Here is a 144,179-nt window from a genome sequence, read left to right as displayed (position 1 = left end):
GTGCATTCAAGCTCCCTAAAGCCAATTGGAAAGCTGGGCTGAGTACTACCCATTTTGCAATTAGGAATCACTGCTTGGTTCTCGAGCATGCTATTAATGAACAAACCGTTGCTTTGATCACGTTTTAACATTTATAGGTTCGCAAACACTAACAATATTTTAAAAAGCACTGTTCCAGCCTCAGAAACACCGAGAAGGGTTGAGATCTGTTTCATGTCACCATACGCAGGCACTCTAGCATGTAGCAGGCTTTTCCAAATTTTTCGTAACATGTCCCTCCCCCTTTCTGCTGAGAGGCTCCCTCTAGGCGTATTTTGATACATTTATAGTTTTGTTTGTGACTTCTGGATGTCTGGTAGTCCTGGCTCAGGTCAAAAGCTTTATATCTGGGGTTGCCAGCCATAGGACAGCTCAGTCCTGTCTCCTCTGAGGTGCCCTGTCCGGCCACCCACTTCCACCCAGCAGCTCCAGGGAGCAGCCGCAGCCAGGCAGCCCGAGCACTGCCCCTTGTGCCGCACGTGCAGCCCGTCCAGCGTGTGCTGCGTTTGGCTTGGGTTTATTCCACATCTGCCAGACAGCTCTTATGCACGTAACTGATTTGGAAAAGCTCTAGGTATGACTGAGCTTTATTCAAACCTGCCACTGGCTTTAGAGGAGAGAGAGATAAAGCTAGGTTTCACTGTTTTGTATCAGCCTTTCTTTAGGTCGTTTGATACTGGGCGGTGCTTGTTCTTACTGGAGCCCCAGTATTCTGATGGATTAAACTCTGCCACCTCTATTTCCCCTTTGAAGGAATGTGACAAGGCAGCCTCAGACTGTGCAGTTTTCCCATACTGCTTGTAGATCCTAAATATGGATCAGCCTCCACTGTGCCTGGCCCTGTTTGGATTTGTATGAAAGAATATTTGCTCATCCTGAAAAAGCCTTGCCAATTAACACTGCATTGTTTCAGTTTGTTTTTTCCATTTGCTTACAATGACTCGTAAGTCCCAAAAGATACAAATTTATGATAGCAGGATAATTCTGTCGCTGTTTTTTATGAGCACATTTTGTATTAATGGGTTTCAGTCCTACTAAGTTCCTGCCCAGCACCACATACAAACAATACCACATTAAGAATGCCCTCATAATTAGATTCATTAAAGGACTACAGTGCTCAAACCGCACCTACAGTTAAATCCAGACACTCTGTTAAGCTTAACCTAGTTAGTCGCTGCAGGACAGGTGTCTCAGGAGGACTCCAGCATAGCCAACACATTACTCATACAGGGAAATTATTTAGGAAATAATAGTTACTCTTACACTGCCAGATATCTTGGCACCCCCCATACACTCCCAATTTTATAATAATGTCCCTAAGCTAATTCATAAGCACCAATTAGCTCTCCAGCTTTCTTTTGAAATCAAGCAACTGGTTCCCTGTGGCACCAGACCTGAGAGCCACCCCAGGGAGATACAACTTGGAGATCACTCCCACCAGCCCACACGGCTGCCCACGGCTGCTGCCCTGGTGCCACTGCCACCATCAGCCCCAGCTACAGCAACATGGCTACTTTGCATCAGCTGGAACAAATGCATTTTGTTGCATAGATACAGCCACTGAGGACAAGGGTGTCCCTGAAATGTTTCCTCTCTTTGTTCTTCATCTGATCCCTGCTACTTGGAGGGAGAGAAAGCCATAATTATTTCCAGGTTTTTCTTGCCAAGTTGATGGTGATGGCAACGATAGCATCACTTTTATATAACAGCCTACATCCAGGTCTAGGGTGGCTAACTTAAGTACGTAGCTCTACGGCATATGTGCCTAGACCTGATGTGTATCACTGTAATTGAGCAATACAGTCCTGACAAATGACGCAATATGCTTCCCTCTACTCCCAGTGAAGAGGTGTATGTGCCTATGAAGAGCTCCAGAAGACAGACCAAGCACCCTAAGCATACATTTCTCTATACAGAGTGAACAAAGAGTCAATGTAGATGCTGTGTGACTCCATCACAGCTGAAACCCAGGTCACCTCCCCTTCTTCTGAGAAGAGGACCCACATTCAAAAAGGTGGGTATTTTTGCACAGCAGTGTAATTGTTAGAACATGTGCAACATCAAGACTTATGATATTTGTGAAACCATCACCTATTTCATCATAATAACCTGCCTACAAAGAGCAGGTTTAAATGGCACAGATTAAAGTGTTAGATGTCTTTTTTAGCTTGCCTACACTAGCAATCACACCATTATAATTTCTGTAGGGGGTAAAACAGCATTATCATTGGAAAGGAAATGTAAAATTACTTCAGAAGCTGTGATTTTAATTTCAGTCAGTGGAACAAGGAAGAGGACGGAATAGGAAATATAAATACAAAGGGAGTATAAATAGCTTTCCCTCTTAGGACAGTACTATTTATCTTACTTACCCTGGCTATAAAGTTGTTTTATTTTCTTAACTTCCTGCTTTGGAAAGCAGCCACTAAATTAGAAGAAAATGTGGTTTTGTAATGTAAGGATGATTTTTTTTATCATTTCTAAAACTGGAGAATCCAAAGCAATGATTAATTCAAAAAGCAGGTTGGAGAAAGATTTACCTAATTCCAAATTCTTTTTTTTTTTTTTTTTTAAATTCCTGTCCAAATAAAAAGAGTTAAAATTAATGGTGAATATTAGGAATAGTTCTCCTTTCTCATACATTCATATTTAGCCTGGTTTTGCCATTCTCACATACATCAGCAATCGGCAGAGTTGTCACTGAGGTAAATAATACTGAAATTAATGTCTACTCATAATTTAAAGTGCTACTCATTTTCAGTAAGGATATCATAATTCCCTATATAACTATATAGAAAAAGAAGAAAAGAAAAACCAGATTTTGAAATCAATTCCTTAAGGAAAATGTGTAAACCTGCGATTAATGAGTAAGTGTATGATACAGTTGCCTAAACATACATCCCTGTTGTGACCATAGGCACCGCAGGATAGCCCAGTGGTGCCTGGCTTCCATGCCAGAAGCAAATCCTCTATAGGCTCTGTGCTGTGTTTCCCAGCACTGACTGGATGTGTTTGGTACCTCAGGGCATCTCAAATGGCTACAAATGCTTTTGTCTGAGAAAATGGACCTCTCCCATAGAGTCATCATACCACATCCTTATTTTTAAAAATACTTCCTAACTTCTTCCTTGAAACCCAGTACTTTATTTGTACCTTGGGCCCATTCAGCACACAGTAATCTAATGTTGCTCTAGCACAGGCAATAGTTGTGTCTCTGTTGCCAAATTAAAAGTTATTTGGCACCAAATGGCCTGAGCCCTCCTGAGATTTGTCGTGGAGAGAGCTAGTCGGAGCAATCCGAAATAGAGCCAAAGAGCTATTCTTTGACCAGAGTGGGTGATCGCAGGTCTCACACTCAAACCTCTTCCCTTTCGCCGCATATGCACAATACACACAAACACACAGACATGCAGCCCGGTGTACGTATTCATACACACGCATGCATGCACATACCCAAGATCCAGTGATTCAAAAACTTGCATGAAACTTCATGAAGTCCTGCTGTGGTACTGAGCTGTGATATCTCCATAACAAGATGCTGGACTGCTATGATAGTGAAATTCTAGAAGCTGTTTGATTCATGGAGCACTAAAATCAGATTGTCATCTAGGAAAGGCAGAGAAACTTGTTATTTTAGAGTAGACACCCAACAGCCTCCAGGAAAGAGAAAGGAGGAAACAATATCTTGTCTCATTTACCTCCATAGCCTGTGGAGAGGCACAAGCCTGCTGAATGGATGTCTAACCCATCCATCCATCCATCCATCCGTCCATTCATCCATCCATCCATCCATCCATCCATCCATCCATCCATCCATCCATCCATCCATCTATCCATCCATAGTTTAGGACATAATGAATCTGCATCTGAATATGCCTGCCCCTCTCCACCAACCACAGGGGGACCTTGACTGGTAAGTGTAGACTGGAGACCTGACTTTTGTATGAACAAAATAGGCAAGAGAGTTCCCACACATGACTAAATTTGTATATTGATAAAAATGACTGCAATGTTTAGATCAGATGAGACAGAAAAGAACAAATCTTCCTATGGATCTGGGCCTTTGTGGAGCTGCACCGAGTGCAGGTGCCCGGGCGCAGCAGTGGGGGCTGTAGGGTCTCTGTGGAGGGGACCCAGGGCTGCCCCAGGCCAGGTGCAGCTGGTGCTGGGGTACCAGCTGGCTCTGATGGACCCACTGCAGAGCACAGCTGAGCCCAGCAGCCACCATGGTGGGTGCTGCAGGCACTGGAGGGGGTTCCCCTGCAGCCAGCCCCTGGAGGAGACCACAGTGGAGCTGGTATTTCCCTGCACCACACGAAAGCAGGCTCCTGAAAGGAACTACAGCCCATGGGAAGGACCCATGCTGGAGGAAGGGAAAAGTGCGAGTGGAAGGAGTGGCAGAGAGGAGCTGTTATGGCCTGACCCAACCTCTGTTCCACATCCCCCAGTACCACTCCTGGGAGAGGAGGCAGAGGAGCTGGGACTGAAGGAGTGAAGCTGAGCCTGGGAAGAAGGGGACGAGGAGGAAGGTGTATTAGTTTTAGTCTTTGTTTCTCACTATACTCTATTTTAATTAATTAATTTTATTTTCTCTGTGTAGAGTCTGTTTTGCCCGTAACAGGAGCTGGTGAGTGATCTCCCTGTCCTTATCTCAGCCCATGAGCTTTTCCATCCTATTTTCTCCCCCCTGTTCTGTTGAGGAGCGGGGAGTGAGAGAGCGGCTGGGTGGGTGTCTGGCAGCCAGCCAAGGTCAGCCCACTGCAGGAGCTTAAGGTGTTCATACCTGTCATAAAACATAATTAATTCGGAGTCCTTCAAATTTCCACTGATCTAGCAGCAGAAAACAAATGTAAAAGCCATTGCAAGAATATAAATGGAATCAACATGCACTGTGCTGGTTACAAAGTGATGGGATACAGTGCCAGGGGGTGGAGCAATCAAGAGTTGCACCAGTCTGGGCCAAAACACTCACCCAAACCATTAAGTACTTCTTGTTTAACACTGAAAATTTTCTGTAGTTTTAGGAAGAGAACATCATAACCTACTTTCCTCAATATGCTGGAGCTCATCCTCATTTTCATTAGGCCCATTCACGAGTGCAAGATAAATAGAAGCACTATAAATAGAACTGTATTGGCATAAACATAATTTCTGTACTTGGCACTTTAACTTGGGTAAACAACCACACGCACTTCCAGCAAGCCTTAAGGTTGGAGCCTCATCATTTCACACTGTCAATGCAGTCTTCTGCAGTTAGGCGATTTACATCTGAGGCAGGCTGAACTGACATTTGGGGTTCTCTGCTTTCCTCCATGACAGAGATTACAGAAGAGCTTCGTGCAGTCACACTTGTGCATCCCTGGCACTCAGGGTGGGGAGGCAGGTCAGGATTTTGGCTGCAGCGTGCCTTTGGGGATGTGCAGGCCTGGGACCTCACAGGCCAGGCAGGTCCTCAGTGCACCAGCACCCTGCACTGCAGCAGGGCAGGCTAGCTCTCAGGCTGTGGACATGGGCAGTGGTGACCCACAGCACACCAGCTGACAGCAGGATGTCATCTCTGGGAGAGGCAGATGCCCCTGCATGCTTTTTTTTTGGCTCCTGCTGAACTCCCAGAGCAGCAGGAGCCAAGACTTGTACCTTGCACAGAAGTGAAAGAGTAGTTGCAAGGCCACAATTCCCTGCTGCCAGGAATGGAGGGAGACAGATGTCATCTTCACAGCCTGTCAGTAGCCATGGCATTGGGTTTGCCAGGATTTCCAGTCAGTTCCTTCAGTGAAGCTGGTTTGAAGCTGTGGATGTTAACATAGAAGTCATGTACAAGGCAGGGTCTCTAAAGCTTTCAAATGCTATGGGTTGCTAAAATTACAGAATGCACAAAGATTAACGAGTGTAATCCCATACAACTTTCACCTAGAAAAAGAAAAAACACAAGAAGTCTTTAAAGAACAATGAAGATGCAATACAGCGTCTAAGAGTTTGGTTGTTTGTTGTAACTGGAACTCCTATGCCTTAGCTGAATCCATGTGGACATGCCTGGGACTGCTCATTGAATTTAATGCTGGGGGAGTCTTTTGAAGGTACAGGGGTGTCCTTTCTGTATAGAATCAGCTGCAGGACTGGAGACAGGAGCAAGACCTGATACCTATTTGCAAAGGAACTTTCCTGCACTGAAACACACCCAAAATCTAAGCAGTGGCTTTGTGATTTTTACCTTGTTGTGATAACTCTAGCTCATGAGTTAATTTCTTCTGCAGAGTTTGCAGACTCCTTCAATGGCAGTGCTGTTCCCAGTGAAGCATGCAGCAAGCAGTTAATCATTAATTCTCATGGTTCATACTTGCTGTCTGCTTTACTGCATATAGTTTGATATAGTTCCTTCCAATAGACTTAATGCTGTCATTAGGAGTCACATGCTGGATCTTTATCTGAACTATTATCACAGTCCAGACATAGCATTACAACCTCCCTTTGTAAGGCAAACTTAGGGAGTTCAGAAAGGCTTAAAACTTAATAAGTACTATGGGGTTTATGGTAATGGAACAGCTGCAGTGGCAGACTGACACACACCCACACCCTGACTAAGCCTGACTAGTTGCTGTAAACAGGTGCACCTAGAGGCTAAAGCTCTTAATTTTTTTTATCCATGACACTAATTTCATTGTCAAAGTCTAGCTTGACAATTGTGTGTGTGTTAGGATAATGTAAAGGAATCCAGACACATGTGGTGAACGAAATTCCTGGCTCTTGCAAAGGGGGTGAATTTTTAAATTGAAATTGCAGTTATCATTGTACAGATAAAACAGCTGGCCTCTTGCAAAAAATATATCCTTTTTTTATCATAAGTGTATGACATGGGGAGACTGCCCTCAGAATAATAAAAATCACCACTAAATGGTGTGAATTATAGCACATAGTATTCATTCTAAGTACATTCTAGGAAGGTTTAGGCCTTTATTTTAAAATCTCAGACAGAGTCTGGGATCAGATTCATACATGCTTTGGAAGAACTGGTTTCTTTACTGTGTTAAAGTGCACAAGTGGGAAGGCAGAGGCATTTGAAAACTTCAGCTCAAGTGCCTCAGATCAGATCACTAGGCGTGTGGCTAACCTATCCAACCACACGAGAAACACCTTCCTCCTCCTCACTGTACATTAGTCTGTTTATTTCTTGGAAGATAATCTCAAAGATTAGGATCAACAGTAGATAATTGCATTCGGCCTACCCATTTGTTGACACCTTCCATAGGGGATGCAGTGAATTTAACTTACATTGGATGAGTCATATCTCATGCAAATGTTTTCTTCCTTCCAGCCACTTTTGGAGAGTCTGCCTAACAGGGTGTTATGCCCCAAAAAGGCCAAGTGAAATCTAAATAGGTTACTGTGGAACCACCAAAAAAATCTTTGCATCAGTACAACACCTTCTATAGGTTAATAAACTCAGCTGAGAAGCAAATGGTAAGAGCCTGGGTTGAGTCCTGTGTTAATACAGCTATAATGCTTCCCATAACCTAGCAAGATTATCCAGGGTGGCTTCCAGTATCTCTGCATGGCACTGAACTGTGCCACACACACATACACACACCCCACGGCCTTTAAATGGACAGGTTTCCTTTCTTTCAGGTAATAAAGGACTTTTCCAACTCCATGTAGAAAATCCCATAGAATATAAGAGATTAAGCCAGTAACAATGTAGAGAAAAGTTTGATAGAAATTAATTTAGAATTAGATCCTTTCTGAAAGTCTACAGGCTATTCAATAAAATTCGACACAGGATTACATCTGCATTTTAGAAATTGATGATTGAAAGGTGAATGTTCTCTTTAAATTACATAAGCTTTTCATCTGGTGACTGGAAATTGTGTAGAAATAGAGTAATGTCTTTTTAGGATTCATATTCTCCCAGCCAAACACTGAATCCAGAGTTTCCAAAGACAGTTTTTGTCACCCCCCTTTTATAGAGTATCTCTTGGCTTTAAAATCAGCAGCTGTGACCTGAGCACTTATGGAGATGCCACAACTGGGCTTCCTCTGCTTGATATCTGGAAAAGTCATCTCTACTTGCCTTCAAGAAATCAAACTTTCCAGACAATTTCCCTATAGTGAGACAAGCTGTGGACTTCTAATGTCTCAAAATTGATTTAGAGATATTTCTAAGAGAATGCTCTTAATAATCTTCAACCAGAGTAGTTTTGCATAAAGCCCACTGGATGGTGGCCAACTGGGTTTGAACTTCCTTGTGTTTAAGTCCAAAAAGTTCCACATATTTTTCAAAAAGTAGTCTATCAAACAGTGGCCTGCTGTCAGATTTGATAAAAGTTAGTTACCACATGTGCTCAGTATATGATCCAAAACAGGAAGCACAGCATCCGATGAAGTAGATGACAAAATGCCAGCAGCGGATATCTGGAATACACATTCCTCAAAAAGAAAAGATATTTTGCTATTGGGCAAAAGTTCACAGAAATCAGCTGTGATTGTCTCCTTTCACTTGGTGCTCTGCAATTCAGATATTTGAATTGTTCTGAAAGCCTTCTCCACACCCCTTGAAATTACTGAAGAAAATGATAGTGATTAATATCTTCTTCTGCCAGTTTGCCAATGAATGAAGAACATAATTTCCCTTTAACACGCCTTCAGTGTGCACTGCAGTTTACAAATTCAGTATAGGCTGTAATTTGGGTTTATTTCAGACAAATTTTTAAAATATATATGCTTATTTATCAGTCTTTAAATGTTTTAGCCTTCTCCGTAACCCCTATCTCACAAGCCAAGATTACAATTTTTGTGGTGTCTTCTGAGATTGGCAAGGCTCAGTGATTTTTGATGTTTCTCCCATATTTAAATGTCTTAAGCTCAGTCCCTTGCGCTCTCCCTTTTAGGGTCTAACATTTTGATTAACATCACACAGACATGCTCTGGAAACCGTTGGCCCTCCTGTGACTTTCTTTCATCAATGTTGTAAAATACTCATCTAGTTCTATTTCTGGTCCTGACAAAATAATCTACATTAATACATTAATGTAATTACTACCTAGATAAAACAGGAACAAAAGTCCCAGACGTTCAAGTGACAAGGAAAACAAGGGGCCCAATTGTGGGTTTTATATGTGACAAGAGCCAGCTTTAGCTGCCTGCTGAAGGCAGGGTCCACTCTACACCTGAAGTGTCCAGAAAGCATCTATTTATAGTGCTTACCATTCTCTGCTTGTTTGTTGGATTTATTTTTTTTTTAATGTAGAGGGCCTGAATTTGACCACATTCAATTCCTTCTTTTACGCTACCGATGTTTTTCTCTTTGGTATTTTCTTGTCTCAATTTTGCATTTAGCTTTCTCTGTTATTTCCAGTACTTCATTTATTTTATTCCACTCTTCCCTGCTTCTTTTACAATTCTTGTCCAGCCCTTTTGTGTCAAAGCCTGTTAAACATACAGACAGCTATGACAATACAGCACTAAAAGAATATAACATGTAAATAAGTCTGTTTCCCAGAAATAACTGTATTTCTTTTGGCTGTTCTGTGCCATGGCAAATCTAGCTCTACTGGTGCCACCTAAAGTGAAGGGTTACTGTATTTGCTTTCACTGAAGCCAATATAAACGAGAAGTAATTTAAAACTGTTAGCCACGCTGATGAAGTTGCCAACACTTGCTGACAGTAGCAATGGGAAAGGCAAGTCCAATATATGATGATGCACATGCCCCAGCTCCTTCACAGATCAAGATGTGACTCACAAATTCTGGAGTCACCAAAATAGCAGCAATATACCCTGGTCAAGGGAAAAAACAAACTCCTCACCCAAGGAGAGATTACATTGCACATTAAGATTTAGTTTTGAGGCTGGTTTTTACAAATTGCATTCTTATTTTTCCTCAGTTCCTGAGGGAGGACTGTCTGGCTGCAAGATGAAGAAAAGAATAACAAGAAAATTTTAATTAATTAACCAGAACTACCAGAAAATTTCCTATCAATCTCCAGACTCTAAGTCTTCATCTTTATTTAAGAAGTCAAGCAGACTCTGCTCAGAGGTTCAGCTACCAGCTCTAAATGATTACCCCAGAAACAGGGAGCATTTGAAACAAATAGAACAGCTGTCTATATCGCCTCAGCTATAAAAGAGACTGTATTTCAATAAAGAAACACAAATAATGAAGTACTTTCTCGGGCTATGGTAGGAGGCAATTGGGAGCCTTCCCCTTTCAGCCTGCTGGTTCCCCCTAGAGCTTAGAGACCACCTGTTCCAAGGAGCTTGTGGGGCTGAATGGCTGGAAGGTGGATTTCCTTCTGAAACAAAACAAAAAGGCATGAAGGATGCCAGAGCTCCAGAGTAAGGGAAGGCTAGCTATTGTTGTTGTTTCAATTGTTTGGCATTTTTTTGCTTCAAATAGAAGGGTAATTTCAGCCAGATATTATATGTGCTTGCTTAGGGCTTGTGATTTTTTTGGTGATTTGTCCTCGTACTTGCATTTTTTAAATCTATTTTTAAAAAGTTCAGTGGAATAGTTTTTCTTATAACAGGCAAGGATTAAGCAACAAACCTGAGAAAGGGTTTCCTGGGGCACAAAATATTACCATGTAACAGTTAGTTTTGCAGCCTGGCACAGATACACATTTTGTCATTACTTTAAAATAAATTAAACCTTCATGTTTATAAGAAGAAATGTTTGGGTTATTTCTGGGCTGAGAGGAAGGATTGGGGAAGAAACATTTCTGTCACCTTTCTTCACTTCCAGCTTTCTGTTGACTGCTGAAACAGCATAGCCTCTGCTATAAATATAACAAGTGACAAACCATGACCCCCCTCTGCTCCCATGCTCACAGATTAAGGTGCAGCCTAGGGTACAATTGACATCCAGAGATGCACCTCTGGGAGACAGGGTGACTCCAAGGATGCTCATGGCTATGTACTTTATGCAGTTCATTATGAAATTTTTAAGGGAGAAATTCACATTCTGGATGAGGAAGAAGAGACGGCTATATTGTTTTAACAAAAATAAATTTTGGGTTTTCATTTAAAAAAAAAAATCTCTTTCAGAACATGCAAGACTGTTTCATTAAAAAATAAAACTCATTTTCAAAGCATATTAAAAGCGTTAACACAGTGCCTGCTGCCAGAAGAGCCCCACTGCAGCGCTGTTGAAGGAAGGAGGACAGCATCATTATTTATGAGCGTCTGCACTCTCTCAGCCTTTCATGAAACCCTAATTTTATCTGGCAGCTCTTAAGAATCTCTGAGAAACTGGGTCCTTTGTTACCACTGCATCCATCTAACTTCTGGACCTGAAAAGACATGGACACTTTTTCATAAATAAAGAAGTCCAAACTTCCTGACATTAATGTCACACTACCGTTTTAGACCCCAAACCTTCAAGCTCTTCTCTCTGAGAAAACACCAAGCAGCGTCCCCTTTTCCTCAACTTCCAGCTCTAGATTTTACAATAACGTTGCTGAGAACAGGATCAGTCCTCAGTCATCTGTTTTCATTGGGGGAAAAACAAGACAAACCAAAACAAACAAACCCCCTTTATTACTCTTTGACAGGAATAGAATTAAGCCCAAGGGGGTTATTTTTCTCCATTAACTTTTTCTAACCTCATCCCTCCCTCACTTTCTTTCTCAGATTTACTCCCAAACAGTTCGCGCATACATGTGCATGTGCCTGTGCATCTGTGTGTGTATGTGTGGGTACGTGCACATTTATGCCTGTAATGAAAAGGAATCTATTTGTTCAGATAATTTGCTGTTGTTTGCAACGTGATACAGCTAGTCCTTTTGACTTCAGTGTGAATAAACAGTCTGATCCTGTAAAATAGGCCTTTTCTCTCCAGAGAGCTTGTTCCAAGATTGCAGAACCCAGGCTAGCAAAGAACATCTGCAACAGTTAGTGGAAACCCTAAGAATTCTTGTGAATAAATAGATTGGAAACTAAGTTGGAAATTTCTCAGTGAGATATAAATTTTAAAAAATGAAATCCAGTTGAAGTACCCAGTTTCCCTGGGAGAATACAAGTCTAGCCAACCCCAGTCTAAATACATGTGGTAGTGATCACTGTATGCTGTTTCCAGTTTATCATCAAAAACAATCATAGCAAAATTATTGTCATTCAAATTTAGCTTGTAATAAAGAAATGTTACATTTTTATCATAAGTTTGATTGCAAACCTCCTTTATAAAGAAGATGTTAGAAAAAGATAGAACACTGCATTTTTAAAAACTTCCACTGTATTTTTTTCCCTTTTGCCAGATATAACCAGAATCCTAAATGAACATTGAATATATCAATGAAAGCTACCAATGACAAGCAGTACAGATCAAGTAGATTTAAGGGCTGTAATTCAAGTTTTACATCAGTCTGCTTTTCAAAATATTCATGGTGGCAACTTTGCACATCAGACTCAGTGAAAAACCTCTTTTCAAAGGCTGAGATCTCTTAACTGTTTAGACTTTCCCTTTTATACTCTTTCTTTTCTTAGACGTGCCTTCTTCATTTCAGTTGCATGCTCGCTCTCCCAGTTATTAAGTTAACACAGACCCCTAGAGACTGTCTTCAATTTTTTTCATGCTTACCACTGGCAGAGAGTTATAAAGCAAAGCATATGGGTTATATAGATTATAAGCTAATAGATAGAAGTTACCAGCTTCGTGGGAAATACTTCACTCTTATAAAAAAAAGGCAATATTGTTTGGCTTGATTTAGTATAGCTTTGGTACGTAGAATAAATCATTTGCAGCTGGCTTACCCATGCATATGTGCTGGGGGTGAGGAACACATGCATGTTATCAATTCATTATTTGTGCTGCAGTTTGTTACCACTTACGTGCTGGACAGCGACATCACTGTCTACCCTGTATCTGAGGGTATAACATTAATGGCGATAGATATCAAGCTGTTGGGAAGAAAGCAAAAGCTAGGCTGTGGTCGGATCTACATTTGATTGCCTAAACAGTACAGCTTTGAAAGCATGGGAAAATTTGCCTCGTGAGCAAGCTGGATTTTTTTAAAAAGCATAAAGCCTGCCAAGCTCCCAAACCTAAGGGGAAAAAAAAAGCTTGTGGAGAACTTTAATTAAAGTAAATGGAGAAATCTCCCTTCCTTCTTCTGACAAGAACGTAAATATGCTATTTTAGCTCTATGCTCATATTGGCTCTTTTTCTCTACTCAAAAAAAAAGGTTAAGCAAGAAACTTTCACAAATGTTTTCTAGTCTGCCAGTCCCTATTTCCCCTTTTTTGCCTATTATGGTGAAAAGGAGAAAGCCTGTTCAAGCGAATACTGGCCCAAGTTGTTCCACAGGACCTAGTGTTTCTCATAAATATGCACATGCACCAAGTGTTTACTCAGGTTAGTCTACTTTGGAGGCAATATGAAGTTTGCTCCCTCTTTGCGGTATGGATACGGACTACTGAAGTGACTGTACTAAGGATGCCCTCTACTGAGAAAAAAAGGATAGAAGTCTAAATATGAGAGCTACAGAGAATCTCCACTAGCTAGTACATGTAATAAAAGACTGATTGTTTTCAGAAGTAGAGAACATTGAGCTTTATTTCATTTTTCAATTTGAGAACAGTTCTGATGAGCGTGTGGACAGACTGGGCCACATAATTATCAGTTATAACTATACTAGTAAATTAAACTGGGACAAGGAATGTTCCCAAACAATTTCTCTTGATCATCTGCACTGTTCAAATGCTAGAGGAGTTCCACACAACTTTGGATGACATCAATTAGCAGCTTCCCAAGCAATTCATGGGCCTACTGTGGCAGCTGACCCAGGCCGGCGTCCATTTCAAGTAAGGTGGAGTTGGCCACCTTGTTCCGGGTGGCCAAGGCGGTTTAGTACTATAGATATGCATTGAGCTATACTAGTTGGAATCAAGTCAGAAAACGATCCTAGGCAGATTTAACTTATCAGCATAGACGTAGCCTCAGAAAACAGGGCTATGGGGAGCCTGATAAGATCATCTGCTTCTTGCAGTGGGGTAAATCATGCATGATAAATGCTTACTGTTCCTGAGAGATGTTTGTCCACCCAGTTCTCAAAAAAAGCCAGGGACAGAGACCCCAAAATCGCCATTGGATGCTCATTTAATTGATAACCATACTTGTTTTTTCTTCACATCTAACCTAAATATACCCTACAGCAACATTAGGCAGCTACTATTTTCCTAACCCAGTGAACTAATGAAAGAATATGTTTCATTCCTCTTTGCAACTACCATTCCATTATTCAGGGTGACAATATATGGTTTCAGTGTTTTCTTCTTAAGATTAAAAATACTCAATTATTTGAAAGTTTCTTGTGGGTCATGGTTTGCAGATCTGTAATATCACATACATATATGAGACATTTAAGTCAACATATTGACAAGTAATAGAGTATAAGAAAATACAGTCAGTAAACTGACTCTCCCTCTGTTGTCAATGTAAAGACATACACAGGTCCCAAGGTTAGTCATCTCATCCAAAACCAACTAACAGAGGTATGAAGAGTATGTTTTGAAGATACCTGTTTCTTTCCACTGACAACAGAATTAGTCCAGGTTTACTAATTCCTACTGACATGTTTTACAGAGAAATGCTAAAACAAGAGCTGGAGAAGGAACAGTGATCTATTAAGATGTGATCAACTGCTAAAAAGTCGATCAGCAAATCCTGAATGCCTGAAAACCACAACACCTGTGACATATGCCTGTAATAGCTACCACAGGCCCAAACAGAGCCAGATAGCTTCCTGACAATATGAATAATTTTGTTCTTGCTCATACATACAGTGTCATGATCAATAGTTCTAGTGCAGTCAACTAGCACATAGGCTGCAGACATTTATGGGAAATCAGTAAATGCTCTGCATGCTGGGCAAGTGGATCTGATGACCACACTATTTGTGTTCAGTGGAGTCTCCTGAGGAAAAAACAAACATACTGTCTGAACATGGCCTACCTGGTCTTCTTACTGTTCACAGGGTGACATCCATAGTGCAAGACATTACCAACAATTTCTGAATGTACCTTCAAAAGTGACAGGCTTCATTGAGCCCATTCTTAGGGCAGTATCCAAAATACATTCTGTGATGCTTGATCATCCTCTTAGCTATGAATAAAAGACCAATATAACTAGTGTTGGCCATTGTAAGAGCTCTTTTCCTGGAGCATGAGTATCTTCTACAGCAATAAGGAAAACATTTGTAATGGAAAGCAAAACATTTGGGTTTTTGCCAGAAGGAAAGCAATACTGGGAAAATTATTTTTCAAATTATGTTACCCACAGACATTATTTACCAAGTTTTTTCCACCCTATCAAATGGAAGGCCTGTTTTATTCCCTTTTTTTTTTTTTTTTTTTTTTTTTTTGTCAAAAGATGTGCCCTGCTCCCTCCTTTAATGTGGGATGAGGGACCCCACCGGCATTTTTTTCACTGGCACAGTCTGGGCACTTTCCTGAGTACCCTCCCTTTTCAACGGTCTTTGAGGTTTTCCATGTCTTTTGATCCCAGAGAAGATTGAGCCAGACAGACAAATGCTCCCCATCACTTGATGCCCTAGCCTAGCCATTGTTATCTGAACTCCTTTGAAGCTGGAACCTGAAACTCTTATCTATGCCATTGTCTCACCTTTCCCTGTTAAGTTCTGCAGCCTTTCCTTTTACAGTTTCCTTTGACTTTGCTGAGTATTCAAGGCACTAGTAGGAAAGAAAGCAGAATACACAGAGCCCCTGAAAGATTACACAGTTTTCCAGCATTACCACAGAAGCTATTTCAGGGCACGGAGGAGCAGTGGGTTTTTTATATGCTTCAAGAGAGTCTGCCCAGAATATCACAAGAAAGTGATTTCTTGTTGACTATGACAAATCACACAGGGTGCATGTTGGATGTCATTCCCTGATTTCACCCTCTTTTGAATGGAATGTGTGTATGGAAGCTGCAACACAATGGTATGAGACTGAAGGTCCCCAGAGGCTGAGGCATCTTCCGCTAGGGTCTCTGCTGGCAAGGAGCCCTTAGATAAAGTTCAGGTGTTTGGAATTCTTTCTGTGGAAGAAAATTCTGCAATCTAAAAGCTGTATGTCTAAAAACTGAAATTAAATCAGTGCTGTGTTCTGATTTAGATGCTGTGGATTTATCTGTTTTGACATTCTGAACACGTGACATAGAAATCTTTAGAGTTGCTTGAATAGTTGGTTACCTGGTAAGGCAGCAAGGATCAAGACTTAAGTAGATATCTTGCACAGACCAGTCTCAAATTACTTAATGAAGTGCCTGAATTAGGAGACTAGTGTCCCTTACATTCCCCTATAGTCAATAGAGAAAGACAGAAAGAGGGTCTCCAAAATGCTGTCTAGAAAACATCTCTCTTTAAAGTAGTATTTTGCTGTAATCATAATAATAATAAACAGTACAAGTAGGACAATATTTGCAGGCAGAGGTAATAGCTGTTATTTGATCAGCTGATGTAGGTGGAAGAATTAGACAAGTCTTTAGATATAGAAATCTTTCTTCAGGATGAAAAGGAGTAACAAACTTTAACACCTGGAATTAAGACTGAATAGTATATCCTTTGTTTACAATGTTTGCAAAGGAGGGAGTTATCAATCTGAATTTTACTGCAAGGAAGGCATCCTTAACAAAAACTAGTATCAAGTAAAAAAGGGAGTGGTTGTAATTGCTGCATTATTTTTTTTCTTATTTTGTCGCAATAGCTTCCAATTTTGTCTCAATGGCCTCAAATAATAGTTTTTTAAAAGAGGTTTCTTGCTGCTTTTTAGTAGTACTAATATTTTCCTAGTGAAAGCTGCAATCTCAGCTTTTCCTGGTTAGTATTGGAACATTTGCAGAAAAGTAACAGTCATCTCAGAAAAAAACTGTATGAATATTCATATTTTTGTTAAGTAGAGTAACAAAAAACAAGAGACAGTGGGAAAGTGAGAATAGTTTCAAAAGAACCATATAAATAAAGACATTTTTGCAAAATAACTAACCAAGCTTTTGAAAGAAGATTCTTGGATCAATATAAAATACTTCAATTTCCAATGAAAGATAATATTTAATTTGTAGTTTAGATAAATTCCCATCCACTTTTAAACTTTTTTTTTATCTTTCTCTTGGTGTTTGTTTAATTCAGGTCACTACTTTAAATGAAAATATCAACTCAAAATTAAAAAGTTTAATTCCAAATATGTCAAAAAATCCTTAGGCAGTCTGCTGGTAGGCTGATACACCCATACCACAATTTAACACGGTAACTAATACTGTGTGATTGTTTATCTTCTTTTTGGTTTGTCTGTTTAGATCTCTCATGTCAACAGTCTTTTGCCATCTCTGTGAGATAGAAATGGACTTTTACTCTATGTTTCTAGAAAACCTTGCCTTTAAAAATATCCTATTGAATGTGTAGGCCTCTTTGAAATTATAGCCATGTATACAACTTGTTAGAAGTCTTTCAGTGGAACCTTTTCGGATGGAGACAGGTGATTAATCAAAAATGAAATATTTCTCAGAAATTATGAGACCAACAAAGTTGTGAAGAAGCACATGTGGGTTTCAGAATCTGCTGATTTGGAAAGTTTCCATACAAAAGCTGTTTGTTCCTGTCTTTTAGCTTGTCTTGCTGTTAGACTACCAAGCGGATTGCTGGGGAACTGAGCCTGAAGGCTGCCAGCCCTTCATCAGCTCATATGGTAGATAAATAAACAACATTGTTAAACATGTTATTCCCAGAGAGTGATGCCTATGCCTAGTGCCACATGGTAAAAATGCTGCAAGTAGCCTATATCCATGCTGTTCAGCTTCAGCCTTTCTGGAGAAGACTATGTCCACTTGTCATATGTCACTAAGTTACTTCTGAACAGCAGAACATAAGTAGATCATGAAAGCAAGTGGAATATCATTAATTTTAAGTTGGACAGATGCACAGGCAAGTACAAAGTCAAGAGACAACACCACTGACACTAAGAAAATTCCAAGCTGAAGAAATAAAACCAATAATACTCGGGCAACTTTCAAAGCTGAATTTATACACATATAGAGGAAATTATACAGTGGATGTGAATAATACATTCGGAAAGCAACATCATTCATTATGCTATGAAAGGAAGTTCCCCCTTGTTTGGTGTTAAAGTAAAATCCCAACAGCAAGTGATCAAACCTGAGTTTCTAGACTAGCCATTGCAAAGTTCCCTTTGAGCAAAATCAGTGGAAGATTAAATTCTGTGCAAATCAGAAAGTAAGTAAAGGAGACAAAAAACCCCTGCTGTAGAGAGAAATTATAGACATATACACTTGTATAAACACAGAATTATCAATAAATGTAGAAAAAGATAATACGTTCTCTGCAAAGTAAATTTTTTGAGGGGTATCATTGACATCAAATAATTTTCTACCCTTGGAGACATAACAGCATGTTTGTCTATATTAAATGTTATCTTTTGGGAAAATAACCCACCATCTGGCTTGTATTTGGTAACAGGTTTTTTTCAATGAAAACAAAGTTAACATTTGGATGGTAAGGACACTACTAAGATCTTTGTAAATAGCATTTTTTTCCTTGAGGAAAGATAACTGAGGACCATAACCAGTGAATATGACCAGTTTTGGAGGAGACAGAGATATACTGTTAAAAAAAATAATCATTGTGTAATAAACAAAAGAGAAAGTCCATCAAACAACTTTGGGGAAAGAAAATGGACTACAGTAAGATCAGGACCATCATGGCCTGCCTGACTGAACAGAGGAGGAACAGATACAAGAGTGTGGCTGTTACAATGTGAAGTTGGGAATGAGATACAACAAAAAAATTGTTGAAAAAGAACAAAATTAGTGCAGAAGCCTCAAACCTTACTTGTCCACAGGTGCCTCCACAGGGTGTGATTAGTATAGTTCTCAGGCAGCAGGACAAGCAAAAATGCAAATCAGTGGTTTGTGCGTGTCTTACCAAAAACTAAGCACTCAAAAAGACAAATAATTTTGTTTATGGTCTTATGTTATAAAAAAGTACATGACTTTACCTGATAAGGCCACAGGCAGCTGAAACCGCCATGGAAGTTAAAAGGGACCCACAAAAAATCCCCAAGAATACAGACAGGATTTTTTTTTTTTTTCAGTTATGCATGTATGATTTGGAAATAGAGTACCTTAAAACTGTTAATGGCACAATGTAGGTTACTGAACAAAACTGCCCTAGACTGGATTTTGCAGTCAGAGCATGCACCTATCAATCAGATAATGAGAAAAACAGAAGAAAAAAAATCTTTTCCTAACCTCCAATAAAAACACTTAGAGGCAGCCCTGCTGAAAGTAACTGGCTATGCCTCTATTGCTAGACGAAAAAAGACCAGGAACTGATCCCTGGTTTTTAAGCCCCATGGCAAGGACTTGCTTGCATATACAGTGCTCACCATGTGTCCCGTTAAACAGCGTGGCCACCACGTAGCTGCTGACCTTGATCATCTTCTCTGCCCACTGCAGTATTCCTTCAGCCCTGAGTCACGATGACTATTTTGAGTGCTGCTTCTAGGTTGAAGTTTCTGAAGACTGAGGACATTCTCACCATCACCAAACTGGGATTTTTACAGAATGAAATCAAGGGGATGTAGTGCATGCCCTGGGATGTGGTAAAGGACACATGGGTGTTTCTTTGTGTATAAAACCAGGTGGGATAATATGAGATGTCTGTGGAGAGCAGAAGGTGCCGGACATTGTACAGCCTTACCTGTAACACCTTTCAGAAACAAGCTTTGGAGTGAACTATCACCCAGACCACAGAGGAAGACTGACTTTGGTAGAACTAGCAATGGATGTTGTTTACCTGTCCCTCTGCAGCCCATGGAGGTTAGCAGTGGAGCAGATACAAACGTGCAGCCCACAGTGGACACCACCCCAGAGCAGGTGGATGCCTGAAGGAGGCTGTGATTTATGGGAAGCCCGTGCTGGAGCAGGGTCCTGGCAGACCTATGACCACAGAGAGAGAGGACCACAGACTGGAGCAGGTTTGCTGGCAGGGCTTGTGATGCTGTGAGGGACCCACACTGGAACAGTTTGCTTCTGAAGAACTGCACCTCATGGAATGAACCCAGCTGGAGCAGTTCATGAAGAACTATAGCGCATGGGAAGGACTTACTTGGGGGAAGTTCATGGAGAACTGTCTCTCATAAGAGGGACCCCACACTGAAGCAAGTGAAAAGTGTGAGGAGCCCTCCTCATGAGGAGGAAGGAGCAGCAGAGGCAGCGTGTGATGGACTGACCGTAACCTCCATTCCCCATAGCCCTGTACTGCTGGACATAGAGAGGAGGTAGAGAATTCAGGACTAAAGTTAAGTCTGGGAAGAAGGGGGGGGGGAAGGTGTTTTAAGATTTATTTTTTATTTTCTTATTATCATACTCTGATTTGATTGGTAATAAATTAAATTAATTTTCCCCAAGTTGAGTCTGGTTTTGCCCACGATGATAACTGGTGAGTGATCTCTCCCCATCCTTATCTGGACTCACGACTGTTTTGTTACGTTTTCTCTCCCCTGTCCAGCCGAGGAGGGGAGTTATAAAGCAGCTTTGGTGGGCACCTGGCGTCCAGCCAGGGTCAAACCACCACATTACCTCAACATCAGTTAAGGCACTTTACTGTCTCCCACAACATTCTCATGCTCGACCATTTGTCAATACTGGGGCCAATACTGTTCAATCTCTTCATTAATGAGCCAATACTGGGACAGAGTGCACCCTCAAAGAGTTCACAGATTAAAAAAAAAATAAATGGGGTGAGTGACTGACACACCAGATGGGTATGCTGCCATTTAAAGGGATCCTGACAGCCTGAAGCACTGCTCAGAAAAGAATCTCATGAAGTTCAGCAAAGGGAAATGCAAAGTCCTACATCTGGAGAGGAGTAACCCCAGGAATAATGCCCAGTGGACACACTGAAGACCAACTGTCTGGAAAGCAGATTTACTGACAACCTCAGGGTCCCTATGGACACCAAATTGACCATAAACCAGCAATGTGTTCTTGCAGCAAAGAGGCAGACCTTTTCGTTAGATGCTGCATTACAAAAAGCATTGCCAGCAGGTCAAGGGAAGTGATCCTTACTTCCTACTTGGCACTAGGAAGGTTGCATCTGAAGCACTGTGTTCAGTTCTGGGCTCCCCAGTACAAGAAAGATATGGACAGGCTTGAGCTACTCAAGCAAAGGGCCATGAAGATGATTAAGGGGTAGAAGCATCTTTCATAGAAATACTGTCTGAAAGAGATGGGACTGTTCAGCCTGGAGAAGAGAAAGCTCAGGGTGCGGGGGTGTGGTGGATCTTATAAATGTGATACAAATATACATTGATATATTGATGATGAAAAGGAAGCCAAACTCTTTTTCAGTAGTGCCCAGTAGTAGATCAAGTGGCAATGGGCACAGGCTAAAAACCTTGAAAATCCATCTGAAAGCAAGAGAAACCTGTTTTACTGTGAAGATGATCAAACACTGGAACAGATGGTCTAGAGAGGGTGCAGAATTTCCTTGAAGGTATTCAAAACCTGACTGGACATTGTCCTGGACAACCTGCTGCAGGTGACCCTACTTGAGTACTAAATCATTACTAAATGATTTCAAGAGTTCCCTTCCAAACTACACCACTCTGTGATTCTGTGACACTTTGAAATGACCCAAAACCAGACAGGGAGTGAGCAAGCACTTGAGCTCTGTGGGCAATCAGGGTTTCAATAACAGCTTCAGTGCCTGAGCTAGCCTTTTTCTTAGCAATATAGGTGAACGCATTATACAAATAGTTTTCCTTCATATTCCAGAAAGAAGGGACATGAATATCAGTGAGCTAATTGCCCAGCAAGGTACCTAAAGGCAGCATCTCCAATTTCAGACATCTGTGCCCTCAGACATGACATGACTTGAACTAATCCAGTTATAACTGCCTAGAAAAGACTAGGACTGATGGGGAAACCATGCTACGGTACACAGCACATCATGCCACGTCTAAATGGCAGACGGCTGTTTGCCATAATGTTTTCTGGTCATGCCATGGAACCTGCTGGAGCTCACAGTAGCTTCATTACTGCTTGGGTAGGTTTCCCTTGCAGAATCTGGCTGTGGAGAGGTAACCTTCTTTGTGATTGTGGCTGCTACTTTTCTTTCTGCCATGGGGGTGATATAACGGAGGATAAAGCCATGCTAGACAATGAGATGTGTGCTGCAGAAATGTTCGCTGACCCTTCCACATTAAGAAATCAAGAGTCCATGAACTACTCAGTGTGTAAGTCCTCCCTTTTACTCTATTTATCCACTCATTTTCCATCTAGATTTCCCAGTAAAGGATGATGGAGATCCTGGCTATTTGGTTTGTGCGTCCTATCCAGCCACCAAATGCATGCACCATCCAAAATCAGACATGCCACAGGCTGCCTCTTGTTCCAGAGGGGATGTGGAAAGGGAGCCCAGGTCATTTATAAGTCTGATGAACTCTTAGTGGTAATTGCTAGTTACTGTTATTTTTGTGTTTCACTAGGTAGAACAACTGCGAGGGAGCAGGGATGTAAGGAAAACATTTATAACACAGTAGTTTCATCATTTTCACTGCTGGTGGAACAGCTTGCTAACCATTTTCACTCAGGAGGAACCAATTCAGTTTGAAAGAGCTTAAATTGTCCATTATTCTCCAGCTAGTGACTCTGAATTTTATTGGTATGGCTGTACACTGTACCATTAAAACATGGGCTATCCTTCAACTAAAAAAAAATTATAAAAAAATCAGTTAAAGCCTTCATACTCAATGATTTTTTTAAATGAGAGCTGAATTGGAAGTTCTCAGGCTACTTTCTGTGACCAATGATCCACAAGCGCTTCTAGTTTTCCTTTTTTTCTTTTCTAGATCACAAAGTTTTCAGTGTTCTTAGAATAAAACTAGAAATATCTTAAGGAAAATGCTGGGTAATAGCTGTTATTTTGCCAATCAAGGACTCACACTGTGAAACTATTACAATGAGCAAGTTGAAAACACTTTGAAGAGAGGTAGGCTCTAATTGTGCTCATCCACGCTGGTTGCAAGCAGAAGGTGATTTGATATGTCAAAGAAGCTGGGGAAAAAAGTAAAAATAAACTTTCAAACCTATTTTTGGCTTGTTTCTCTTTTCAAAAATGGAATAATAGAAATTACATCTTTTATAATTCAGAAGGACATTTTCTGGAAATAAATATGCAATTAGTTTGGATGAAAAAGTCCTTAGTAGCAAAGAAGAAAATTGATTTAAGCCTCCAAAATGTAGAGAAGCATACTCATGAAGAATTCACTGAATTGTACAGTCTAACCCGTCACCATCAGAGTTAATCAATGTTACTGCTGTTTATTTTTTCAGTTATCATAGCACAGGACAGCAAATGCTCTATGTATTTCAGAAAGCAAGCACAACTAGGCAGTTATTAACCAGTGTTATTGTGTCTAAATCTAAGCTGAAGATAAACAAATGTGTTAGAAAATTCCATGTTGGAGCTGCTAGTGTGCAGACTTCAGTATCAAGTGTAATAACAAATCCGTAACAGGAGAAACCATGAGTATGTATATTTTTAGAGCTATAGGAATGTTTTGAATTCAGTCTGACTGGACTATATCAAAAATACTCTCAGAAAGGATGTTATTCAAGTTATTTATGAACTCATGGTGTTAATGATTTATTTTTGTCAAAGCAGGTGAGATGCTATATTTCAGGGCATAACAAATTAAATACTTGGTTTATGGAACTTTATGTTCTCTTTCCAGCAAAGTTGTCTGACTGTAAGAAATAATCTCTGGTATTGAGAGTTACATTTGTGAGGCTAATTTTGTGGTGGGGAAAGGAAGAAAATGAAAGAAAATGAAAAAGGAAAGTTGAGTAAAAAAACCTGTGAGCATCTGTAATATATTTTTAATGTAAAAATCTTATTTCTCAAACCTCTAATCAAGAAACTGTGTTTTTCACCTACAAATCAAAGTTAAAAAAAGGCAAAGGGAACAGTCAGAGATTTCACTGCTTGGTATGAATAATAAAATCAGAATACAGCCTTATGTAAAACCAAATTTTATGCAAGAAATGTTACTGACACTGGACAATAAAGAAGCTTGCAAAAACATTAATGTGAAGTAATGCCAAAACTTACGTACATAAGACAAACTATTCTTAGTACAGCTTCAGAAACCACCTTCAGCAACAGCTCAGTTTCTTATACAATAGGAATATGAGGGAAGCAGCCAATTTGTACTTGGGGTGTAGCTGCAAATGCAGCAGGTCAAACAAAACATAAAACCTATTTACAGAAACTTATGAAACTTGACCAAGAACCTTATAATTTAGTTCTGTTTGTTTTAGAAGAGAAAGTGCATTTCCTGACTCAAGAAAGATGGAAGTTGAAGAGAACAATATCCAATTTTCTTCCCAATATGTGGTCATCCAACTTTATCTGAGAAGTCTCTGTCAAGAAAATCTTGAGAACTCTCCAAGAAACTAATTTACTGCACATTTAATTTCTGAACAAGATGATGGGTTGATGGGAACTGGACAAGTGCACAGACCACCATCTCTGTCAAGTGACAGGGGCACAGCCACCCTCACTGTATCAGATGACAGGATTTCCCCCAGAGTTGTGTCTGGAGATGTGGTGGGAAAATCAGTGGCAGGTAGCTGATGGACGTCACAGTATTTCTTGGGAAGACAGAAGCTGTAGGGTGGCACAGTCCCCAAGGACTGGGCGACAAGTGGTAGGGGGTGGCAGAGGAGTTAATGGAGTCCTGAAGGTCCTTAGCCTTCCTCTGCCTCACCTCAGATACAACAGCAACAGAAATAGTGGTTCCTAATATATGAGAGAGAGGCCAATGTAGCGAGTGTATTTATACATTCACAGGAGAGAGAAAACTGGAACAAAAAGACTTTTGGTACTATCCAGTACAGATATTTTTTTGACTTCTGCTCTTTGCCATTATTTTTTCTTTGATGTGATTGATATATGTCCAAAGTGTGCAGTGTATGCACTGTTTCCTTAACACATAAAGCCATTGCCAAGCAATGTTACGACTGTAATTGTCGATTTGATTGGGCAAACCTGAATCCTGCATTCATCTGTGACTATTTTCCTTTTGATCTGCTACAGAATTAGTGGTATGAGTCAGTTCTGAAGGTGTTGTTTATCATTTTGAGTATCTTTGCATGACCCAGCCCTGCATGCACAGTCTATTGCTTAGTTTGCCTTATGTGTTCATTCACCAAGGTCACAGAAGCTCCAGTCATATTCACATCCCAATGTTGATGCAATGTTCAAATATTTGGAATTAGGCCTCAAGGCTGCAATGCGATGGACACCTGGTGTTTGATAGAGTTCCACTGTTTATCCCAGGAAATAAAAAATGAAATGCACAATTTTATGAATAAGCTGCTTCCCCCACCACCAAGGAGCTGAAATGGGTTAATCCACCTGCTGTTGTTTGGTGTGAATGGAAAGATCAGTTCCTGCCATTTCTTTGTCATTATTGCAGTTTTGTGAATGTGTTGTCATGTAAGGTGCTTATTTTAATCTACAGAAAAATACATCACATTCTTATTTGTGAATGATTTCTTTGGTTTAGGATAAGAACACAGGCAAAATGCTTCTTTTAAGGACAGTACTGGCCACAGTAAATTCTGTGGAAATGTGTTGCAGTTTAGGATTATTTAAATCTTGAATGATATCCATCTCTTTTTAAAAAATCTATTTATTCACCTTTCTTGTGAATGAATCCTAGAATAGTTTTTCTATCAAAATTTATATTCGGTTAATATTTTTCATATCTTGCAGATAAAGGCAAACATTCCTATTCCCTCAGGTAAGTCCTAGACAGTAGGAAATCATGTCAGTGTTCTGTCTGTGATGTTTTGTCTATTCAAACACCTACTGCTATAAAATTTTATGAAGACAGCAATTTTCTGTAAGAATTCAACTTAAATTCAAAATTGTGGAACAAGGCCATTCTAGATCATACTGAAGGTGCTTGAATCCTAGCCTTCTCTGTCATATAAAAATAGGAATAAAGGACAACATTTCCATTAATTTTTTAAAAGGCAAGTATTTTTATCAGCTATCTATTGCCTTATTGCCCACCAGTTTAGCTATCGTTGATACTCTGCTGTGGCCTGATTTGCTCTGTCATGCTCTATTTGTAGTCAGCTGCAGCTATAAAAAGCTGATGAACACTGCTAGCAAGTCAGCACAAAAGGTCTTTGCACACATTTTATCCCATTGTTTTAAAGAGCTTTCCCATTAAGAATACACTTTAGGACAGATTTTTACCATGTATAATTTAATAGTAGTTAGAAATTCATTGCTCCACAGAAGTATTTCTGTCAGTTGTGAAATTAATCACCAATAACCTTCCATATTGTTCTGCCACATTTCAGTAACTGAGCAGTTTTGAGCCAGAAATTTATTCCAAAATAAATATTTTTTTTATTTTTGTTTGTGTTCAAGGAACTGAATCAGGAATAGATTTCCACAGTCAGACCAGATGCACTGCTAAGCTGATCTCCTTCCTTCTGGGCTGATCCTTGCAAAGCTGCGTTGTGTATACCCAGGCATGGAGCGTAAGAGGGGAGCAGACTGACACCCTCTTTTTCCTTCCTCCAAATAACATGCCACACTATTTATATGTGTACCAGAACGCAGCCAGACAGGGGAGTCTGGCATGCATAGGCTAAGGCTTCTGCAGATCAGCGTAGTAGTTATTTAAACTCAGTCTTTTGTAAAGAAAAGAGTGATGTTCTCCATCCTACACCTAGTACAGACCTGATATGATAGACCAATGATGAAAATGGCGAAGAGAGAAATAGGAGGGGGGGTGGCGGGGGTGTTGCTGCAGTTCCTGCCATCTGGTGACACCTCGTTGAAGGCACGAGATAAGAAACAAGAGAGATCATTGTGAACTTTCTTTATCACATAGAGCTGGGAGGATGTTTGCTACCACTTACCTGGTGGCTACATATCAGATATTTCTCAATGTCTGTCTTGAAGCAAACACACCTTTTTATGATGTCTTTGTCACCTTACTTTGGATTTATATGCGGTCTCCATGGAGCCTGAGAAGCAAACGAATGTGAACAGTCTTGACCAACAGGTGAGCTAAACAAAGATGATGCCAAAGCAGGAGGACAGCATTGCTCCCTGTACAAATATGCACACACAGAGCAGTAGAGAAGAAAATAGGAGCCATGACATTTGTAATGGAGAGTAGCAACCAGTTAAAGTTTAAACAGATTAAACAAAGGGAATGAACAGGACTGAGAAGCAGAAGAGGGAAGGGAAGGGAAGGGAAGGGAAGGGAAGGGAAGGGAAGGGAAGGGAAGGGAAGGGAAGGGAAGGGAAGGGAAGGGAAGGGAAGGGAAGGGAAGGGAAGGGGAAAAGGGGAATATTTTTATTTTAGGAGCTTTCTTCAATACAGTTTCTGTGTAGCTTGGTAAAAAAAATGAGAAACTGAAAGGGAAAGGATAGACACCTACTATTCTGATCCCTGCTCCCAAGGAAGTTTTCTTTTTTATCCACTGATAATCTAATATAAAGTGGGTGCACACTGCTGTTAGCTGTGTCCAGCTAGGCTCTGCTAAGAGCTTTAAGGGCTCCACACGTTCTTTGGATGAAAGAAAGGTGCTAAATAGCATTTCTGTTCTGTTGTCAGTTTTCTGTCAGTGTGCTAACCACCCAGCATCTCCCTTCTTCTGTCAGCGTGCTAGACACTCAGCTAATCAGCAACACATGGGCAGTGTCATTATGTCAAATGAAAGTAATCATTGGTTCGATGAAATCTCATTTTTCATTTTCTTTTCCAAGGGGCTTGGGCAGTATTTGAGTGTCTGTCCTCCTCAGCTTGAATCCCAAACTGCTTTAGATGACAGACATCGATTTCCTAGCAACAGCAATCCAAGCATTTGCAGGTGAATAAAACCAGGAACCAACCGCAGAACCTTTCAACTAGGTAGTGGGGCTTAGTGGCTTAGTGAATTTAGATGCCTACAGGAGTAAGCAAGACTGGGAATTGAGTGGCTTTTAGGAACCTAAGTCCCAGCATAAGCAGGAGTTTGTAGACCAGTTCCCACTCAGTACCTTTATCATCTGATAACCTAAATGAAGAAATCCAACTACCTACAGCAGCAGACTGATTTCATTATTCTGTCACCTTCTGTACCTCCCTAACAGACAGTATTCACCAGCTTTTGAGCTTAGAAGTACCTAAATATATTTTCTGCAGCTGCATTTAAAGACCAAAGTTTGACAGTGTGGGACTGAGAATGCAGCTGGTATAACTGTATTTCTTTTCTCATAATTGTGAATCAGGGATTATTCCAAAGTCACATTTTCAATAGAGTATTGAAGCATTACTGCAGAACTAGACAACAGCATTCACCTTATTTGACACATTTCAGTGCTGTCACAATAGATGTTAAGACACAAGAGAGAGAGGGGAAGAAAGACATGCCAAGGAATGAGCAGCAAGTGCTTGCACAAACCTTTCTTTCAGTTCAAGTATTTAAAGTGAGATAAATGGTCAAACTGCAGATGTACTGTACACAGCAGGAGCCAAAAGCTGCTCCCCGGATTGGCAGCTCCAGTAGCCATCAGGACCAGATCCCCTCAGCAATTACCAGCTCGGAAATGTCCTTCCATTGATTGTGATGGACGTAAACCAGCTGCGACGCAATAGCGAGAGAACAGAAGGAGGAATAGCCAGACAGCAGGACACAAACAGCACCAAACACTGGGACCAGCTGCAGCCTGCAGGTCACACTTCCATGTCAACAAAAAAATGTTATTTAATATTTGCCAAACGCTGAAGTAATTCATCACAAGGTATAAGTGGATCTATAATGTCTGAGATTGCCCATTGAAGATTAACTGGACATACCGCATTTCCAGCGCAGCGACTTAAATGGGAAACAAAATAGCCTGAACTTCATAGGCAAGGCACTTATTCATTCTCTGCAGTAGCAGGGTTCCCATGCTGGTCAGCCTCAGCCATGTAGTTTAGGAAACGCTCATGCCAAAATATTTGTATGCATGAAGGACAGTGCTAAAACAGGACAGTGCCAACCTGTCAGAATTCAGCTGATGTGAAAGTCTGATCAAATGCACACAGCTGCCTTCGTCTAATCTAGAGCCTGTATAGGACAAAATTACTGTGAATCACCAACTGAGAGTGAAAGAGCTTGATTATTTTTTAAACTTAGAGATAAACTGGCAACGGACGGTTCGCTGCTGGAGGGTGCCTCTAAAAATATCTGCTTTCCCCTGCAGATGTTCTTCAAATGGACACCGGGCTTCTTGCCTGCAAGAGGTGGCACTTCCAGAGAGGTAGAATCACAGCAAGCTGCCTATACTCGTGGGCTGAACTTGCTGCGCACCACTTCAAGTTTTTAAACAAAACAAAGAAAAAGTTTTAAAATACACAGTACGGAGGGAAGTCCCCCAAGAACTTTATAGAGAGAAGAAATTATGCCACATATCCCAAAGTGGAGATGAAAACAAAAAAAGCTGGAAATGGCTTGCAAGTTTTGGTTTATCACTTTTTAGCACAACTAACTCAATCTATAGCTGTTTCAATTGTGTCTAAAAAGCTAATAAATATTAATTCAACACAAAGTGTCATCCAGCAGTTGTAACAACTGGTATTTCTGTTCCCTAACCTCTGATTGTCTGCATCCCAGTTGGACTCCAGTACTGCCAGACATTGCTTCAGGTCCAGAGCAACACTCAGGTAGTAACTGTGGAGCAAGAGAGTTCTGACAGGGACTGCAATACTGCCCCTTGTATTGTACATCACAGTACCAGTTCTTCTGTCAGACTGCAGGGGTGAGGTTCATGTGCCCTACTGCAGGTGTCTAAATCTTGGATAGACAAGTCTGAGTACAGTAGACAGGAAGAGGCAAAACAAAACTCAACATTTAAGCAAAACCTCTCACCTGACCCCAAAACATGTTTTGGTTTGGTTGGGGTTCTTTCCCCCACAATGTTCCTTCAATTAATTTTAAAATGATCTATTTCTACTGAGCCTAAAGTTCAGTGCTGACATCTGGGAAGTCTGGTACAGCTTTTTCTTCTGTACAGATCCAGTCAGCATTCCTGGAGAAGTGTTACCAGAACCATTTGCTTAGAAGAGGGAGAAGGACATGCCTGTTCTGGTTTTCTTTTTAATTTTTTTAATTATTTTTAAGAGTTGTCTCATTTTTCCAAGAGCAGTACCATGGCTTGTCAATCTGAAACTGAAACCCCAACAAGCAAGAATTCAGGGATACCTAGCCAGCAACATTTCAAGTTCCCTTCTGATAAAATTCCATCTTTCAACACCTTTTTTAAGAGTTAGTTGTGCAGTGAAGTAAGAGAGAGGTGGCAAGGAACATTTCCTGCTGTATTGTCAAGGAAAAAAACTTAGCTAGCAATATGGCAAATTTTAAATCAATTTGATGTAAAATTGAAAGAAGCGTACCTTTTTTCTTTCACGGAAGCAATCAGTGATGTCCTGCATGTCTATATGACCCATTATACTTAGCAACACCCTTTCCGGGTAACGTATCTGCCTAGCTGTATTTAACAGAAACCGGTTTAGCCACAGCACAAACATATTCTGCCCTGGAAGTCAGATACATTAGTTAATAAGCAAACGGATGAAGGAAGAAGCCTGACAAGAAACTTACAAGTGATGTCAGGACAAGGACTTGTCTCAGCATGATTCCAGCAAGAGAAACCACCAGGGAGAGAGAAAACTCCCTGTGTAACATGCAGGGGTTTGCTACAGCCAAAGCTTTCATCATGACAGAGCAGAGCAGAGCAGGACTTTGCCCTGCCTGGGGGAGATGTGAACTTCTGATCATTAATAAAAGAAGGATAACTGACAACTGATGAAATCAATTTCCTTTATCACAGCTGGTGGTCTCACAATTAGCAAAGCTTAGGGTGATTATAGGACTTAAAACTCTTCCCTTCTAGGTTTTGTGGGTTTGTTTAGGTATTACTTTACATTACTGTATTACCCCAGCACTTTTCAGGGTGAAATGACTTTTCAGGCTGTGTACTGAGGTCTCTGTCTTGCAAGATGATCTGTGTAGTCAAAACAGAGAAGTTTGCGCACAGGCGAGGGGCTGCACTGGGGATGGGGCTCCCCAGGATTGAGGGTGTTTGGGCTGCCATGGCCACAGGGGACAGCGGAGGAAGCCAGCCGTTACCCAGAAAAGCAAGCTCCAGCTGAAAGAAGGGATTGACCTCTGAATTCACAAAGGTGAGAAGAGATTTTTAATTGACAAACAGAATGAAGAAGGGATTGGTTTTAAACCCCCTGGCTTCTGAGAGTGCAGCCCAACACCACACAAAATCAGTGGCAGCTCAGAAAGAGGTAAGAAAGTCTGTCCTGGGGAACCCTGTCACAAGATTTGTGACTGTCATTCCTGTTCAAAGTTCCCTGTGCAAAAAAAAACCCAACAACAAGCTGATCTTGATTTGACTTTTTTAGAAAGGCAAAAGGATAAACAGGTGATGTTTCATCCTGGGTAATTCGTGTATTTCAACACTTTTAAAGAATATATGGCATTATTTATACTCTTTGCATTGGTGATGTGTACTCACAGCATCCAAATCACCTCAGAGGCATGCTGTGCTATGCACACATGCCTTAGAAGCCAGTGTCCCCCCTTCACCACCCCATGATGGAGTTTCTAGTGAAAATAAACACAAGAGACAAAAGGTGTGAAGAGAAACTGCAAATATAGGGCTGAAATGTCCTTGTTTGCAGCAAGGCAGTTGCTCTGCAGCAGGGGACATGCTGATGTGAACTCTACCCAGACATACCATTACTCAGCTCCATCAGCTTTTCCCAGATCTCAACCCACTGCTGAAGTTGGGAAGCAGTTCTTCAAAACTTGTCAACCCTCTTTCCTTCCCTTCAAAAAGTGAACTGAAAAGACTGTCCACTTCTATCCAATAATCCAGTATTTAAGGCACAGTTCTGGTTTGTGGGAGTTGGAGGAGAGCAGGAGGAAGAGGAAAGGAAGCTCTGCCTTGCCTTCAACATGTTTGTCTCAAGGCATCATCAAAAATCTGCACAAATGGGGACACAGGTGAGCCTAACTCATTAGGTGATGTATTGTCCCAACACCTGTGTTCTCACCTAAATCCACACTGTAGTCTTTCTGGTTTCTTGTCCCCACAAGAAAATATGGGAATAAAAACCTTCCTTGTTCTGCAGGGTGTTCTGAACACAAATACATAAAAGACCTAAGATGCTCAGACCGCGTATTAAGGGAATCATCCTTCTGTCCTGTAAGCACTACTTTAGCACAAAGCACCTGACTTACTAAATTTAAGATGGGCTTCTTTTGAAGTACCAAAAAAAAAAAAAAAAGTACAAAACTTGTTTACAAATACATTTTAGCAGAAAACTCAGCATACATTGTCCTTTCAAAAGGATGAGTTTGTGTTGAGTTCTTAAAACTTCCTTGAGAAACAGTAACCTGCCCTTCACCACCACCAGCCCCGGACTCTTACCCAGAGTCTCCATCGTGTGCCTAACTAATCAAAGTGTTGTGTTATGATTACCATAGTGACTGCAAACCAACAGCTGCCTTGACATTTCATCTTCTGCTGCTTTTAAAATGCTTTCTTTTTGCCAAGGAAAACTCTTCTCAATTATTTAATTCTTTTTTTTTACTACACACGGTTCACTCCACTTACAGAATAAACATTTAGAATAAAAATCAGTGGAAACTGCTTTGGTTCTAACCACACATTTTGCTAATTGCTTTTATTCTTCTCTCATTTTAAATAATTTCTTTATTTTAAAGTCATTTTAAAGATTTCTGAGGCTGTACACTAAATAGCTTATGCTTTATTTTGCAGATAAACTGATGATTGTGCACTACTGTGTAGGACAGTGAGCCATCTCCAGCCCCAGGTGCAAGGGCAGCTGTCCAGCCCTACCCAGCCTCCTTACGGGGAGACACCAACCCCATCCTCATGCTCCTAGGCACTCAAATCCAGCTGTCCTGCTTTGTTGTCTCCCCATTTTGCTGCTCACTCTCCCACTGACGCTCTTAGCTCTGTCAACTACACACACTTCCTATGGAGCTTTAAGACTGTCACCACTTCGGTCTTTTGAGGAGTTGAGGAGATAAGACAGTAGAGAATATGACTAAACACGCCTTTTTGCTCCCGCCCTGAAAGAGTGAAGGTTGTGCATGGTGAAGCACCTGGCTCGTGCGGAAGCCCCCAGGCAGGGTTTTGGGGATGCTGAAGACGGTGCAGCTGTGGAAGGCCACAGTCCCCTGATGGTGACACAGCCATAGTGTCTAACACCTGAAGTTGCTACGTTTCATGTACAGACAGGGATAAGAAAGCACTGTTCAGATTTTAACTGTATACAGATGAGCTTTGCTAACTGATAATTCATTTCACTGCTACTCATTCCACAAATAACAAGCAGTGTTTAATTAGCTAAGCTGGTCGCCCTCTTTCTTTTCCAAAAGGAGGGAAGGCATAGTTTTCCTTTGAGAAGCCTGGGAGGTGTGAGAAAGCACCTTCTCTGCAACCTTTCAAAGTGCTTGCCCCTGAAATGCTTTCCCATCCTAGTCTGCACTCAAGCTTGTCTCAGGTAGTCCGGTGCCAGAAAGGTGTGGACTGGAGACATGCTGGGGCACGGAGGTGTGTGCAGGACATACTGGAAAGAGATTGACTCAAAATTACAGCAGGCTGGATCATCTGCAGCTTGACCTAGGTAGGACATGCAGGGTGTCTGTGTGTGAGTGTGTGTTGAAGGGATTTTGACAACAGTAAGAATAAGGTTAAAACTCAGAGCCATTCAGATTGAGAAGGATTAGAGTTTAAAATGAAAGATTTAAACCACTTTTTAACTTTTTTTCTTTAATTATCAGATACGATGACAAATTAAAATTAACAACCCTCATCTGAAAAGCACGTATGTTTAACATGAGGAAGAAGGAAAACACCTTCAGCAGCAGTCAGCTTCCTGTCTTATGCTTTTGAAATCTAGCTGATGGCTCACAGAACGGATCTCAAATATGTATATATATAATCCCCACAGCTAAAAGTCATCTATTTTAAAAGACAAGTGTTTGCTCACATGAGGAACATTGTACTCAAGCGTTCAGTCTTTGTGATCCATATGGATTTCATCAACTTGTTTGCCAGGAATTTAGGAAAAACAAACTTTATTCATGTTCCTTAGAGAAATGAATTCAGTTCGTGGACTGTGCAAAAAGAAATACAGCTTGGGAACAAAAAAGCCCAGGGCATTCCTGGAACTGGAAGGTCAGAGAGCCAAAATAATTGATCCACTTAATATGTGAAACGAGTGACTTGGAATGGCATCTTCATCAGCACTGGAAGTACAGAGTTTCAGTTTAGCAAGTGATTTCATATCACGTCCCACAAAGGGCCCCCAAACGTGATGTGCTTTCACAAGCCCCCTTGGAACCAGGCACTCCCATTGCTCTGAGAGCAGCATTAACTCCAAGTCTTGGGTTCCCTTTTCTGCTCTTCCTTTGACCTGAGAGTCACTGAAATCCTCTTTTCTGGATGGTCCCTCCCTTGTTGCAGAGATTGAATTGCATGTACTTTCTACATTGGGCAGGAGATGGAAGAGGGAACTTGCTCTCCAAACACAGATCCAAACCCCCATCTTCTCAACCGCCTGCCTGGTCTCCTGGTCACCGCATAAGCACCATGTCCCTTCTTTCCTGATCTCCCCTGGGTCTCAGGATTCCTGCTGTCTTCATGTAGACATGGACATGCTTCAGAAGAAGGCTGGAGGTTGTCCCACCTCCCCAGCTTTGGTCCAGAGCACCACAACAGGACATTTTCAGAAGACATGGTAGAAATCACTGAGTTTCCCTGACACTTGGGTTTTCTGCTGCCTAGGCTGGAACTGTTTGGAAGAGGTTGACTTTGTTGTATACGCTTGAATGAACATAACATCTAAGAACTTGCCACTGTGATGATACAAGAAGGCAGCAGCTAACAAATGCTACAGTCTTGAAAGAGTGGGAGGGAGCTGCCAAGACCAAGCAGTGCATCAGTTCACTTTCTGTCTGTCCATCCTTTCACAGACCTACCCCAGGAGGTGCAAATGGCTTGTTCTTCCAAATATGAGCACCTAGTGCTACCTAAGACATGTTTGAGAGGTACTATTCTTCTTCTGTGTCTTTGAAGAGTTTACTCCCAGTAAATACTTTTTTTTTCATGCTCATTAACTTTTCTGTTTCTTGCAATATTTCTAGACAGGGAAAAATTAAGATTAGTCTCATTTGATGTTATATGTTTGGATGGAGAGAAAAAAACAGCTTCAAATGAGAACCTTTTCAACTATCTTAGATCTCCAACTTAAAGATGGGGTGTATAACCCACTAGAAGGACACATACCTGCAGACTAATCTTCTGGGCGCTAAAGTTAGATGAAATGAAACGTATACCAATTACTTTCTACCATGCCTTGGTATATAAGTTTGTGCATAAAGAATTTAGTGCTATAACCCTAGGTTTGGTTTTCCAAGGCTGATGAAAACCTGTGGAGCTCTACTTAATTTATCAGTATTGTTTTCTGTATGAGAAAGAACAGGAGGTTTCTGGAAGATGTGTTAACATACATTGCTACTGCAAACAGAGGCATTTATCCACAATGACACTAAAAATACTGTCTAAGGCAGGAAATATATACTCTGATTCATTCTTAAAGCAAATAATTATACAGATTAATCTCTATACTGCCCAAATTTAAATAGCCAACCTAAAACTAATGCATTGCAAATCTTTATGGTTGTGACATTATAAAATGGTATCTCATCAGCTTTTAAAGGAAGCTGTATTACTGCTCTGCAACAGGTTTGTTACATTGGATTAAAGTTGCATTAGAACCTTTTCAGTAAGTCAAATGGCATTACTCACTCATATAGCATTCTTGGCGAACCTCAACAAACATTTTTAATACTTAGGAACTCCAAGACAGAGCCAGACAGTGATCTGATGTTTAAAACAGGACTAGGCATCTTACTCCAAAATTGCAGCAGGGTGTGGGGTAGGGGGTGGGAGTCATTAGCTTGTTAAGCCTAAAGGCACCTACTTTTGGTAAATGTTACTACGTACCCTTGCATCCTGACCACAGTAATTTAGCCTTTTCTTCGCATGTTACTGTTGAAAATAACTTGTGAAACCACAGTTATTCTTCAAACGATGCTGAGAAAAACATCCATAGCTGATCTGTTCTTAGAAAATGATCCTGATGTATTTTAAGGGTGCATGTGGGACCTGCACAGCCTGGTAGTGGCAGGGAGGGAGGGACTGTCCCCTTCTGTCCCTGGCTGGAAAGGCCCCAGCAGTGTTCCCCCCCATCCCTTTCTCTGAGCAGCGCAAAGGGACCAAATCACATGAGCAAATCCATGGTTACCCCTGCTTAGCATTCAGACGATGACACTTGGCTTGCCCTTCTCATGGCAACAACCACCCTCAAACGCATTCAACTCCTTGGCTGTCCATCTCTTCAATGAGTCTTCAGGTGGCTCTTGGATACGCGCTAAGAAAGTGAAACATCCTGCGCGTCATGGGTTAATTTTTATGCCGATGATGATTGTAGCTGTTTGCTTTTTAAACAAATGCCTGATATACACAGTAACTGGCTGAGTGCACAGCCAAAAACAGACCACAGGAAATCTCTTTGACAGCCAGGAAGGCAGAATTGTTAACATGGGTCTGCATTACACTCAAAAAAAAGAAGAAGGGAAAAAAAAAAAAAAGAAAAGAAAAAAAAAGGTTGTGAGATCTCAAGGAGAAAAGTTGATGCTTACAAAAAACCCCACAAATGGCTGGTTTCTAAGAAGAGACATCTGTTAGTAGCACAGGCATAATTAACTCTTTCTATTTTATCTGAGGGATTATTGTGGCTTTTCACCCAAGTTTTGTTGGTTTTTTTTTTTTTTCCAACGGAAGTAAAGAAGACTGTGTAATACCAAGCAAATAAACCAGCCTAATATAAAATTCTCGCTGGAGATAAGAAAGCACACTAGGTTATTTATGGCTATATTTTTATATTTTGTTTCAGTTCTCCTTTGATCTTTGTTAACACAGGCTTTAAACTGACAGCTTAGGTCACAATATGTACGATGATATTGAAAGCCAGTCATGTATAAGGGAGTATCAAATTGTTCATTTAGAGCGAGTTACAAGTTTCAGTTAATGCAGTTCTCTGGGGTCTAGATCCATCCATAAAGATAAAATATTTACTGACTTTTTAAAAAAAATGGTAGATAGAGAAGCTGTGTGTACTCCTGTCTTTTAAGGTATAACCATCTGCAGCAGGCACCAGGGTTGATTGTCCTTCCAGTTAGGGTGGTGTAACAAGAGTTGCTTCACAGACGGCGGAGGAATTTCAGCAGTAAATGAAAAAAGAATAAGGCTCATTGTGCTTTTAATTTTGTTTCATGTAGGCAAGAGGGGAGAAAATTGATTTTAGTCCCAGCCTTTTTTTTCTCATACATGTCACTGATGCATTTTCAACCCTTGGAGAATTGGTGAATGTGGGAATACAGGCTCTAATACAAAACACTTGGCCTGTTTTCAGTTCCTAACACATACTCCAGAGTTCATGTTATGGTTATCAGAAAGAATCTATGAAAAATGAAGCTGCACACAACTGCAGACCATCAGCATGGCTTAACCCCGTCAGGCAGGGATGAAGCAGGAAGTGCTTTGTGACACTGACTGGCAGAAATACAAACTGATGAAGAAAACACGCGGCAGGAAAGAGGGTCTTAGACGGTGAGTTAGAGCCGAGGACATTAACTACAACTATACTCTGCCAGGGCCAAGATCAGAGGAGCTTGACATACTTGTTAAAGGTTTCATCAAAAGGATTAGTTCCAGCAGCTTTTTTTAACCTTTCTTACAACACAATTTACCCAAAGGTGGCCAAGGGCAACAGGGGCTGCCCTGTGAGATAACATTTTTAATTGTACAAATGCCATTCTTGATGTCATAATCCTGAGGTTAATGCAGTTGCAGGTCCCGAACAGATGTGCTATAGGCTGCCCGTCGTATGGAGAGGTGGCCACGCAGGCAGTTAAAATGGCCACAGTTGGGTGACGAATTAAGCAACCACCCTGGGTGTTTTCCTACATTTCACCCATGTACTTTTGCACCGTATTAAATAGTCTTAGCTCCTATGTAAAGCAAACAAACAAACAAACAAAAATGTCATACAATGTATTACCAAGGGTCAACAACCAAGTATAGCCACTACCTAATGGGACAGCTCAGGAACAGGGCAAGGCGGTCTGTGAATGAGGGAAAGGAAAAGGGGAAGAGCCTAGAAAACATCTGGATACCACCATGCTAAATCTCACACCTTGTTGTACTTTGGTGGTACTGTTTAATGAGAAATATATTTTAAAAAGAGAACCTTGAAATCTTCTGTTTAATTCAAATACACCTGCTAGATTTTAGCAGAGATCATATTTTCCACATGGGGAGAATTTGTTGATGAGTTTGCAGATGGTGTATTCTCTTCTTCCTTAAGAAAAAACATTTCTTACAAGAGATATTCACACCACACAGTTCAGAGTAAAGTTTTCTTCACTTTTAAACAGAGCAAATGGTTTGCTTCATGTGCTAAGTTGTCGCCTATACACTGGTTCACAAGCAGGGAAGCATGCTTCACTGATGTGACTCAAACACGTGAGGGCTGCAGCTCAGTTAAGCAAATTAACTGAATCTGGGCAAGTTTTATGTGGGGCCAGCTTGACTGTTTCTGCACCACACTACCAAAATCCACAGCATGTGACAGAGGAGTTTAGAGATGTTCACGTGGGGATGGGAATGGGTGAAAAGCAGCAGGCAAAGACACTGGGAAGGGGAAGAATAGTTTTAAGAAAAGGCAGTGCCATCTTGGGGGTCAGAATTTGGGTTGGATGTCACTAGAGGATGCATCAAGTTGGGTCACTCTCATATAGGCTTTAGAAAGGCTGGGGAAAATCAACAACTGGTCATATTCCTGTTTAATATGTCATCTGCATTGCCACCAAAAGAGGAGTCGCTCCTCTCAGGTGCAGCAACTGTGATCCAGCATCTTCTACCCTCAGACCTTGGTTATCAGAGGTAGCTCTGTGCATCACAAGACTGAAGGGTATCTCGCCATGGCCACAACCTTGTATCACACATATTGGGGAGGAGTTAAGAATTCATGGGAGTGATGCTTTGATTATAAAGGGCATGGTTTATATTTTGGACTTCTAGGTTATTAAATCCTCTCTTGAACCATTTCAGTTGTATATACCAGTTGGTTCTCACAAATTTCACAAACTTCAGTAGTGTGGTACTAATGCAGTTCATCCCTTCAAGAAGTACATTTTACAGAACACATGTCTTTATACAACTACACAGTCATTAAGGCTCAAATTGCCACACAAACCCTACCCTGAACTCCTCTTCATCACTACACCTTACAGCAGTTGGCAAGGAAAACTGTGTATTTGCAGAAGATATGTAAAAGGAGAGTTATTGTTACTAAATAGTAAGGAGGGGAAGGATCACACAAGGAAAGGAGTACTCAGTGTGGTGGAGCCAAGTTACTCAACAAGAAAACTAATGGAATTGGGAGGGGAAGGGATTATTAAAATGGGAACTGGGGAAAAGCTAGCAGGTGCTGGGGAGCACTCAGGTCAGATAGAGACATCTGCTAGAGATGTCAAGAGCACAAAGGTAACTTTGTGTCTGGGAGCAGAGGGTAGGATAAAAATGACAACTGAACAGGAAATGTGAAAGACTGGGGCTGTAGAGGTACATCCCAGCACAGAAACACGGTGTCAGATGGCGGAGTAAAACACAGACACACAAAAACTGTGAATACAGACACTTGTGAGGAGCTGGGAGCGGGGGTGGGGAGGTGGGGGTGGTGGTGGGGGGGAGTAAAAAGAAAAAAAGAAACAGGTGCACTAGAATGGCTGGCACAGAGGGACGATGGTAACATGAAAGCATTTCTGAAACGTGCCAGAGTGGTAAATATTAAGGCAGAAATGCCCTGCCATTAGTCTTTATAAGTGAATGAGATGTCCTTTGAAAGGCTCTCTAGCTCCTATACATACTACAGACTTGATTCAAAACTTCTAGTTGACCTACAAACTGCATTACATAGGAGATCTGGTAGGATGTTCATAATGATCCTCTGATTAAAATATAGAAACGAACCAGTATAAAATATAACAGATGGAGAGATCAGCTTGCATAGATGAAGCGATTTATATCAGCAGTTCTGTGAGATTTTAAGTCATCGAAAGCTGATCTTTTTCCTTTAACAAATGTGTGACTACATTTAGTCAGCGTATGGTGAAGCATATTGCAACATATGCATTCATTCATTTAAAGAAGTGAGTGAAAGAAGAGTTAAAAAAATAAATTGCCAGAGCCTTTATGCAATATAATTTTGTTTAACACAAAGAACACAGAACACTTTCAGTTAATTGCATGTTTGATCATCAATATCCTGTCTTTCGCAAGTAAATACTCCCACGCAAGAAAGTCAAATAAGGCACTTCTGAGTATAGAAGCTTTCAACTACTCTCAGTTTATTTATCTAGGTTATTCCACATGCTGTTGTTCATCTCTCTCAAAACAAGACTTAAAACCAATCTGCTTGATGAACTTTAATAAAAGGCAGTAACAGAGCTAGCAACATAAATTGAAAGTAAACACATAGGACCAGTAACATCCTATAACATGACAGGATTTATGAAACTCTTTCAGCAAAAACACTTCATTAGACTTTTGTTCCAAAAACATCTATACCTAGGATACATGCAAAGTCAAACTTGGTCTCCAAATTAATTGTTTTTATGAAAGGTGAGCACTGCTTTGCTGCCGGCTTCTCTTCAAAAAAATGTTTGTAAGATAAGGGTGATCCATTTCCATCAAATCTGTGGCAAAAGTCCAGCTGTGGTAGTGGTACGGTACCATGTCCCCACACAAACACTACCAAGGTGTCCCAGACATCTCAACCCAGAGGCAGGGGTACCCTCTTTCTGCAGGTGATTCTCGCTCTTTCCACTGCCCATATAGGCAAAGCAACAGCTCTTAAACTGAGATACGTCTTGTGATTTCAGGCGCACTTGAGCTCCAGTTTTTGAGTCTCTCAGGTTTTGAGTTTCAGCGGCTAAAAACAAGGTCTAGAAAAACTGTGGGGTCTACCCCCTGTACAGTTAGAACTGGCACTGCAGGACAAGTAGAAATATTCATAACTCCGGTAGCAAAAGACAATGAAGTGAGTCACTTCCACAAGGCCAGCATAGGCCCACCCGGTGGGACCTGTTATTTGAGAACTGGAAGCCTTATAACCCCCTGCAGCCTGGAATACATGGCAGGTAGCAACAGTGAACTTGGTAAGGACTCAAGAGCGACCCTGGGCTAAGCTCCATGGGGCCATACAGAGCAGCTACCAGGACATGGCCCTTGCAGAACTGTCTCGCTTCTATTCTATGTCTCTAAGGACATATTTGGATTTTCAAATTCTCTGTTTAGGTGCCATGTCACCTTGGAAGTACTCAATTCATGGTTTCCGTAATAAGCTTCCTTTAATACCTAAACATCTTCCTCCTAAGCATGCCCACAACAACCTGAGTTTTGATGATGTCAAGCAAGCTGGCACCTAATTCACATCTAAAGACAGACAATTCACAGCCTACATACCCCTCTGCCTGCAAAGGCTGGTCTGGGAGCTGGTTTCGCGCCACAATTTTCTACATCTCTACAAACAAAGCAGGCACTGAAGTCTGAAGCACAGGGACCTCCATCCCTCCATGTGGAATTCACCACCAAGAACCCCCTCCTGGATGCCTGCTATTAAACTTACCTTTCTCATAAGTGGCAGTCAAAAGAGGAAAGAAAAGCCTCACACTTCTGACATTGCCAGAGGATAGTTTAACCCTGGCTCCCATCTTCTGCTAGCCTTTATGAGAACAGATGCACTAAGGTAACCAGCTTCAGGAGGTGTTTCATAGCTGGGACTCCATTAGCAGTAGGCGTTTCTTTGTAGCCTCAAAATAGGTGTTTCGCTTTCAGAAGTAGTGCCTAAACCACACTACCTCAAAAGTATTTCTTAATAGCCAGCTAAGTTTTTCCACTCTGTACCAACTTCTGTGCATCTGCTTTCTGGCACTTTCTCTCCTTGTGGTTTGATTTCACTACTGGCAATGACACAGGCTCCTCTAATTTACTGTCAGCAGTCTGAAAGATGAATGTCGAATCTAAACTAGCCCTCTAGGCTCCCTCTAGAGTAAGTGAAGAGGAATTGGTGTTTCCATACAGTGCTTTATCCCTTACCACAACAGCCCCATCTAAAATGCTGGGTTGAACCCACTTTTAAAAGGATCATTTAAAACAAACAAGATAAAGTGAAATTGTGAAATATAGTACCAGTTAGAAAAGTTTCCCAGTTTCTGCTCAACAACACTGAGAGGTTTTTGAAGACTTCACCTAAATCCTCAACACCAAGTGGGTGTAAATCAATCAGTCAGTTCCTGTGACTGTAGAAGCTGAATACATTATCTTCCAACTTAAGGCTATATAAGGCTTTCCAGTCCCAAACAATGAATGTTAGAAATGGCAAGAGCCTGTGCAACTTGGAGCCAAGCACTGACGATGTTTGAAGTCAAGCTAAAAATACAGCCCCTGTCCAGATCCCAAAGAAGGCAGGCAGCAACTGCAGATGGTTATAGGGGATACAGTGGCATGGATGCACAAACACGTGCACAGCAAGACACAACGTTATACCATCACTGCTATTTCATGCTGCCTGCTACCTCCATTCAGTGTGTTTCCTGGAGCTTCTTACAAATATTTTGTTACTTTGCATTCATTCTGAAAGATGTTTTGCTAAATTGGTAAATTCATGTCAGACAGGGCTTGGCTGCCCAGTTTCCAGGTTTGTGTCATATAACTAGTTAATTCAAATGGCTTTTCAGTAGTCCTTATTCAGCAATTCAGTGCCCATTCAGACTTCTGGTATAAACTTTGTATTCACACATTCTTAGCATGATGCAAAATTTTCCCCCAAATCCAGAGTCAGCAGCTCAGCCATTCCCCAGCACCGTATGAACTAAGCAGCAGGAAGGAGACTTCAGTGCCCAGAGGTCAGTGTTGGGAAATCCTTTCTCTAAATCTCTTCCCTTCTCTCTGGAGCAGGCCCATCTTTCTTCAACTGATCTTGCTTCTTTATACAAACTAAACAAAGTTTGTTTAACCTCTTATTGACAAACCTCTGGTGGTAGATTTCCACGGCCGCCTAGTTTAGCATTTAGTCACCCTTATGTCAGAAAGGCTTTTTGCCAAAATCTTCTCCACTTCAGTTTAACGTTCCTATGGACATTTAGTAAATGTCCTGGTTTCTAAAATAGGATAGAGGAATCTCCTCCTTTTGGAGGTTTAATTGAAATGCTATCATCACACACACCCCTTCCATTGCATCTTCTTCTGTTATGCTATGAACCAGCCAATAGCTTTAGTAAGTACAAACTGTCACATGTATTAAAGCACCACCCAGCTCTTAAAGAAGTCCTATGTGTGGCTTTGTGCTGTGGGATGTTTTGAGGAGCTATTGCAAGTGTCTCTGTATTAACGTGATCATTTCCTGGGTAACTTGACTTTCAGGTCGGAACTACCTTTGTTTGCTCATGGTAGGATTTAACTTGTCTAGACTTAAGTATCTAACATGTAGTCAGCTAGCCTAAGCATACTGCTTGGATTAGCCCTGAATGAAGTGAGAGAAGTTAATCCCTGGGGAGAGAGAGAGAGAGAGAAGAATCCCTGTTTCAGACCATTCCTCTTCAGTGGGATGAATCCATCATCCCTGACTGCAAGGGAACCTTAAAAGATGTTTAACTTGAAGCTAGAGAGACCTTAACCTTAGCAATCAACTCTGGGATCACAAATTGCATTTTTACATGCCTGCTTCCTGCCAAAAAATTGTGGTTTTCAAGTGCAGACTTTTCAGAGGACAGGATAAGAAGGCTTTTACCACTTTTCAATCAATGTCCTCTGTGGTGCTTTAGGACAGCAATAATCCAGCCCCATCCTACCCGAAGTGTGTTGGGACCCTATCCTGTTTAAGGAATTTTTTTGCACAGCTTTGCAAGAAGTACCTGAGTGCTGTAGCACTGGTGGGGATTCACATGACCTACATGGAAACAAGGAATTAATCACATGGAGTTACATGAAAAACTTAGACAAAACCTCAGGCTTGCAAAGCCAGAAGACAAACCTATTAATTAGGTGTGACCTGCTGGAGGCCCTAAGGTTAGAAAAAGTTTGGCCATCCTGGTGGTTGGCTTGCTTTTTATAATTTAAAAAAAAAAACCAAAAAACCCAAAAAAAAACCAAAAACCAAACACCAAAAAAAACCCCTAAGCAGGGCTCCTTCAAAATCCAGGATGATGGTGGTAGGTAGGATATTTTCCCTGCTGATGTTCAGACACTTTCTGGCATTGCACCCTGCAATTTCATTTAGTGTGGAACTGTGCCTTATACTGTCAGTCTATCCCTGAATAAAGATTAGAGGATATGGTTTTGTAGAAATACCTAGATTTTCTTTCTTTTGTTCTTTTTTTCTTTTTTTTTCTTTTTTTTGTTCTTAGTATTGAATGCAGAGAGGAAAAGGCAGGCAGATGCATGTCATAAATAAACCCAAAGTGAACAAAGAACAGATCTCCCAAGGAACTTGCTGTCTCAGTACTTGGAGCACAAAGAAATGAAGTAAGCATGGCCCTTCATAGAGGAAGTCCTTCACTTCCTCAAGAAGTTCGAACATGCCAAGAAAGCAAAACAATTTCACAAGGCCAAAGTATATGGGCTTCTAATCCCATGAAAGTAGTATATGCTCTGTTGCAAAGCCAGAGTCAACAGAGCTTTCCTTTAACACAGGCACAGCACAGTTAAACCGTGGGACTAATACCGATAAGGTTGTTATCACTTAGGAATTCTTTTATAAAGTGTCAGATTTTTCTTTCCAGGATTAAAGCAGAGATAAGAAAAAATTATCTTGGTCTCTCTTTTTTTCTCCCTTAGCTAATTCAATGGATTATAACAGAGATGGATTTTAATGTGCTTCAGACTTGGGGGGCAACAACGGCATGAACACAAGGAAAACTCATAAGAATTTTAAAGCACTGTCTGCTTTAAAAACTCTGATCCATGGTAATTCATGTACTGTAAAAACCCCATAAAACAGCCAGAAAAAATATGCAGAACTCACTGTACATTGCAAAGAAAGGTTGTTAGGATCTGCTTTTTTTACTCTGCGTGAAGCACAATTGTTTTATTTCCCTTTCGGCAAAGTCCCTACAAACAGAGCTGCAGGCTGGTGCAGCATGAGGGATGTGGAGCGGAGCCAGGCATCCCCCTGCTCCTTGGGCTGCCGCTGCTCAGCACAGGGGCCGCACGACAACGAGATGACAGCTTGGGGAGGGAGGGAGTCAGAGGGAGGAACTGCTCCGAGCAGCACAGCTCCGGCCACAAATATCCGCTGATAAGCACTGCTGGAGTGATGATGGTCTAGGGACATAAGCAAGGAAGAATCTGGAAGGAGACAGCCTATCTTTTAAATAGTCCTAGCCAGTATCACTGGGGAAAAAAATAAAGACAAGATTTCACAACCTAAAGATGAGCCACTACAACTGGAAGTTGTCTGTTTTTTTCAGCGGCATCAGTGTGTCTAATAAAAGACATTGCCTCTCCCCACAGCTCTTGGTTCATACATATTTCCACATCCTTCTAATCCAGCCTTTCAGAAAGCTGATGGGAAAATAAAAATTAACAAGCCACCAATCACAAGTCAGAGGGAGATGTAAATAAACAAATAGACTGGAAAGTTGTTATAACCCTAAGAACCACGTGGTCCTTGCCAGTTGTAATTTTTGGACTTAGGCATATACCTGTTTTGAAAGCTTTCAATATTGGCATGTGCTGAGGAAAAGGGAGGGAGGCAGTAGCTGGAGCTCCCAGCTTATCTGTTGCGCTGTCACAGCAATTGCGACAGACTGGGATGCTGACAGAGCTAGATCCTGCTTGCAGCTATGGTGGAAGATGGCCAGTAAGTACAGTAAGGATGTAGGACGTTCAGTCCACAGCAGAGCTGTGACTCCTCAAGGTTGAGGCTGCCCCCAGAACTACAGGTTGAGTCTACCCTTGCACCGTATGTAAGGGCTCTCTTCCTACTTTCACTAGACTCATACTCAGGCATGTCACCACCTCCCATTTTTGGTCTTTCCCTTCTCTTGCCTTCCCTCTGCATCCGTTTCTGTGCTCCTCTGCACTTCCTTGCCCCACTGCACTGACAGCAGCCCCTGCCCAGCTCTGCTCTTGCTCCTCTATTTCCTCCTGGGCACGTCCTGCCCAGAGCAGTTAGTTAGTTCGTGCTCCACACAGCCAAGGCAAGAAGGCAAGAGCTTCTGGGCTCATCCACAGCTCCTTCACCACCAGCATGGCAGCAAACTGCCCCCAAGGCACCGCTGCTGTGCCAGGGACCAGGGAAGGATGGCTTCATATCTGCAGGGGATGGCTCCTCTGAGCCTCAGCCCCAGCTCCTGCTCACTTCTCAACCTCCCGGTGCATCACCAGTAGTGGGAGGCTCAACCAGCAAAGGCAGACTCGCTGGGATGCGTTTTCTTACAGAACCCAAATTTTCTCACAGATGAAGGGTATCTCACATCACCATGAGTGGGAAGCAGTGTGCTGCAGCAGGGAGCAGAAGTGAGGGACTGCAGAGAGCAATTCATCCCTCCAAGAACAGAAGTAACAAAAGAGGCAGGAACGTACCCATTTTGTAATGTGCCCAAACAGAAACTCAGGAACTGTAGCTTCCTGAAAAGTCACATCAATAGCTATGTGACCCCCTTTTTCCCTTATTCAAACTCCTGTACCATCTTTCCCCTTGCACACACACGTCTTCTTATGTATTGCCCCAGCTGAAATGACATTATTTGCCCTACAAACGCCACAGTGAAAAGCTACAAATACTGTTTATTCTTAGAGCCTTTTTTCATTTCTTCCAGTAGAATTGAAATATTTTTCTGCAATTAGCTTCCAAAGGGTTAACTTGAGATGATTTTTTTAAAAAATAAAATGAAAGCTTACAGCTCCTGAGATAGTATCAGTCCATTAAACATAGGTAAGAATATGAGAGGGAAAGAGAAGGGAACAGATATTATATATGTAAGGAAAATTAAAACTCAGGATGTTGGGCGTGGGGGGAATGTGCTTTGAAGTACAAAAGTTCCATTGTTAATGTGGGACAAAACCTCCCCAGTATGGGACAGAGATAAAAAGGAGGGAGTTTCTAACAGATCAAGGTCAACCAAGATATATGAATAACATAAATGCTATTAATCTCGTACAGCATGAATCAGAGAATTGCAGAATTGCAGCAGGGTATAGCTGTGTGGCGGAGTTCATGGCATGAGTGTTTTATGCCACTTTGTATTAGATAATGAGCGTATTCATCACAGACTCCTACACATCAACCAAACTGGCAGAGAAGGAGCTTTAAGGAGTTCAAGAGAACAAATCAAAGAGCTGGATCTAAAGCCCAGAAAGGTAATAGGGATGTTCAAATACTGCCCCAAGTTTAGATATTTGCAGGCATCCATACAATCTGACTCTGCAGGAAATAGCGTGAGAAAGAAGCTCTTAGTTGGACAGCTTGCTGCTTATTATTTATGATGCTGTCTCTGTCATAACAGCCGATTTTACCAATTAGAAAAGATGTAGAGCAATACAGGAAAAGATTACACCAGAAAAAGTCTCTCTTTCTTGCTGCACAGCGCCCCCCGCACCCCCCCCCCCCCCTTTTTTTTTTTTTTTTAATTCTCATGGCTGCAAATTCAGAGACACAAAGAGAATCAATTTTCATCTTGGAGGCCTTAATCTAAACATTGTTGGGAAGCAAGAGACTGAGCCATACTGGAGTCAAAAAGTACGTAACCAGATGTAATTCTGATTTCACATGTTGCATTTCCACACATTTTAGTCTCCTGAAATTCCAGAGACACATGTGTTCCACAGGAGAAGCTTAAAGGATAATTTATCTTTGGGAGGAAGGAAATGAAAATGTATACATGTGTGTATATAATTTTGACAACAGTCTACAACCAGATTGTTTGCAGTGGTTTGCACTTCCATTTATTTATTCCAAACAAACATTTTAACTCAGAGATGTGGATTTATGTAGCATGGTTTTCCTGACTGTTACGCTTTTCAGATTTTTGAAAGAAAGCTGAAATACAGTTGGGACCAAATTAAAATTCCAAAACCGACTAATTCCTTCTCCCTGAGGTTAGCAGGGTTTTCTCAGCATGAACCTAGACTTGCATTCAATTCTACATTTTGGTGCCATGTAATCAATGGAAAAGGGCAAGTCCCATAATGGGGCCAGCTCTCCACAATGAGCACATCCAAACTTAAAAAAAGACATTTTGAAAGAGGGGCTGGTTGCTTGTAACACAGTAGCATCTAGAGGCTATGCTGCATTTGGAGCTATTCTGCAATACTCTATATATGCATATACATATATAAACTTGTAGTCTGTGCATATACATACACCTTATTTGTGCATGCACATGTGTGTTGCACATACACACAATATATACTATAAACTGCCTCTCTACTTGATCTTTGGGAGAAAGATTGATTGAGCTTAGTGAAGAGAAGCTGGAGCAGGGGAGGGAGGAATAAAAAGAGAAGGAAAGGCTGAAATGGTTCAAGGTAAAGCACCCTTCAGCAAACATCTGAGGACCATTTAAAGGCAATGCCAGTACTATCAGCATGAAAAATACCATCACTCCCTTAGCTAACTTACAAAATGGGCTTGAGCAGGACAGGAAGAGCAATGGGAGATCAAAGGAAAAGCAACAGATTTGTTTCAAAACTGTCAGCGCAATCATCACTTTATCTAGGGAAAATCAGGCAAAAGCACAGAGCAAGATTCAGACCACCAAATTCTCCTTGTGGTTACCTACATCCAAGTAGCCAAAAGATCCTGGAAGCCTATACTGGCCCGCAGCAGAAAGTCTGAGGGCCCTACAGTCCCCCAGTACCTCCCTGGTGAGCCTGGGAAGAGCCCCTTGTCTTGAGCACACTCCTCTCCAGGAAGAGGCCACCTTCCACACAGGCTCTGCAAGCTCCTGCTTCATGTCCTGCAGACCTTATCTACACTACTGAATATAACAGGCCTGGGATGTTGCTAAACACTCTTCCTCTTCAAATAGGTGCTTGCTGCATCCAGGATCCCTTCTGGGAATTGCTCTGGTGCCGTACATGGATGACGTCTCTGGAAAAGATGTTTCAGGCTTCATCTACAAGTCTGCCTAGAGGGCCCATGGTACAGAGAAATACCTCACCACTGGACAGCCCCACCACCAGGGCCTGATGCCTCACCTGATGGGCACAGGCCACCAAGAGTGTGAGTCAGAGGAGAAAGAGGAGTCAGGGACAGAGGAGACCCAACCCTACAGGCTTATCGTCAGGACATTAAGCTGGAGGGTGTCTGTGTGGATCAGAAATACCAGATCCAGCTTCCACAATTTTCTAGCTAATGCATGTCTTAGGTAAGGCCCATGCCCAGTCTCCTTCCGTTCCCTGAAAATGGCTGGCTACACCAAACAGCCATTGCTCACACAGAGCTTGGCTGCCCTAGTGAGGGGAAACTGAGGCAGCCTCTATTTCTGCAGGAGGAGAGGAACCATCATGACAGGAGGCACAAGAAATGGTGCATTCCCATGAAAAACTGAAGTGGGTCAGAGCATCTTCTTTCCATCTACAGAGAATTAAAATATGAATGCTTCACTTGTGACAGCAGCCCCACAAAGCTGCGAAGGCAGCGGGAGACACTTCAACCTTTGCTCCTGCCCTGCCATACAGATGCTCAGCCAGGGCATATGAACAAACAAAAAATACCAGTAATAGCTGTGAATGTAACATTTGGGTGGTTTGTTTTTTTTTTCAATGTAATTGCTACATTCCACTTATTTGGATATGCGAGATCAAAAAACTCCACCTCTCTCAGAGGCTTTTACCTCACAGTTAAATATAGTGGTGAAGCAGTTAACGTAGTTATGTATCACCATATTGGCATGGGGGTTTTATCTTTTACTGGCACCATTTTATCCCCAGAGACAATAGGAGATTGTTCTCACTGTGTGTGAAAAGATCATGTTCTGGCAAGTAGGGTTTTCCCAGTCAACAAGTTTAAAATCCTTGGTAAGGGAGACGTGTGCCATGTTGGGACCGGCCTGCTAAGCATCTCCTCATGGCAGCAACCACTTTGCCATCAGCTGCTCCCAGGGCTGCTGCAGCATGGAGCCCATGCCTGCTGGCAAAGAAGGCAGAGGAGGCAGTGCCAAACCTGTGACCCTCTACTATACTGTTAGCCCAAAGAAAGGAGAAAAAAACCAGACTGATCTTCTCTAGACACAACCTACATGGTAACTGTTAGAAACTATGTGCTGAGGAAAATATATGTGCTTAGAAGCCATTTTGTTTGCTAAAAACCACAAAATCCGTATGAAAACAAAGGCTCTGATTCCCTGCTTTGGGTGCTTTTGTGTGCCCCAATATAAAAGATGTACAGGATTTCCTTTTTAATTCATATCTTCCTGGTTGTATAAATAGTGCAATACAGAATTACAGCAGTCAGAGGCATTAGGGATAAGAAGGTATTTACATCAGAGATGTACACACAAGATTATGTGTGCATGGTAAATTTTTATCTCCATCTTTAAATAAATATTATGCTTCATCCACACCCAAGGTCTTGAAAGAAAGCTGTTTTAGTGTAAACAATTAACTTCCTGGCCAACTGTTGAATTATTTGATTGCTTGTTGCTGAGAAATTCAGATTCTGTACTGTTGCATACACTTTACAAGTTTTGATTAGACAGATAATTCACCCAAGATCCATCCAGACATTGTAGTTTATTTGTAGTCATACCATGGTGTTTGGCTGGCCTAGTATTTCAGCAGTTCTCATTTGCGGCGGCTATACAGTGATTTGGTTGCTACCAGGTTTGTCAGCAATTAGAAATACAGGCACGAGCAACGGCAGCCTCTGCTGTATATTTCAAGAGTGCCCACAGTTTGGCCCTTCTGCAAAACACGCTGCAGATCTCAGATTACACTGAAAAAATAAAGTCTCTAGCAGTTGGAGCTGCAGTTGGCTTTCAAAATGTTTACTGAGCATAAGGTGGTGCAACAGGTGATTACCAACCCAACCAAACCCCCAGCCTCCACAGCGATATGAACCACCCAGAAGGTCATAGCTGAACTGTGATCCTATAGCCATGACTATTTTCCAGATGCAATGAAATTCATCATCTTGCAGCAGACAGAAAATGAAAAGCTATCTCCTTGCCCTGCAGGGATCAACCTGCAGCTGCATTTCCCTCTCTGCCTCTTCTCTGCAAGGCCCAGCTAGCTATAGATGTGTCGATACATTCTTTGGGTTTTGAGTGGGTTTCTTTTTTCATTTTACTTAAGCCTTAGAAGTACACCACTGAAAAAATTAAAAGGCATATTTTTCCAAAGCAAAACGAGACTTGAAGAGAGGTGGCCTCACTGACATTAAACCAAACCAAATCAATTTGTTTCAGGGCAAACAAAATGTTCAAATGGCTGTGCTTCAGCATCATTTGCAAAATGAAGGCAGTAGTGCTTTTATTCAACAGCCCACATGTAGAATTTGGGAGATACTCGTTCAACCTCTGTCTTTTCTCTACTGGGATGTGAAATTCTCAGCAGTCATCTCTCGGGAGAGGATCGTGCCCGCCCTGACAAAGCAGCCCTGCTCTGCCAAGCTCCCCTTCTGGAGCTGTTCCACCCCTTTGTATGAAGTAATTACTTAAATATACATTGAACAAAGACAGAGGGAAATAACTTTAAGGCCTATCAGTTAGGGCACTCTACTGGCAGGTAAAGCAAACCAGTGAATAATTCAGTAATGATCATGTTATTTCAGTGACCAAATAATTTTTTACTGGGGAAAAAAAAGTCATCATTAGGGACTGTGAAAATAGCCCCTAGACACCTTGTTACCTGGGAGCACTGTTTTGTGGGGGGCAATTGTCATGGTTCAAATGGAGAAAAGTTAAAAAGCCTCCTGCACGTCAAATGAGAATTGAAGCCTCTCCAGGCAGGTGCTCTAGTGACAAAATGGGAAGCGGAGCTTGTTTGTTTGCTTCAGAGCTGTAAAAAGGCCCACACCTTAAAAGAAAATAACTGCAACTAAGGCTTTTAAGGAACTTGAGCCAGCCTACAGCTTTACTAAATTAATTAAACATAGGGCCAAACTGCACAGTTCCTGAAATAATTGTTTTAAAAGCATCCTCCCTGCTTTATATGGAGGCTCTGGACACTGGTGGCAGGGTATTTCCAGGTCCCACCAATGCCTGGTATGGCTCCTTGGCTTGCCGGCACTGCAGCTCAGGAAGAGCCAGAGGTGCCAGCTGGGCAGACAGACCACCTGAGAGCGACTTAGATGCCACAAAAATCAATAATAAACTCCCACATTTCCTGATATATAAGAAAGGAAGAAGACCAAGATGCTTGATGGTACTGCACTATAGCCCCCCGAGCCCTGCCAAAGGAGGAATTAGAGAATGCAGCTTAATGAACCAAGTGTCATGAGGAGTAATGACCATGTCTGTCAAGTAACTTTATGTCCACAATATTTTCAGCTTCGCACCATACTAAAGCAAAGGGAGGGTGGCTGGCTACAAAAGGTAAGTTATTGTGACAAGAAGCCCGTTGTTGAAGGATTTTGACTTTCCTGTTGCAGAAAGAGGTGACACGGTACCCTCAGGAGAACTCCTCATCTCACCTCCTCCTGGCCACGGAGACATCTCCTTCAGCCTTCCAGAGCCTGAAAACTTTGCCATCTGTTCTCACTTGAGGAAAATTCTCATTTTATCTTTTCCATTTGTTTTAAGCTGTTTTTAAACAGGAGAGGCTCAAAATACAGGCTGTGCAATAGCCCATGATACAGTTAATTTCTCTCGCCATCTAATGTTAACAACATATGGAGACTGGCTTGAGTCGCTAAGGACATAAATCTATCCTTGCCTCCTGGTTTGTTCACTGAATCTCCATTTTTTATTACTGCACATTCCTCCACAGGACTTCACCAAAACACCTGGTAGGGACCTTCCAGAGGAATGAATCTCACTGCACAGAAGAAACTCCTCTTCCCCCAACCCCCAAAAAATCCCCATCTCCCATCAACCTCCTTTTTCTAAATCCAGGTTCCCATTTCCATTGATAAAACACATTCCACTAATGAAATTGATTCATGTTTACTGTGTTATACATGCATCTGCAACACACGGTGTGTTGCTTTAACTTTGTTTGATTTGTGGGTGACTTCAGAGCTCCTGACAGCAAGAGACATTAGCACCAGCTAGAGCAAAACCGATGGCAGGCAGGTATGGTGCAAGCTTCCTCACCATTTTGCCAGCTGACCTCACTTCTGACCCACCAGTTCGCTGCTATTCCCTTCCCATGCCAAACTACACAGTGGTTTTGAGATGCACACAAATGAATTATCAGGCTCTTTGCAACAGGCTGAATTAACCAACGTTTGACATCAAGTTTCAGGATGAAGATGTTTACACAAACCTTGAACTGCACTGCAACCATAATTTGGCATTTCAAGGCCACTCATTCAAATGCATGCTACTCTTGCACCTATTATTATTAGTTACTGCAGAGAAGTAGCAGGGTGTAATATTGGGAAGCAAATTGTAACGACAATTTTTTACAGAGCTGCAAATGGGCCTACAGAGCAGCTCATTGGAAAACCACTGGAACAGGGGGCGACACTGCAGAAATGGGCATTTTTCTTTCGCTCTCTGAATACACCTTCCAGACAGACATGGATGTTTTTGTCCTTCCCCCTGCACATAGCATTAAGCTATGCATTTTTAGGTACCATAGACATGAAAGATGGATTCTGCTTGTAATCAACACATGCATCTGGTCTCTCACAAAGCCTGTATGTGACCGCTAAAATGGAACAAAGTCCAAGATGTGAAACCCACATCTGCCTCAGGTGAAACCAGATGTTAATTGATGTTTGTTTACTCTTCTCTTTATATATCCTGTCTCTTTACAACATATGTAATGTACACATTTCATCTTCCCTGTAGCAGTAAGAGTATCTTTCAAGTCTGTCAGAGACGGAGAACTAAGCTGTCATCAGTACAGCCCACGAACTCTTTCCTGTCAAAGCAAAAGATAAGTAATTAAAGTCCACTGATGATATTTTCCTTAAAAAGTCTTAGCTGTCTGTGGGACAAATTCTGATCTGAGTTGTCCATAGAAGTTACCTCAGGAATATTTTCATACAAAAACACCTAACTGCATGACCTTGAGCAATAATTCTGTTTTTGAGTATTTACTGGAATTTCATATGATGAACTGGAATATTCATTAGAAACTTTTTTTTCCATATTGTCTTGCATAGTATGAAGTCATCTGGGTTTCAAAGAACATGTAAAATTACATCTTTATATTTTCCAATCATTTTTGTTAATTATTTGGATCCAGGTTTGCAGCTTCGCGCCCCCCCCCCCCCCCCCCCCCCCCGTTCTTGTTCTAATCCCCTTTTCAGGAATACATTAAGCCTAGAGAGTATCAACATACAATAAATATTATTTCAAGAAAGTGTCTTTACTTTGTATGGAGAAATGAATGTAAAGTTTCCTATGTTTGGAGAAAAAACGCCAACCCTCAGAGCAGCAGGCAGAGGAGGAGAAAGCAAGAGTGACCACTGTTATGCCCCATGCAGACAGACGCTGGGATCTCTACCTGTAAAGCATGGCACAAGAGATCCAAATCCATGGCTTTTTTGGTGCTCGAACGCAGTACACTTTTCAAAAGCAGTGAAAGAAAGGACACTATACATTGCAAACATTATTTTATCACTATGTCAACAATAATGCAGGCCTCATCATTACCGAGAGCTGTTCACTTTATGCCTGAGAAGCCTCTCATTGGCTGGGGCAGATGGTATACACCACCAGTTTCACCACAAGGTCCCAATGGTTTTGGGTGCTGATACAGTAAGGTGCAGAAACGCCGTGTCCAGCCGCTGTAGTTCATGGCTGGTGAGTTCAGGTCAAGCTCTTGCTGCCCTGGTTGGGACCCACTGAGAGGGGATGGGGAGGAGAGGGTGGCCGTGGTGCAGAGAGCACAAGGAGCTCCCTCCCACCCACGCTGTTTGCTGATGTGGAAAGGAGCCTTGCAAGTAGGTCACTCATTAAAAGTTTATACAGCTGAATTCAGGAAGCCTCCTCTTGGTAGAACAATAGTAAAGGAAAAAAAAAACAAAAAACAAAGAAAAAAGTTATTTATTGAGCCTTCTGGGTGAGCACAACTACGGGGCATGAACACGAAGCCCAGGTGAAGCACTACCTTCCAGACACCCACCCAGCCACTCAGAGAAAGCCCAGTTAACATTTATCCTTGCATCAACAGATCTGCAATCTACTCTGTACCTCTTTATAGAAACCTGCATTTTTTTCTTTAATCAAAAACACTAATTGAGATTTTTAAAAATCAGGCTAAACCCCAGTCCTACAAAGAGAGGCCTCCTCTTCTTAACCCCCCATCTCTTTGAAAGCATGGGGACCACTTACAAATGCAAAGCAAAAATTACATGCTAACATTGGCAGGATTTGAAGCCTTACAGCTTGTGCAACTCTCTGAAATGTGGTGTCTCTGGCTGGAGAGAGTGAGCATACTCGGTAAGACACCTTTTCATAGCTGTTTGGACCTGGGGATGTTTTCAAAGCTCACTGCAAATCCCTTCCTTTGTATGGAAACGAGCCTGCCAGAAGACAGGATGCAGAGTGAGTCTGAAGCGCAGAGGCACTCCTACATAGCACAGGATGAAAATTAAATATTAATGTGCACTTTCTGCTACCTGCATGGAAGTCACATGGTCATAGCATATTAACTTGGCATAGTGGTGGCAAGGGCCGGTTTGAGCTTTCAAGCGGTGGTAGACCCTCATTTTGCCCAGTGACCACAATTAAATGCTCAAGTCCTCCATCTTACTGCACTATGTTTTGGATCACTTCTCATTTCATATAACAGACTAAAACATTCAGGCTTAACCTTCCAATTAACAAGAAAATCCTGCCTAGTTTGGAGCAACTGAACCAGTTTCCCAGAGCTGGAGAGGGAATCTGCACAACTTCTTGAACAGTATAGAGGCTTCTTTCAAGGTTTTCTCTGATTGAGCTTGCAGCTCAGTAAATTTGTGGCATCGTGAAAATAGGTTTTAAGATGACGCCCACATTGCTGAATGAAGGAGTCAGAGATTGAACGCAAGCACCAGAGCCTTGATCTTCTGCACTGGTTAGCTGCTAGGTCATTCTCTGTTGCTATTTTGAACTGCTCTAGCTAAGCACTCTCCCCGTGACTGAACCTGGATGCAGTTCTGGCAGGGATTTACTCCAGAGGACGCTCATAACAGGCAGTGTGGCTAAGACTGCACCAAGTTTGACTCTCCTCGGCTACTGTCTCAGTCTTCCAAACATGAACTCAGCAGCCTTAGAACCACTGAGCACTCAAAAATATTGCAGACCATCTGCTTCATACTAAAAAAGCACCAGTCTGAAAAGCTGCAGTGTAGGCCACGTATCAGGTGCTTTGAACTAAAACAAAAATCAAAATAATACTCTGTCTTAGGGTCCAACAACAGCCAAGGCCATGTATATGCAGTGTGGATACAGCCAGCCTGCTGCAGGACTTCTGGATTGCAGTAGTGCAGACGTAAACCACGGCACCATTGGCCTGAGGGCCAAGGATCCCTTTCTGCAGCTGAGATGTTTAGTGACATATTAAGAGTCCCAAGGCTGTCTCTGAAAATTGGTTTAAACCATGACAGTGCAAATCCCCTGGCCCTATCTAGAAAGTGTTGTCTAGCTGCCGAGCAGCACCCCCTGCAGCGGGTTTGCTACTCTTCATACCAAGCTGCTAAGACTCAGAACAGGTAAAGCTCTTGCTTTCACAGGTTCAAAGTCAGGTGGCCAAGACGGCCAACAGCATCCTGGCTTGTGTCAGAAACAGTGTGGCCAGCAGGGATGGGGGAGTGATCGTCCCCCTGCACTCAGCACTGGTGAGGCCGCACCTCAAACGCTGTGTTCAGTTCTGGGCCCCTCACTGCAAGACAGACACTGAGGTGCTGGAGCGTGTTCAGAGAAGGACAGCAAACCTGGTGAAGGGTCTGGAGCACAACAGAGGAAATACTTAGCTTAGATATTAGAAAAAATTTCTTCATTGAAAGGGTTGTCAAGCACTGGAACAGGCTGCCCAGGAAATTGGTTTCTCTGGCCTTTGTAAAGAACTTAGCCACTCTAATGACAACAAATACCAAAATACTGGGGAAAGGAGTCCCACAGCTCAATGGCATGTTTTGTGAAAAAAGTTTGATCTGCATACTTGCTTCATTATGTCCCTTCAGTTTTTGGATCAGAAGGGAGCAAACAGCTGATTCTTATTTGCTTAAGAAACAAAGTCTGTAAGAAAACAGGATTTAACAAAGCCCAAACCATTCCATTTCAAACCCAACAGACGGAAGTCTGTTGCCAAGTATGAGACAGGATCGTGGAGGAACCCAGGGAACTGGCAACTGGAAGTTGTGGTATCCTGAGCCACAGGACAGATGTCCCCAAAAGGCAGGAACACTGGAAGCTGAGGCAAATTCCTCAACTGAATTTCAAAGAAAGAAAATCAATTTTCCTATAAATGAGGAACTCTTCAGCAAGCTTCAGTGTGACCAAACGCTATTGTTTTCTTAAGAACCTGCAGGGCATGTTTTTTTAAAAGGTACTGAAAAGAGCAGTTTGCAGTTCAAATACTTTTCAGCGCTGATTCAGTTGACTCCATTTTGGACATAAGGCATTGCGTTGCAAAAAGCATCATTCCAGATGCAGCTCTTGATCTGACTACAGAGTAATCCTTGGTGACTAGCTTAGACTAGATGACTGAACTTTTAGGCAAATGAAATTAGATGACACGAGTCCTGCTGCAAGTGATCCAGATAGTTAAACTTATAGTTAGTTTGAAATAGGAATCACAGGAAAATACCCAGGTGCTTCAACTTCAGGAAAGTGACAATTTTAGGAACGATTAAGAGAATTCACGGCACCCAGTGCTCTGAACACTAAGATGCTTACACAAGCTGGCAGGAAACAGCGGAAGACCCACCTTCCCTTTTCAGCGTTGGAAATGTGAGCAATTCTTTAGAGACTGGACAATATCTCAGAATGCTTTCTCCCCTTTGTCACTTGACAGCTGCTCAGTAACCCAGAGACCAAGGTTACATCCACCCTCACTCATGTCAGGATTCACCGGTCAAGAGAGACCCTGGAACTCCAGGGTGCCGAAGAAGGAGCCACTGAGCACATCCCTCATCAAAACTTGGCCAGTGATGATGATGAAAGAGAATAATGAAGCACTGGGACAAGTCACTCTGGGAACGTGGGGAATCCCTGTGCTCTGGGGTTTTCAAGACCTTGCTGACAAAGTCTTAAGCAATGTGGTCTGAATTCTGCACTGGCCCTGCTTTGAACAGGAGCACGCACCAGATTACCTCCTGCAGTCCCCTCCAACCCGAATAACTGATTCTGCAGCGAGTGTGGAAACTGTTGGTCCAAAGGAAAGCAGGTAGGAGGCTATCCAACCCTTTAACCTAGCTATAGGACTCAGATAGGAGTTGGGATACTCAGGGAAGGAGATATTTGTTTATGCTAAATATAGAAATAGTCTTGAGAGCAGGAACTCAGCTTCAACCTGTTGTATAACCAAACAATGCACCTAAAACTGGGTTCATAAAGGAACTTAAATGTTACATACATCAGCCTGACAGTCATTTCTCACTATCATGAAAAAAGATCTAGTTAATACAGGTACTCAAAATGTGCTGAAGAGCATGATGCTGACGCTCAGACTGGCCCAAAAGGCACATGCTTGAGCCTGACCAAATTTGTTTTACCTGAGTTACGACCAGCCATGTCAGACCCAAGCTGGCTCTGTATTGAAATTTCTGCATGATATTTCCCAGTAGTCCAGATACCAGAGACACAGCCTAGGAAACCAAAGACGGCTCTGCACAACTAGCACAGTTGCAAAGGACTTACTAACTCAGGACCTGGTGGCTATGGTAACTTTTCCAAACTCAAACCTAAATCAAAGCTCACAGCAGTATAGTTGCCATGACTAAACTGATGAGCTGGCAGCCAAACAAGACCAGTGCAGGTGTCAGCCCATGGCATTCACTGATTCATCATCCAGATAAGCTGCCTCTGGATAGCTGAGAGCTAACCGTATGGTATTTCTCATTTGAAGGGCAAAACAATTCTGTACTAATTAGGAGCACAAATACTACTGGATCGCATTTTATGCATTTCACAAGCCCCAAATCTGGATTAAATCACACACACTAGCAGTTTAATTCACTTTTATAACACAGATGCTGTATAATTAGAAGCTCTAAAAAAGATGGGGAGTGGGACTATGCTAAACACTGCACAAACATTAACACTGGCCTCAAAAAAAACAGAATAGAAAAAGCTCCAAGGAAATAAAGATGCAAAAATCACAATTGTCACTGCAATTTATGGCTTAGGGCTGAGATAGAGTAATGGTCTGCTGAAATTTCCAAAGCAAATTGAAAGCAAACCTCACTAGATTTAAAAAAACCCACAAAGCAACACAAAAAAGTCTACCACCACCCCCAAACAAACAAACAAAACAAAAATCCAAACCACACACCATGTTTTCTCTTGATATCATAACAGAAATGTATACTGCATGCATATAAAATACAGTAGGTCACTTTATAGGCACGGACTACAGACAGATCAAATTCTCTATATAGTACTCGTATAGCCCAAATATCACGATGAGAAAGACTTTACAAAAGCTGTGGGGAAATAACAATATACATAAAAAATGCTTTGTGACATTTACTGGCAGCACATGTAGGAGTTACTAAGTTCATAGAATAGTTTGGGTTGGAAGGGGCCTTCAAAGGTCATCTAGTCCAATCCCCCCGTAGTGAGCAGGGACATCTTCAACTAGATCAGGTTGCTCAAAGCCACGTCCAACCTGGCCTTGAACATTTCCAGGAATGGGGCACTGACCAGCTCTCTGGGTAACCTGCTCCAGTGTTTCACCACTCCTATCATAAAAAATTTCTTCCTTTATCTAGTTTAAATCTACCCCCTTTTAGTTTAAAGCCATTACCCCTTGTCCTATCAATACATGCCCTTGTAAAATGTCCCTCTCCAGCTTTCTTGTAGGCCCTTTTTAGGTACTGGCAGGCTGCTATATGATGTCCCCAGAGCCTTTTCTTCTCCAGGCTGAACAACCCTACTCCCTCAGCCTTCCTTCACAGGAGAGGTGTTCTAGCCCTCTGATCATGTTTGTGGCCCTCCTCTGGCCCTGCTCTAATGGGTCGATGTCTGTCTTGCACCGGGGACCCTGAGGCTGGATGCAGCACTCCAAGGCGGGGTCTCATGAGAGCCAAGTAGAGAGGACAATCACCTCCCCTGACCTGCTGGCCATGCTTCTTTTCATGCAGCCCAGGATTCAGCTGGCTTTCTGGACAAGTGCACATTGATGATGGCTCACATCCAGCTTTTCACCCACCAGTACCCTCAAGCCCTTCTCTGCAGAGCTGCTCTCAATCCCTTCATCCCCCAGTTTGTGTTGATACTGGGGGTTGCCCTGACCCAGGTGCAGGACCTTGCAAAGTTATTTCATTTTTGAACGCAAAAAGCAAATTCAAAACAATGTCTCTTCCCATATTCTAAAGTGATTCAATTTTATACCACAGAATTGCCAAAGCTGAAGGATCTTCCTGCATTACACATCTTCAAAAGGACTGAAGTAGGCAAGAATTACACATCTTGCATCGCACTTGTCAGAGTTAACATACGTACCTAGTCTTAAGGACTGTACTCACTTCACAACACCCCATGGAAAAGTCTAAACACGAACGTAAAAATAAAACTCCTGACACCTTACTGAAGATATTTATAAGGAAATGGTAAGTGCACAAAAGTTTTAGTTAGTTATTAACATAGGACAGATACCTTCCTTGACTTACAAAATCATGAATTTTCTTTGTAAGGAATTTTATTATCATGATATATATGTATGGTAACTGGGGGAAGACTCTAAACACAAATTCAATCATCAGAGCAGAATTGGAAGGACCCTTTCTTCTGCTGTTTTTATTAACACTGACGACTTGCAAAGCAAGACTTTGCAGAACTAAAGTTACTTTTGCCTGACTGGCCATGATGAACGTCAAAAAGCAAAAAGATTGATTTTTTTTAAATATTTTTTTTGGGGGGGTGGGGTGGGTGAGGTAGCTTTTTCTTTGTTTTACTTCTTGGGTATGCCTTTTTGTCAGTGTGATTCTTAAATTCTTGATAACTCATTGCTCTTGAAACACCTCTAAGTAATTTTCACACTCACAGTTCAAAGAAGCATGACTCTCTAGAAAAAAACGTTGTCAGCCTCTGAGGACTGCAACATTCACCCTTTAGCCATCTACAGCCCCCAAAGGAAGAAGACTCCATACATACAAATTAAATGTAAAAATCAAAGTTAGAAGTAAAAAAAAAAAAAAGAAACCCAAAGGAAAACACTCCAACATGAAAAAATTAACAGACAGTACTTGCAATTTTTCATTCACTAAAATATGTATTATATTAGACAGTATTAGTAAGTACTATTAGTGTTCTGGGCTGTTTCTCCTACAGCTGTTGCTGTTACTGAACAGACAATAGTTCTAATAAGCAGCAGTTTCTCTTAAAAGATGTATATTTTATGAATAGAATGGTAATTCTTTAGAAATCAGTCATAAATCTTAGTGACTCCTTTGTACCAGGTAGTTCTAGAGAGGTCCACCCAAGATCAGGAGCAAATGTTCATGAGTGCATTGCATCCATGTAAGAGATTTTGGAAAACATGCTGGGAGGCAACATACCTTTTTCCACCCTAAACTGAACCTCCTGGAGCTACCACACTATGTGAAATGGTAAGAAACCGGCCCAGCATCACAAGATTTGTGACAAAATACAAAGCCAACAACACCGATTTCTTCATTAACGTAAACCTCAGCGTTACAAGACTTGAGAAGGCTGTGTACGCCACGCAGATTGTCGAATCAAAGATAGCGCTTGCAAACTGCATTCCTGCTGGCAAGGCAGGGGCATTTCCCATGGGGCCAGCTAGGCTAACTAGCTGGCCAAGTGCCTTCTTGGACAGCCAGCTGGGACCCCCCTCTCCCTGCCCAAGCAGAGGGGAGTTTGCAATTCTGTTTGTCTCCAGGAAGAAAAGAAAACCTAAGGGCCCTTTTCACAGATTATGTAGGTACACAAAGCAGCTGGTCAGCTGGGGAGGAAGAGGGTGGAGGACTGCACCCAGATGTGCTCCCATCATCTTGCCAGAAACACCTGCTACATCAGCTGTTGCAAACCCAGAGTTAAAGGTCCAAGCACTCCTTCTCCCCGTTCCTCTTTCTCTCTTCACAGTGACTCTCTGATTAATATGCAGCAATCTCAGCTTGAACCCATGGTATACCTTGAGCACTGCACAGCAGCACTCACTATCTCTATGAAGGAGGAACCAGGGAGAGACCCAAGTCGAGCCATATGTAACCTGCCAAGTCCAGCACACCATGTAGCTTTCAGTCAGAATTCAGACACATTTAAGTCTGCTGAATACATACACTTAAAAGTTTTTTTAACCACAGTATTATGTTGTCGGTGCTTCTTGCATTTAACATATGTCCATACTATGATGAACACTAGCAGAACTGGGTGTTGTGAATTTTCTAAAAAAAAAAAAAAAAAAATCAAAAAACAAACCACCACCAAAATAACCAAAACCCCAAAACTCTGACTCCTCAGGGAAAACAGGTTTTCTATGAAAGTTCCAAGACATAGCGTCAAATTAATTAATTAATTATAAGTCAGTTAAACACTCAAAGAAAAGCTTAGCAATGGTCCTGCAGGTGTTCATGCTACTGATTACATGACAATTAGCACTGGCTTTATTCCCAGTAATGCCTCCACCAGTAAGACCCACAGACTTTGCTCAAAGACCCAGTCACCGCTAAAGGAAGAAATACACCAAAGACTTCTGACTCCAGGAGTGAGCTCTCACCAGCTACGTACAGCAGCAGCAGAAGTGGACTGACCAGCAATGCTACTGCAATTATATTTAACTACAAGACTGAATTAATGAACACACCCAAGTGCGGTGTGCTTTATAGTTGTTTTACTAATAAACAAATTATAGCAGCAGCACTCTGTTCCACGTGAAACTGGGCATTTGGAAATCATGGGATTACACCAACCTAGAAAATTAAGAAGGATGGGCACCTGCACAGCCTTGTATAATAAAAAAATCAATGAGCAACTTCTCGTATTACACTAAGGATATCCCCAGAAATACAATGTTTCTTTGACCACAAGGAAAATTAAGAGTGAAGACCACAAGAACAGATATAAAACCATGGAGATAACTGTAACTATCCCTGAATACGAAAGAACAAAAACATTTAAAATTTTTTTTAATATAGGCCTTTCTGTTTTACACACAAAAGAACAATAGCTGGAAAGCTGACGCAGTCTGCAATACTTTTAAGCCTCACTGCATACAAGTTTCCTCGAGCAGAAAATATACCACAGACTTAAAGTCATTGATTTTAAAAAGTTGGCTTACCTGTAAAACATGGATGTATGAAAAAACCTCTCATCACTACAGAGAAGAATAATAATAATAATTTAAAAAAATATAATAAAAAATAATTTTAAAAAATAAATATATATTAACTGCAGCCAACATGCAGTAGGGCAGCCTTCTGCCTGAACTTGCAGGGTGCATAGCAAGTGCACAGAGAGAGGAGAAGGGACATGGAAGTGGAAGGGATATGCTAAGTTGGTAAGATAGAGATGGCATCCTCAGAACTATAAAGAAGAGGGAACTTGGGATGGTGGAAAAGAACAACATACATAGGACAAACGATACACTGGACTCTACTCTTTCTGGGTAGCTATGTACATATGCTAATCACGTGTCCATACTCTAGATGAGACAGCAAAATGAAAGCTTAGAGACAACCTTCTCTCCGTAAGGGGAGTGGAAGTGTGAGTGATGGATCATTTCTGAAATGCATTAATAGAGTTGCAGGCTACTTGAATCGTATTCAAGTGTGGTGTCCACATCAATAAAAGTAGATGACAAAACTAAAGAAATCATGTTCATGCCAGTTGCTTGAATAAAATGGTATTCTCTCTCCCCACCTCCCCTCCCCTAGCTTTCGCCCCACACTTCAAAGCCTTATTTGCATTCATACAAAATCTGTTTACAGTCAACTTCACTGTGATACTGGAGCTCCCCCCTCCAACTAAGACACAAGGCAAAGCTGGCCAGGTGTCTCTAAACCACAGAGCCAGCTGCTCTTAACCAAGCTCACAGGAAATAGCAAGGAAAATATGCAGCATTTGACACATCTGGAATAGATTGCAGAGTCTTTGAAAACAGTGTCCCAGTTCCCTTCCTCCTGCTGATGAGATTTCAGGCTACCAAACTGCTGCATCAACTACAGCGGATTAGATAACGTGTACATTTTTAACCCTACGTATTCTTTCTGTCCAAATGAGAATTTTTGTAAGGTAGTCCAGAAAAAAACCACAACAAACCCAAGCTTTCTGTAAAATGCACTGGAGCAAACAGAAGTAATTACATCAGAAGACTGCTACTTAATTTGGGAAAATTGATATAGTTGGAAAATAGTACAAGTTGATATGGATAAAGAAAAAATGAATCAATATTGCATGCTTTGTACAGTTGTATTAACTCATGAAAATAAGTGTCCTTACAGTGTTGCCGCAAAATATGAGATGAAAAGGACCAGAGTAGAGAGGATTGGTTAGTACCTATTTTGCCAGGTAATTTGTAATTCCATGCTGGCACAAGTATTCCAGTGTGCATTTTCCAATGCGAAGTACAAAAAAACCCAAAAAGCATAAGACAATTAGCAAAACAAAGCAATGTTTTATTATCTGCTTCTTCATATGGACAACAAATGCAAATGAACACAGAAACAAGCATAAGTTTAGAAGGAAATCCCAATTAGATATTGAACATAATACTTGATTTTATTCTTTCCATAAAAAGCTGGGAAGTGGAGGTGCCCCTAAAGATTTAGTCACTTTCAGTATCTCTGAAAGATTAAGAAAATGAATAATGTGACCAGTTTACATATATATATTTTAAACATTCATTATAGATACAAAACTGAATACAGCATTAGCTTAAAACAACATAAACCTCACTGTTTTTAATGTTAGTAACAAAAAGGCAGAACTAAAAAAAAAAAAAAAATGGAGGAAGTATTCGTGGGGGTTTTTTTTCCCTCGAAGGTGCAAGCAACAACCAATGTATTTTTGCAACTGAGATTCCAGTTGTACAAAGGACCAAGAGATGTATTCTCCTACTTAAGGAGAAGCATAAGTTTTACAAACTTTAAAGGAAACCACACATGCATGAACAGCAGACAGTACCCCTTAAAGAGATGATATTTGTAAGAAAGTAATGGTATACCTTAAATGAATACCGGGAGAGGTACAACACACATTTCCTATTTTCAGAGCCTTAAAAGTAAGATTATTTTTTTTCCTACATAGATAATTTCCAAAATCACCTTTAATTTAAATTAGTTTACTCTTAGGAAATGGCAAACTATTTATTCTAAACAAGCATCGTAAAATAGTTATGTGAACTTTTTTTTGAGAAGACCTCATGGTGGATGTTAGATTTATACTGAACTCAAGACCTCTTAAACAGAGCTAGTGTTATAACCCAGGAATACATTTGCAATACTTTTGTTTCAGGAACAAAGGTGCACCTACAAGGGTCCAACAGCATAACCGAGGACTAAAGATGTAAGGCTGTCCATCCCTGCTACCATGAACAAACTATCTTTTGATGGGACCATGCATATGAATAACAACTTTCAGGCTGAAGCCTAAACCAGTTAATAATAGTGTGAGGAAAGTTAGGATAAGACGAAACAATTCAATACCTTTATGTCCAAAATTACATCTAATAGTAACTATACCCTTAATAGCCAATTAACAAAAAATATGTATATAGCTCTAAGGTTAAACAAAACTTAGAGAATATGCTGTTACAAAATATATTTTGACATATTTCCTAAGAAGCATTTCAAACAGTCATTATGCAGTTATTTACAGGGGACTCGAAGTAGAGTATCATTTTTAAGCAAACCAGTATACTGGTTTGAATTTCATAAAATATTGGTGAATGTAGGTTTTTGACAACAAGGAATTCTGGGCTTTAGTAAACTTAAAAATGTTCTACATAATCATTAGATGAATCTAACATATAAAAAACCTGTCTGAACTGGTTAATCTGAATCTTTTAATGCATTTCATTCTACTTAAATTTCAGATCAACAGGTCAGTGGTACATACACGCTGTGAAACAAGTTACCACTTAAATCTTTCAGATACAACAAGCACAGATTAACTGAGTCTGACTGTACCTAATCTATACTATCAGATGGTTTGTTCTTACTTCAGTACTATCTTTTTAATAAGCACATACACAAATGTGCTAAAATAAAAGGCAGCAATTATAAATATTTACTAGAATGACCAGAACTGGTATTTGAGCATAAACCATCATGTCATTCATTTCTGAAGCCATTATCTTCACTAATTTGTCTTCTGGTTTTAGTAGTCTTCTATCCTATAAACTCAGAGGGTTACAGATCATCTGGAAGTTTCACACTGGTATAGGAAAGGAATGTCTGTTCGATGCAGTCTGGAGATAAAGAAAGAGTTGTATTTTAGTTCATCGCAGTGATTCACTAAGATTGGTGTTGCTAATTGATGTTAAACCTAGAAGCAGCACAGAATCAGCTTCCCCCCCTACCATTTCAGGATGGGAGAAAAAAAGCAAAAATTGACTGTTGTTTTATTATTTCAAAAGAACATCTTAGAATATTTTGTAACTGTAGAGGTAATATCTGTTATTTATTAAAACTAATAGTCACTGTAGAGGAAGTTACCTGTCTATGCAAGAGCAAGGACAGTTAAGTATGACAGCAATTAACTTGAACTTCTTATTTCAATACTTAAGATGCTTCAAACAAAAAATAATTGTGTGTCCAGCTCTCTAAACACTCCACAAGCCTTATCAGCCCACACATCTCAGTGATGCTTACAGGTAAAGTCAAAACTCAAAGACACTGAATGCAGATTGGACAACTCATAAACTTCAGATAACGCTGAATTAAACAGTGTTTTGTCCCAAGGCAGAATTCTAACAGCAGGAGAGCAAAGAATCCCAGACCACATTATCCTACGCTTTCGTTATTCTCTTCAAGCTACAGCTTTCAAATACCAATTAGTCATAACAAGTATTGCTGAAATAGTATTTTTTGCACTTTATTGTACTGAAAGCTAACAGGTATTTTCAGTCTCATCTCTACACATTTTGGTATTCTGAAGGTTATATTAGTAAGAAAAGTAGCAATATGTAACTATTGTATAAAGGAAATGCTGCCATGTAATTGCTAATTTAGGTTGCTTACTAAAAGGCAATATATGCCTTATTTAACTTTAACTTACCACATAATTTTGACAAAGTGGCACATTAAAAAGAAACATTAAGCTAACAGATTTCTTCTGTGATCAAGAACTATATAGCATAGCATAGATATTTATCATTAGCTGTTTTTAATTGTGTATCACTGTCTTATATAAAGGGAATCTTTTTTTTTTTCCTAGGCAAATGCTGTCTCTTTTTTTTTACTGGCTTCAATAATGTGTTGCTGGTTACTTCATATTGATCCTGTGACCAATCTTGGAGAAAAGTTATGAAAACCTGCTTTATACATCAAACATAGCTTCTCACTCAAAACACACTATTTAAGCGTTTTAAGTAAACTGCAGAGTAATGAAAATACTACAATACTTATTTCTAGGCTTAAATTTACCTCATCATGCAATTTAAGTAAAAAAGTTGCACACAAAAACAGAGATCCCTGGTTTAAGTTACACAGTGAAATCCAATGGAACCACCCAATGGATAAAAAGTATTAAAGGGTGGGGAAAAAAAGTGAGTATGTGCCAGACTGATTAGTCAGCTACCTGAAGGATATATAAAGCACATTGTTGCATACACAATAATCACACTTGTACATGACTGTCTTAATCCAGTTATGTAAAGAGAGACAATACTCATCTATTGTTTGCGTGTTCAGACGCACGTCAATCAGATTTAATATGCAGGCAGATTAGTGCTTCCTAACGGGCTGACAACAGGTTGGCTACTAATGCCAGTTTTCCAACACAAAGGACAGTATCCTGACAGGCAGTAGATACTGTTTCTTGCTCAGGAAAACCAACAGGTTGTTCTTCTTTTTTTGTTACTAAACATTAGTTCCAAGGAGAACTAGAGGCAACGAGGATGTATTATTTACTTTCAAACGTCATGATTTCAAGAGACTTCAGATATTTCTAAGTCCATGTAGAATACACACCATGTCCGTGACACATGTTCAAAAACCATGCAACTTCATCAATTATTTTTAATGTAAGTATTTAATTCTTCTCCATTTTCCTGGGAGAGAAAATCTTATCACTAAAAATTGCTTACCTTCAGTACAAGAAAAAAAATCTTGTTCTGTGAGCAGCTGCCATGCTTTCAGACATATTTCTGACTTTAAGATAATTAACAAAGCCTCGAAAGAACAGGAGGAGTCCTGAAAGTGTAGAAAATGCACAAAATTAAGTATATCAACCTAATTACAAGCTGTCCCACATTATTATTTTTAAAAGAATTTTAAAAAATCTAGATTATACAAAGTAAAGTGAGGTCCTTACACATCACTCACAATTCAACAAGCGAGTCTCCTGCTTGTGATATAAGGAGACAGCGTTATGGAAGGCTTTTCAGAAATTTTATACTCATTCTTGGTTCAAGTATCAACTGCTAAAAAGACTGCATGAAAATACTTAAAGAGGAAAAAAAATACATGCTGCACATTCTTTCCAAGAATTTTTAAAGTAAGTTGTTAGTGTGTTAGAAGACTAACTGAACTATATAATGTGCCTTTAGAAACGTGCAAGATAAACATACTGCATGTCAAAGAGGTAGAGGGGGGGGAGCAAAGACAGACAGTACAGACTGCTCTAGCAACAAGCCAGTAAGAAATTATACTAGATTATGGCTTGAGATTTAACCATCCAGGAAAACACACCTGTCCAAGAGGAGGAAGAACAACAATCAATCCAAAGCGAATTACTCAACATGTGTTATGACTACATTTTTTCGGTCAATTCCACATTTCAAATTATTGTTAAATATTTAAATTTAACTGCATTTGAAAGAATATTTCAGCTCTGGTTAGAGGAACAAGGTATACAGAATAGCCATACAGAAATTCTAGCCGCAAAAATGGAAATCATTAACATGATGTCAACATCATTTTACCAATTCAGAGATTCACTGGACATATGAACAAACCCAGAAAAACACATTGCTGCATAATGTACACAGCTTTTTTGTCCATTTTCCTCCACTTCAGTAAGTGGAGTAAGTAAACTTCAACAGATGAATCAATTAATCTGTTGGATCAGGGAGAACCCAACAGAAATAAAACAATCTGCCCAAAGAGTTGGGGGGTCCAAATCTGAATTCCTCATCCCATGGAGAGAAACATGAGCCTGGAGAGCAATTCTCACTGAATGAACACACAGGTACCTTGAAGATACATGTTTATGTGTGTATATACGTATGTAAGTATTAAGATTCCAAAGTTTCAAATAAAAATCTAAACTGAGGCTTAACAAGTTTAGCAACAGATTACATTCTTTTCTCTTACATCCTAATCAACAATCTCTTTGGTTACACTGGTATTTTCCTAAGGGATGCGCTTTTTCTTCCTGCTGTCCTGGCAGAGACCCTGACTTTTTCCTATGATCATTTCTTCTCTAAATGCTTTTTGCTTGTGGGTTGGTTTGGGGTTTTTATTATTGTCGTTAACTTTATTTTTGCTTTTTTAAACCAAAGCCTCATTAGGACACACATACAAAAAAACCCAAAACCCACACAACAGAGAACGGTCTGCTAACCAGTGGAACCCTGACCTAAACCAGACACACTTCTGTGATTACGGTTAATTCTACATGGAGAAGAAAGCAGTAAGGTCTGGATCAAAAGTGTACTACAAAAGCTGCTACCCAGACATTACCAGAGATAGTCCCATGTTCAGCTGAAAAGCAGCTGAAAAAGCAAGCAGGCAGCTCTTAAGGTCCTTGAAAGCATGTTTTCTGCATTACACATTGGAAAAATCAGTCTAAGTTCAACCCATATTTTATATTTCTCTGTTTAGGGACACACAAAAAAAAAACAAACCCTGAACAACGAACACCAACACTCCACTTTCCACTGTGTTCCCCAAAAAGAAACATCATCTAACCTTTAAATCTATAAATTAGAATTATCTCTCCCCAATTTGTTCACTGTATATGACAGCCTCTTGGAAGCAGATCACTTTTCCATAAAGCATGATATTTTTCCAGATGTTGAAAGAAGGGAAGGGAGCAGAAACAGATAGGTGAACACCAGAAGAGAGGAGATGATGGCAACAGGAGGGCTCAAGTATATCAGAAGACTACGCAAAAGAAAGAAGCCAACTCAGTTCATTCACTTCTGAAGAGACACAGGACATGCTACTTCATGTGCTCTAATTGGGAAAGTTATCTCTAACAATGAAGTACAGATCTGTTTGGCAGTGCTCCGTGACTTGACAGTACTACTCCATATCCTGCTAAGTAGCTCTGTTGGGTTAAATCCTTCTATGGTGTTCTAGCAATCTCCATATATTTACTTTAACAGTTTAAAACCGTTGTTGGCATATTTCAGGCAAAACATTCGTAAGACAAGGGAACACTTGACTGCTGGATGCATACTGCATGCCTCACAGTGCCTTTTATTCCAAGCCATATTATAAACTTTGTGAGTTAAAGGAAAAAAAAAAATATCTTCAAAAGTTAAGACTGAAAATAAGACTTTCCCAAATCTAAGTGAGCTACCTTCTGAACAAGTGCTGCAAAAGACTAGTAAGAAGAGGAACTACAAACGCACCACTTTTTCATAGATATGGTGCAGGAAAATGTTAGGGGAAGAACACACTGTTTTCATGCAACTGGAAAAAGTATCAAACTTCAATCTCAGGCACCACAAGGCTTTGTTTTAATTAAAGATTTATCTGGAGACGTTTGTACCTGTAAAGAGTCATTTCACTTCCTAACTAAATACAATTACCTCAAACAGAATATGAAAGCATTTGAGGGACTGATGCTGTGATGTGTTAAGCATCTGCAGTTCCTATATATCTCGAGGAACCAAGTGCACAACAGTAGAGCAAGCTGAGTATTAAGAAGTCTAATGAATGCCCTTGAACTTTACTAAAATGCAGACAGAGAAAGTTTTACGTAAAATTGTTCAAGATTCCTGGCATTTCTTGTGAGAGAGAAAGTCACAATCAGGATCTCAGTGTTGGGTTTTGTTGTTTTGGTTTTTTTTATTTATTCATCATTTCATTCTAACATTTGCTGTTAGCCATTTGAGTCAATTGACTCAAAGGGAAGAGTGCCACCTACTGAACCAGTCACAGTTTACGATGCTTCCAGAGCTAGAAAATAAAATGGATAGCAGCATTCACTTCTGTAAAAGAAAATCAGATTCCGTATTCAAATTACAAAATCCACAGTAGGAAAAAAGGTATAGTGGTTGGGGTTTGGTATATCCTAATTAAGAACAGACAGAAGAGCAGAATCTGATGTGTATAAGACTCTGAACCAGGGCAGACAGATCTCTTTAAGAGAAAGCTGACATCATGGGAGCACTGTGATCAGAGAGCATGAAAATATTCTCTTGTCTGACTGAGAAACTACTGATGCAGCATGCATTTCAAAGAACCAGAAAAGGACATTTCATGAACTATGTACAAAATGGCAGACTCCACCTTCCTAGGATCAGTCACATTTCTTAAAATTTAATAGCTGACATACAGGTTTATACACGTCAGTACTAGATATTATGCTTAAATATGTTCTCTACATAAAGCTGAAATTTAATTACACAGTTCTGCACCCCTAGATCAGTAGAAGCAGCTTAAATAGCACAAATTACAAGTCTCAGATTGGTACATAATTACATATGTAGAACAAATTTTTTTTGAGCTGAAAGTTATTTACTAGTCCGCAGTTCACACAGAAACACCACTATGGCAACCAATAACCTCATGAATAGTATGGAAATAAAAACAACACACACAATTATCAGCAGTTAAAGAAAAACACATAGCTAAACATGTTACAGAACTGTTACTTACAATGTCATGATTCATCTTTAAGAACTTCCACATCAAAACAGAAATATTTCCAATTGCCACTTACCAAGTACAAGAAATATCCACCAAAGCCAGTACTGTCCATTGAAATATCCAGTAAAATACTCTGAAAACTGAATTTCATACACAAGGCTTAGCTGCAGTAAGACATATGACTAAGAAACATTTCATGTACTATGCAAATTCAGAAAGCACAGAGGAAAAAGCAAATTTAAATATAAGTAACATATACAACTAAAAATGTGAAACCGGTATTTGTGAAGCAGTTTAATATACACTAACTTCCAATGTTGATTGGTCTGTGACAAAGTTATTTTAAAACCTCAAAAAATGTGTGTTTATATATATATATAAAGCTGCTATTACTTGCCAGAGTCATCTGACATTTTCTATTATAATGAATCACCACTTGTCGCTTTTCTTTCCCCCCCCCCCCAATGCCTGCCATCCCAAACACACTACAGCAGCCTGCTGCTTTAGATATTAACACGAAAAGCCACATTAGTTTAATCTTATCAGACAGGGATGTTCTGCTGACCCCTCAAAAGAAGAGCTTTTGACCTTCTGTATACCCCCTACTGTTAATCGCTGCCAAGAATACCAGGCCCATAAAGACCCCCCAACTCATTAAAGTCTTTTTATTTTCAAACCAGCATTCAGTTCCCAGCAGTGAGCTGAACACAACTAAATGAACCTTGAAGTGGCATTTCAACTGCTCCTGTTAGTGACCATGGTAGACAGTTTTGTCCTCCCTGTGATGTGGAAGGCAGCTGGAGGGCAGGGTGTGATGGTATTGGAGACAGGTATCTGTGCCTTTACCAGACTCCAGACTGCATGCTTCACTGATAAAAAGACTAACCAAATGTCTCCAAAACTCACATAAGAAGTAGGAAGAGGAGATGTGTGAAAAGTGACCAGAAGGAATAAAGTAACTTATTTAGTAGCTCTGCACACTTTTCGTCCACTTCCCATCTTACTGTCATGCGGTATGTTTACTGCACCCTGCCACAGTGCTTCCCATTTGCCATTTCTAGGACATTTCAGTAGTATCAACCAAGAAATCACATAATTCAGGCATGTATTTCAGTTTACTCTGAAAAAGAAGATACTGGACCATATACGCAACCAGATAAAACTCCAAGACATTTAAAGAACTCTAGATATAATTGTTATTTTTTTCTTCAAGTAACTGTGCACAGAGATACACGTTTTCTTCAGAATAAAGCCAGGACATGTGAATTCCTTAAAGGTCTAATCCTGTACTGTATTCACTTCTATGGGTAATTCAAGAAAAAAATACTGAGAATTGCTAAGCTGAACTAAAGAATTTTTACTTACATTATCGTTACATAAATACTAGCATTTCTATGACTGGGCTGAATAAACATTTCACATTTTGACACTTCATTAAAATATCAAATGAATACTCAATTCCCAGAAAGCTGACAATATTATTAATCCTATCTCACTTGATGGTCAGTGTTTTCAATTCTCTAAACATATATATCAATACACTTTTTTAAAAAAGTTACAGTTTCATTTAATTGGAAAGAAGATCTACTAAAACCAGTATTTAAATAATGGCCTGTGTGCATTACTCTCACACTTTCTTTAGGCAGAAGTGGCCAAGGCTTCAGAATTTCTCCAACAGCAAAACTGTGCTTTTGTCGTCGTCCCCCCCTGCCCCGGGCCACCTGTAAAAACTGATACAGAGAAAGTACATGGGAACTTGGACTGTTTAGTAAAGTTTTGTACTACTAACGCTGAGCGCAGAGGGCAGCACAAACCTTCGGAGGAGCTTGAAACAAAGGAACGGAAGAGTTTTGTGCACTCCCGAGTGCTTGTGTGTCGCCATAAACAAGAATTGTTGACATACACCTTATGAGCTTTCTGCTGTTGTCTCCAGACAGACAGACAACACAGGATGATGACAGTCCTCACTATGAAAAAAACCTCACCCCTGAAGTCTCGGAATTGATCAGCTCTCATATTTTAGAATGAGAAACCGATTAAATACAAGAATTTAAATATAGTCTAGACTACAGTAATTCTTCAAGGAAGTTTAGCACATATGGATTTTTGTGTGTGTTACAAGAACATTTTCAAGCACACAGGAATAATAAAACTGACACAATAAGCAAGCTCTTCCCTCTGTTCAGTATGTCTCAATGGAAGCTGAAAATATCCCCAACAAAAGCATAGTTGAAAAATACATGTCTTCTTGCTCCCTTAAGATAAATTTCATTCCAAACCCTGAATTCTAACTAAATACACCAGAATCACATCTAGTCCAGTACCATTCCGCTGCCCTGGGGAAAAAAAACCCAACACACAACAAACCCACCCCAAAACCCAAAGCATGCCCCGGCCCCCTAAACCCAAGAACACAACCCAAAAAAAGAACAAAAAAAAAAAAAAGGAAGAAAGAAAATCACTTAGCTCTAAGGAGTATACAGGACATGTCCAGGAAGGACCATGCAACCTCTTTTCTCTACAATCCTTGTACTACCATGCTAAGACTAAATCAAATTACTAGTGCACCCACACAGGAAAAAATAAATAAATAAAGCAGAGTTTGAGGGCATAAAAGGTAACTAAGTTATCCAAGACCTCTTTCTTCATTAAACACGATGAGATTTTAAATGTTGTGTCTCATGGACAGGTAGAATTCAAGTTCAGAAAGAATCATTACATTTCACCTGGCATCCACTTAGTCCAGCTAAGTAACTTCCCTTTGGCTAACATATCTTTGAAAAGTATTAGTCTTGCAGTGAAAACATAAAGAAATTGAGTATCTAAGACAGTAAAAATGTGACTCACTTCATACTCAATTTTTACTTGATTCAGTATAGATCTTTCATATAGGACACTATACTACCAGTAACTAGAATACCAGCTCCACTTCCTCTACAGGCTTTTATATACTTGTGCAAAGAATGAGTCATTCTGCATTTATTTTAGTGGAAACATGAATATGAAATGCTATGTCAGATAAAAATAGATTAACCTTCATCATTAGTAAGCATACATGAATATACAGCAAATAAATTCTCTACTGAAGTGGAAGTTAGGAAAATTCTAGGCCCTCTGTTAAGCACTGGAATTTAATATACTCGTTTTTAAACTCCATTATTATACATCCTTGAATAAATTGTTATGGTTTGGTTCTACAGAGTCTGTACAGTGTGCATCAAGAAACATACCCGTACAATCAGAATCCATTTGATCAGGGAGAGACCGAATCCACAGATTGCACCATACCTTCCAGCTATGGTGTTTGTTATACAGAAGGATAAACAAAATCCAATCCAGTTGAAAATAAATGCCACTATAAAATAAAAGAAACAGTTGCTTCTGTTAATCTGTATAGCTAAGCAAACAGACATAACATTAATTTTACTTTTAAACTAAACAAGGACATGCTTACACAGTAATTCCCTTCCGGTAATTCAGACTTCCAGAGATTAACTTTGAACCCAGACATTCCCCATGGTATAGTCACTTAATAACAAAGCAAATGGTAAACAGGCTGGAACCTACCACTTTAAACAAGAGAAAATTCCAACATAAAAGTATTACATTGCTACAGAAATCTAACCAGGTGACACTAGACATAAAGAGTAAATGCAAACAAAGGACTGTAACACACAAGACTTGGATTAAAACAAAGAAAAAACCTTGCTACACTTTTATAACCAAAAATATAGTTATATGCACACATACGTGCATCTATCAAGGCTGCATATTCAGTGTTACGCAGTTTGGATCAAACAGAATAAGCTCTTGCTCTGTAAACATAGTATAGAAATGAAGATAAGTTAAGAAGCTGCTGTTTCATTGGTTACTGTCTTCTCTTCTAGATCTATATTCAAGCATAAGATGTAAGAAGCCTTGGAAGTTTTACACGGAAGCTTAAGAAATCAAGAAACAAGAAGGACATTGAGCATTACTACCACTGTTACTCCAATTAACACTTTTACACAACTCCCAGTAGTTTTACAATTTAAAGTTTGATATCTTCATATGTACTCTGCAATCAACAACTTAATTTGTACTGACTTCAGTTTGCGTGCAATAAGTGAAAGTGCAGGAATTCCCACTTAGGTGATGTCCCAGCTTTGGGAGTAAGTGAGGGCAACTAAAAAGAAAACCACCAAACAGAAGAGCTGGGAGAGCTGCTGGAAGATGACAATGCAGGAGTTCTGGAGAGGCCAAGACAGTGGAAAATCGGAAACATTAGAGAAGCCCACAATAAACACAAAAACTAATGAAGAGGCGAGCAAGGAAGGAGGGCAAAGGAGAAGAAAACCCCTGCACACAAATCCTTAATGTTTGAAATCCCCAAACGTAGGGAAAAAACAAAACCCACACAAAATTCAGAGATTAAATTGCCACAGGAAAAAAAAGGTCTCTTTTCACTAAAAGTTGGAACACTTAGAGCAAAACATTGGGAAGAGAAAACAACAGTTTTCTTAAACAAAAGTCAGTTTGGGAGGATTATCTATAAGCAACCACTTTTTTTTTTTTTTTTTTTTTTTTTAATTTAAAACCTTGTTACAAATCCTCCAACAATCAATGTGAAGATGCAATGATTTGCACACAAATGCAAAATTAGTCTGTAAAACTGCAGTGAGATTCCATGAACTGTAAAGAAATTGAAGTTCCAAGAGAAGTTTTGGAAGACTTTACATCAACACAGTCACTTTTTAGAAGAGAGAAAACATCTCATTTCAGGCAAAGCCATAGGTAACAATAGATGGTGGCAAAGAGAAAGCTTACTTTTACGCTAATTATGAATCTTTTAAAAACCCAAAGAAACACCATACACACAACAAAACACCCCAAACCCATAAATAACTCTGAATAATAATCCAAACTGGTATAAGGAAGGGGGTGGGGGTAGGGAATGAGAGCATTTCTATTACGTAAGAAATACAGAACAACATTGCGACCCTAACATCCTAGCATTTACCTATATTTCCAAAACACCAGAAAAGCATTTACATTTGAGAAAGCCTGGATAACTTGTACTGAGAACAGGATTTCCCTGTTTTAATCAAACTCTCCAAACCCATACTTTTAAGAGTAACAGATTCATAAGCTAGTTCTGCAATGCATCGCTGTCCTTGTCTCAGCATAACAGCTTACTGTTATGTAAGTACATAATATCTCTCTCTTTCTTCCCACTACTCAAGCCACAAAGGGTGAATTTGATTATGGTTCCAAAGATAGGTATGTTAAAAGGGGCAGAAGGCAGACATGTTTCTAAAGAACTAAGCAGACTAGAGGAATTCTCAGAACTTAGAATTTTAATAGGCATATATTAAAAAATAAGGATTTTTATAGCACCTGAACCAATTTGTATGTGCCATACAAAAATTAGAGATTTCCCAATCATAAATATAGGAGGGAAAAAATATTAGTTCTTATAGTCGAAACTAAACACAATGACAATTCTATTTTTCTTTCGATGTGAGGTGAAGGAATATTCAAAATAGAATCCACAGTCACTGGATAAGTACTAGATGGATACTTAACACCAAGTTATTTGCCCAGCTCTTGAAAGAAAAGACATCAGCATGTTCCAATGTTGTTCATAGTAGTTCTTCTTCCCTTTAACCAGTGTGCTGTTCCATGGAGTTATACAATCAGACAATGCAAGCAGGAAAAAAAAGCCTCAGATTCTACAAACATTGTAAACTAGCAAGTTTACACATCCCAATAAAATTGAATTATAAACAGAAGAAAGATCTCGCTATTTAAGTTTCTATCTGTAACCATCTACTGGAAAAATTCTGCAGTCAGGACCTAATCAGGATTCCCTGTCTTTAGCGGTATTCCACATCTGTAAAATCTAGGCAACATATTACGGAGATTCTCTTAATGTTGCCTTGGTGTTGCAGCATTTTAACAAACTTAAGATGGCTGATAATATCTATATGTTTTCAATCTTTTCCATTGCTTCTCTCTCACCTCCCCGATATCCTATTGCTATTCTGTCACTATCATCTTCACTGTCTCATTCTGTTACAAAATGCATAATTTCCTTTCAGAAATGCATCTCCAGCTTCTAAGCAGACTGCAACAAATGAGATTTTTATCTATTTTCTGATTGTTTTTCTCTACATGAAAATTAGCCTCATCTACACCAACCTGTATGTCTTTTTCCATCATGATTTCCATGCGCATACTAGGTCATGCAAGTTCTCTGAACTTTATGGCCTACGCTGCATCTGGTAAGAGTTACTAAAGTTTATTTCTGTGTAATTCCTGTCTCAACTAATTACTAGAATGAAAGTTGTTTATAATTTTCATCCCTATATTGCCACAGAGAAGCCAGAGCACAAACTTCTCTATCAGGCTGAGGAAGAAAACAGAATGGTGAGGGAAGAGACTAGTAAAAGAAAGTGTCTGCTCTTCTCTAGAAGTATCAACTTCCTTCTCTCTATCTACTGGAGACAACTAAGTAGTAGTGCAAGTTTCTTACGGGAACAAATGTAATCCTCCACTATTTGCCTGCACCCACTTCTTTGTGAAATGTGAATGACACTTCTCAGCAGTTAGAGATAGCCTCATCCCTCGTACCGCTTCAGCTTCCCATGACATCCTCATACAGACAATGTTCCTGGTCTGACATTCATACACACTATCATAAAGAAGAAAGCCATTCATAAAAATCTGATAGAAAGTCTAAGAAGCTGCTACAACAACATTGTGGTTTTAACTAAAAAGGCATTAACTTCTGTTTGCCCACCCTCTTCATGCAGCCAGGTTCTGTGTTCTTCTAGACTCCCACTACAAAACTAACCACTCTGCAACATGAATTGTTTCCTATCCCAGAGACTGCCAGTATTTATTCATACTTGAGCCCAACTTTCAACTACTGTCCTCTTTCCTTTAATAAATTGCAGATATTTAAATGAAACTCGGAATGACTGCACTGGCATCATTATTTCAGTCTCTTTATTGGCTACTCTAACACCATACAGACAAGTGGGACTGATTAAAGTAAGGTTTTGAGGTTTATGCATTCCTGAAATGACAACAGGAGGAGAAAGTAAGTCTATATTAATGTAATTCACATTAAAAAAAATATAACCATTTGAGTTATTTCATCATGCTAACAAAACTTATAATGAAAAACAGGTAAGAATTTTCTTTTTGGGAGAAGGCGGGTTGGACTAAAGGTCTTTTTTAATAAAAAGCCTTTTTCATATCCAGTTTAGCACCCACAAAAATTATGCTGTACTTGTATTTCTCTTTATGTTTTGTAGCAGGATAATCCCAGCCAAAATATAAAGCACAGGATGTTCTAAATGTTGTAAAAGCCTCAGAATCTGACAAGCAAAATATGGCTATCCAGCTTTTTCCACACCTGAAGCCCTCTTCTGAGGGGCAGTGGTTAACATACGATTTTTCATATAAAAAAATTAAGTCAGAAATCAAGTCTATCTATCAGCAATTCCTAAGAAGCTGGAGTAAAATAATTCAACTTGGTTTTGACAAACAAGCTTGTATCCATTGCCATTCTTTATTCTCCAATAACTACAGGGGCACAACAAAGATGATGCACAAAGCTCTACTTTGTCATTAAAAATTTATTAACCCATGCTTGCTTTTTGTCAGCACTCATTAAGTTGCAAAGGAATATTCACACTTCCTTTCATTCTACTCCCACAATTTACAATAAATAAAACTTAGTTTTTCAAGTTAAGCAATCTCATGCAAAGGTTTTGAATTGTATGTATTGTAACACATCAGAAGATGCAACATACTGACAAGCATACTAGAATAAATCTGCTTTTTCTTCGATTGCTCTTGCATCTCACTTGCTGATCTTTTTTACTTCGCTTTCCACAGCTAGACATTAATCACCTGTCTTAAGTTTATATTCAGAATCTTGAAAAGATGCCAGCAAAATTGGTCTGAAGACCTACACTGGTTCCAAATTTTAACCATACCTCAACCCTGTGGTAAGACTATAATGGCAGCTATATAAACAAAAAGCAACTATGCCCAATTATATCCTTTACTCCCCGATTTGTTTGTCCAATGACTTGGTATACAGCAAACACCAAAAAACTTTGTTTCACACCTGGCCTAGGTTTACTAAGCATACTGCAGTAAGTAATACTTTCTAGATCTTCAGGCACCACTAGAAATCACTATTCCCATTCCTGCACAGAATTTACTCTATTCTTGAACTGGGACACATTTTTGCTCCTTCCTGAAAAGCTCACCTAAATCTGTCTGATGATGATCACTAGAAGCATTTGCTAGCAACTTCAACAGACATGTTCAAAAACTTCCCTAGGCCATTGATTTCTACCACTTTATTACCCTTGTTAGTAAATTTTTCTTAATGCCCAACGACAAGCTTCCTTCCAATTATTCTGTATGACATCCAACATGTATGGAGAAAAGATGTAAGTCAAACTCTTTCTACATCAAGGGGGAAGTCAGATGACTATATATGAAGGTCAGTCAGGCTTCCCTGATAACCAGGGAGAAATAAGCACTCCTAAAACAGTTCCTTTATCTCCTTTCACCATTTGGAATTTCAGTCAAATGACTTCCCCTCAGCTTCTCTTGCATGACTAAGGAAACGTGCATAACAGTTGTGATGTGGACACACAAGAAGTTAGGTTTCCTAAATTCACACAGAGTAATCCTCCCACTGGAAATTTAGACTGTGCTTACCACTCCCTGGGAAGCATCAACAGGAGGCTGTGCTCACCCTGAGCTTGTGCTACAACTCTGCTTCCCAACCTGCACCCACGTGAAACACCTTAAGTAGATATCTTAGCTTGTATGCAGTTTATTGACTGACTGAAGCATCTAATAGTTTTGAAAACTGTATGAATATCAGTTTACAATATCTTGTTATGGCTATTATCTATTCCAATATAGTATCCACATCATGAGATTTTATTGGTGCCAGTTGTACACAATGTTTATATTGCACAAATGTTCAAAAAGAACTAATCAGATCGATGTATGAGAACTTAAAACTCCAGTTGTATGATCAAACACTTTTTTCCATTTCTCTCTCCTTACTAACCCAGCTGTGAGGCTCAAATTAATATTAATTTTTCCTAGGTTGTAGGACAACTCAAAACTCCCTTCCATGGTTTCATAGAATCCAGATGAGCTCCACAATTCCTTCTGGGGCCCACAGGTTAAAAGGCTGCTTGATATATCTAAAGCAGTCCTTAAATATTAAGGAAAACCACATAAGCCTTTTATTACTGCCCCAAACGACCTCCTTCACATAATCGAACCAGGATGAGCCAATCGGGATTCAAAAGACTTCCACTACAGGCAGACCAAGTATAAAAAGCAAACCCTTTGGGTCACAATAGTTAATTGCTCTTCACATTACTACTGTGTTCCAAATGGCAAGAAAAAGCTCAGAGATTCACCTTCTTTGTTATGCATGAAAATAAATACATAAATTTAAAAAAACAGCCAACCCACAAACCACTCTGAGAAACTCACTTGTTAACAACTTTCTCCGGCATTCTGGAAATTTTGTACTATGCTATATAAGGCACCGCTGACTTAAAAATACTTAATAAAAAATATATATATTATGGTCTGATAGCATAATTTGCTGCATTTCACATTCATAGCAAAAATGAATACATTCATTAATATATGTATTTACCTCAAAATCGGAAACTGACAAACACCAGCCCTGACCATAAGAGAGCAGACTTTTTGCTCATCAACATAATCACAAATTTCAAGAGCAACATCAATTTCTCAAAACATATGATTTTACCACCTATTAGAAATAAACTTGTTTGTTTTCCAAATTCTTCCACTAAGTTTCTGAATCAAGTACTAAAGCAAAAAAAATCACCACCTGTTCATGCAAAGGACTTTTATTCTTTAGAATTGTCTCATTCTACTTAGTTACGCTAAACAGAATTGTACTTTACAGCTTTGATGCGAAACAGTTTTATAACTTGAAGCACCAAGCTCCTAAAACAAACAAAAACTCCAAACAAACAGATCTGCCCACTAGATGGGCCCAAGATAGCAATTTTATGCAACTTGGGCAGCTACCACTAGATGGTAGCTACATATCATGAGTTGACTGTGATATGCTGGTAAACTCCATAAAAAGTTTACTTTATTATACTTCAGTTGACTAAAATGACATTTTAAAAGCTAATTTCACTGGGTTTGTATTCAAAACAAAGGTAGATCACCCTCATACCCCTCCAAGATCTTTCTACCAACGCTGTATATAACAGTCACAGGAGGATGTGGGAGAGCACATCTGGAACAAGCCACTTGTTCCATGCTCCTTTCACTACAGAACAGCTCCTGACACCGTTCTCCTGCATTTTAACTGAGCAAGCAAACTTATTCTAGGCTCTCTGTGATGTGCCACCTCTACTTGAAGTGTTTAAACATATCCCACTCAGAAAAACCCCAGAAGATAGCCATAATTCCTGCTCTCTTAATCTCCACACATGGAGACTTTTCCCTCCTTATTAGAGGACAGAAATACACCACCCACTATTTATGATCTACTCTTGTTAAACTAAGCTCATTTTTCACTTAGTTCTCTGATTTCCCCATGAAAAACTACTGAAATTCAATTAATCTTCTTTTATTTAAAAAAAAATTAAATTAGGTCTATAAATGCTGAGTTTTTGTGAACTTTTCATACCATGAACACAAACAACAAGCAAATTTGTAAATTATCAATTTCCATACGTACCCAGTATCCATAACAGCCACCAGAGATCCCAATTAAACATACACTTGTATAAATATCTTGCAATACATCAGCACTCACTTTATGCATTTCATTTATAGGCAAGCAAAGCTGGCATTAACATAGTCTCAGAATAATTAAGAAAATTATGAGCTACAGAGCATTTTTATCAAATGTGTAAAAGCAGTGCTCTGTGAAGTCAATCTCGGCTAAACAGCTGTTTGAAAAGAAAGTTGCCAGTTTACCCAAGTGAACAACTGCACTCCTGAAGGAGGACACAAGGTTCTGGGCATGCAGTTTCAGACAACTGTGATTTTAAGGACCTAAAATGTATTAGAGCCAGCCAACAATCCGTTTGACCTCCAAGTGCAGTGCTAATGAAGGTCTGAACCAGGACTTAATAGCACGAACAAGTCACACAATACAGAACTTAAATAGATTAAATACAGAAAGTTGTAGCACATAGGGAAGGGGAAAAAAGGGAAAAAGATAAACGAAGCTATACCCTTCTTTGCCCCCATGAATATATAACCTTTCTATGATACAACTACACAAAGAGGCCAGACTACAAAACTCACTTTGCTACCCTATATATATATATATATATCTTTATATAATTTGTTATGCAAGGTAGACATATTTTTATTGCAAGATGACATCACCACATTGCCCCAGTACATCATACACCAACATGAAAAAAAAAACCAACACAACCTTCTGTGAAAGTTCGGTAACCAGTACCTGTAACAGTTAAATAAAAAGACTGTGGAGGACACTAAAGAAAAAAGAACTAAGAAGAGATTTATGTTGAAAGACAAAGGAGATTTCAGTGGATAATCAATCAGGTTTCATCCTGATGGAGAACAGCAAAAAAGAACAGCTACATCCCCAACACCAAGCTTTCCTCCAGGCTGTCAAACACATTTATTTCAGAAAAGGAAAATAACCACAGAAATTAGAAAGAAATACGCATTTGGTAAAACAGAAGCAGCTTCATTCTAGGAGTAACTTTGAGTGGCTAAATCTAACTTTGCTCAATGTGGTACATAAGTTACAAGACATGCACAGTGCACACACACAGTACCTGAAGAAGTGCTATAGCAGTGCTGGTTGCAATCAGACGTTACCCGAAGACAGTATATTTTTACATGCTAGTGGTTAGTTCAACCTGAAAATGAGCATGGTTGGATTTGTTCAAACCCACAGCTATTTAATTCACTACACTAACATCAGAAACTTTTATATGGCACACCATCTCTGTTTCAGATTTTTTCTACTTAAAAATCAATTGCTAGATTTCTGTGATCCAGGCTTCCATTCAAGTTGGTAGTCCAACTAGAAGATGACAAAATTTCCCAATTTACAGGGAACAGTGCAGCCTTGCTATGCCTCAAAACACTTACTATGATTTTACTTTAACCCCTTACCTGTGACAGATGCCACAGAAAAAAATGTGCAACATATTTACTACATCTGGAACAGGAAGTATTTGTGTACAGGTACGAAAGATCCATTCATTGAAAGTACATTAATGCAGTTTATCACAGCTACCTTTTATATTCCGTAGAAAAAAGGTACAATTAAGATATACCTCAGTAGGACTGGGATACAAGATAACTTACTGAAAAATGCCAACATGAAGATGCCATCATTGCCCACTCTAAGCTGATCTGCATCACTGAAATCATCCCGTGGTGGATACTCTTCTTCCTGGATTTACAGGTTAGTGATAATTTAGTGAAAAGTTTATTTTAGAATAACTATCTGTAGGATTAAACTATTAATTATGTTTCTGAAGCTAGATGAAAATTGACATTTCTTTAACACGTCCACATCAAGGAAGTTTAAAAGGAAAATAATTCATATCTATAAAACAAGTCTTATTTCTTGCTTATATTGATAGAGCCCAAATTTTCTCTACGTTTCTCTACAACATATGTACATACTGCCTGTTCGTCTTAAGTGAAGATAGAAATTATTTCAGATGAATACTTTGACAACTAAAACCAGCAGAAATCTTTTTTTACTGTAACTGTCTTGCTATGAAGGCCCAGCTATCAAGTATTTTTTTGAAAATACTTAATACATCACATAGTATGTTCTGTCTTTTTCCTGCCAGAAAAGTCTTTAAGCTTCTAAAAATATGAAGTTTTAAAGTAAGGTTAGTATCTTAACATAAATTGCTGATGCAACAGCACTGCACTAACCAAGTTGTCCATATTATAACCCACAGAAAAACATATGCAAAGCAAGGAAAACCTCTAGGGACACTAGAGGGCGCGAGCACATTAGAAGTGTGTAAAAGTCTTCTGAACGCAAAACCCACAAAACTAAACAGAGATGTCAGCCAAATCGATCCAAAGACTTCTCCCATCGTGTCAAAACACTAGATCTTCAAAAACTGAAAGTATGAGTTTGTTTTGTTTCTCAGTACTTGATTTTCAACAGAACTTGGCAGATCTTATATATGCAGTTCTGCACACAAGTAAAAACATAGCTGCAACTGTAGACTGACAAAAGTGAAAGTCTTCATGATCACGGGACTTAACTAAAGAGAGCCTAATAAAAACTGTAAAAACAGTTAAACACACCATTTTTATACATGAGTTACATCAAAACAATGCCGGATGATACAAATTAAATAATGCTGTCAGCAACAGTTATATGGTATAGACATAAGCATGAGTAACATTCTTTTCCTACTTTTTCTCCAATTAATCATAATGTATTAGAATTGAGATAATAACGTATTAAAAAAAATTAAATCAAAGGAGATCAGTTCAAGTGAGATTTACTTAGCTGTTTCACCCACAGCAAACACTTAGTACTGAAATAACGTAATCCTGATTTTAACATTATTTAGTCAATGTACCAAATGTTATTCTGTATATTAAGTTCATAACTAAAAGGGCATTAGAACAATGACAGCGATCTATAGCTCTGTCATGTGATTGACATGTTCACCTTTGTCAACACAGCAAAATAGTTTTCCAGGGTATACCAATCATGGTTAAAAATGTGCTAGCATGAACTGTACCAACTCAAGGCAGCCAGTCTCACCCTTTGCAAGATGGCCATGAAATTCTAGCTGTGCTCTTTATTTCAGATTAACCAAGACCCTGTATCAGATAACTTTAAACACTGCTAATCAGATAGACAACTCCAAGGAAAGCACAAAAAGCTAGCTGAATGAAAATCTTAAGGGGCTATAATTCAACTCTACATAATTTCAGGTGTCCCTAAGTGACAATGAAAGCATTAGTTCATTTAGCTCAACTTTGCTGCAGCTGCAAGACTGATGGGAGAGGAGAAGGGGAAGGGTTGAAAATGCGTTAGAGCTGCATTTGAATGTGCTTATCTCTGAAATGTATGCCACAAAAGTTCCTTTTTCAAGTCAGGACAACAAAAAATATTTTCAATTTGAATTTCAGAAGGTCTATAAACACCATACAGAACAATGTTTGGACTTCTTTTTAAACTGTCTGCTAACTACCGTTATTCCATACTGGCATTTCTAAACCAATTAGTGAATTATGCTCTATGCAAAGCGTTGCTTCAGAAAAAGAAAATTTTCCTCAACTACAGTAACAAGTTTTAGAGGTTCCTCTATATGCACAGGCCTCTCTACAGCTTACACATGTGAGAAACACAGGTGTGCTGCATCCCAGGGACATGAAATCAGGCATTTGCAAGTAGGCACTGTTGCAGAAAGCATGAATGAGTTGTAATTTATCATATGCCTTGTTAAATAGGAATTATATTAAACTGAGTTCTATTTACTGTCTCCAAAAACTGGCACATGAAAATTATCAGAATGTTTAAGAAATGAAATAGTTTCCTGCACTTGAATCATGTTCAACCTATATCTACATCATTTAGTATTACATGGGTTTATGACCAATCCTGCAGACAGAAGACACTAACTGGCCACTGCTCAAGGCCTGCTAATATTGGCTGTCTTTCACAGTGCTCTCATTTGATCTAGTTGGTGTCACCTGCCTCAGAATTTCTTCAAAATATAGTTGCCTGCCACCATTTACTAAGGAATGAAAAGGGACAATGAAGAATGACTGTCCTCTCTCCTGATGCTTAGAACTAAATGTAATTTCAAAGTAATACTTCTATTAATGTTAACATTTTTATCAAATAGAATAATTATATTTTTATATTTTTTCTTTTTAATAAGAATGGCATATAGCAATACATACAAATCCATAAAATAGACAATACTGTTCAGTATCTCAAATTGGGTTTTAACAAATTTAGCCATGTTAAGGATCGGGAACAATACTTCTTGTTTGCTAAATGTGCTAAGATATGTATAAACAGAAAACTCACTGCTCCTATGAGCAGAGAAACATCTAAACAGCAAAATATATTATCAACATAAATGGTATGTCACACGGTAATTCCTATAAGCAATGAACATAATATGGTACACAGCAGCTACTGAAGTAATGAAGTACCTATTAACTCCTCTGAAACTACATTGCTCTCTGTAGTACTCTGCAAAAAGAGGACTGTTTTTCCCCACCAATACTTTTTAACTTCTTTCAAATTGAAACCTAGCATGGTGTACAGTGAGATGACCACCTTTAAACAAGTAAAGAACCCAAGTTTTCAGGAACCGCTTGGATAACTAAACTGATACAACTCTTCTCAATGCAGTGGATTTACAGAGAAAAACTTCTGAGGAAAGGGTCAAATTACTCAAAAAGCCCCATAAATGATACCTTCAGCATACAAAACAATATGGAGAAGTTAATCATGGGAGAAAAAAGGCATAATGAACCCCAGAAGCAGTTGTTTGCCAGCAGGAAAATTCATAGTTAAAGTCTAAACTAGAGAGAACTATACCATACCTCTGGACGACTGAGGAATATTTCATCAAACAGACTCCTAGACTCCCTAAACTGGGCGTGCTAAGCATGTAAAAACAGAAAAACATAAGACAAATGCAACTGAAAAGCATTAAGTAAAAGCCATTCATTGCAACATACAAACAAGTCATTTAACTGTTAGTAATGTTTTTATGCATTTATATTGACCATTCAAAACTGACCTTGAGAATTTGAAAAGGAAAACATCAAAAGCCAGGGTAACTAATCCTATCACTACTGATGACATAGGGCTGCTGTAATTCTTTACTACGTTGAGCTATCTGGGAGCATTTGAAAGTAGTAAATGTTTATACACAATCTATTCTTGTAAGACAAGCTACACAAAAACTACAAAAACAAGTACTGAAAGTTTCAGTAAATGCTCAGTTTAGATTATTCATACAATCTGTGGATGCAGGGCCTATGACAAAGTTTTTAATGTGATCATATTAATATATTTTTTTTCTAAGATCCCTACATGATCTGGGGAAAAAATATGAAAGCTCTTTATTAAATGTGCTGCTTTTTTTTATACCATTTTCCTCTCTTTTGCTCAATGAGTAGGTTTGTAGCCTTCTTTACTAGCACACTTCAGACTATACAATGAGAGAATTAAGAGCTTCATGCATCACTCAAGGTAATAGAAGTACAAAGGACTTTTCCCAACTGCTCACAATTACATTGAAAAGGCAATATATCCTCATTTTACAAGAAAGAAACTAGAGGCACAGATCATAGCAGAGTTCACAGTGATAAGAGCACTAATTTCATAAGGCTGAAAATAAAAACCAAAAAACTTGCATGTTAAATCATTCGTATGTGTTTTGCAGTGTGTGATATACAAGTCAGATACTGCCTGCAGCTGTCACTGCTTGTGATCCCAAGGCAGCAAAAGTGAGAAAACAATTAACTACATAGCAGTCGTGCAAAGTTTAAGTCACTTATCTGTTCTTCCACAGGTATTCAGAGCTAAGGATCAAAATCCTTCCCCTCAAGATGGCAAACCATTACTCTAACCGTAACGTGACCTTTTACCACTATTTCGGTCATCTGCCAGATTAAGACAGTCTTATTACACAGTCTTAGTCCACCCCAGTATAAGTCCATCAGAGGTATTAAATAAAAGGGATTTTGTGGCAGTACCATGTGGTGATGTAATTAAAATGGCATTAATTAAAACCGCGCTAGCATATAATTTTAATATCATCTACAAAACCAGATTTCAGCTTCAGCATTTCTACTTTTTCCCCAAATCTCCACTTTGCAACCTTAATACCCTTTCTTTAATATAGCTTGTCTGTGTGCATGCATGTGCTTAAAATAAAAAACCAAAAAACAGAGCAGCAAACCAAGCAGGAATTCTATCAAACTTGAGATCTTTAGCAGTCAGCAGGACTGTGGCTTTTAGGTAAACTAAGTAGATTTCTGATACTAACTTAGTATTGCTGTTAAGTCTACAATTTTTTAGCCAATCTCTCCTTTGAAGGAATGATGGTGTGTTCCTACTGATTCTTCATCAGTAAAAATTACTGTGGTGTCAGCACCTAGTTCTTGCACATCAAGTTCTACTGTGTGGTTTGGAACAGCAGACTATGCAAGAGTTTACTTTCCACTTTGTCACCATATCCTACTCTCCTGCCTCTTAACTCCAGACTCCTCCCTTTCTGCTCCTCTTTTCTCACACACCACCTTCAGCTCCTTTCCCAGTACCACATTTTGTCCCCACTTGGGTTCCTTTCTCCACCAACCCCTGTTTATCCTTCTCCCTCCTGTTCCTTATTTAAATCTTACTGTACTTCCTCCATACCACTGCTCTCCATTCACTCTTGCCTTTACTTATTCTGACTCAGATCCATCCTCTCTGACCCCTGCCTGTGTTCACTTTGAGCCAGTTACCTCCTTGCTCAACCAAACCCAGACTTCTCTTCCCACATGTAAGCTTCAGACTCATTGTCCTTCTTCCCTCCACCTACCATTGATACCCATGCAGTTGCATCAAGTGGTTTTCCCCTTCTAATCAAAGGTCAAGAATAATAAAACTACTTCAGGGCACACCAGAAATCCCATTTCTCAGTTCCAGTGTTTTCACCAAAAGCAATCAACAGCAGTCATAAAGTGGATCTACTTCTAGTCCTGTAGTTCCACTCTGTTACAGGACTTTTGAGAATGTTCTCTGTGGACAGCACATCTGCAGTGCTATGAGCAGTCTAAACTTGTTCATGCAAGACAATCTCCACACATTTACTAAACTTGAAGGTGTACATATCACGTGTGGAAACTCATTTTTCAAAAACTTGTAATTTGGCCCAAACCAGGTAGATCATCTGAGGAAGGGCAAAAGATGTTTCTGATTCAGTGAACTGAACCTGTGAGAAACAGTTCTCCAAAGTAAAAAAGCTTAAAATGACAAGGCAAAAAACACAGATTGTTTTGGTTTTTTATCCTTAGTTTTATTCTTGAAATTGGCTGAACCCCAGCCTGAGGTTTTCCCTGTGAAATTCAGGTCATGGAACATTGCTTTTATGTCTGTAACTTTCACCTCACAAGATTGTAGACATACAAAGTTAAAAGCAACAGGAATGTTGCAAGAGTTGCACATGTCCTGTCTGAAGCATCACAGAACTAGTAATGGTATCCTAAAAGTTAAAGTTTGGGTTGCTAATGTTCCAAGCAAGTTTAAAGATTTATAATTTCAGATTGAAGGTTTATTAGTGACTAGTCACAGACTATTATTTCAGCAGAATTTTTACTTACATAACAAGCAGTAAAGGACAGACTACATAGCATACATGCTCCTGATAAAACAGCTAAAGGCTTATAACTGGAGATAATCACCTTATAGGAAAAACCTGGCAAGTAACCAAACGTCCCTGGTTCCCTACCCTATTTAGTAAAACAGATTTGTGTAACACCTCCATTAGCAATGTTACACAAATGCACTTTGACCTTAGCTGGGCATACCTTAAAATGAGTGTTGTACACTGATCACTGCACAACAGTTAAGGAAGGAATAGCTTCCCACTGGGTGAGCAGAATTTTTTTTCCAGTCACAAGCATACTGCAGTTAGTAAGATTTTAAATGCATCTCAAATGCAATCACATTTGATCTCAAGGTGGACATTTTCAGTGAAAGCACTGGAAGCCTAATTTGGGTATAGTATGTTATGGCCAACACTACCAAACAGTAGAATTTCCACATTCCAAAACTTGGGAGGAAAACAAGAAGAACTTCACTTACAAAACTAACATTTAACACTAATTGCAGGTATCAATTTCCTATTTTGAAGACTGTATTCTTTATAATGTAAATTATTATAAAACTATAAATACTGAATATATACATACCTATTACTTAATTTACTGTTTACCCCAACTTGTGGTGGTGCTTTCCTTTTTTTAAGTACTTGGAACATATCTTTGAACTTAAATATAAAAGTTTTCATGGAGCAAACAACAGGAACCTTTCCTTCTAAAAAATATCTTCATTATTTGGGGTTTTGCGCTTTCCAGACTCTTCAAATTCTTCGTTTTCTCTGAAAATCTACTTTGTTTGGTTTTTGGGGTATTGTTACCATCTGAAACACTAAATACCAGCAATAACTACAAAATAACAGTAGCGGTGGATACCTAATTAAAAGGTGATGAACTACAGGATAAACCATTAAAACAGGACAAAATTTGGCTTTTAAAGCTCTTTAGACAGCAGCTATGCCTTAGAAAAGGGTGAATATAATAACGCTTTTCATAGTATTTTACAATTAACATACACTATCTATACAAAACATAAGCATCTAAAATATTTAAATCACCAGCCCACCATTATTTTAATAAATAGGCTATAATATGGGCCCAATTGTTACAAATAATTAGATTAGCCTAACACATTCACAAACTGAAATAAAGCGGAACTGTATCACTTACTCGTTGGGCAACTTCTGCTGCAGCAGCTGCCATTGCTGCAGCTTTGGCCTTCTCTGCTTCATCGTAAGTAGGAAGAGAGGTAGCTACACTGTATGGAGGTGGTACAGGATAAAATTCATTGTGTGTTTCTGTTCAAAATAAAAGAGGTTATGTCTTTTCAAGCCAGAAAAATGTCAATTATTTTATGTTAATATTATTTTTTACATGCACATAACTACTGAGCTTTAAACTGTGTTTTTTCCAAGAGGCTGAAATTGTTGATATCTGTATTTCAAGTTCTTGGAAGTTTAAAAAAAAAACAACTTTATTTTTATAAAATAAAATAGTGAAGAGCTTGATGGTGCTTCTAGTTGCTACTCAAGGCAGAAACCTTAACCTAGATGCTGCAAGGAGACAACAAATTTATAAACAAGAAATTGTATTTGCTGAGTTACATCCCTAGGTGTTCCAACCAAATGCTTTTTATCAAAATCATACAAGAGACATGCACAGAAACACCTTTAAAAAAAGCTTTCCATTATCAACAGCAATTAGTTACTTAAGTCCAGTAATAATCATGCTGTATTTTTATTAGCATGGTCTTGTTGCTAACTCCAGCTGTTCTGTGAAAGTAATTTTTTTCCCCAAGATTTCAAATTCACCACATTCTTTTAAAAATGTTCCTCCTATCAAAATGGACCACAGACTTCATTGTTATATATTGAAACAGTAAAACATCATCATATATAATAGAACTATTAACAAAATTAATAAAAACAATTCAAAACACACCTTGATCTTGCTCCTACAGCCAGCAGTAGTTTGTAACAAGATTGCTTATGTGGCAAGAATTTGTGAGCACAGGTCATATGGTAAAAAGATTTACCAGCACACCAACATAAAGATGTCACATATAGGAATAATTCTGCGTAGCAATATATTTGCTTAAACAGGGACTCTAATGTAGCCTGCTGTTCCAAGTCTCCCATACCCCAAAGAAAAGTCACAATCTCATGAGAAAGGGAGTAGTGAATAAATGGAGAAAAAGACCCCTGTTACTCTATTTTCCACGAGAAGTTTTATCAAGAGCCTTTAAAGCAAAATGAATCTTTTCATGGCGATACGTTCACCAAACAATGGCACACACTTAAGAAGTTCGAGTTTTGACAAATCACTGCTCTGTTGGACTTTTTTGTTGTTGGGCTTTTTTTCCCTTTTTTTTTTTTAAAGAGGCAATGAAAATTGCTAATGAGGTCTAATAATGGAGCACTACTCAAAGATGTAGATTAAATGTGGAACTGTACTACATGCAGACTTAAATAAAACCTATTATACTAATTAATGAACATTCATTTAGCCTAGTAATTTGGAACAATCATTGTAATTTAGAAGTGTGCTTCTTCTGAGCAAACCAGACAAAGAGCTGTGCATGAAAGCACAGCTTTTTACTGCAATTGTGTGTGTAGGACAAAAAACCCCCCACACCATACCGCAGCATCATACCACTTTGAACCAAATGCTGATTCATACACACTGCTCCCTGACAAGCTGTTATGTAAGAAAAATACCTGAGGTTGCAGCTGCTTCCACAGCTATGCTACAGTAAGGTGGAGGGGAAGTATCTGCTTCAGATAAGGCTGCTGTCTGGGGAATCTGCGTCGTCTCTGTAGACGTGGAAGGCTGCTCAGCTGCTGAAGACTCTGGGGGATCATCCTCATTGTGAAGCTTAGAAGGAAAACACACAAATTTCAGACACATTTAGGGAGTACTTTCCATGATAACCTAGTACTTGCAGAACGATCTTCAAAAAGAGAGTTTTCAAAAAACCAAAAATGATTAACAAAATGGCACATGACTACTTTAAGTAGTTCGGTTAAATCCCTTTAAGCAAACAGCTGAAAATAATCTTAACTGCCTTCTTCCCCCCTCCCAGAAATGGATTTATTTTCATCAGTGGTTTCTTCTCATCAGTGATGTTCAGATTCTTAAAAATCTGGGGTTTTTTAATGTTTACTATATATGGGAAAATGCTGACTATAAAATACTTTCTATTATATGAATATTTTAACATTATTACATCTTTTCCTTAAACATATTCATTAAATGTATCAACCTATTTTATAATACAACATGTAAGCAACACTATCTTTTATTGTATTAATATAGAAGAAATTAAGAAAATAAGACACATTTCTACTTCTGTAACTGGGATTTTTATACACTTGCATCTTGTCAGAGAGCTTCTCTGCTTAAATTCTAAGACTTCTCAAAATATTCTGCTTTTATTTACAGTATGGAAAGAATCCTTTCCCTGTAAAACTTTAAGTTGCTGGTTTGGTTTTTTTTGTTTGGGGGTTTTTTATGCAGTTTTAAAAGGACATGCCCAGTTAAGTATATACAGAAATAAGAATTTGGACAATCAAGAGTGTTAGTTAAAACCTAAATTCAGATCCAGCAACTAATATTGTTTCTTAGAGAAGGTATGTTTTATTATTACAGCTAGAGAAGGTATTTTTGATTATTTTAGCTAACTTGATAGTGTTTAGAATACGAACCAAGCTTTAAGAAGGAAAAGTACTAACATTAAAGAAAAAAATGCTAGTTTCCTCTAGTGTAAACTACAAGATGCCTAGAAGACAATTACTGAAGCACCATGTTTAAACCCCAGAATATAAGATTAGTAAGACGAACAGACCTCAATAAAAATCCTGTAACTTCAAATCAGTAGTTTCTATGACACCCTACAGAAAAATATTATTTTCATTTCAGTAACAAAAATATTAAGAATACATCTACGTTAATTTCACATTAGGCAAAGTACAATCAGATTACTGAAAAAAGCACATTATGTGAAGAATGAACGCTAAATTCCTTGTTAAGTAGTGTAACATTCACACCAAAATTGTTTTGTATCCCAAAGTTCACAGAATGACTGAGGTTGGAAAGGACCTCTGCAGTCCATCTGGTCCCAAAGCCCTGCTCAGGCAGGGCCACATACAGCCAGTTGCCCAGGACCATGTCCAGATGGCTTTTGAGTACCTCCAAGGACAGAGACTCCACATCCTCCCTGGGCAAACTGTTCCAGTGCTCAGTCACCCTCACATTATTCAAAAAAGAGTTCAGAGAGAGCCTGGGAACCTCCTGTGCTTCAGTTTGTGCTCACTGCCTCTAGTCCTCTTCACTGGGCACCACTGAAAAGAGCCTGGCTCCATCCTCTTTGCACCCTCCTTTCAGATATTGATAGACACTGATGAGACTCCCACTCCGGACAGTCGCTTCTCCAGGCTAAACAGTCCCAGCTCTCTCAGCCTGTCCTCATATGTGAGATGCTCCAGGCCCTTCACCATCTTGGTGGCACTTTGTTGGACTCTCCCCAGTATGCCCAGGTGTCTCTTGTACTGGGGAGCCCAGACCAGGGCACAGCACTGTGGCCTCACTGTTGCTAAGCAGAGGGGAAGGGTCACCTCCGTCAACCTAATGGCAATGGTTTGCCTAGTGCTGCCCAAGATACCATTGGACTTCTGTGCGGCAAGGGCACAGTGCTGGCTTGTGTTCCAAGTTCTGCAGGTTACATACTCCATGCTTTTCTTTTTAATGAAAAGCTAAGGATAACAGCAGAATTAGAAGCATAGAAAACATTTCAACAGTAGGCAGGAAAATTGAAAAAAACAGTTCAAGGGAAAACCAAAAATGCTTCAAAAGAAGTTAGTGCAACAGAACAACTGCAGCACAATTTTCATATGGCTTCTACCACACTCTTCTCTTCATGTGTGTCAAATTAGAAAAAGTGATAAAGTTACTTGCTAAAGCATTTTTCATAATTTTTCAGGAGTCCCTCCAAATACTGCATTCAGACAACTATAGCTTAAAGGGTTTATCTATACGTATAAACTACATATATATGCACACATATGTAAGTATATATATACACACACAGGCACAATACACACAAGCACATATTAACCCCTATCAGTTCTATTGAAGGTGACACTGAAGGTTTTTGTGCACTGAGCAATCAGATCATTCAATGGCTAATCAGTGATCCAGAAGAAGTAGCAACCTCAGAAATATGCATAGACATTTAGGGTAATTAAGACCAAAGAAAACAAAACCACTTAAAAATAACCTAATATATTTAGGGATACAGAAAGCAAGTACCTCACCACAACAACCTGGTCTATGAGCAGGAGAAGTAAACCCTAGTTAATAGATTTCTGTCCATTACCTCCATTCTTCCTCTCTTTTTACTCTCCACTTCAATCACTGCAACTTTTTTCCCCTACTAAACCACAGTATGTGCTGTCACTGTCCTGAAGACACACAGATCCACAGCAGCTCATTGCTCAAAAAGAGTATTAGTACTCAAAACCCACTTTGCCATTACCAAGGAAATTAATTTTGTCTGTCTTATACATGCTTTCATGAAAGTTACCTTTCTCCAAATCATCTGTAATTTAATAACAGTTACAAACAGTGGATGTAACATGAGGATGGGAGAACACGCACATGAGACTTCTTGCTTTCAAAGACTAAGTCATTCAATTGTATAGCAACTGCAATTAGGAAACAGAAGAATTCCATCCTAAAGGCTCCATACAAAAGAGTCCCATTATGCCCTTTAGTCAAAAGGTCTCTATTTTGTATAGGACTCCCATTCAGGAACCAAGCATTTCTTGTCTACTATACAGATCTTTTGGAAATTCTGAAAGGCAGCAAGGTTATCCTAATGCAGCAACTTAAAGAAAAATTCTAAGACTCCTTACAGAATACCCCCATCATAAAAATAACAAGAAGTGGATTACACAGCTTGAGCGTTTACAGCTAGAATAATAAACACAAGTTGTTCCATGAACAGAAACCAGCTTTTGTTAGTTCTTGTTCAAGTGTCCTGTCTCCTAGCCTCACCCCAAGGCAGTAACTTCAGCTCCTCTCAGGGGACTCCACTGGGGTAAAACCCATACCAGAACAATAAATACCTACAACTGCAGCAGAACTTGCCCCAACAAGCTGGAAATTTTGCCTGTGCCAGCAGGGCAGACAGCACTAGTTATGTCATTTTGTCTTGTAGCAACTCTGCCTTGCCTTCCCAGGGCACCGATTCTCCTCTGTGAAGTCACCAATTTGCTTGAAACCAGTAGGAATCCAACTACCTTTGAGCCTCCCCCTTCCCGTTTAATTTTGGCTTATACTGGCTGGTAAATTTAGAAGTTATTTTTGGAGACAGTGGAAGAAGAGGCCTGACACTCTGCATAGGTTTCATTGCCATAGAAACCAAGTTAAAAACACTCTGAAGGGAACAGAAAACATCTGTTTCAAGGCATCACTTATGCTATGTACTTAAATGTTACCTGAAACAGCATTTAACAGTAAAAGTATAGAAATCATATCCAAGATTATTTTGCCCAGTTTTAAAATTAAAGGACTAAGGAGAACTCACAGTTCATCATCCCAGCCCCCTCCCAAGCCCCCAGTGAACCATTATATGGTAGTAGCAATACAGCTGTTTTTGCCAAGATTATGGTCAAAACAATTGCCACGACCTACTAAACTACCGACAATTGTAAATTAATACCTTCCCCTGCCCCCCACCCTCACATTTTAAAAGCAGGACAGACACATTTTTCTCTTCACATCTTGGTCTGTACACAGAGTATCTGGCTCCTATATAGGAGTTTTACAATCACAAAAAGAGAACACTTTGTTATTAGACATCTTAGTCTTGAATTGTTTATACAAGGATTTCAATCCCTGCTTTCACAGCCCTCAAACTACAGTACATTACAGGCTCAAAAGTCATGATGCTCATATTTTCAAGATATATCTATGTTAGGATACTTAAAATTACAAGTTCAATTCAGGAGCAATGGCTCTCCTGCCACCAATGACTCAAAATCCCACAGTAACCATTAAAGAGCATATAGTACAGGAAAACATTAGTTACCCTCACATGATTTTTAGCCTATACGATCTTCAGTTTCTTTCCCAGAAAAGTACTATAAAACAATGATTCACTATTTCATTTCAGAAGTTGCTTAAATCAATGTCAGACTTTTCAGCACCAAAATATCATGGAAAATACAGCTATCTTATTATAATTATTAATTAAATTATTTCTTTAAAGAAATACTGCATCTCCTCCTGCAATTTATTTCCTTAAGTTTGTAATTTTGTTTGTGCAATTATTTCCGAAGTAATCAGATGCAATGCCTGAAATCAGCTGACACCCTCCAAAGAACATGAACCGTAAGAAAGTGCTTAGTACAGAAGCCTTTACTGGGGGGATTGATGTAGATGATTTACTCTTTCAGTTTTTTAAAACAAAAATTTAAAACTGGGAGGAAGATCTCGTTCTCTACTTAACACTTAATTTACCTGCAGATAGTAATTTTGCCCAACCTACAGATGTTTGCTTTCTTTATTTGTGATGAACTGACTGTACAAGAGTGACAACATAGGCAGGTTACTAAAATATGCCAGTTTTTTAAAAAATCAGGGGAAAAGGATATAATAAGATGTCTTACGTCACCTATACCATAAATACACAAGATTAGAATGACGTTTTCTGATAAAGTGCACTGAAGTAGCCCACGCTAGCTCTAGTCATACTCATAATGTAACACGCAAACAGCACTCACTATTTCTGTTACCTGATTTTATGCACATTTCAAAAGCTGTTTTCCCATTTCATAAAATATGATTTACAGAAACCAATACATTATAAAATTACTGCAATATAATTAACTTCATCAGCATATTGCGAGCATTTTAAAAGACCTTCTTTATAAACATAAACTATTTTCATGCTATTTTTATCATTTCTTTAGTATAGCATAAAATTATGCACTGCCATATAGGGATAAAAAAAACCCAAACAATGAGCCAGCTTTCTTTTCCTGTTTCCTCTTATACCTCTATTACTAGCTTACCTTGACAAAGCCTGACTTTTAGGTAAGTTTTTGCGTATGTTTTAGTAGTGATGGTTCTGTCTGGACCAAAGACAGAGCTTCACAGCAATTCTCACCAGCAAACATAAATTACAAGTGTTTTTAATGTGCCCTCCTTTCTCATCTTTCAAATGTCACTAAATTTTTGAAGTCAGGCTCTTCCAGTTTTGACCTTAAACTGACCAGTTGATGGCTTCTTTCAAACTGCCTTAAAACAAATAAGTGCACAAAAGCTCTGTAATGCTGGACCTTGTATTCTGTGTTAAGTAGAAGCGTGGAGATGACCACATAGATCATGCAAGTTCAACCCTCATGTGCAAACCAGTCAGCTGACACACTTCCTCCAGAAAAAGCAACACACTCAGCAACAGAGGTTTACCATCTTCACTTTGTATAAGTTTACCCTTTGGTCTTCCACAGTCAGTTTTTCAGACTGCCAAAAGGTCAACCAAAAATATCCACTTACTGCAGCTTCTAGTGCTGGAGGGATGGATATGAAAGACTCATCTCAAGATTGCTGGTGCAATGCACAAAAATTATTCCAATGTTTCTGCATTAGATTCATTACATCTTCCATACTGGACATTTATTCCACCAAAATTCTATTGTAGTAAATATGAGAGGTGTAACCAACAGCATGCTATCATCTTCATTAAGCTTTCAGGAAGCTCCTTAGCTCTCTGTGTTACACCTGATGTTTCCATTTGCTGAAAAATTCAAAGGCCTTTTACACCTGCCTAGTAGTAGTGATTTGTAAAACTGTACTAAACTGTTCTCTACAAATGAGGCTTGAGACTGAGGCTCGATAGCAGAATTCTCTACCTACATAAAAATAATTTCACTTGAACAAATACAGGCTGTGTATTAAATGCTTGTTTTGTAACTACATTTTGCAGTTTTGAGCTTTAGTATTCTACAAATAGGTTTATTCATCTGTAAGCAGCAAAATATAAATCTAGGGATTTTCAAGGGAAAAAACCAAAGGAAATCTTGAAATAAAGTGTAATTCTGAACCTGTTATAAAAATACTTCATGTTGGAGACAGCTTTGACCTCTGTCTACCTATCTGTTGTTTCTGAATGACATCCAATAGTCTCAACAGCTCACACTATCAACTATTACCTTTTATTTTTAGAAAAACCCATAAAACTTATACCATCAACCCATTCAAATGCCATCATGCTAAGATCAATCAGCCTAATTTAGGTCACTAGCAGCCACTGAGCAATCAAAACTAAAACAAATAATCTGTAATTACACTTAGATAACAATTATAAGAGCAGAAGAGATAAATCCTCCTGCAAAATAAATATTTTAAATTTCCTGCTCATCAGGAAACAAACATAGCCACAATGGCCTTTGAAAGAAGTATTTCACAATTTTGTAAAATACAAGATTTCTTGAGGGGAAAAAACCCCACAAAACCACATTGTATTTTAACTTACTAGCTTTCTCCTCAGTATCAGTTTTTATCCTCTACCAATAAGGTAGTTTATAACACCATCATGCCTTTTCCTTCAAATGCCTGTTGTAACACCAACCTACCACGAACCTGTGCAGACCAACTAGTAGGAAGATAGTTATATGCAGTTCAGCACCAAACACACTCCTGAAACACAGTCCTGGCCAGAGCCACAACACTCCAGAGAAACATCATCCTCTAGAGATGGGGGAGCCTTCAAATTAATAAATACTAAAATACTAAGCAATTAAGCTTATAAGGTACCTCAGTACATTCCAGCACAACACAGAAATCCAGCATATTTAAGCTTTTTGCTTCTACGTATTTAAACTAAGTGATCAGATTTGATCAGAATTCCCAACTGCACAGAACAGATCCACGTCATTTTTTCCCCACCATCCCACCACTTGGCAAGCATCAGCTATCACATACCCAGATCTAGCAATAGCCCTTCATCTTTGTTTTTTTTATTGATGTATCTTATATTGATGCATAAAGTTTTCAACAGTAGTCAATAGGTTAGAAGGTCAAGGGTGCAAACTCTGCACTAGAAGCAAGAAAGCAGAACAGAAGTCCATTGCTGCCGTACCACAGCTGTGTAGAAATACCAAATGTGTCTGCTAAATAAGGATTAGGTACCATGGAAACCCACAACCTCTGGAGGCAAACTTCTACCGAAAAGATTTACCAGAGATTTATACTGAATATTGTTGGAAAGTATGTTGCAGCATAGTGTTTTTTCTGTCAAAGGGAGACTCCTCAGGTTAAATTTAAGTGATCAATAGCAAATGAAAGTGTTACACATGCACTTCACTTAAGCGATAGTTAAATCATTTTAGTCAGTTCTCTTCAACTAGGGATCTTTAACCTACTAGATTTTTCAAGTGCTTTTTTAAAGACGGTTATAAGCATATCAGAAAAAAAGAAAAAAACCCAACCACCCTAAACAATGGTGAACATGAATTGGTGAAAGAAAAAAAGTAAAATTATTATGTATATGTATGTGTACAGATAGATATATAGATATATCTCTCCATCCCAATGGCTACTTTACATATAACATTTTACTTGCTCTTTCATTTTTTGTTGACTACAATCCAGATTTAAACAATTAATTACACATTTAACAGCACAACGTACACATTTGCATTCATTCCCTATGACTTTTAAGACACCTTTTCCTTCCCGTCCCCCACATTTACTAATAGCTCTACTTTTGCTTTTAAGGACAGTAACATACCATGTGTCAATATAGGAAGTCTTCTAGAAAAATAAATATTCTGAGACTAATGCTACTAAAAAAGTAGTGTTATTCTTGAAAATATAGCCATCTCTCCCCACTTATGTTTTTTAGGTTTCTTCTCTCCTAAAGAATTCCTCAGAAATAACTCTGAACACTGGAATTTTGGTATGATCCAAACAAATATATGCTTCATATTTGTTGTAAAATTATAAATTGCCCATGGTTTCCAAGAGTTTTTCCTACTGCATTGTTACAGAAATTAATCATGACATTCACAAACAAAAACCTGGTATCTCAAATACTAATAAAGACTATGGCTGGGACCAACATTTTTCAAATCCTGAAGCATGGATACAAAAAATATTTCTAAAAAAAAAGTTTGTAAAAGCTTACTCTAAAGCTTGTACATAAGGAGGTACTGCAGCTCTGATCTACTCTAGAATTTAGAAGTTACTGAAAAGATTACTATGTAGCCTCCTATTTGTCAAATGGTAACTTGAGAACAGCTTGAGAAACTGGTTTAAATTCTATAAACAAAGTACAAAATCAGGCTCTCCTCCTTGAGTGCTTTCTAGTTAGAAGAGACATACTAATTAAACAGAAGTTTGTTACTGAGACCAGCAGTCAGTCTAAGGAAGTGTTCCATCTCCAATACAATCACCAGGAGATACATGGACAGCACACAAGCCTTAGTCACTTATTTGCCATCCATTTTCTTCAGACTCCCCTGACATTCACAGCTGTTATATTATGGCTGGTAAAGTATCCTTCTCTGCCTATTCCATTTGCATGTTATGGATTTGATCCATACGAATTTGTGTTCCTGAATCTGCTAATAATATCTGCCTCAATCTTGTGTATTAACAAACTGCGTATGTTCACTTCTCCTTGTGTTGTTTCTTTTCCTTGATTTAAACCAAACACCGGCGAGCGCTCCCTGGTTTTACTGTTGCACAATTTGGTGAATTACAGCTCCACAACTGCTTTATCCACTGCCTTGGCAACTCTGGATCACTTCCATGCCCCACCACCCAGTTCAGACACCACTTTTAAGACCTGCTTCCCTTTAACTTCTGTAGCTCCTCTATAAGCTCTTCTTGTGAACGACCAAAAATGCATACAGTACCCAACAAGCGAGCAGGTCCCTGGTTTAATACAATGATGCTTTCTGTTCATTCTCACTATCTTCCCTGATGATAGACAACATTTTATCAGGATTTGTTGGCAGCTGCCACTAACAGCTTCAGCAAACCGTCAGTGACAGCTCCAAGAACTGCAAGTCAAAAAGGTCTTATCTTTACTTATCAGCAGCTTTATAGAGTCAGTACAGAAAGCAGATCCCAGTCACTCTAAAGTCACATAGAACATACAAGACATATAAACTGTAAAAGCCGAGGGAATAGGAAAGCCTGTAAAATTAGGAAATGGACAGGGCCATCACCAAAAACAAACTCAATATTCAGTAGTTAGTTCCAGCTTCCATTTTAGCCTACATTCATCTGGGCTGAAAAACTCAAATGTGATTGAAAAAGCTGAATATTTCTCTAAATATATTATTCGTGTTTCACTTAGAGGCCCAAGTACAGTAGGAAGGCTTACGCACAAAGCTTCCTAATGAAGACAATGGAGGAGGATGCTAAAAATGGCAAATTCATTATGCAAGGGGAGGGATAAAGAAAAAGAGGAGTTTCCTCCTGGACAAGTATCATGGAAACTGAACTGCAAAAGCAGTACACAGCTTCGCCTTAAGTCCCTGATTTCAGAGAAGCAGGAAAAAAAGAAATCAAGCTTGTGTCTCCTATATCACATGTACTTACGCGTCCTTGAAAATTCTGCAGGAAAACTCTAAGAAAAACTTCAAATGTCTCAACTTTATTGACAGCACAGTTTTATTGCTTGCGTACTTGAATAAAGCTAGTCAAGCAGAAGAATTTCCTACTCAATAGTACAGAGTAGCCCAAAATGAAATAAATAATTAATTACATAAAATATAGATCAGAAGATATTATTAATCAATAAGAGCAAACATTCTCGATTTTTATTAGCAGGTCAATTGTGCCTGACTTTCAGCGTAACTCATTTTCTTAGTAACTGGAAATGGAGTATTCAAGCTCCTCAATTTACAGAGATAACACGGAGAAATTTAAACAGCTTAAAAAGCCCACACACATACAAAACACCAGCTGAACACATTTATTGTGCATTGCATCCAGAAGAACAGGCTCTACTGAAGAGATTCTCATTTTGATTTGCAGTCTTCTTTCTCCTCCATCCACTATGGGATTCACAGGTTTAATATAGTTTAGTAGCAAAGACAAACACAACCCACGCAACAGCAATGAACATTAAAGGCCCTTTCTTTGAAAAATGTATGTTTATGTCTCAACAGATAGTACTGAGTTTTTTCAACCCTACTGTTAAAGAGTGCCGACTAAGCACTTTGAAACAAACATACAAAATATGTGGCCCCAAGGACAGTTCTCTGGACCCTGCAGTTGCTAGACAGATGATGCACACACCTGGAAGCAGGCACTTTCCAGCAGGCTGCTTGATTATAAGGCAGATAAGCAAAACAACACCACAAAAAGCGGCAGTCCAGGAAGCAATAAAGGAACACGGACCCCATCACTCATCATCAGTTGTGGCCCAGCACTGCAAGGCTTTAGCGGCCTGCTTGTTTGTTCAAATTATGAACTCTCATTCTAGAATTTGGAACAGGTTTTTAAGAGTAAACAGTTTGTGCAAGTCTTTTTCCTGATAATTTATTCTATGCATTTGATGCAAGTCAGTTTTGTGACCCCAAGTCTGCAGTTTCAATTAAGTCTTAATGCTTCAGTATATTCCTTAAAAATACTTTTAAGTACTGTTCCCCTTAAATTCAAAAATATGACAACTAATGCGAAGTACCATGGTCAAAATGGACAACTGGCTTCAGTATCACCCAAAACTCCTATCCCAATTGCCTCATGCTTTACCAAAGGCATTGTTCAAAGATGACAAACGTGAACTATACTAACCACAACCAAAGCTTAAACATAAGCTTGTGCTACTTTACCAAAAAAAATCCCAACAAACCCAAAACAAAAAAAACCAAACCACAAAAAAACACCAAATGTATTTTCTGCAGTAAGGAGATAACCGATACTGTAAGCATCCCCTTGTTAACAACCCTTCCTCAAGTCTGATCTACCTAAACTTTTCAGATTAATCAGGGAAAAGCAAAATTAAATTCAATACTTCAAGCTTCATATACATCTTTACCAAGGACATGATTCTGACCTCTCTTACAACAATAATCAGTCAGTATTAATAGGATTACTGTCAAAAGGTAAAATATTGTTCAGAGCTAAAATGATCAAACTGTGTTAAATTACCATTCAACAGTTGGGAGACCAAAATTTGTTGTTCTTTTTTTTTTTTCACTGGAAAGCCACGTTTTACAAGCAGAAAGATGACAAATCTCTGCCAAGCACCTGGAACAGTAACTCAAGAAAAATGGGATTACAAATGGAAACCAAGTAACATATGGGTTATTGACCAGATTTTCTTGTGTCTACGCCACTCAAAGTTTTCTAAATCATTCTGTCCATTACACACACAGTTGGAGGAGGCACAGCCAGGGATGGCGTTGGGGAATTACTCAATACTTAATGTTTTGGCTGTAAGTGATTAAGTTAGACTGTACCAGTTTTAGGTTAATCTTAGTGTACAATAATGGAAATTACGCTTAAGTGGAATAAACGCTTAAATGTTAAAAGGGAAATATATTTTCCGCTTTCACTGTAAATCTCAAAGCCATAAGGCATCCGCATCCTGACATGTGCTGTAAGCCCCAGTTGTGCAAGTCTGAAATGACTTCAACACAAAACAGGGTTCATCATTTTCATTAAAAACACAGCTGGCAAAGGGGGTACCCACTTCACTAAACTCAGCTAGCTGTGACAGCACTTGCCCAGGAAGTGGGAGACCTAAGCCTGCAGCAGCTCAAACCCACAGTCCTGACTGTGCAATAGCTCAGTTTCAGTAGGAAGAGTTAGCAGTGCCTCTCCGACCTAACAAGTGGCCAATTTTTTCATTCTTTTTTTACTCATAAGCTATTAAGGTTACTTTTCTCCTCTGATTGGAAATAGCTTGCCTAATGTGGCTGTACAGGTATACATCCAATTGTTCATTCCCCTTTCCAAAGTAGCCAACACACCTGAAGATCAGGAGGTTTGAAGCTATGAAACACAATACAATATTCAGATTTGTGACTGTAAATTAGGCACTGAGGTCTTGCAAAGTTAAGTGTAATGACATTACCAGTTGCCACATCTTCCTTGTTTTGTCAACACTGTCACCAGAAAGAAAATTTCAAAATAAGCCTAGAATTAGCCATTTGTCATAAGTAACTAATTTTCCCCATCTGGAAGACTGCTATTAAAATTTTATATTAACATAGCATTTGATCTCCTTCTCTGGAGGCATTCAAAACCCACCCAGATGCAATTCTGTGCAACCTGCTCTAGGAAAACCTACTTTAGCAGGGGGTTGGACTCAGCCTCCTGAGATCCCTTCCAACTCTGACCATTCTGTGATTTCTGAGACTATCTTGATGTGGTTTCCACCACATTCTTCAGACACAAACAAGCTGAGAAGAGTGCTTACAGTTTCTCTTTTTTAAAGTTGCATGAAAAAAGCACCAAGCTTGGCAACATCACAGCTGACTTCTGCTAAGAACTGTCCTATTTGAAGGTATTCTATTCCTGTTACTGAACTTCTGCTTTTTTAAATAGGATTAGAAGACTTACTAGATGCAGCATGCAATACCTGCCACAGCCTGAAGTTGTGCTTTTACGTTACATGACTTAGCGTCACTGCACAGATCAGGCACACCTCTCTTTTGGTTTTGTGCGTCTTTCAAGAACCAAAAAACCCCACAGTTTCACAAGATTGGCTCAGCCACACCAACAGCTTGCTGCCACCAAAAAGGACAGTCCTGTTCCTGTCCTCTCCTCCTGCACTGCCCTTGTGCAGACTCAACCTTAAATTCTGGCCTAACAAGACCTTTGGAGAAAAACCTGAGTATAGCAATCCAGGTACCTTCTGCTGGTTTTTACTACTCCTTTTGTTCAGTACAGTAAAACTGGTGTCCTGTAACACTAAACCAGTTTGTATGCAACTACCTTATGTCCCTCTGTGCCCACGCCAAAAAGAAAACTACCTACACAGCACAACCTGTGCCCACATAAAGAACCAGGAAACTATTCTAACTGCTGTTACTCCCCCTGTACCAGTAAGCCACCATTTCTTCCTGTGAATCAGTTGTAGAGCTGGGTGTTTTATCTGTGGCCCTCTGACAGAGATCCAAAAAACAGACAGTGATGGCAATACACTAAGTTAAATTACCCTACTTTAAATTTACGAAGAGGAATAGACAGAAAGGATTGTACCTGTCTGGTATCTCATCACCTTGACTTAAAAGAAACATAGCAAGAGATCTGAGGTTTATTTCCTTGCTCATGTAAGACATGAAAGTACTTAGAAACTTAAATAAAAATTGAAAAAAATGTAAAACGTATTACTTGTTAACCATTACCTGCATCACTACTATATCTGCAAATGTACCTCAACATTCACAATTCTTCTGCTTCATTTGTGGCAGAATTCTTCATAAAAAACAGGAAAAAGTGTGTATAAAAATATTAAACCTATTAATTGAAAAAAAAAAAAACCAAAACATGTTTAATACACAAATTTGTCACATGTAAAAAAGTTAGAGAAAAATTAAAATTTAAAATATTTCATTATTAAATTCCAAAGAAAAACTGAGATGCAAGGATAGCCCATTGTTTGAAAGTGCCATTTACCTCACTTCAGAAGATTCTCATTTGCCCTTCTACACTATTAAAGGTGTTCCATGAGCAAAAAGCCAGTGCACTGAAAAATTTTTATCTTCAATGATTAAGAGGTTCATATCTCTATCAGCGCAACCAACACATGCAAACAACAGTAACACTTATAATTTCAGGCATCTTTACTCAGTATTTTTCAGTATTATAAACAGTCCCCTAGATAAAGTATTTTATCTTCCAGTTACAGCATCACCACCAGATCTGTGGAAAGCAACAGAATTTCCCTATCGTAACCTAGTTCATTCAGCAACACCAATTACATAAGAGTTCTCCAAAGGCAATACATACTATAGAAAACATGCTAAATATAAGCTAGGAGTCTTATATCAAGGTGTAGAATAAACAGTACTTGGGGCTTTATTTGCCAATCACTATTAGGCTCAGCCCTGTGAAAAGAAAGAATGGAAGAAGATATTTTTCTTTGTGCACACTTCCTGTGTAGGCTGACTTTCATGTGTTTGAGACCTACAATGACAACTTGACTTCAATTAAGGTTTTTAACCAAATAACATTGTGAGACAAAAGAGTCAATGACAATGGAGTTGAGATACAGAAAATTAAGCATTACCTGAGATAATTCTAAAACTATTCAAAATATATAGCATTATGCAGGCAAATAGATTGGAATAAAGTGTTTACAGTGGCAATTTTCATCTCTTAGCCCTGTTTCTAAAAAGCACACACAATTTATATTCATACAAGATTCACATACTTTTTAAAAATCACAATTTCTTTACCCCTGTAAAGTGCTGTACAACAGCAGGCTGCCCTTGCATCACATCACTTACAAACCCCAGCAAACGCAGGTGCTACAGTGGCATGACAAGTTCAGTGACAGCTAAACTGACATCCATGTGGACTGCTCCATCTGTCCTGGTTTGCTGCCTACCCATTTTATCACTTACCTATCTAGCTCTGACCACCCTATAAGTAAAAGACTGATGACTACTTGACTATACTATACACTATATATACACTATAACTTGAGTTATAGTGATAACTCAAAGCCTTAATTAAGATAGACTGGGGGGGGCTGTGAGTTGATTATAATTCTTAAGCAGTTCAGCATGTAAGTCCTGCAGCCTTCAACAGGATTTCTGTGCCTAAATCACTCATACGCACGTGAAGTCTTTCGTCATGACTCAGTTACCTGGAAAAAATCACATTTCACAGAAAAAAGGCCATCTCGAGCTTCAGTACTTAGTTGCTCACCCAGTTTTACCCACCACAGAAAACAATTGCATTTCTTTTTTCTTTGTTTCTGTATATATTCACAAAGCATCATTCAAATTCCTTTTTCTGCAAACCAGCTAGACTAGGAGCAGACATTTCAGGCAAGATAGTAATGCACAAATTAAGGTCAGATAACAAAGAGCTAGAAGGTAAAAAGAATCAGGAGAATGATCACTGAAGAATTTTTCTTATAATTTTTCTAAAGTTGATGCCTTGGACCCCTTATCCAACAAGTAGTACAGAGGAAGAAAAAAAAAAAACCAACCCTAACAATAAGGAAATTATACAACTGACCTGACTATACCTGTAATGAATGTAAATTTTAAAGCATGTTTACCAACAGCAGGACTGCAGGGTGCAGGTGACTAAGGGGGGGGGGGGGGGCGGGGGGGGGGGCGGGGGGGAGGGAGTGAGGAGGGGCGGGGAGGAAGTAAAGCAAGCCAACAAAGGTTGGCTAATTTACTTCTGATGTCATATTCCTGCAGGGAAGCATGACAAATTCTTACCCATCAATTAGCTGTCTTTTTGCCCTACGAAGACAGGACAAAAAAGGATGGGCAGAATGCAATACAAATGACAATGCCCAAAGCAGATAGTTACGTAATGCTGATGTATTGCCTCTTTGCCCACACTTTGCTGCAAATCCAAGTACCGGCTTTTTAGCAGTTGCCTGGTTTGAACATTTTTTAACTACTTTTTAAGTAAAACACAGATGCACAAGAAAGAAAAAGATGCAGAAAGAAGCTTTAGCGCTACTTCTGACAGATAAAAAACAAGAGAAGCTGAGAGTTATCTTTATGATCAGACTTTTTCTATTTCATAAGAAGTTATGAAACTGCCTTTTTGTGCTAAAGTTCAAAATTAAATTGCATTCCATCCTTATAGTCTTTTCGTTTAATTTACTGGAAGAAACCACAAATAAAAAGAGGCAGCAGTGAGATAGCTCCTTTAACTTCACTGAAATGCTACTGTTAGTGCCAGGAACAGAAATGCAAGTCAGTAATTCTTTTGATGATAATTCTTTCTACTTAAAAGAGAACTTGCCCTGCATACAGCAAAACAAATCAGTGAGAAGTAAAAGCATAATGGCAACAATTGAAAAAAAAGTGGTTTACTGTTTGGGAGCCCGGGAGTGGGGGGAAGACATACAGTGAGCATATCAGAACCAGTCAGATTTCATAAGCTTAGCATTAGGGAGTGGGATGTTCACAAAACTAATGTGATTTTAGCCACGTTAAGTAGTATTTTTCTTCTATATTTTGTCCTTAAAAATCAGGACACAACCGTAAAATCTGCAGTAATCTATCGTTTTCTACTTATCACAGCTATTGTGTAAGCAAATACACCATAACATTTAAGATCACATGCTTGAATAATCAGGTGTAAAAAAGTATATCTACAATTACCTTGTTCCTTCCATTCTCCAACCCGACACAGTAAATAAATAATGCTACAAAAATCTCAATGTCTAGCAGTCAGATGTAACACAGAGAAGATAAAACAACACACTCTTTCCTATTGGACAGTAATCAGTAAGGTTGTATTTTAAACTCTAGAGTCCATCACAGATTAAGAAGCACTTTCATTGTGACTTACAACAAATTTAATGGAACTTAATGTGCTGCAATTGCTAAGGCTTCAGAGAACACTTCCGTAACAAAATTCAGTGCCACAACTGACCACAAAGTTTAATATACATGGGGAACTAAGTAGGCCAACTCCTGCCGTTGAATATTTAGATTACCCATTTTGAAAGGCTGCACCAAAGAGCACTTACCAAGTCAGGCACCAGCACAATTGCTGGAAATTCCTAATCAAATATAACATAAAAATATTAAAGAGACAAATTATTTCTTTGTCCCATCTTACCATGTTTTTCTCTACTCCTCTGAGTAATCAAATTAAAATTTCCCTTATATTTGTCTGAAGTTTAATAGCATATACTTTTAAGGCCTTTTAAATCATACCCAGGTTACTTCAGGCCTCGGTGAAGACAGTGTTTGCGGGCTCTTAAGAAAGCGCTCTGCCAACATTTTCATTCTCCATTGCAAAGAAAAAAGAACAACTTTAGGACTTCTGTTGACTCCAGGTTATGGCAGCATGGTGCAGGAAAAGAAGTGTGCTAGAAAGCACTGACCTGTAAAGCACTTGGCAACTGACTAGCATCCTAAAGACATATATCACTCCCAAAGAGTCACAGTGTGCTAGCTGTATTCATCAGCTATATGACAATCTCAGTGTATAGTCGTCCAAAAGCATACAAAAATTTCCCACATTGTAAAACTATCAAAAGAAATATTCCAAACCTATTACAAGGGTTTTCATATATTATTTTTTTTAATCATAACATAGGAACAATCTGAATATAAGTATCAGGACTTAGTACTACATATGTACAGAAGTAAATGTGATCACTTCTGTGGACACTGTTTTCACTGCCTAAGCCGTAAAATACAAACATTAAGACAAATAATTCAGGATTTGGCTAGAATACTGTAGTAGAAATCTGAAGTACCAAAGACTTCAGACTTCTGTAGTATATCCTTACATACACAGCAAAGCCACGAAGTACAAAGGACTGAAGGATAAAACGGACACTTTTGAGGAGGCTGACTGGACCCAAGTCATTTTTGTGACCAACTGTCAGAAAAGCTTATGTATTTTGACTGTAATTGGCTTGCAAGTAATGACTGTTAAGGTTAGTATAATTAACATTAAAGTAGCGCCTGTAAGAAACAAGCAGTACAATTTGGGCAGGAGGAAGATCTCTGCATCATTTATTTCTGTAGTGAAGTTTGGGAAGGAAAGAACAGCCGTTTGAACTGGACTCGGTGAACTGCAAGGCACCGAAGGCTGTTCTTCAGTAGGACAGCGCGCTCCCGTGCGCTTGTGCGTGTGGACAGACACACACGGAGGCTGGCCGAAGGTCAGCCTTCCGCGGCTTACAGCCCCCTGCATCTGAACTGCAGGAAACCTGCGTGCACGTGTAAGGGTATACACACGGGCTTAAAGATGACAACACAAAACCACGCACCACGCTCTATCCCTGTGCCAGAGAGCTACGAACTATGAAAAATAACCAGGTGTTAGCGCCGAAACGCCGCTTCGCTCCCAGGCACGTCCTGACCTGCGAGAGCTAACCCTACCCCCTCCCGACCTCCGCAGCCAGGCCGCCGCGAACCGCCGTCCGGCCCCGGCTCCGCTGCCCGGCGGGGCCCGCCGCCCCCTCACCAGCGGCGGACGCTCGGGAAAACCCAACGCCCCCGCCCCCGGGCCAGGACCAACCGCCGAGGGGCAGCCGGAGGAAGGCAAAGGGGGGCGGGCAAAGGCGGCTTCCCGTGCAGGCCGGCAGCGCGGCCGAGGTCGGGCGTCAGGGCTACGGGGGGGCAGTGAGGGGAGGCGGCACCCGCCGAGGCCGCGCCGCCCGGGCAAGGCCGGGCTGTCAGAGCCCCGCCGCCGCCAGGGCAGGGCTGGGGACGGGGCCGCGCGCGGGCCCTTACCGGCGCTGGAGAAATGCCAGGGGGTCCCTGCCAGACCCCCCCGCGTGGGAGCCGGGAGCTGGGGGGTGGGGGAAGGGCGCCACGCTCGCCCCCTTCCCCGCGCCGCCCCGACCCGAGGGGGCGGGGGCAGGCGAGCGGGGCCTCGCCGGGGACGCCGCACTCACCACTCGGTAGCGGCTGGCGGGCTGGTGGTGATCCATCCTGGCCGCCCGCCGACACGCACAGCCGCAGCCGCAGCTCCTCTGACCGACCCCGCGTCCCTCGGCCCTTCCCCCGCCCGCTCGACCCGAGCCGCCGCCGCCCCGGCCCTCCCCCGCTGCGGCCGCCTCCCGCCCACCCCGACGGCGGAGCCGGCCCCGGCCCCGCCCCGCCCCGCCCCGCCCCCGCCGAGGGAGGTGCCTGGCCCGCCACGGCCGCTCTCGGCGGCGGGAACGCCCGCTCTCCGTGACGTGCCGCCGTGTGCGTGCTCGGCAGCGCGTGCCTGGGCCGTCGGGGGCGGGCGGTGGCCGCCATGTTCTCCCGGCGGCGGAGGGCGTGCGGCGTCGCTGGCGGCTGCGGGGTGGGAGGCGCGCGCCGCGTTCTTCCCCCGCCCGTCGCCCTGGTGCCGCTCCTTTCCCCGTGTTTCCTTCGCGGGTGCTGAGCCCCCTGTCTCCCCCTGCGGTTTCCCGCCTGTGGCATTGCCATCTTTGCTGCCGCTGCTGAAGGCGCTGAGGGTTGCTGCCTCCTGCCGATGCAGTAGGCCGAGGGCTGTGAGGGGCCCTGGCTCTGCTGCAGGCCTGCACGTTGTGCTGACCAGAGCTTGTCGGCTGGCCGTGCTGGCGGCCGTCCTCCGCCTATTCCCGGGTGCCATGTGTGGCTCCCAGCTCATGTCCGGGTGTCTGCACCTCAGCCCTTTCCCCAGTCTTTTATCTGCAGTTCTGTTCTGTGAGGCGGTTACGTCCCAAACCAGTTCCTTGCTTAGGTACTTGCCTCCATGGGGCAAGGAAAAGTAGGATGTGGCACAGAAGACATCAAGGGGACCTGGAGAATGATGTTGAATAGGCTCTACCTAAAGGAATTTTGAGTCTTGAGACTCAAGGGCAAGGAGCCCTCTGTTCCTTTGAAGGCAAAGTACCATTCTATGACATGAAAATGTCGTGGCTTTCTTTTTTTCTCTCTTAATCCTAAAGCTAAATGTTTATGACCTCCCGAGGCAAAAACAGCGAAACACGCCTTCACCCACAGTGGCATGTCAGAGAAGGTTGACTCATTCCTCGATTCCCAAACTGTCAAGAGATGTAGCTGTGGTACAAAAGAATTTCGAAATAGCTGTAGGTGCAGCTCCTAGCTGCAGCGGAGAGGACGGTGTGTATGTGTACTGAAGTATAACAGATTGGCAAGGTAAATGCTCTCACAAAAGCAGCTTCTTTCTATCACTAATGGCTTGCATGCAGAACTACTGTGCAGCCCAGATCATCGCCTTTATCCAGGCTGCTTGCTAGTACAGAGGCTGACCTGCGCAGTGGGGTAAGCATTCTTGTGCAGGCAGGCATTACTGATAATCTGGGTGAGGACCTGAGGAAGCAAAGTCCCAGTAGGTACACATAGGAGGGTGGGGAAGCGGAGTGTGAGCTTGGAGTTTTGTTTTAGGTGGGGGTGGGAGTGAAGATATACAGCATTATGAAGGAGGAGGAGGTGGATACGTGAGGCTTTCTGTGGGTGCTTGGGACCTTGCTTATAGCCGGTAGCTGGCTAATGCAGCAGTTACTAAAGCTACCCAAACAAAACAGGTTTGGGAAGTTTGGGCCTACTCTGTTGTTTGTTGCATTTGTTATGTTTCTCATACAAGAACTCTGTGGTACATCAAAAGCCTGAGCAGTTAAGAAACAAAGTCGGCAGAGAAATGTAGGTTAGAAATGGATTAATGTTATTTTCCTGACAGGATTTCCTCCTTTTTCCTTTTCACCACTATATATAATGAAAGTTTCTGTGTTTAATTATTCTGTCTTAAAAGGAACAGTTATTAATGAAGGTCATAATGAGTTTAAGAATAGTTTGTACAGACTACCGCACTGTGCTTCAATTACCAAATAGTAGGAAAACCTCTTAATTATATTACCAGACTTCACAGGAAATGGAATTTGGACCATTCATGTGATAGGTTTAACTTCTAGTGTCTTCTATATTGTTAGAAACAGATTTCCCCAAAGTAAACTGTCATCTGACCTCCACGGTTTTTGTGAGGTTTTTTTAATCTCAGCTCTGTGGAATACACTATACTGGAAACTCCCACTTAGGTGTTAGCTAATAGATGCCAAAAAGCATTTCAGTCTGTAAATGTTGGCATACAGTTGAGTAAGCATTTATTAATAAGTAACTTCCAGTTTTGAACTTGTGCAAATCATTTCTTTTAAGGAAGGAAAGGACAGTAGACAAGAACCAAAATATGTTTTATAAGCAAATTAGAAAATATTCCATAGAGCTTGGGAAGAGGGTCATAGAGACAAGGGTACTTATTAGATTCATTAGAGGTAATAAAGGTGTGTATGGGGAGGGAGTTGCATACTTTTGGACAAATTTTGGGTAGGTGATGAAACTTGCAAGATATATAGAGACACGACTTCTTTTTCTTTAGAAATATTATCAGTGTACTAATGGGATTTACTGTCAAAACATAATATGTGACTGATTAAGTATGTCCATCTTTCAGCTGTTATTTTTCTGGAACATTGCAACACTTTTTTAAAGCTATGTAACTGTATAGGAGGCTATGTCATTGTACTGGTAGAAGGCTGAAAAAGGAATGTCGTGCATTTCTATCAGATCTTTGTGTTTTGAAAATACTGTTGTCTGTATATTTTAACTGTCTGATTCCAGAGATTTTGACTATGACATAATATTAATTTGTACGGCAAAGTAGTCAGCAAACACTAAGGAACCTTTAAATCACAGAATGGTTGAGGTTGGAAGGGACCTCTGGAGGCCATCTGGCCCAACACCTCTGCTCAAGCAGGGCCACTTATAGCTGGTTGCCTGGGACCATGTCCAAACGGCCTTAGAGTATATCCAAGGATGGAGACTCCATAAGCTCTCTAGGCAGCCTATGCCAGTGCCCAGTCATTGTCATAGAAAATAATAATTAAAAAAAATAATATTCATCCTCCTGTGTTTCAGGTTGTGCTCATTGCCTCTGGTCCTCTTCACTGGGCACCACTGAAGAGCCTGGCTCCATCCTCTTTGCACCCTCCTTTCAGATATTGATAGACACTGATGAGACTCCCAACTCCGCACAGTCGCTTCTCCAGGCTAAACAGTCCCAGCTCTCTCAGCCTGTCCTCATATGTGAGATGCTCCAGGCCCTTCACCATCTTGGTGGCACTTTGTTGGACTCTCTTCAATATGTCCATGTCTTTCATGTACTCTCTTGTACAAAATACATATTGAACTTGAGAAATGTGTATTTCAGAATTGTTAGAACTTTATTACTTAGATGAAAATGTCATATTGACTAAAACACTTCAATACTGGTTTGAGGATTTACTTTTTCAGTTTGACCTTCTTCAACCTTACAACCCTACAGTGACAGTAATGGCTAGCACTGTTTTCTGGATCCTGCAGTAAATTTTTCATTGTAAAAGATATGTATTTAAGGAAACATGAATGGTGTTTGAAATAGCTTGTAAACAAAATAGTGTCAAAATGACATCTAAAAGAAAGTACGGCTTCAGATTTGTTTTAGGAAAGAAGAAACTTAATTGCTGTTAGTCAGAAGTTTACCACAGTTGTTACATCATGAAAACAAGCCAAGAAAAGAATCTTCTTGGTAATAGCGGTTGCAAGCTCAGTTCTGCGAAAAGTTGACATGAAGGATGTGATCTGAATTCAGACAAGTCTGAACATAAAGGCAAGCAGTACAAGCCTGTTATCAATTTTAAACTTGTTTTTCATTCATTATTTAATCAATGACCAGCAAATAAGAAAGCACTATATTTAACTTTACACTTCTGCATCTGTATAAGCCTATTCAAATTTTTAAGATTTCTGATGGAACATATGTAACAGATTTCAGAACTAGGTTAATTTCATCTTAATAAACATACATAAAAACACTACTGCATGTTTCTAGCATTCTACGATTTTGTACTAAGTAAATATTGTGCTTACTGTCCTATTTTGCTTGCTGCACCATATAAAGAATTTAGAATAAGAGCTGTACATTTCTATCCAAAAACTGAACAAAAACAATTTTGAGGTTTTTTAGCTTTGTTTTGCATCTTAAACATTGGTATTCAAACCTCTAATACACGTAATGTCAGTGGGAAATAAATAAAATTTTCCAAAAGTAAATCTATTAAAATTAATGTACGTAATGTAATCCTGGACCAACCTGACAGGAGGCTGTGAATTTACTGGCTGTATTTATTTTCCTCACTGTTTGGAAACTCTGTTTATAAACTATATTGTTTTAATTCCGTGTTCCTGATTATGTAAAGTGCACAAAATTTCTGATCACTATTTGAGTTTAGATAACTACTTTAAGCAGGAAGTTGGCTTAAAGAAACCACTGGGACTGAATTTCTTAGAAAGAAACAGCAGGAGGTTGGCTTAGTTTTCTTCATCTATTCTCCTTTTTTAGACAGCATAGGAAATGCCAGAGCTATTAACAGGAACACTGGACAACTTTTAAGGTTTTGTAGCTGAATACAGAACTTCAATTACATTGTCATCATCTTTGTTCAGCGTGTATATACATGTGTATAGTTTTGTAAATCTGGTCCTTGGATATGTCCAAATACTATGTGGATATATCTGAACCAGCTTTAAATGCCATTACTGCAACACATTGCTCAGGGTGGGAAACATCTCAAATATTTGCCTTAGTTTAGGATGGATTTTGCAGTCTGCATGGGTCTCTATACTGCCACAGCTATTTCCTGTTAGTCAGAGACAGTTTGAAACTAGTTCAGGTATATTCTGACAAGCGCGTCATAGCTGTGCATAGCTGTACTTTGTCTAAATTGGTAGCGTGGTCAGCTCCCTATGTCTTTGTTGTCTCCCTTACAACTTACACTCATTACCTTTGCTGGCCACAAGCACAGTTATAAAGCAGGAGACCATAGAAATGAAGGAACGTTATCTGCCAGACATAGGTGTCCTTCAGACAAATTCAAAGAGCCAGTGCTCACTTTAGCAGCAGTACAACTTCTTCAGTATAGCTTGGTGGTTTTGCAGAAAAAAAAAACAAGCATAGAGAGCTGCCACTGCAAGATGATGGCTTAGCCAGTTTTGTGGAGTAAGCAATGAATCTAGAAGAAATGGTACCGACTCTATAAATAAAGGCTGAGGCAGCGTGTGTCACTCAGAGTAGATTCTTAAAAAGTTGTATTTCCATGTAATGTGACACAAACTGGATGTTGCTTGTGAAGAATGAATGCAAAGGCTGATGGTGCTTCACACAGGTAACAGAGGAGTGTATAACAGTGATTGTGAAGGATCTGCCAAGTCCCACGTCTTTGGAGAGGCACGTGTACTTTAAGATAAGTCAGTACAAAGCAGAAGAATCACAGGAGTAAACACATGAGTGTGTGCCAGTTTGAAATTGTTCTCCTTAGAACTAGTTTGTCCCTTTAAAAGCTATGAATTTATAACTGTTTTCTGAAAATGCCTTGTAATAAAATACAAACATTTAAGTATTTGTGTGTAACAAACACTGATGGTGGACACTACCTAAAAAAAAAAACCAACCAAAAAAACCCCCCCAAAAAACCCAACCAAACAAACAAAAAACCCAATAAGTAATTACAATTTTTAACAATCTATATGGTGTAGTTTTTCAGTCTTTTTTCAGACACAGATCTGTTGTTAGAAGCCTAGTCTTGACAGGAACCAACATGTGCTGTTATGGAAATAAACAATGTTTAACAAACAAAAAAATCTCCATATGGCTTTGAAGTTTCCATTTAACAAATAGGGTTGAATGGAATGTGTAGAAGTCAGGCAAAGCCGATAAAACTGATGACAGTAAAGCAGAAATACAGAATAAAGAATGTAAATATATGCCAAACTGTGAAGGAATGTGGGAAATATGTGAGAAAATACCTCCAGCTGGAAAACAAAGAACAGAAAAAGAATCCCCAAACCCCTGAGATATTTTGGAAGTAATGGAGGCAATGGTAGAAAATACATAGGGCAATGCTTTGTGCATTAGAAGTCAGTACAGATGGATGCTGCAAGAAGTCGTCCATTGCCATTATGAATTCCTATTTGGACAAGACATTTCCACTGTGATTTTGGCAATACTTATCTTTTTTGTACTATCAATAAGGTATGATTAAGTAGAAAACAGTTTTAGCGTGTATTCCTTAGGAAAAAATATTATTCAAGATCTTCAACGAGCAAAAAATTGTTCAGCCATTAAGCTGAAAGCTACTTTGTTTTTAAATTGGTTGTACACAAAAAATCCAAACAGTTAAGGCCTGGGTGTTATCTGAAAATCATTTTGTTGTACAACTAGAAGAGGAAAGACCAAGTAATAGATGCACAGGTAAACTCATGCCCTTGTAGTGCCAATATTGCTTTAAAATATTAACTGCAATACATGGTCTCTGTCCTACAGGAACAAAGGGAAGCTGAGTATATATTCGCAGCAAATTACTGCTAGGTCAATAAGTCTAATATATTGGCATTTATCCTAACACTTATAACACAATATAAAAATCTATTTGAAAAAGCTATAAAATGAAAATTGTCTTTTCAGTATCAAAATTATGCTGACCATTCAAATTAGATATCCTGTGACACTGCACTGCACAGTACTGATAATGGTTTTGTTCTAAATAACTTCAGTCTGTTCGTCATTATCTATAATATATAGCTCTTGAGCAGGCTCTAAGCCCAAATCGATTTTCTTCTATATAAAAGAAAGCTCTGCATAAATTATAAGACTCTTGGGTTAGGAACCACCCTTTTATTCTGTGTTTGTAATACAACTGCAATAAAATCCACAGTGTTGGGCTGTTACAGTGACTCCCTGTAATGCTAGCTTAATCTCTTTGAATGTATGTCAGAATATAAATAAAAATAGAGCATTACTGTGCCATTAACCACCATATCATCAACCAAACCTAACCAGCTGCAATGCTAACTCAGCCTGAATTCTGTCTAAGGCCCCCTGCCTCAAGTTTCCTGTTGAGTAAGCTTTCTGTATCTTGCAAAGCCCTTCAAATGACTTTTACAGGATTTGTGACATGCATAGTTTTTACCTATTAGCTAGAAAGCTGGTGGCAGTTAAAACTGTCTGAATATGACCACTTACCTGAACAGGTAACTTGTTAAACATGGAGAAAAACATTCTTCTTCCCTGGTCTAGCATGGTAACAGTCAAACAACATGTGTCCCATTGTCACTATTTCAGCTAGAGGCAGGTGCCTAAATTTTATCCAGACATACCTCAGGAACTAGCAAACACATAGTCACAACTGAAATTAAAAATTGCTCCTCTTTTCTATATTCTTCTTTTGAAAAGCATGTAGCCTTCTGGAAAAAATGGCTAGTTCTCTGAACCTGTGTAGAAGTATCCATCAGCAGCTGAGCTGATCTAGGACTGCAGTGACAGAAAGTAAAAATGAATTTTGAGAAATAATCTTCAATGACAATTTCCACTGAAGTTAGCTTTTGTTCAGTTGTGTGATGCATGTGTGTAGCCTCAGGCATGATATCTCAACATTCGTGTCAGTTTTGAGGCAAAAAAGACAGTGCTATGCTTGAGTGTCTTAAATGCTGCTGGGAACGCACAGAAGTACTCTAAACTGAGCAGTTCAGTAAGGGTTTGATCCTGTACATGGTTATGTGTTTAGCTAAACAGAAGGAGGAAGGCTTATCTTGAAATATTTGTCAGCTGTGTTGCCTAGATTTATTCCACTACAGAGCAGTTACCACACCTAGATGTCGATGTTTCTGCTACAGGTCTTTGCATCAGATCGTGATATCTGGGTGGTTTTTGTAGTGAGTGGAGAAAAACAGGCACTTTCATGATGCAGTTCAGCTCATTCTAAGATAAATGCCCCTGGGCACCACTGCAAAGCATCTGGCTTTTTCTACATTCTCTCCCTTGCGTTATTTATACACATGGATGAGATTCCCCTGAGCCTCTCTTCTTGCAGAACAATCACAGCTCTCTCAGCCTCAAGGAGCCAAGAAGGAAGAGTCCCCTCCTGGACTTGATACTTAAAAACAAGGAAGAACTGGTCAGGGCTATGAAAGTTGGAGGCAGCCTTGGCTGTACTGGTCATGTGACCACTGAAGTCACAGGATCCAGGAGGATTCAGAAGGAGAATGATCCTAAGAGGAGGAAGCAGGGTAAAAAGCAGGACCACAAACCTGCATTTCAGAACATCAGACTCCAACCTCTTCAGAGATGTTCTTGGAAGAGTCCCGTGGGATGTGACCCTGGAAAGAAGAGGGGTCCAGGAGAGCTGGTGATATTCAAAGATCGCCTCCTCCAAGCTCAAGAAAGGTCTGTCCCCACAAGTAAGAGATCAAAGGCAGCAGGAGTCCTGCATGGGTGAGCAAGGAGCTCCTAAATTAATTCAGACATAAAAAGGAAGTGCACAAGATGAGGAAGCTGAGAGGTAATCCATAGGGTGTGCAGAATTTATCTTTAATAAGGATATGTTTCTCAGAAAAATAGCAGAAGGTACTTCATCTCAGTGTTGGAGCTTTTTCTTTTTTTTTTTTTTTTTAGGATATCTCATTTGATTAGCCCTTTGTGGCTGTGAAGTTCAAGAAAAGGCCACTTAATGGCTGATTTTGCTCATCACAGAATAGGGGGGAAAAGACGGAAGAGGGAAAGTATATTCAAGAGCTTAATTCTAGCCATAAGAGACTGGTGTCCTGTACTTCTGGAACTGTGTTCACATGCCAGCCATACTCTCTTGGAGGTGAAAACCTTGTGGGCGTCAGCCACCATGCTAGTTCTGCAGTGCTGCCGTAACAGAAAAAAAACAACAGGTGCCCATCTCAGAAAGGAGAATGAGTGACTGAGGATCAGGACCATGGTATGGTCCTGCCATAAGTCTTTAACTTAGTAAGTACATTGAATAAGAATTAAGTGAGCTTATTTTCATGTCAATTGTAATACTCCATGGTGGGAGCTCCCAGAAGTGCCAAATCATGTACTGACAATACTGCTATTGTATTGACAAACAGAATAATGAGCAAGATGGTGGGAACTGAAAATGGAAGCCTCTGTAAAATCTGCAGGCAGTGTTAAGTCTCAGAAAGAAGAGAAGGCACCAGATCAGGAGAAACACATGAAAAATTATTTGCAAGAACCTTGGGAAACTTAGAAACCTACAGATGTGAGGAATCATATTTCCTAAGATGCTGGCTGATACTTTGAGAGCGTTTGCCTGGAACTAAGAAATAGTCCTTCGCTTCACATACTGAGACCTGAGATTGCTTTCCTAGGTCATATTCCTCTTGACCATATCCCAACTCCATTTGAAGGACAGATTCAGGCATGCATTATACCAAATGTCTTAGCCTTCAATATATACTGTACCAAGTTTCAACAGAAATGAAGTCCAGAATTACAATCTGAATGGGACCCATAATGTTTTCCAGCATTTTTTTTTTTCTGGTATCTACAACTGGAGATGAAGATCTGGATCCTATGCAAGAATCCCAGCAAAAGTGAATCTACATGTAGGTATAGTGACAAGTCAGCAAGTACTACAGGAATATGACTACAACTCAGGGGTCAACAAGCAACACAATGTTGTTCAACTCAGCAGACAAATGTCCGCTTGGAAGGACATGCTGGTCTTGACTGTTTCTGCTCTGAGGCAAATGTCCCAGTCATGAAGGAAGTGTGGTATTTGTTGGGCTCATTTGGACATCAGAGTTACGAGTGATAGAAAAGTTGGTTTCAAATGTGTAACATACCATTGTTCTGGTGTATGAGCATGTGTAGATAAGACCAAGGTGTTCGCATTTCAAAACAGTTTTACCAAATGTGCCTTTCAGGATGACTTTTAGAAATGTTATTTGATCTTAGCACTATCCCAACTATGTAAAGAAAATGTTAATAATTAATTCTCGTTGAAGATCAAGGAATACATCGCCAGGATTCAAAACATTCAGGACACTATAGGTAGGACTGGCTGAGTAGCTCTCCAGGCTCTTCAGCCTTAAAGCCCAATGTATACAGAGCTACCACTACAAGCAGCAGGCTGCAGGTTCTGTGTTAAGGTAGCAACAAAGGTATTAGGACATGTCAGGATTCATTTGGCCTTGTCTCGACCTGCCTAGAGGTTGGGTTTCGTTTGTTTAGCTGTAAGAGCAGTTGTCTGATAGACAGGTGACTGTTACCTGATTTGTTTCAGCCTTTGCTTAGCTTTGTAGAGTTGGTGTAAGGCTTACTGTAATATACTTCGTAATAAGTAGATACATGTAGTTCTTCTTTCTCTAGTGGTCTATCTCTGATGCTGGAATAAAAAACAATGTACAGAAGTACAGGCATAGGATGATAACTGGAGCCTTGAAAGTGCAGACACAGGATGATAACAGGGGCACCTGGGTCATAAACAACTCAACAGTAGTCAGTTACTGGCCTCCAAAGGAATGTAACCTTGGGCACTGGGTAAAACAACTTAGAGGTACAGGAGCAAAGAGCAGGTATCTGATATGTGTAAAACATAGCGTACATAGTAGATTTGGATGTAATATGGGATTGTGAACCAGTGAATAAGGAGCAAGTGCACTGCGTTAGCAAGTACATAATAATGACACTAAGCACACTCGAGAGTGAGGAAAAAGAAATTATGAATACCAACATTGTAATTTCAGAAAAGAGGAAGAACACTGCCAACATCATACCTCTTCCATGGATGATTTGCCATGACACCCTCCCCTCTAAATAGAAGCCATCAACCCTAGGATGTGATCTCTGTGTGACCAGAGTGACAGTGGAAGGGTGAGTGTAATAGCAGAGAAAGGGACATTTGCTATAAAGTCTGGGTATTTTGGTGTTTGCTGTATCATTATTGGAATGAGCCCCATTGTTTGGAAAATTTGAATTATAATTGTTAGTATCATTGTGCACAGACTAATAATAATTCTTTGATTAGACTGTCAAGACTTTAATTAGACTAGCAATAAATTCCCAGTTCTGCATAAAATATGTGTGACCCACATAAACTGCACAAGTTGTAGCACACCAAATTGGTAGGGGTGACCGAAGCTGTAATTCAAATGCAACAAAATAATAAGAAGTTTGAGGAGAATGTGGGCAACCTAGACTCCTAAAATTCAGTGCAACTATCAACCCTATTGATTTGATTTCCAATGGCTGTAATGGGAGCTTGGGCATCTAGCTCACATATAGGCATCTAGCTATACCCTGTGTGCCTTCAAAAAACTAAGGAATGTGTGTTTTGACATTCTTATCGCATAACTGAAAAGATCCCAGATAAGCATGAGAAGGATTTGTTTTTCTCCTACCATGGGATTAGCAGTGGATTCCTGGATGCTAAATACAAAAGTCAGGGTCACAGAATCATTTATGTTGGAAGGGAGATGTGGAGGTCAGCTCATCCAACTCTGCTCAGAGCAGGCCTGGTTAGATCAGGTAACTCAGGCCTTGCCCATTCAAATTTTGGGTATCTCCAAGGATGGAGAATCTGTTTCAGCTGGAGTACACATTTCCTGCATTCTCTCTGTTGGCTGTAAAAAGGGTTTCTTTGCTAGCATTAGACAAGGCTTAACGAAGTGTTGAAGTACTTGATGTATAATCATGCTGGCACAGTTGAATGTGTCATGTGTTGGTTATCTGTGTCAGAGAGAGGATGCTGCTCTAAAAGTCCGTGATTTTTATTGTCTGACTCAGTATAGCTATACTGCTTTTATAAACCCCAGTTTTCTTCCTCCTTCAGCAGTTTTTGAGATGCAGTCATAACTCTGAGCAAGCACTTAGAGGAAAGCTGCCCTCACATAAACTCCTCATATATTTTTTAGAAAAATAAGCCAATGGACACAAGAAATTTGGAATCCTACCAAGGCATGAATTTTTATAGCACCAGATATTTCAATGAACTAGAAGACCATCTGAACCAGATGCCCATAAGAACAAAGAGCTAAGAAAGACAGCTTTTCAGGCTATTTTCTGAATCATAGAAATGAAGATACCAGTTAAATAGGAGAGAGATATTTTTGTAATGGGAGCCTAGGGATATGTCACAGAATTAGCCTCCACTAATTCCGAAAAGGCTACTTATCACCAGAGCAGAGATAATGTAGAAAGTTCAGATTTAACAAAGGAAAAAGCAGTATAGATCTTTGCTGTAACTTGTTACTCTGCTGTTTCTAAACATTATAGCTAGCATTTATTACTGAAAAATGTAGTGATTCCTATGTTGGAGAGAATAACAGTGAATCAGTCAGTATTCAGGAAATCAGCACAGGTATCCTGTATCTTTTAGGACAGAGAGGCTGATACCACACTCTTTTATACTACTTTTGTCCAAATCTAGCTGGCAAATTAATATACCCAATATATCAAGTTGCTAATTCATTTCACCATTAGTACCGTTGCCACTAACAGCAAGTAATAGTATTTAGTGCCTGTGTTTGTAAACCCCATTAGAATTGGTTTATGTGATCATCATCTCACAGTCATGCTACAAGATCTCTTAAATCTGGAAAACTTAGATTAAATACCTATACCAGAAAAAACCAAATAAAATCCCAAACAAACAAACTGTCTATGCAAAAAAAAATTACTAGGGCAAAAACGTTGATGAGTCAGTCTCTCGATGGCCCCAATGCTAAGTGACTGGGTTACTTCCCAACAGCGTGAATAGGAAATAAACCCACTAAGTGGTGTCTAGGCTTCTTTCATTCTTTGTGACTTCAGTACAGAAGTCTGGCAGCATTCAACACACAAGTACAATCCCAATGCATATTGCTAACTAGAATATGCCTTAAATATGTGCACTATGTACACCACAGCTGGAATATTCATAGTCAAGTGTTCAAACTTGGTTCTTCAGAAAAATAAACCACTATAGTTGACTTTGTATTGAACATCATGCAGAGTTCAAGATTTGGAATCCCTGACTCCAAATCTGTGATTGACTTATGCCCACAATAACCAAGAAAAGATGGAGAACCACAACTTCTCTCTGCTGTTTTCAGAAAACAAAGCAAGCAAAAGTGAGTGTAACAATTGCTTGTGAGTTCTGAATATTCGCTCTGTGACTCAGTATCTCTTGTAGACTGTAAAATATGCCATGACTTTATCTTTTTTTTCTTCAAAGTGCAAGGTGTAATCTAATTTTATCTCATAGTAACACAGAGACAATTATACAAATTGTCCAGTTTCCCTTTATGAGAGCAAAACAGAATAGGCATCTGATGTGCAGCACCTCAGCACGAGGTATCTCAACAAGAAGGAGACCACAGATGCAAAAAGACATAAATAGAAGGTTTTTGGTGTTTTATGAAAGCACATAAAGTTAGTTTTCTAAGGCCATAGGAAGATCTTAAATGTCTGTCTTGATTTTAAGACAGCTGAACACACACATATTTGACAGCAATGAGAGTTTAAGGTTATTTATGAATTGCAGGTAAATGAAGTGGAATTGCTATTGCTGTGAACATTGCTACAGAAAATTCATAAAGGCACAGGAATGAACTCTTCCTGAAGGACACCATTTCCTTCCTGTAAATTTGTATGGAACAAAAGCAAATTTCCTGAAAAAGATCTCATTTACCTCAATGAGAGCAGGATTGGGTACATAAAAAGGAAAGAGGATAGAAACAAGGTTACTTAGCAGCTAACTGTAGGAGGAACTATGTTTTCCCTGGCTACTACACAGAAAAGCTACTACATTGTCTGGCATTCCCCTGAAGCAGTGTCCTTGTCTGCACAGAGGTTGGACGAAAGCTCTTGCATCACCTTTTATCAGAGGGAGGCACAATTGCTAAAGAAGTTGTGCCAAAGTACACATTAGTATTTGATTTTTTAAAAATACCATTGTGTCCAAATGGTGAAGAACAAATACAATTTTATATTTTCCTGTCTCTTTGTACAATAACATGTTGCCACTTCAGCCACGTATGAATAATTCATTCAGTGAATCACTATAATTCTTTTTAAATTAGTCTAGAATAATATAATAGTGCCTTTTGCAACAACAGTTTGTACCACAATAGTAGAACTTCTTAAGGTTAAAACAAGCAAGGCTAAAATAAAGATCTTTGAACTGTAAGGGCCAGGTACTTTGCATGTCCCTAACTGTTTTGATAAGCACAAAGGCATGAAGCAGCTATTAAAACAGTATTTATAAATGTCTCTGAAATAAATTCTCAGGTGTCACCAAGCTGTTATATTGCTCCAAAACTTCTTTTTTTACTTTTTTTTTTGTTGTTGTTGTTTATAATTATTTTTTCGAATATGCTAGATATCCCATGCATCAGAACACAGACCACTGGAATTTAAAACAAAACATAGCTGTAAGACAGTATTAACTTATGGCAGTTATTAGACTTGTCCCAGTTCATGGAAAAGTGAGGCTCAATTACTGCAATTATTTCCTTTGATTGTCTTTCTTCACATCCTAGTTGTACTACATAACTTTCCAAATCAACTGGAAATGCTAGATTAGAAACAAACAAACAAACCAACAAACAAACAGAAAACCCCATGCTTTTTCCATCATTTGAGACTCTAGGTGAGGATCATCTGAAATGCCTGGGTTACTCAAGACATCTTCATAGGGCTGGCTGAACTTAGGGGATACCTCAGCTTTTTGAGGTGTCAGATGGCATCTATCCGAGAAACCTGAGGGCCTTTGAAATGGTGACTGAAAGTTGAGGCAACTGAATCAATATTTTGTATCTTTTCTAATTCTCTTTCTTCTCTCCACCCAGCTCAGAAAGCCCACACAGCAGCCTCTTAAGAAATGAAGATGGAGCTCACAGTAGCAATTTGTTTTTAAATGATAAAATTATCAGGCAGAGTGGCTTAAATTGTCACAGAAACAAATCATTAGTGAATGAAACAGCAACAAGCTGACAACAAAGGCCCAGCCGATGAGTAAAATTCTGTATAGATACGTAACTATTTTGATTAACAATCTGCTATTACAAAAAAAAATGCCAAGGCAAATAATGGGTGATTTTAAATTATGTATCTCTTACATAAAGGAGAAAAGGTGTGTAGGGAGACATCATATCCTGAAAAAAGACTTCTATGCTTGCCTTTTTCCTCAGTTCTAGTGGTTATCTAATAAATTAAAATCTTTCTCCCACAGGTCTTACCTCATTTCTATTCTTGGACTATTATGAAAATCATAACACTACTTCCACACATATTTTATAAATTGAATAAATGGTAAATTTTAGAGGAGACAGCACAAGGAATCAAGAATACTGAGAACAGCCAGGACTTGAGCTGTCATATTCTCTTTCCTAACCATTATCTGGCTCTGTTGGAAAATACCTTTTTTCTGGGATTTGTTGCATAATAAAGTTTGCTCCTATAATATTTCTTCCTGGAATCTGACTGGGCTCCAGTCAACCATTAATGAAATGCAAAATCTGTGAACAGTAATTACAATAGTCTAATAGCCTCTTCCTCTCAACCATTTAATATTTAAGGAGTATCTTTAGCTTGCATTACTCGTATTGACTTCTGTTCTATATTAGATATGTAGAATTTATAGATATGCTTTACATATGCAAAATGATAAGTTCAGAAGATTCTTTGAAAAATTATGATGCCAGCTGGCGGCCACTTCAACTTTTCTCTGTCAGAATACTAATAAGGGAAGTTGACTGTGAAGCACTGAAAGGCAGTGAAAAAAAACCACCTTGGCACAATAAAGAATAGAAAAAATAGCTGATTTGCTCATAAAATACAGTGTTTTGGAGGATTTCAAATAAAGATAGAGATATAAGATAATATTAGTAAAACAGGCCTGTGGATTTTAAAACCATGTGAATGTTATGGCTGATCTTGATGCAAAGAAGGCCGTCAGGTAATACGGCAACAGTAATGATATGAACAGGATTTTGATAAAGGCTAGAAAAGAACAACTGTGAACTGGTGTGCTTCAGAAATCCTATGTCTTTGGAAACAATCTCTGAAAAATGTGGTAAGGCAGGAGAGAGGCCAAGGACGGCCTTTGCCTCTAGGTCATACAAAATGATCCCTCAGGATCTTGCTTCCAAAAGCTGCAGATGAGAGGGTAAGAACAAGACACACATATAGTGACGCATCCCCAAAGTATTTGCCTAGGTCCCAGCAACCTGTTGCTTACAAACCATATGCACCATCTTTATATCTATCAGTCCCTGGTCAGATTTTCTTAAATAAATTTGTTCATTGCTTTTTGAACACTTGTGATATTTTAATATTCCAGTGGCACATGGCCCAGACTTCTATGTTGTGTGTAGAAGTATTTCCTTTTCTGGGATTTTGTTGGCTTTTTTTTTTTTAATGTCACCCATCACCTTTATTTGATACCCCTTGTTTCTTTTTCTTGAAGGGACAATGAGCAGTTGATCCCTATTCACACTCTCCACCCTACTGATGTAGACTGCTGTCATTCTTCTATTGAGCCTCCTCTTTTTCAGACCTCCTAGGTCTAGTACTTGAAAAAGCCAGTGAAGAGCTGGTGGTAAAAGCACTGCATATGTAGCTCTGTGAAGGAGATGGAGTAGGGCAAAAGGATTATGGAAGATATTATCACTGACCTGGAGAAGATATGATGGAGAATGAAAATGGGCATATTTTTGTTCAAAGAATAGCTCTAGAACAATGGAGAGAAGATTTGAGTGAGCTTCTTAATTATCTTAATAGCAAACAACTTCTTGAAGCAAATATGGTAGAAATATTTTTTAAGATAAACTGAAGAGGAAAGTAGAGTGGTTGGGAACAGCAAGATAACGGATACTGGTAAATCTCTTATTGATTATTAAATACATAAGATAACAAAAAGACTTAACAAGCTAGGTTTAGTAGTCTGAAGACATCTCAGTGGAACAGATAAATACTAACACATACCAATTTATGAGAAAGCATGATGAGATTAAATCAAAAGGTTATCATGGCATCTGTACCATTAATGCCATCTTCATTACATTATCCCAAAATCAAAAGAAATGAGAAAGAAATATCAATATGGGATTTGGAATGAAGGTACCCCTGGGGGATCAAATATTTTACATTTGTCAGCTACTCAAGGAAAACATGGAAAATACTATTAAATATACTGATTTTATCAAATCTGAAAAAAAGCACATCATAACATTCTGTAAAATAGCCTTGAGTTTTGATGAAAAATCTGGAATCTCAAAACATTTGAATGATAAAATTAAGTTCTTGGAGCTGAAAAACATAGTATGTAGGTAGAGAGGGAAGTCTCTCTTCAGTGTTGTATTTGTTTATAAGTACTCTGGGATATACTCTATCAACTTTAAAGAGACTACTGAAATAATAGTTTAATAGAAATTAAAATTTTCAGAATATCACAACTGCAGAAGAGTTCTACCATCTTTTTAGATACGCTAATTATTTACTTATGATAGGAGATACATAAGATGTAGCAAAAAGAATTATGGGATTATAGGAAAATTAAATTTAAGATCAACAGGAAGAAAATGAGACTTATTGTTATAAGCCGGCAAATTGTATTCACCACCAGCCTGTAAACATGAATATCAGTAAGTTAAAGCAATTTAAATGCCTACAAGCATTAATTGAGAATTATTTGGAAACAGAATAAATTAAGGCTTGGATGACAGGCAGAATACCTGTAATTATTCTTCAGATATTTTTAGCTCCCAAAATTAATTGCTAAAGACTCTTTCATATAAAAGATTCTTAAAAGTTTTGTTTTTATTTGAGTAAGAAAAGCAATTCAATACATTACAGAATAATGTACCAATTTATGTTTGGGTTAGTGATTTTTTTTTCATTACATTTATAGAAATGTAATTTTTGTTTGAATTTTTTATCCCTTCTTCCAGAATAGCTTGAAATAGTAAATAGGTTCAAAAGGAGGAACATGCTCAAGTGTCATTTTTGTGGGAAACAGGCTGATTCTTTCACTTTCCCTGAATGTTTTTCCACTGTGGGTTTTTAAAGGACCATCGCCTCACAATGAATGCTGAAGAATCTGTGTTCTTTAACAAAAGGAAAAATTTGAGACAGTTGTTCCAACCAAAAAACTAAAGTGGAAGTGTGTGATGCAATGCTGTAAAATACAACTGTTCCATACTACTACAATTTGAAGATTGATGAACATCAAAGTACTTGAGTGAAAGATAGGTGCCTCTTGATATTTTCACAGTTCACTAAGGCCAAAAGAAGGTGTGCACTTCAAGGAGTAAAATCTGAGCAGTGGGGTTATTTCCCCCTCTTTAAGCATCTAATATGAGGCTTTATTTCACATATTTGCAGCCTAAAAGGTTCATTAACTAGTTTTTAGACATAACCTGCTTGAAAATGCAGTGCTGTAACAAAGAGGGCAAAAGAGTATAAGCAAACCAAGTCAAGTCATTTGTGTTGCTGTTTTTGTCACAGATGTTTGCTGGTGATAAACTAAGTCTTTCTGTGTGCATAAATTATGTACAAATAGGCAATGGAAGGAGCATTTTGGGCATTTACTGAGCTGACAGAGGAGGGGAAAGCCAATACAGCACTCGGAGGGAGTGATCCAGCTGGCAGCTGGCATGTCTCCTAGACATCAAGTTTCCTCCTGCATTAAGGAAGAACTCTTTGCCTTGTACTTGTTCAGTTATTCAGGCCAACATCTGTTTAAAATTAGGTCTATAATTAGCTCCTAAATCCATACAATCAACTTAAGCAATCGGACTTTCTGAATTGTCAGGCATCTGGAAGTTTCCACATCAGCTGGCTGGATTATATTAAGAAATCAGATGTACCAATGACTGTTCTCTGACGCTAAGTGCAACTGGCATGGAGCAGCCCCCACCCCAGTACCTATGCAGCTAGGCTTTCCAGAACAGGGTGGCCTGGCCTGACTTGCCAGTTGGGAATGGTCTCTTACCCAAGCCATTACCCAAACCATGCCTGGGAACTGTTAGAAAGCTGGGCCAAGCCCAGGCCTCTCTGAGGGATTGTACTCGCAGTGTACTGATATAAAGTGTTAAGTTACGGTGCCTGAGGATTCTCCCCAGTCTTTGTAAATTGCTAGCACAGGCATGGCTAGTAAGCACTCCCAAGTGCTCAGGATTTCTAAAAACAAGGCCTCTTGGTTGTTGTTTTTTTTTCTTTTACTGTTCCAGTTTGGAAGAGATTAGCCTAAGCCACTTTGTTTCTTTACTAGTATCAGTGAGAAAAGACCTTCCATTTTATCTTTCCCACTAGGCTACAATGTTTTTCCCAGCTTTTCAACACCTCCCTTTCTTAAATACGGGGTTACACATTAACCTGTGAAAGTTAGACATGGACTGGTGCAGTATTTTGGAGACTGTCTCATTCCTTGTACTTTACTTTTTAGGCAGCCAGACTGTGATGCTCTTGCTTGTATTAAACCATATCTTACCCTGACTATTATGCTGGCGTCAGTGTGATTGCTTCTGGTGGAAATAAATAACAATGATGAAAACCACTGGTATATGTAGTTTCCAGGAGTCATTCCCCACCTTATTTTCCATGGGTTTATGATTTTTTCTGGTCACTGTCACATAGCAGCTGAAACTTGGAGCCTTTCACAACATAATAAATCAATAGGAATGGAAACATAGATCACAATGCCGGTTTAAAAGTTAAAAATTAAAGATGTCCATGGTAAGACTGAAGCTCTATAAAAAAGGAAGAAAGATCAGTCAGCCAAGTATTTGCATCCCTTCATGCCCGTTTAAGCTTTCTAGCAAAGATAAACATATAGTTATTTGGCTTGAAAGACAAAACATCATGAACTTTTCAAAGACAACCTTTGTGAATTGCTTGGTTTCACTGGTAAGCAGAAATGTATCCATAGTTCCTTGACTATCTTCAGGCTGATTATCACCAGCACAAGTAGGTGGCATGAGATATACTGATGGTGACTGTGTCATGTGAGGACAGAAGGACTAGTCAAAAGAGAACCGCCATCAGGATTATATGAAAGGAAACTTAGGGACAGGAAAATTCTTTGATTTAATTGTCATTAAAGAGTTGGGTCAGAGTATAATCATATGTTTTAAGTTCCAGTTGAGTTGTCTCAATACATCAACTGTGCAAACACAGATAGATAAAGAAGATGGAAAATATTTAGTATATTTTTCTCTGCTCTTCAGAGAGGCTTTTGGTCTTTTTTTTTTCTTTCTTTCTTTCTTTTTTTTTTTTTCCCCCTCCTAAGATGACATGCAGGGTAAAATTCATCCTTTTACTATGCCAGTAAAATAAGCAGAACTGAACTGGAGATTTTTTCCCCAAAGCATATAAATGTTTAATGTTTATACTGAAAACTTCCTTACAGACTGTATCATCATCGGTCAGACTAATGTGGATATTTCACATATATAAGATCTATTGAAATCTCAATTCCAATTTTTTCGTCTAGAAGTCTTCATGTTCAGGCTGTGCAAAGAGCTGCACATTGATTTTGAGGCTTCAAACTCCATTTGAAACTCTATATTATTCAAAATGTGTGTGTGACATCAGTAACACAATTACAGGAGTAAAACCTGGCAAAGTACAGCAGCATTACAAACAGGCGCATAAAACAGTTGTACCTTCTCATATACCCACAATATTAATTTTCTTCATTTTTTTTGGGGGGGGGGGGGGGTAGGGGTGCAACAGCAAAACCAAAATTGAATATGTTATTAGGACATTTTAATGGAAATTATAAGTAACAATCACAGTCATTATCAAAATACTGTTTTTTCTAAAAAATGAAACAAGCAAGAATCAAGTATGATTTTATTATTATTCATAGCCATACAAAAAAATCTGGCTAGGCACTCCAGCTTACTGCTTAGTGAGCTTTTCAAATAAATCAGGAGTGAAATCTATGTTTCTAAACTTCCCTCATCTCTCAAATAGTCACAGGACTTGAAGTGGTAGTGTCCTGATCAACAGTCACTTTCTGTTTTATTATAGTATATTTTGCAGGGGAGGGATAAACAACGGAATGGGAGTAATTGTTTGCATATTTGAGCTTTAATAACTGCTTTAATAACTAAGGACATTAATATCAGTTTTACCAATCAGACGTTTAATGAAAAAATAGAAGGCTTGAAGAGAGCACATTTTAATACTATTTATTTTAATTTTTGTCATTCAGGTAGGTGATTGTTCATAATATACCCTCAAAAGTACTGACTGGTTCAACTTACTGGCAAGAAAAGCTGCAGAGTTCGGTATCTAGAGATAACTCAAATTAATCATTGAACTGAGTTCAGCAAAGATCATGAAAAAAGATAACAAAAGACTGAGCTGTGAATCCTGACAGTCTTTTCTATGAATGTCTACCAGAAATACAATCAGTTATTTAACCTGCTACAGTTGTAAGAAAAATGTAAAGGAGGAAGAGAAGTCTTTCAATCCTGAATGGGTAATTATAACAATACCAGCATGAAAAAAAGTAAACCTAGCCTAGCAAGACCTGTCTTAGTCCACTCATGGTCAAGACTCAAGATCTGAAAGAAAAATTCTGGAGGCATAAAAGTAATTAATTTTGCTGAGTGTTACATTCGGTTCCTATACAGAAAATGTGACTCCTCGCTTTGGCGGTCTTCAGGACAGTAACTAAAGCATGTTAGTACAGAAAGACTTGTGTATGGCAGATGGTCCAAAGAAGACCTTGCAACAGTGATAGCATCAATGCTGTCATGTAACAATAAAAAGACAATTTTGCACAGTATTTGCTTTCTACAACGGATCTGTGACATAATATAGAAGAAGATCTTCAGACATATTAAGTGTAGGTATTGAGTGAAGCAGGTAGGAGGGACATTTTTAAAATACAGGTCAAATATTCTTTCAGGTGATCCTTCAAGGCTTATCCAGCATGTTTTCCCAAGTGTAAAATTTACATGGGAACAGTACTTTTTAAACCATTCCTATTGAGATGTCCGAAACGTAATAACATGTATAAGTTTTCAAGACTGAAGACGAAAAAATAGGATGATTTGACTTCTGAAGGACAGTATTTTCACAAGGTGAAAAATGAAAGCAACATTATTTGGACGCGTATCTGAGATATAATTTTATCTACTTAGTTGTTAAAGATTTAGGAGGAGGTTTATGTTTACACTTGTGTTTTAAAACAGTATTTCCTAGCTTTATCTCTCTGTTCCTTTTCTTAATCATGAAAAGAATGTGTCCATGCAAATGCCTCCTATCTCCTTGCAACTTGATCCAGCATAAAATGCACTCTCATTTTAGAGGCACAGACATATAGGTCCAAGTACCATCCTAACCCTAAGGAAAGCTGAACATATTTGAAAGGTGCCGAGGATTCTCGCTTTCTCAATACTCCCAGGCAGTAGGGTTGTGTATGTAACTAGTGTTTAAAGCAACACAAGTACTCAAACTAGCTAAATCATAGACATGTTGGACTAATTGTATTCTTCAAATTAAGCACCCACTTAATTTGTATGAAATAACAGGCATCAGATCTTTTCATCCAGTATTTTGGTTTAATCTATATTGTTTATACCAACAAATGTTATTTCCGTGGATATGGTTTTTTTTCCTAATTTTAGAATCAGAATCATTTAGGTTGTAAAAGACCTTTAAGAGTGACAAGTCCAACCATTAACCCAGGATTGCAAAGTCCACCACTAAACCATGTCCCTAAGCACCGCATCTATGTGTTTCTTACTTACATGGATGGCGATTCCACCACCTCCCTGAGCAGCCTGTTCCAATGCTTGACAACCCTGTCAGTGAAGAAATCTTCCCTAATATACAATCTAAACCTGCCCTGGTGTAACTTGACGCCATTCCTTCTCATCCTGTCACTTGTTATCTGGGAGAAGAGACTGACCCCACCTGCCTGCAGCTTCCTTTCAGGTACTTACAGACAGCAATAAGGTCCCACTGAGCCTCCTCCTCTCCAGACTAAACAACCCCAGTTCCCTCAGCTGCTCCTCATAAGACTTGTGCTCCAGACCCTTCACCAGCTTCGTTGCCCTTCGCTGGACACACTCCAGCACCTCAGTGTCTTTCTTGTAGTGAGGGGCCCAAAACTGAACACAGTGTTTGAGGTGCGGCCTCACCAGTGCTGAGTGCAGGGGGACAATCACTTCCCCAGCCCTGCTGGCCACACTGATACAAGCCAGGATGCTGCTGGCCTTCTTGGCCCCCTGGGCACACTGCTGGCTCATGTTCAGCTGGCTGTCAGCCAACACCCCCAGGCCACTTTCCGCCAGGCAGCAGAAATTTTGTAATTTGTTACATTGTTATAAATAAAATTTCTTATTTAGGAGGTATTTTCCTTATAATAGGTTAGCAAAATAGACGCAAATCAGTCTCTAAATTAGATTTTTCTGTAATAGTTCGGTACAAAATTAATGTCAATACATATGAAGTGCACAGTTTGCAATAATTATGGAAACAAAATATAAATGCCTATGAATAAGATGCCAAAAATAAAAGAATGGTAATCAGTCCTTATTTCTGTGTTCAGAAATCTTAACTTCACACCCTGTTGTGAATTAGCAATGTAAACAAACTTCAAGAGGGAATACACATTCCTCAATCACATATGTGCCTTGGGGCACTAATGTTTGAAGACAAAATACACCATGTAGAAGCAAGAGATGTCAGGAACACCAACAGTTTCAAATGCAGTATCACATTCTTGCTTTGAATTAGTATGAGCAAAGATTTTGTTGAATGACAAAGAAAAAGAGAACTAACATGCAAAGTGATAGAAGAAAAGCATCATAAAGTGTCTTGGTATAATTAATATACGTGAAAAGCAAGCTACAGGTCATAACACACAGAGATAGTTTTGAAAAGTCCAGAAATCAGAATGGCATTGACACACCATCAGATTTGTGGACTATTTGTAATAAAAATAGCCAAGAATAGAAAGGGTGCTTCTAGCCAGTTTAACTTTGGGATATTTTTCTCCTGTATAGGTGATCCACACATTGAAATTGATTGAAAAATACTGAACTTTTTCTGATTTATAACCTGAATAGGATATTCAAGGGAAAAATCAACAGTATTATCCCTATAAGCAATTCTCCATGTACTTAAGTGCATTGTTTCTTGCCAACATGGTATTGGTAACGTAAATATGGCAATATTTTTTGTCTCTATAAAGCTACAAAATGTAGGTATAAACAGATTATATCAGAGTTATTGTTACAATGGTAAAAGGGGCAAGATGCTGTGGTAGCATGAATGTTATTTCTGTAGCCTATTTAAAAATTGCATAAAGAAAGGTGTTCTTAAACAATTCAGTTTAAAAATCAGGGTGTGTCCCTTTGCCACAAACCAAAGTCCCAGCAGAAGCACCTAAATGAGCTAGTTATAATTTTGCCAGTGTTGAGACAAGCTAGTAATAGGCTTAATAGCAGCTGGACCGTTTGCTGAGGAACAGGGAGAACTGGCCCTGTGGTTTGTCCAGGAAGAAGCGATGGCTCCATGGAAGCAGAAGCACAGGGCAGAGGGCACAGCCCCAGGCAAAACATAAGGGGCCAGAGAGAGAATTGGGCAAGAAAACAGCCAGAATGAGCAGAGAGATGGAAAAAATCCTTACCCTACACATTTATTAGTTTGGTATCAATGAGGATTTGGATTTAAAAAAAATAAGAATTTGGGGAGTACATTTCAGATTTCACACATCTTTTTGGGCAAGTGCTATAACTGCTATGATGCTGTACAGAGATAACTTCTTTCTTCCATCCCCGGTATCCAACTGGGCCCTTCAGGGATCACACAGACCCAGGATGGGATCCACCTGACCTGATTTTGGACACTTAACATGTTGATAATTAGATCCGAGTTAGCTGTCTGGACTACCTTCATAGTGAAGAAACAGTCAGTTGTATGGCAACATTCCTCTCAGTTAAAATAAATATTCATAATAAATAAAACAAATTAATCACTTCAAAGAGACATTGTTAATCATAAAGGGAGCCTAAGGTGGCTGAAAGACACACAGATCATAAAAGCACAGGATAATTAAGGCTGGAAGGGACCTCAGTAAGTCTCCAGCCCAACCTCCTGCTCGCTGAGGTTAGGCCAGGTTGCTCAGTGTTGTGTCCAGTCAAGTCTTGGCCACCACCAAGGCCAGAGATGGTATAACCTCCCTGGGCAGCCTGCTTCCCTGCCTGACTGTCCTTATGTGGGGAAAAAAAATAAATCTTTCCTGTACCCAGTCTGTTTCAGTTTGTGCATGTTGTCTCTTCTCATCCCACCATGCACTGCTGTGAAGAACAAGGCCCCATCTCCTTTCTCACTTCCTCACAGGCACTGGGGGCTGCTGTTAGGTGTCCCTGAAGCCATCGCTTCTCCAAGCTGAACAAGTTCTGGTCCTCAGCATCTTCTCACAGGCCAAGTGCTTCAGCCCTGACCACTCATGGCCCTCCACTGAACGTACCTCAGTTTCCTGTACTGCAGAGTCCAAAACTGGATGCAATATTCCTAGAATCATAGAAAGGTTTGCGTTGGAAGGGACCTTTAATCATCTGGCCCAACCCCTCTGCCATTGGCAGGGACAGCTTTCATTAGATTGGGTTGCTCAAAGCCCCATCCAAACTGACCCTGAACACTTCCAATGAAGGGACATCCACAGCTTCTCTGGGCAACCTGTTCCAAAGCCTTACAACCCTCCTTGTAAAAAAAATTCTTCCTTATGTCCAATGTAAAACTACTCTCTTTTAGTGTAAATCATTGCCTCTTGCCCTGTCACTACAGGCCTTGCTAAAATGTCTCTCTCCATCCTTCCCGTAGACCCCATTGAAGTATTGAAAGGTGGCAACAATGTCTCCCCAGAGCCTTCTCCCCAACTTGGAGAGAAAATAACCCCAACTCTCTCAGCCTTCCTTCACAGGAGAGGTGTTCCACCCCTCTGATCATGTTTTTGGCCCTCCTCTGGACGCGCTCTAATGGGTCCATGTCTGTCTTGTACCAGGGACACTGAGACTGAAGCAGTACTCCAGGTGGGGTCTCATGATGGCAGAGTAGAGGGAGAATCATCTCTCCCAACCTGCTGGCCATGCTTCTTTTGATGCGGCCTCTTTTGATACAGTTGGCTTTCTGGGCTGCAAGCACATATTGATGCCTCATGTCCAATTTTTCACCTCCCAATATCCCCAAGCCCTTCTCTCCAGGGCTGTTCTCGATCCCTTCATCCCCCAGTTGGTATTGATACTGGGGGTTGCCCCAGCCCAGGTGCAGGACCTTGCACTTGGCCAATATGAACCTCTTAAAGTTCAACAAGGCCCACTTCCCAAGCCTGCCAAGGTCCCTCTGGATGGCATCCCTTCCCTGTAGCATATTAACTGCAACACTCAGCTTGGTGTCACCTGTTGTCTCACTGAGAGTGCGCTCAATCCCCCTGTCTATGTCACTAACAAGGATACTTGTCACAGCACTCAAAACTAGCCCGCTGCAACAAGGTCTTTTACCATCACATACCAAGTTAACTTCAATAAGTAGTTAGCATGCCTTGCCCTGGCACAGCCACCAATCCCCCACAAGGTCTCAAAGGTCCATCTACTGTTTGTGGTGGTTTTTCATACTCTTCAGGCCGGTCCCTTTGCTTCTCACCTCTGCTGCCTTCACCTCATCTCTCCTAATCTAGGACACACACTCTCACTCTCTCTCTCTCACTCACTCTCTCACTCTCTCACTCTCTCACTCTCTCACTCTCTCACTCTCTCACTCTCTCACTCTCTCTCTCCTCCCTTTGCTTGTTCCACATCTCTTATCTTTACCTGCTCCCCTTAGAGCTATTTAACCACTTAACAGAACCAGCCACACCTGCACCTTATCTACATCAGCCAACCCACCACCCCTGAAGCCAGCCCACAGTTGTATATTATCAATGTTAATTAACCCAGCTTCATTCCTCTACAGATACTGAACAGTATCTTTATTAAATCACGTCCCTCAGGGATCTGTATCAGTCTGTACTGATACAGACCCCTGAGGGACACTGCTTGTTACTGATCCCTCTTGGCCATTAAGACATTGACTGCAGCTCTTTGAATGTGGCCATCCATCCAATTCCTTATCCATCAAATAGTCCATCCATCAAACCCATAACTCTCCAACTTAGTGACAAGGATGTTGTATGGGACTCTATCAAAGGCATTACAGAAGTCCAGGTAGATGACATCATTTGCTCTTCCCTTATCCACCAGTACAGAGTCACTCCATCATAGAAGACCACCAGATTAGTCAGGTGTGATTTGCCCTTTGTGAAGCCATACCGGCTGTCTCTAATTCCCCCTCCTCCGTCCGACATCCTGTCATTTAGATGTGGTCTAACAAGCGCTAAGTGAAGCAGGGGACAGTCACTCCCCTTGACCTACTGGGCTCCCATTAACGTTGCCCTGGATGCTGCTGACTGTCTTTGCTGCCAGGGTGCACTGCTGGCTCACATTCATCTTTCTGTCCCCCAAGGACTTCTTCCCACAGCTGCTGCTCCCCAGGCCATTGGTCCCCAGCCTGTATCACTCACTGCTGGAGGTTCTTCCTTCCCAGAGGCAGGATTTTGCATTTGTTCTTGCTGAATTTAATGAAATTCCTGTCGGTCCACTTTTTTTCCCAGCCTGCCTAGGTCCCTCTGGATGGAAGCCCTGTCTTCCAGCTTATCTGCTGGTTCCTGGACTTTGGCATCTGTCAGCTATCTGAGAGTGCACTGCATTACCTCCTCCAGGCCACTAATCAAGATGTTAAACCGGACAGGTCACAGCATAGATCTTTACTGTTATCGGCCTTGAAGTAGAACTGCCCTCTGACCCCATCATCCAACCAGTTCTTTACTCATCTGGTTGTTCACTGGATCATAGCATCCTAGTGGATACAAGAAGATTATGAGAGACAGCATCAAAACCTTCCTAAAGCCAAGATGAGTGTCATCCTGTGCTCTTCACTTATTCCTAAGTCCAGCCACCTTATGAAGGTGACCCACCACAGAAGACAATCAGGTGGGTCAGGCATGAGGTGCCCATGGCAAATCTATGCTGACTGTTCCCAACACCTTCTTCAGGTTCATGTACCACAAGTTTGTTCCCAGAGGACTCATTCCATGATTTTCCCTGGGGACAGAAGTGAGCCAGACTGGCCTATAGTTGCCTAGATCATCCTTTCAGACTTTTATAGATGGATGCAACATTTGCCTTCCTCCAGTTATCAGAGATTTTCCCTGGTCTACATAGCTTTTAAAATATGATAAAAAACAGCCTTGCAAGGACATCGGCCAGCTCTGTCAGCACTCAACGATGCAGCCCTGCATGTTGCATGGACTTGTTTAGCATGAGTCCTCTGAAGTAATCCCTGACTTCATCTTCAGCCACAGCTGACTGCTCCTCTCCTCCTTGAATCCTGTCTCTAAGCTCAGGGGCCTGGGAGACCTTGCTGGTGAAGGCTGAGGGAAAGAAGTTATCAAACCTCTTGAGCTTCTCCGTGTCAGTTGCCACCTAAATCACGCACCGCCCTCAGCAAAAGGCCCATATTTTCCTTCGTAAAGTCCCACAATTTTCTTGTTGACCATACAGACATAAAACTAGATATACTGAATCACAATTCTTGATAATGTCACTGCCTTTGGGGCAAAGGCAAGTTAGGAGTTAAGCACAGTATGCAAAATAGTACTATTGTGAATGCCTACATTACTGCAGCTTTAGTTAACTATTTCATTATGAAGAGAAGTGTCTTTGATTACTGCGGTACTGAAGGTACATTTTTTTAAAAAGGTTTATTTAACCTTTATATTAACCCTATTTAACCTTGTCTAAAGTGAAAAAAAAAAAAATGTAGGCTCTGAAGTCCCATCTTGTGATGTACTCCATGATTACTCTGCACTCAGGGCCTGATATTCTTTGGGTCTAATGTCCTGTAAAATACACCGTACCGGTGCCAGCTCTGGCACATCTGCAGAGTAGATAGCCTTCCACTTTATTCAACTAAAACAAAATAGTTATTCTATCCATTTGACCCTTTCACCACTTAGTGAGGGGAAGCAGCAGTGGATCCTTTACTTGAGAGGGGCATAAGCTGACAGTCATTGGGGTGAAACACAAAGCTGAGGGCATTTTTGCTTAACGTCACAAAACATAAATATGCCATGAGAGTGCCATGGGTGTAGGAGGTTATGCAGAGCACTGGTCAGCTGTCCTTGGAGGGGTCCAGAACCTGTTTGCTTGCAGGACAGGAAGAGCTTAAGTTCACTGACTTCAAAAAATGTATTTACCTGAGTATGGTGGAGCAGCTAGCCGAGTCCAGGCTGAAGGAAACACTGTAAATTCATGGCTGTTTCATTATCTACTCCATTCTGACCAGCAGAGTCCTAAAGGGCTTAGAAATCTTCAGCATATTGAAAATACCCTAGTAAGCTGATCTATGGCTTTGGCAAATCTCTGTTTCTACTGTCACCTTTTCCTACCTTTTCTCTGTTTGCACTTTACAGCTTTATTAGCCTAAACTGTCACGTACAATATATTTGTTCAGAGCCCATAGTCATTTGGGAACTCTAGATGCTTTAAAATTATGACAGTGATCGATAATATAGAAAGTGTATGCACTGAATAAACTACTATCTCTTATACTACTTGTACTTTATGTTATAGTTTTACAGAATTCTTACAAATTTATGAAATGTTATGTCTAATTTATAGCACATGTACATACCAACCTCCATAGGCTAATTTGAGATGTAAGGTTAGTCTGGTACAGTTTTTATAGGTGATAAACCATTCTAAAATTAGCTTGCTTTTTAACATCTGCAGGGCAGCACTAATGCACAAAACACAGCATGAGATCCAGAAGTATTCTGCATCATGGATAATATGTCAGCATCTGTTCTCACATCTTCAATTTTAGCACAGAATATTAAGACAAAAAGTATGCAAATCTTTTACCTGTTGGAGGGCTTAGTTACACACAGTTATTAAACAAATCTGTTAGTTAATTTGCATTTAGTTGAAAGTCCACTGTATATGCTTAAAATAAAATGCGACTATAAAGCAATGCAGTGTTTCAAGCTAAAGCTGTGACCATTTGACAGTTTGCTCCTCTTGCATGATGCGCAGTGATGGTTCTTGCATTGCTCAGGATCAGGTCACTTCAAAAAAATCACTAACATTTTCTCACAGAAACTGGAGGGAAAGATCTGGGTGGAAATAACATCTAGGTGCTCTGTGTGGCCCAGCAATCACTGTGTGCAGCAGGAAGGAGCTAAATGGTAGTGGGAAAAACAAGGGACTTGAGGGTTAAATGACGACAGGAAATGCCTCAATTAAAAAAACGTTTCTGTTTAGGATAAGACTTTAGCAGCCATGTAAGTCTCTGTGTCTATGTCTAGCCTGACCTGCTGGGGTCATGCTGTGGGGTCCTGAACCCCTGATAAAACAGACATGGAGGCAGCTGTGGCTCTCTGGTTTCTGTCAAGTCTCAGTACCTCTTTCTTTCCCTCAGAAATGACGGCTTAGTAGTAGATATGGATGCCAGCATGGGCCCGTGTCTCATAGCTGGCTGTGCACCTGCCCCAAAGAACGTGGAAATGTATCTGGATCTGATAATGTAAACATTACCATTGCAGTCACATACCATTCCAAGTAGTGAAAATGCTTCACACAGTTTGGTCTGAGCACAGAAACCCTCCAGTACTGTCACCAGCTCTGTGTAATGGGCACTTCCAGATGGGAATATGCATCTGCTAGTCACCCCCAGGGAACCTGGACCACTTGTCAGCTAAGTGATGGACAGAAGGCTGGTCTTGCACAGAAATCATGCAACTGAGTTCAGGTCTTCTTGTATAACTTCGACAAAGCGCTGCTCCTCATTTGAAAAATGGATCTAATAATATTGGTATTTTCTGTCTAGCTTGTAAACTTTTCAACCACAATCTTTCAGTATACGTTGGCATTCTGACTGACAAAGTTCTCAGCATCAGATGGAATTTGTAGCTATTTAAAAAATGGAAACAGTCAAGGAGAAAACCAGCAACATAGCATTTGGCCATGTTGCTAGCAACAGTGCTGTTCCAATACTTGAGATGAAACATTGACTAATAACAAAAAAAACTGCAGCATACCATTATTTGGAATAATGCTGCAAGAATCCTTTCCTGATCCATTTGTCCATCATCCCAGGACCCCGACCATGGACTTTCCTCATCACTGTGGATTTGCCTGGAGATCGCTGGATGGTGGCTGACCTTGGCTGCTGTCACAGACATGATGCCCACCCACCGATCTGACTTCCCTGCACACCAGACCTCCCACATCCCCATGGACATATCCAGCAACTGGGACCGCTGCCTGACCCAGTCGCCATCACAGCTCTCCTCTTTCCTCTTTGTTTGGGTGTCATGGGACTGCACCCCGTTGGTGAGTCACTGCCCTGCCAGCCTCACCATCACTCCCAGATGCCAGCCACCCACCCACCCATCCTCCCCCCCCCGCCCTTGTGGAGCATCCTACGGTTGTTGCTTCCTGACAGAGCCTAGCTGTAAAGCAGTCAGCAAACACAGCTATATATTGAGCACCAGGAGATGCTTATGAGTACTCTTATTATAGGTGGTGCTACAGATTTTTTTTGGAACTGCTTGTAACTCGTTACGAACCAAACACCCTCCCTCCTCAATGAACTCTCTTCTTAAAATACATATTTTCATTTTTTTACCCCCAA

At 39.9% G+C, this 144,179-nt stretch overlaps 1 protein-coding gene across 2 annotated transcripts; it reads right to left on the bottom strand.

The window, feature by feature from the left end:
• Nucleotides 1-65,159: 65,159 nt before the first annotated feature.
• On the bottom strand, nucleotides 65,160-112,670 carry NDFIP2 (Nedd4 family interacting protein 2). Of its 2 annotated transcripts, XM_037376377.1 has the most exons (9): nucleotides 112,528-112,670; nucleotides 93,656-93,812; nucleotides 92,109-92,236; nucleotides 88,170-88,229; nucleotides 84,930-85,017; nucleotides 75,779-75,903; nucleotides 72,622-72,688; nucleotides 68,813-68,918; nucleotides 65,160-66,973 (listed from the first exon to the last, which is right to left on the bottom strand). In XM_037376377.1, exons 1-8 carry the CDS (start codon nucleotides 112,561-112,563, stop codon nucleotides 68,815-68,817), a joined length of 765 nt encoding a protein of 254 aa, XP_037232274.1. In that variant the 5' UTR covers nucleotides 112,564-112,670; the 3' UTR covers nucleotides 65,160-66,973; nucleotides 68,813-68,814. The 2 variants fall into 2 exon arrangements, with proteins under 2 accessions (XP_037232274.1, XP_037232275.1); XM_037376378.1 differs by lacking the exon at nucleotides 88,170-88,229 and having other exon boundaries at nucleotides 112,528-112,668.
• Between the last annotated feature and the right edge of the window lie 31,509 nt (nucleotides 112,671-144,179).

Source organism: Falco rusticolus, chromosome 2, assembly GCF_015220075.1.
Source record: "Falco rusticolus isolate bFalRus1 chromosome 2, bFalRus1.pri, whole genome shotgun sequence".
Taxonomy (NCBI): Eukaryota; Metazoa; Chordata; class Aves; order Falconiformes; family Falconidae; genus Falco; species Falco rusticolus.
This window is presented reverse-complemented; position numbering and strand designations above follow the sequence as displayed.

Coding starts and splice junctions, on each gene's coding strand:
- NDFIP2 (XM_037376377.1), bottom strand. CDS start 112,563: ATGGATCACCACCAGCCCGCCAGCCGCTACCGAGTG. Junction 75,904..84,929: donor CTTCATGTTGGCATTTTTCA/GTAAGTTATCTT, acceptor TTTATTTTATAG/TGGCATTTATTTTCAACTGG. Junction 68,919..72,621: donor GTGGATATTTCTTGTACTTG/GTAAGTGGCAAT, acceptor CTACACTTTCAG/GACTCCTCCTGTTCTTTCGA.